This window comes from Chlamydotis macqueenii, unplaced genomic scaffold (genome assembly GCF_036417535.1).
Source record: "Chlamydotis macqueenii isolate bChlMac1 unplaced genomic scaffold, bChlMac1.mat HAP1_SCAFFOLD_176, whole genome shotgun sequence".
NCBI lineage: Eukaryota > Metazoa > Chordata > Aves > Otidiformes > Otididae > Chlamydotis > Chlamydotis macqueenii.
Window position 1 is genome coordinate 54,866 of NW_028239071.1, and position 139,748 is coordinate 194,613.

Genomic DNA, 139,748 nt, shown 5'->3' on the forward strand with positions numbered 1-139,748 from the left:
CCTGGGAATGGCCGGTGAGGAGCAGCAAGAGCTTCACAGGCTGGCACTTTCGGTGTGGGAGCAATCGTCCGACGTTCGTGATTTTTCGGGATTTTTTTTCAGTGGGCGCCCAGGTGCAGCTGGTGGTAAACGTCAAAGCCCTGTTGGTCAGGGAAACCCCGGAGCCCCGATGTCTGTGGTGCTGTAGATGCACTGCCAAAGTCCGGTGAGTAGCAGCAAGAGCTTGAGTTGCTGGCACTTTCGGTGTGGGAGCAATCGTCCGATGTTCATGATTTTTCGTTTATTTTTTTCAGTGGGCGCCCAGGTTCAGCTGGTGGTAAATGTCGAAGCCCTGTTTGTCAGGGAAAGCTCGGAGCACCGATATCTGTGGTGCTGTAGATGCGCTGGGAATGGCCGGTGAGGAGCAGCAAGAGCTTGAGTTGCTGGCACTTTTGGTGTGGGAGCAATCGTCCGACGTTCGTGATTTTTCGGGGTTTTATTTCAGTGGGCGCCCAGGTGCAGCTGGTGGTAAACTTCTAAGCCCTGTTGGTCAGGGAAAGCCCGGAGCCCCGATGTCTGTGGTGCTGTAGATGCGCTGGCAACGGCCGCTGAGAAGCAGCAAGAGCTTGACTGGCTGGCACTTTTGGTGTGGGAGCAATCGTCTGATGTTCGTGATTTTTCGTTTATTTTTTTCAGTGGGCACCCAGGTGCAGCTGATGGTAAATGTCGAAGCCCTGTTGGTCAGGGAAAGCCCGGAGCCCCGATGTCTGTGGTTCTGTAGATGTGCTGGGAATGCCCGGGGAGGAGCAACAAGAGCTTGACTGGCTGGCACTTTCGGTGTGGGAGCAATCGTCTGATGTTCGTGATATTTCGTTTATTTTTTTCAGTGGGCGCCCAGGTGCAGCTGGTGGTAATCGTCGAAGCCCTGTTCGTCAGGGAAAGCCCGGAGCCCCGATGTCTGTGGTGCTGTAGATGCGCTGGGAATGGCTGGTGAGGAGCAGCAAGAGCTTCACAGGCTGACACATTCGGTGTGGGAGCAATCGTCCGACGTTCGTGATTTTTCGGGATTTTTTTTCAGTGGGCGCCCAGGTGCAGCTGGTGGTAAACGTCAAAGCCCTGTTGGTCAGGGAAAGCCCGGAGCCCCGATGTCTGTGGTGCTGTAGATGCGCTGGGAAAGGCCGGTGAGGAGCAGCAAGAGCTTGAGTTGCTGGCACTTTCGGTGTGGGTGCAATCGTCCGATGTTCGTGATTTTTCGTTTATTTTTTTCAGTGGGCGCCCCGGTGCAGCTGGTGGTAAACGTCGAAGCCCTGTTGGTCAGGGAAAGCGCAGAACCCCGATGTCTGTGGTGCTGTAGATGCACTGCCAAAGTCCGGTGAGTAGCAGCAAGAGCTTGAGTTGCTGGCACTTTCGGTGTGGGAGCAATCGTCCGATGTTCATGATTTTTCGTTTATTTTTTTCAGTGGGCGCCCAGGTTCAGCTGGTGGTAAATGTCGAAGCCCTGTTGGTCAGGGAAAGCCCAGAGCCCCGATGTCTGTGGTGCTGTAGATGCGCTGGGAATGGGAGGTGAGTAGCAGCAAGAGCTTGAATGGCTGGAACGTTGGGTGTGGGAGCAATCGTCGGACGTTTGTGATTTTTTCAGGGTTTTTATTCACTGGGCGCCCAGGTTCAGCTGGTGGTAAACGTCGAAGCCCTGTTGGGTAGGGAAAGCCCAGAGCCCCGATGTCTGTGGTGCTGTAGATGCGCTGCCAATGGCTGGTGAGGAACAGCAAGAGCTTGAGTTGCTGGCACTTTCGGTGTGGGAGGAATCGTCCGATGTTCGTGATTTTTCGGGGTTTTATTTCAGTGGGAGCCCTGGTGCAGCGGGTGGTAAACGTCGAAGCCCTGTTGGTCAGGGAAAGCCCGGAGCCCCGATATCTGTGGTGCTGTAGATGCGCTGGGAATGGCCGGTGAGGAGCAGCTAGAGCTTGACTGTCTGGCACTTTCGGTGTGGGAGTAATCGTCCGATGTTCGTGATTTTTCGTTTATTTTTTTCAGTGGGCGGCCACGTGCAGCTGGTGGTAATCATCGAAGCCCTGTTGGTCAGGGAAAGCCCGGAGCCCTGATATCTGTGGTGCTGTAGATGCGCTGCCAATGGCCGGGGAGGAGCAGCAAGAGCTTGACAGGCTGGCACTTTCGTTGTGCGAGGAATCGTCGAACGTTTCTGATTTTTCGGGAATTTTTTTTAGTGGGAGCCCAGGTTTAGCTAGTTGTAAACGTCGAAGCCCTGTTGGTCAGGGAAAGCCCGGAGCCCTGATGTCTGTGGTGCTGTAGGTGCGCTGGGAATGGCCGGTGAGGAGCAGCAAGAGCTTGACTGGCTGGCACTTTTGGTGTGCGAGCAATCGTCCGACGTTCGTGATTTTTCGGGGTTCTTTTCAGTGGGAGCCCAGGTTCAGCGAGTGGTAAACGTCGAAGCCCTGTTGGTCAGGGAAAGCCCGGAGCCCCGATGTCTGTGGTGCTGTAGATGCACTGCTACTGTCCGGTGAGGAACAGCAAGAGCTTGACTGGCTGGCACTTTCGGTGTGCGAGCAATCGTCCGACGTTCGTGATTTTTCGGGGTTTTATTTCAGTGGGAGCCCAGGTGCAGCTGGTGGTAAATGTCGAAGCCCTGTTGGTCAGGGAAAGCTCGGAGCCCCGATGTCTGTGGTGTTGTAGATGCGCTGGGAATGGCTGGTGAGGAGCACCTACACCTTGACGGGCTGGCAATTTCGGTGTGGGAGCAATCGTCCGACGTTTTTGATTTTTCGTTTATTTTTTTCAGTGGACGCCCAGGTGCAGCGGGTGGTAAACGTCGAAGCCCTGTTGGTCAGGGAAAGCCCGGAGCCCCGATGTCTGTGGTGCTGTAGATGCGCTGCCAATGGCCAAGGAGGAGCAGCAAGAGCTTGAGTTTCTGGCACTTTCGGTGTGGGAGCAATCGTCCGACGTTCGTGATTTTTCGGGGTTCTTTTCAGTGGGCGCCCAGGTTCAACTGGTGGTAAACGTCAAAGCCCTGTTGGTCAGGGAAAGCCCGGAGCCGCGATGTCTGTGGTGTTGTAGATGCGCTGCCAATGGCCGGTGAGGAACAGCAAGAGCTTGACTGGCTGGCACTTTCGGTGTGGGAGCAATCGTCCGACGTTTGTTATATTTCGGGGTTTTATTTCAGAGGTCGCCCAGGTGCAGCTGGTGGTAATCGTCGAAGCCCTGTTGGTCAGGGAAAGCGCAGAACCCCGATGTCTGTGGTGCTGTAGATGCGCTGGGAATGGCCGGTGAGGAGCAGCAAGAGCTTGAGTTGCTGGCACTTTCGGTGTGGGAGCAATCGTCCGATGTTCGTGATTTTTCGTTTATTTTTTTCAGTGGGCGCCCAGGTGCAGCTGGTGGTAAACGTCGAAGCCCTGTTGTTCAGGGAAAGCGCAGAACCCCGATGTCTGTGGTGCTGTAGATGAACTGCCAAAGTCCGGTGAGTAGCAGCAAGAGCTTGAGTTGCTGGCACTTTCGGTGTGGGAGGAATCGTCCGACGTTCGTGATTTTTCGGGGTTTTTTTCAGTGGGCTCCCAGGTGCAGCTGGTGGTAAACGTCGAAGCCCTGTTGGTCAGGGAAAGCCCGGAGCCCCGATATCTGTGGTGCTGTAGATGCACTGGGAATGTGCGGTGAGGAGCAGCAAGAGCTTGACAGGCTGGCATTTAAGGTGTGGCAGGAATCGTCCGACATTTGTGATTTTTGGGGTTTTTTTTTCAGGGGGCGCACAGGTTCACCTGGTGTTAAAAGTCGAAGCCCTGTTGGTCAGGGAAAGCCCAGAGCCCCGATGTCTGTGGTGCTGTAGATGCGCTGCCATTGGCCGGTGAGGAGCAGCAAGAGCTTGAGTTCCTGGCACTTTCGGTGTGGGATCAATCGTCCGACGTTTTTGATTTTTCAGGGGTTTTTTTCAGTGGGCAATCAGGTGCAGCTGGTGGTAAACGTCGAAGCCCTGTTGGTCAGGGAAAGCCCGGAGCCCCGATGTCTGTGGTGCTGTAGATGCACTGCCAAAGTCCGGTGAGTAGCAGCAAGAGCTTGAGTTGCTGGCACTTTCGGTGTGGGAGGAATCGTCCGACGTTTTTTATTTTTCGGGGTTTTATTTCAGTGGGCGCCCAGGTTCAGCTGGTGGTAAACGTCGAAGCCCTGTTGGTCAGGGAAAGCTTGGAGCCCCGATATCTGTGGTGCTGTAGATGCGCTGCCAATGGCCGGGGAGGAGCAACAAGGGCTTGAGTTGCTGGCACTTTTGGTGTTGGAGCAATCGTTCGACGTTCGTGATTTTTCGGGGTTTTATTTCAGTGGGCGCCCAGGTGCAGCTGGTGGTAAACTTCGAAGCCCTGTTGGTCAGGGAAAGCCCGGAGCCCTGATATCTGTGGTGCTGTAGATGCGCTGGGAACGGCCGGTGCGGAGCAGCAAGAGCTTGACTGGCTGGCACTTTCGGTGTGGGAGCAATCGTCCGACGTTCGTGATTTTTCGGGATTTTTTTTCAGTGGGCGCCCAGGTGCAGCTGGTGGTAAACGTCGAAGCCCTGTTGGTCAGGGAAAGCTCGGAGCCCCGATGTCTGTGGTGCTGTAGATGCGCTGGGAATGGCCGGTGAGGAGCAGCAAGAGCTTGAGTTGCTGGCATTTTCGGTGTGGGAGCAATCGTCCGACGTTCGTGATTTTTCGTTTATTTTTTTCAGTGGGCGCCCAGGTGCAGCTGGTGGTAAACGTCGAAGCCCTGTTGGTCAGGGAAAGCGCAGAACCCCAATGTCTGTGGTGCTGTAGATTCGCTGCCAAAGTCCGGTGAGTAGCAGCAAGAGCTTGACTTGCTGGCACTTTTGGTGTGGGAGGAATCGTTCGACGTTCGTGATTTTTCGGGGTTTTATTTCAGTGGGCGCCCAGGTGCAGCTGGTGGTAAACTTCGAAGCCCTGTTGGTCAGGGAAAGCTCGGAGCCCCGATGTCTGTGGTGCTGTAGATGCGCCTCCAATGGCTGGTGAGGAGCAGCAAGAGCTTGACTGTCTGGCACGTTGGGTGTGGGAGCAATCGTCGGACGTTTGTGATTTTTGGGGATTTTTATTCACTGGGCGCCCAGGTGCAGCTGGTGGTAAACGTCGAAGCCCTGTTGGTCAGGGAAAGCCCGGAGCCCCGATGTCTGTGGTGCTGTAGATGCGCTGGCAATGGCCGGTGAGGAGCAGCAAGAGCTTGAGTTCCTGGCACTTTTGGTGTGGGAGCAATCGTCCGACGTTCGTGATTTTTCAGGGTTTTACTTTCAGTGGGCGCCCAGGTTCAGCTGGTGGTAAACGTCGAAGCTGTGTTGGTCAGGGAAAGCCCGTAGCCCCGATGTCTGCAGTGCTGTAGATGCGCGGCCAATGGCCGGGGAGGAGCAGCAAGAGGCTGACGTGCTGGCACTTTCGATGTGGGTGCAATCGTCCGACGTTCGTGATTTTTGGGGGTTATTTTCAGTGGGCGCCCAGGTTCAGCTGGTGGTAAACGTCGAAGCCCTGTTGGTCAGGGAAAGCCCAGAGCCCCGATGTCTGTGGTGCTGTAGATGCACTGGGAATGGGAGGGGAGTAGCAGCATGAGCTTGACTGGCTGGCACTTTCGGTGTGGCAGCAATCGTCCGACGTTCGTGATTTTTCGGGGTTTTATTTCAGTGGGCGCCCAGGTGCAGCTGGTTGTAAGCGTCGAAGCCCTGTTGGTCAGGGAAAGCCCGGAGCCCCGATGTCTGTGGCGCTGTAGATGCGCCTCCAATGGCCGGGGAGGAGCAGCAAGAGCTTGACTGGCGGGCACTTTTGGTGTGGGAGCAATCGTCCGATGTTCGTGATTTTTCGGGGGTTCTTTTCAGTGGGAGCCCAGGTGCAGCGGGTGGTAAACGTCGAAGCACTGTTCGTCAGGGAAAGTCCAGAGCCCTGATGTCTGTGGTGCTGTAGATGCGCTGGGAATGGCCGGTGAGGAGCAGCAAGAGCTTGACTGGCTGGCACTTTCGGTGTGGGAGCAATTGTCCGACGTTTTTGATTTTTTAGGGTTTTTTTTTCAGTGGGTAACCAGGTGCAGCTGGTGGTAAATGTCGAAGCCCTGTTGGTCAGGGAAAGCCCGGAGCCCCGATGTCTGTGGTTCTGTAGATGTGCTGGGAATGCCCGGGGAGGAGCAACAAGAGCTTGACTGGCTGGCACTTTCGGTGTGGGAGCAATCGTCTGATGTTCGTGATATTTCGTTTATTTTTTTCAGTGGGCGCCCAGGTGCAGCTGGTGGTAATCGTCGAAGCCCTGTTCGTCAGGGAAAGCCCGGAGCCCCGATGTCTGTGGTGCTGTAGATGCGCTGGGAATGGCTGGTGAGGAGCAGCAAGAGCTTCACAGGCTGACACTTTCGGTGTGGGAGCAATCGTCCGACGTTCGTGATTTTTCGGGATTTTTTTTCAGTGGGCGCCCAGGTGCAGCTGGTGGTAAACGTCAAAGCCCTGTTGGTCAGGGAAAGCCCGGAGCCCCGATGTCTGTGGTGCTGTAGATGCGCTGGGAATGGCCGGTGAGGAGCAGCAAGAGCTTGAGTTGCTGGCACTTTCGGTGTGGGTGCAATCGTCCGATGTTCGTGATTTTTCGGGGTTCTTTTCAGTGGGAGCCCCGGTGCAGCTGGTGGTAAACGTCGAAGCCCTGTTGGTCAGGGAAAGCGCAGAACCCCGATGTCTGTGGTGCTGTAGATGCACTGCCAAAGTCCGGTGAGTAGCAGCAAGAGCTTGAGTTGCTGGCACTTTCGGTGTGGGAGCAATCGTCCGATGTTCATGATTTTTCGTTTATTTTTTTCAGTGGGCGCCCAGGTTCAGCTGGTGGTAAATGTCGAAGCCCTGTTGGTCAGGGAAAGCCCAGAGCCCCGATGTCTGTGGTGCTGTAGATGCGCTGGGAATGGGAGGTGAGTAGCAGCAAGAGCTTGAATGGCTGGAACGTTGGGTGTGGGAGCAATCGTCGGACGTTTGTGATTTTTTCAGGGTTTTTATTCACTGGGCGCCCAGGTTCAGCTGGTGGTAAACGTCGAAGCCCTGTTGGTCAGGGAAAGCTTGGAGCCCCGATATCTGTGGTGCTGTAGATGCGCTGCCAATGGCCGGGGAGGAGCAGCAAGGGCTTGAGTTGCTGGCACTTTTGGTGTTGGAGCAATCGTTCGACGTTCGTGATTTTTCGGGGTTTTATTTCAGTGGGCGCCCAGGTGCAGCTGGTGGTAAACTTCGAAGCCCTGTTGGTCAGGGAAAGCCCGGAGCCCCGATATCTGTGGTGCTGTAGATGCGCTGCCAATGGCCGGGGAGGAGCAGCAAGGGCTTGAGTTGCTGGCACTTTTGGTGTTGGAGCAATCGTTCGACGTTCGTGATTTTTCGGGGTTTTATTTCAGTGGGCGCCCAGGTGCAGCTGGTGGTAAACGTCGAAGCCCTGTTGGTCAGGGAAAGCCCGGAGCCCCGATGTCTGTGGTGTTGTAGATGCGCTGGGAATGGCCGGTGAGGAGCAGCAAGAGCTTGACTGACTGGCACTTTCAGTGTGGGAGCAATTGTCCGATGTTCGTGATTTTTCTTTTATTTTTCTCAGCGGGTGCCCAGGTTCAGCTGGTGGTAAACGTCGAAGCCCTGTTGGTCAAAGAAAGCTCAGAACCCCGATGTCTGTGGTGCTGTAGATGCACTGCCAAAGTCTGGTGACAGGCAGCAAGAGCTTGAGTTGCTGGCACTTTCGGTGTGGGAGGAATCGTCCGACGTTTGTTATTTTTCGGGGTTTTATTTCAGTGGGCGCCCAGGTGCAGCTGGTGGTAAACTTCTAAGCCCTGTTGGTCAGGGAACACCCGGAGCCCCGATGTCTGTGGTGCTGTAGATGCGCTGGCAACGGCCGGGGAGGAGCAGCAAGAGCTTGACTGGCTGGCACTTTTGGTGTGGGAGCAATCGTCTGATGTTCGTGATTTTTCGTTTATTTTTTCAGTGGGCGCCCAGGTGCTGCTGGTGGTAATCGTCGAAGCCCTGTTCATCAGGGAAAGCCCGGAGCCCCGATCTCTGTGGTGCTGTAGATGCCCTGGGAATGGCCGGTGAGGAGCAGCAAGAGCTTCACAGGCTGGCACTTTCGGTGTGGGAGCAATCGTCCGACGTTCGTGATTTTTCGGGATTTTTTTTCAGTGGGCGCCCAGGTGCAGCTGGTGGTAAACGTCAAAGCCCTGTTGGTCAGGGAAACCCCGGAGCCCCGATGTCTGTGGTGCTGTAGATGCACTGCCAAAGTCCGGTGAGTAGCAGCAAGAGCTTGAGTTGCTGGCACTTTCGGTGTGGGAGCAATCGTCCGATGTTCATGATTTTTCGTTTATTTTTTTCAGTGGGCGCCCAGGTTCAGCTGGTGGTAAATGTCGAAGCCCTGTTTGTCAGGGAAAGCTCGGAGCACCGATATCTGTGGTGCTGTAGATGCGCTGGGAATGGCCGGTGAGGAGCAGCAAGAGCTTGAGTTGCTGGCACTTTTGGTGTGGGAGCAATCGTCCGACGTTCGTGATTTTTCGGGGTTTTATTTCAGTGGGCGCCCAGGTGCAGCTGGTGGTAAACTTCTAAGCCCTGTTGGTCAGGGAAAGCCCGGAGCCCCGATGTCTGTGGTGCTGTAGATGCGCTGGCAACGGCCGCTGAGAAGCAGCAAGAGCTTGACTGGCTGGCACTTTTGGTGTGGGAGCAATCGTCTGATGTTCGTGATTTTTCGTTTATTTTTTTCAGTGGGCACCCAGGTGCAGCTGATGGTAAATGTCGAAGCCCTGTTGGTCAGGGAAAGCCCGGAGCCCCGATGTCTGTGGTTCTGTAGATGTGCTGGGAATGCCCGGGGAGGAGCAACAAGAGCTTGACTGGCTGGCACTTTCGGTGTGGGAGCAATCGTCTGATGTTCGTGATATTTCGTTTATTTTTTTCAGTGGGCGCCCAGGTGCAGCTGGTGGTAATCGTCGAAGCCCTGTTCGTCAGGGAAAGCCCGGAGCCCCGATGTCTGTGGTGCTGTAGATGCGCTGGGAATGGCTGGTGAGGAGCAGCAAGAGCTTCACAGGCTGACACATTCGGTGTGGGAGCAATCGTCCGACGTTCGTGATTTTTCGGGATTTTTTTTCAGTGGGCGCCCAGGTGCAGCTGGTGGTAAACGTCAAAGCCCTGTTGGTCAGGGAAAGCCCGGAGCCCCGATGTCTGTGGTGCTGTAGATGCGCTGGGAAAGGCCGGTGAGGAGCAGCAAGAGCTTGAGTTGCTGGCACTTTCGGTGTGGGTGCAATCGTCCGATGTTCGTGATTTTTCGTTTATTTTTTTCAGTGGGCGCCCCGGTGCAGCTGGTGGTAAACGTCGAAGCCCTGTTGGTCAGGGAAAGCGCAGAACCCCGATGTCTGTGGTGCTGTAGATGCACTGCCAAAGTCCGGTGAGTAGCAGCAAGAGCTTGAGTTGCTGGCACTTTCGGTGTGGGAGCAATCGTCCGATGTTCATGATTTTTCGTTTATTTTTTTCAGTGGGCGCCCAGGTTCAGCTGGTGGTAAATGTCGAAGCCCTGTTGGTCAGGGAAAGCCCAGAGCCCCGATGTCTGTGGTGCTGTAGATGCGCTGGGAATGGGAGGTGAGTAGCAGCAAGAGCTTGAATGGCTGGAACGTTGGGTGTGGGAGCAATCGTCGGACGTTTGTGATTTTTTCAGGGTTTTTATTCACTGGGCGCCCAGGTTCAGCTGGTGGTAAACGTCGAAGCCCTGTTGGGTAGGGAAAGCCCAGAGCCCCGATGTCTGTGGTGCTGTAGATGCGCTGCCAATGGCTGGTGAGGAACAGCAAGAGCTTGAGTTGCTGGCACTTTCGGTGTGGGAGGAATCGTCCGATGTTCGTGATTTTTCGGGGTTTTATTTCAGTGGGAGCCCTGGTGCAGCGGGTGGTAAACGTCGAAGCCCTGTTGGTCAGGGAAAGCCCGGAGCCCCGATATCTGTGGTGCTGTAGATGCGCTGGGAATGGCCGGTGAGGAGCAGCTAGAGCTTGACTGTCTGGCACTTTCGGTGTGGGAGTAATCGTCCGATGTTCGTGATTTTTCGTTTATTTTTTTCAGTGGGCGGCCACGTGCAGCTGGTGGTAATCATCGAAGCCCTGTTGGTCAGGGAAAGCCCGGAGCCCTGATATCTGTGGTGCTGTAGATGCGCTGCCAATGGCCGGGGAGGAGCAGCAAGAGCTTGACAGGCTGGCACTTTCGTTGTGCGAGGAATCGTCGAACGTTTCTGATTTTTCGGGAATTTTTTTTAGTGGGAGCCCAGGTTTAGCTAGTTGTAAACGTCGAAGCCCTGTTGGTCAGGGAAAGCCCGGAGCCCTGATGTCTGTGGTGCTGTAGGTGCGCTGGGAATGGCCGGTGAGGAGCAGCAAGAGCTTGACTGGCTGGCACTTTTGGTGTGCGAGCAATCGTCCGACGTTCGTGATTTTTCGGGGTTCTTTTCAGTGGGAGCCCAGGTTCAGCGAGTGGTAAACGTCGAAGCCCTGTTGGTCAGGGAAAGCCCGGAGCCCCGATGTCTGTGGTGCTGTAGATGCACTGCTACTGTCCGGTGAGGAACAGCAAGAGCTTGACTGGCTGGCACTTTCGGTGTGCGAGCAATCGTCCGACGTTCGTGATTTTTCGGGGTTTTATTTCAGTGGGAGCCCAGGTGCAGCTGGTGGTAAATGTCGAAGCCCTGTTGGTCAGGGAAAGCTCGGAGCCCCGATGTCTGTGGTGTTGTAGATGCGCTGGGAATGGCTGGTGAGGAGCACCTACACCTTGACGGGCTGGCAATTTCGGTGTGGGAGCAATCGTCCGACGTTTTTGATTTTTCGTTTATTTTTTTCAGTGGACGCCCAGGTGCAGCGGGTGGTAAACGTCGAAGCCCTGTTGGTCAGGGAAAGCCCGGAGCCCCGATGTCTGTGGTGCTGTAGATGCGCTGCCAATGGCCAAGGAGGAGCAGCAAGAGCTTGAGTTTCTGGCACTTTCGGTGTGGGAGCAATCGTCCGACGTTCGTGATTTTTCGGGGTTCTTTTCAGTGGGCGCCCAGGTTCAACTGGTGGTAAACGTCAAAGCCCTGTTGGTCAGGGAAAGCCCGGAGCCGCGATGTCTGTGGTGTTGTAGATGCGCTGCCAATGGCCGGTGAGGAACAGCAAGAGCTTGACTGGCTGGCACTTTCGGTGTGGGAGCAATCGTCCGACGTTTGTTATATTTCGGGGTTTTATTTCAGAGGTCGCCCAGGTGCAGCTGGTGGTAATCGTCGAAGCCCTGTTGGTCAGGGAAAGCGCAGAACCCCGATGTCTGTGGTGCTGTAGATGCGCTGGGAATGGCCGGTGAGGAGCAGCAAGAGCTTGAGTTGCTGGCACTTTCGGTGTGGGAGCAATCGTCCGATGTTCGTGATTTTTCGTTTATTTTTTTCAGTGGGCGCCCAGGTGCAGCTGGTGGTAAACGTCGAAGCCCTGTTGTTCAGGGAAAGCGCAGAACCCCGATGTCTGTGGTGCTGTAGATGAACTGCCAAAGTCCGGTGAGTAGCAGCAAGAGCTTGAGTTGCTGGCACTTTCGGTGTGGGAGGAATCGTCCGACGTTCGTGATTTTTCGGGGTTTTTTTCAGTGGGCTCCCAGGTGCAGCTGGTGGTAAACGTCGAAGCCCTGTTGGTCAGGGAAAGCCCGGAGCCCCGATATCTGTGGTGCTGTAGATGCACTGGGAATGTGCGGTGAGGAGCAGCAAGAGCTTGACAGGCTGGCATTTAAGGTGTGGCAGGAATCGTCCGACATTTGTGATTTTTGGGGTTTTTTTTTCAGGGGGCGCACAGGTTCACCTGGTGTTAAAAGTCGAAGCCCTGTTGGTCAGGGAAAGCCCAGAGCCCCGATGTCTGTGGTGCTGTAGATGCGCTGCCATTGGCCGGTGAGGAGCAGCAAGAGCTTGAGTTCCTGGCACTTTCGGTGTGGGATCAATCGTCCGACGTTTTTGATTTTTCAGGGGTTTTTTTCAGTGGGCAATCAGGTGCAGCTGGTGGTAAACGTCGAAGCCCTGTTGGTCAGGGAAAGCCCGGAGCCCCGATGTCTGTGGTGCTGTAGATGCACTGCCAAAGTCCGGTGAGTAGCAGCAAGAGCTTGAGTTGCTGGCACTTTCGGTGTGGGAGGAATCGTCCGACGTTTTTTATTTTTCGGGGTTTTATTTCAGTGGGCGCCCAGGTTCAGCTGGTGGTAAACGTCGAAGCCCTGTTGGTCAGGGAAAGCTTGGAGCCCCGATATCTGTGGTGCTGTAGATGCGCTGCCAATGGCCGGGGAGGAGCAACAAGGGCTTGAGTTGCTGGCACTTTTGGTGTTGGAGCAATCGTTCGACGTTCGTGATTTTTCGGGGTTTTATTTCAGTGGGCGCCCAGGTGCAGCTGGTGGTAAACTTCGAAGCCCTGTTGGTCAGGGAAAGCCCGGAGCCCCGATATCTGTGGTGCTGTAGATGCGCTGGGAACGGCCGGTGCGGAGCAGCAAGAGCTTGACTGGCTGGCACTTTCGGTGTGGGAGCAATCGTCCGACGTTCGTGATTTTTCGGGATTTTTTTTCAGTGGGCGCCCAGGTGCAGCTGGTGGTAAACGTCGAAGCCCTGTTGGTCAGGGAAAGCTCGGAGCCCCGATGTCTGTGGTGCTGTAGATGCGCTGGGAATGGCCGGTGAGGAGCAGCAAGAGCTTGAGTTGCTGGCATTTTCGGTGTGGGAGCAATCGTCCGACGTTCGTGATTTTTCGTTTATTTTTTTCAGTGGGCGCCCAGGTGCAGCTGGTGGTAAACGTCGAAGCCCTGTTGGTCAGGGAAAGCGCAGAACCCCAATGTCTGTGGTGCTGTAGATTCGCTGCCAAAGTCCGGTGAGTAGCAGCAAGAGCTTGACTTGCTGGCACTTTTGGTGTGGGAGGAATCGTTCGACGTTCGTGATTTTTCGGGGTTTTATTTCAGTGGGCGCCCAGGTGCAGCTGGTGGTAAACTTCGAAGCCCTGTTGGTCAGGGAAAGCTCGGAGCCCCGATGTCTGTGGTGCTGTAGATGCGCCTCCAATGGCTGGTGAGGAGCAGCAAGAGCTTGACTGTCTGGCACGTTGGGTGTGGGAGCAATCGTCGGACGTTTGTGATTTTTGGGGATTTTTATTCACTGGGCGCCCAGGTGCAGCTGGTGGTAAACGTCGAAGCCCTGTTGGTCAGGGAAAGCCCGGAGCCCCGATGTCTGTGGTGCTGTAGATGCGCTGGCAATGGCCGGTGAGGAGCAGCAAGAGCTTGAGTTCCTGGCACTTTTGGTGTGGGAGCAATCGTCCGACGTTCGTGATTTTTCAGGGTTTTACTTTCAGTGGGCGCCCAGGTTCAGCTGGTGGTAAACGTCGAAGCTGTGTTGGTCAGGGAAAGCCCGTAGCCCCGATGTCTGCAGTGCTGTAGATGCGCGGCCAATGGCCGGGGAGGAGCAGCAAGAGGCTGACGTGCTGGCACTTTCGATGTGGGTGCAATCGTCCGACGTTCGTGATTTTTGGGGGTTATTTTCAGTGGGCGCCCAGGTTCAGCTGGTGGTAAACGTCGAAGCCCTGTTGGTCAGGGAAAGCCCAGAGCCCCGATGTCTGTGGTGCTGTAGATGCACTGGGAATGGGAGGGGAGTAGCAGCATGAGCTTGACTGGCTGGCACTTTCGGTGTGGCAGCAATCGTCCGACGTTCGTGATTTTTCGGGGTTTTATTTCAGTGGGCGCCCAGGTGCAGCTGGTTGTAAGCGTCGAAGCCCTGTTGGTCAGGGAAAGCCCGGAGCCCCGATGTCTGTGGCGCTGTAGATGCGCCTCCAATGGCCGGGGAGGAGCAGCAAGAGCTTGACTGGCGGGCACTTTTGGTGTGGGAGCAATCGTCCGATGTTCGTGATTTTTCGGGGGTTCTTTTCAGTGGGAGCCCAGGTGCAGCGGGTGGTAAACGTCGAAGCACTGTTCGTCAGGGAAAGTCCAGAGCCCTGATGTCTGTGGTGCTGTAGATGCGCTGGGAATGGCCGGTGAGGCGCAGCAAGAGCTTGACTGGCTGGCACTTTCGGTGTGGGAGCAATTGTCCGACGTTTTTGATTTTTTAGGGTTTTTTTTTCAGTGGGTAACCAGGTGCAGCTGGTGGTAAATGTCGAAGCCCTGTTGGTCAGGGAAAGCCCGGAGCCCCGATGTCTGTGGTGCTGTAGATGCGCTGGGAATGGCTGGTGAGAAGCAGCATGAGCTTGACTGGCTGGCATTTAAGGTGTGGCAGGAATCGTCTCATGTTTGTGATATTTCGTTTATTTTTTTTAGTGGGCGCCCATGTGCAGCGGGTGGTAAACGTCGAAGCCCTGTTGGTCAGGGAAAGCCCGGAGCCCCGATGTCTGTGGTGCTGTAGATGTGCTGGGAATGGCCGGTGAGGAGCAGCAAGAGCTTGACTGGCTGGCACTTTCGTTGTGGGAGCAATCGTCCGACGTTCGTGATTTTTCGGGGTTTTATTTCAGTGGGCGCCCAGCTGCAGCGGGTGGTAAACGTCGAAGCCCTGTTGGTCAGGGAAAGCCCGGAGCCCCGATGTCTGTGGCGCTGTAGATGCGCTGGGAATTGCTGGTTAGAAGCAGCATGAGCTTGACTGGCTGGCACTTTCGGTGTGGGAGCAATCGTCTGATGTTCGTGATATTTTGTTTATTTTTTCCAGTGGGCGCCCAGGTGCAGCTGGTGGTAAACGTCGAAGCCCTGTTGGTCAGGGAAAGCCCGGAGCTGTGATGTCTGTGGTGCTGTAGATGCACTGCCAAAGTCCTGTGAGGAACAGCAAGAGCTTGAGTTGCTGGCACTTTTTGTGTGGGAGGAATCGTCCGACGTTTGTGATTTTTCGGGGTTTTATTTCAGGGGGCGCCCAGGTGCAGCTGGTGGTAAACGTCGAAGCCCTGTTGGTCAGGGAAAGCCCGGAGCCCCGATATCTGCGGTGCTGTAGATGCGCTGCGAGTGGCCGGGGAGGAGCAGCTAGAGCTTGACTGGCTGGAACGTTGGGTGTGGGAGCAATCGTCCGATGTTCGTGATTTTTCGGGGTTCTTTTCAGTGGGAGCCCAGGTACAGCGAGTGGTAAACGTCGAAGCCCTGTTCGTCAGGGAAAGCTCGGAGCCCCGATGTCTGCGGTGTTGTAGATGCGCTGCCAGTGGCCGGGGAGGAGCAGCAAGAGCTTGACTGGCTGCAACTTTCGGTGTGGGAGCAATCGTCCGATGTTCGTGATTTTTCGGGGTTCTTTTCAGTGGGAGCCCAGGTTCAGCGAGTGGTAAACGTCGAAGCCCTGTTGGTCAGGGAAAGCCCGGAGCCCCAATGTCTGCGGTGTTGTAGATGCGCTGGGAATGGCCGGTGAGGAGCAGCAAGAGGTTGACAGGCTGGCATTTAAGGTGTGGCAGGAATCGTCCGACGTTTGTGATTTTTGGGGTTTTTTTTTCAGGGGGCACCCAGGTGCAGCTGGTGGTAAATGTCGAAGCCCGGTTCGTCAGGGAAAGCCCGGAGCCCCGATGTCTGTGGTGCTGTAGATGCGCTGCCAGTGGCCGGTGAGGAGCAGCAAGAGCTTGAGTTGCTGGCACTTTCGGTGTGGGAGCAATCGTCCGATGTTCGTGATTTTTCGGGGTTCTTTTCAGTGGGCGCCCAGGTGCAGCTGATGGTAAACGTCGAAGCCCTGTTGGTCCGGGAAAGCCCAGAGCCCCGATGTCTGTGGTGCTGTAGATGCGCTGGGAATGGCCGGTGAGGAGCAGCAAGAGCTTGTGTTGCTGGCACTTTTGGTGTGGGAGCAATCGTCCGATGTTCGTGATTTTTCAGGGTTTTTTTTTCAGTGGGCGCCCAGGTGCAGCTGGTGGTAAACGTCGAAGCCCTGTTGGTCAGGGAAAGCCCGGAGCCCCGATGTCTGTGGTGCTGTAGATGCGCTGCCAATGGCCGGTGTGGAGCAGCAAGAGCTTGTGTTGCTGGCACTTTCGGTGTGGGAGCAATCGTCCGATGTTCATGATTTTTCGTTTTTTTTTTAGTGAGCGCCCAGCTGCAGCGGGTGCTAAACGTCGAAGCCCTGTTGGTCATGGAAAGCCCGGAGCCCCGATGTCTGTGGTGCTGTAGATGCGCTGCCAGTGGCCGGTGAGGAGCAGCAAGAGCTTGTGTTGCTGGCACTTTTGGTGTGGGATCAATCGTCCGACGTTTTTGATTTTTCAGGGTTTTTTTTCAGTGGGTAACCAGGTGCAGCTGGTGGTAAATGTCGAAGCCCTGTTGGTCAGGGAAAGCCCGGAGCCGCGATCTCTGTGGTGCTGTAGATGCGCTGCCAATGGCCAGTGAGGAACAGCAAGAGCTTGACTGGCTGGCACTTTCGCTGTGGGAGCAATCGTGCGATGTTCGTGATTTTTCGTTTATTTTCTTCAGTGGGCGCCCAGGTTCAGCTGGTGGTAAACGTCGAAGCCCTGTTGGTCAGGGAAAGCCCGGAGCCCTGATGTCTGTGGTGCTGTAGATGCGCTGCCAATGGCCGGGGACAAGCAGCAAGAGCTTGACAGGCTGGCACTTTCGGTGTGGGAGGAATCGTCGGACGTTTGTGATTTTTGGGTTTTTTTTTTCAGGGGGCACCCAGGTGCAGCTGGTGGTAAATGTCGAAGCCCTGTTGGTCAGGGAAGGCGCAGAACCCCAATGTCTGTGGTGCTGTAGATGCGCTGCCAATGGCTGGTGAGGAGCAGCAAGAGCTTGAGTTGCTGGCACTTTCGGTGTGGGAGCAATCGTCCGATGTTCATGATTTTTCGGGTTTTTTTTCAGTGGGCGCCCAGCTGCAGCTGGTGGTAAATGTCGAAGCCCTGTTGGTCAGGGAAAGCCCGGAGCCCCGATGTCTGTGGTGCTGTAGATGCGCTGGGAATGGGCGGTGAGGAGCAGCTAGAGCTTGACAGGCTGGCACTTTCGGTGTGGGAGCAATCGTCCGACGTTCGTGATTCTTCGGGGTTTTACTTTCAGTGGGAACCCAGGTGCAGCTGGTGGTAAACGTCGAAGCCCTGTTGGTCAGGGAAAGCCCGGAGCCCCGATGTCTGTGGTGCTGTAGATGCGCTGCCAATGGCCGGTGAGGAGCAGCAAGAGCTTGTGTTGCTGGCACTTTTGGTGTGGGAGCAATCATCCGACGTTTGTGATTTTTCGGGGTTCTTTTCAGTGGGAGCCCAGGTGCAGCGGGTGCTAAACGTCGAAGCCCTGTTGGTCAGGGAAAGCCCGGAGCCCCGATGTCTGTGGTGCTGTAGATGCGCTGCCAATGGCCGGTGAGGAGCAGCAGGAGCTTGAGTTGCTGGCACTTTCACTGTGGGAGCAATCGTCCGATGTTCGTGATTTTTCGTTTATTTTTTTCAGTGGGCGCCCAGGTGCAGCTGATGGTAAATGTCGAAGCCCTGTTGTTCAGGGAAAGCGCAGAACCCCGATGTCTGTGGTGCTGTAGATGCACTGCCAAAGTCCGGTGAGTAGCAGCAGGAGCTTGAGTTGCTGGCACTTTCGGTGTGGGAGCAATCGTCCGACTGTCGTGATTTTTCGGGGTTTTACTTTCAATGGGCGCCCAGGTTGAGCTGGTGGTAAACGTCGAAGCCCTGTTGGTCAGGGAAAGCCCAGAGCCCCGATGTCTTTGGTGCTGTAGATGCGCTGGGAATGGCCGGTGAGGAGCAGCAAGAGCTTGAGTTGCTGGCACTTTTGGTGTGGGAGCAATCGTCCGACGTTCGTGATTTTTCGGGGTTTTATTTCAGTGGGCGCCCAGGTGCAGCTGGTGGTAAACTTCTAAGCCCTGTTGGTCAGGGAAAGCCCGGAGCCCCGATGTCTGTGGTGCTGTAGATGCGCTGGCAACGGCCGGTGAGAAGCAGCAAGAGCTTGACTGGCTGGCACTTTTGGTGTGGGAGCAATCGTCTGATGTTCATGATTTTTCGTTTATTTTTTTCAGTGGGCGCCCAGGTGCAGCTGATGGTAAATGTCGAAGCCCTGTTGGTCAGGGAAAGCCCGGAGCCCCGATGTCTGTGGTGCTCTAGATGCGCTGGGAATGGCCGGTGAGGAGCAGCAAGAGCTTCACAGGCTGGCACTTTCGGTGTGGGAGCAATCGTCCGACGTTCGTGATTTTTCGGGATTTTTTTTCAGTGGGCGCCCAGGTGCAGCTGGTGGTAAACGTCAAAGCCCTGTTGGTCAGGGAAAGCCCGGAGCCCCGATGTCTGTGGTGCTGTAGATGCGCTGGGAATGGCCGGTGAGGAGCAGCAAGAGCTTGAGTTGCTGGCACTTTCGGTGTGGTAGCAATCGTCCGATGTTCGTGATTTTTCGTTTATTTTTTTCAGTGGGCGCCCCGGTGCAGCTGGTGGTAAACGTCGAAGCCCTGTTGGTCAGGGAAAGCGCAGAACCCCGATGTCTGTGGTGCTGTAGATGCACTGCCAAAGTCCGGTGAGTAGCAGCAAGAGCTTGAGTTGCTGGCACTTTCGGTGTGGGAGCAATCGTCCGATGTTCATGATTTTTCGTTTATTTTTTTCAGTGGGCGCCCAGGTTCAGCTGGTGGTAAATGTCGAAGCCCTGTTGGTCAGGGAAAGCCCAGAGCCCCGATGTCTGTGGTGCTGTAGATGCGCTGGGAATGGGAGGTGAGTAGCAGCAAGAGCTTGAATGGCTGGAACGTTGGGTGTGGCAGCAATCGTCGGACGTTTGTGATTTTTTCAGGGTTTTTATTCACTGGGCGCCCAGGTTCACCTGGTGGTAAACGTCGAAGCCCTGTTGGGTAGGGAAAGCCCAGAGCCCCGATGTCTGTGGTGCTGTAGATGCGCTGCCAATGGCTGGTGAGGAACAGCAAGAGCTTGAGTTGCTGGCACTTTCGGTGTGGGAGGAATCGTCCGATGTTCGTGATTTTTCGGGGTTTTATTTCAGTGGGAGCCCTGGTGCAGCGGGTGGTAAACGTCGAAGCCCTGTTGGTCAGGGAAAGCCCGGAGCCCCGATATCTGTGGTGCTGTAGATGCGCTGGGAATGGCCGGTGAGGAGCAGCTAGAGCTTGACTATCTGGCAATTTCGGTGTGGGAGTAATCGTCCGATGTTCGTGATTTTTCGTTTATTTTTTTCAGTGGGCGGCCACGTGCAGCTGGTGGTAATCATCGAAGCCCTGTTGGTCAGGGAAAGCCCGGAGCCCTGATATCTGTGGTGCTGTAGATGCGCTGCCAATGGCCGGGGAGGAGCAGCAAGAGCTTGAGTTGCTGGCACTTTCGGTGTGCGAGGAATCGTCGAACGTTTCTGATTTTTCGGGATTTTTTTTTAGTGGGAGCCCAGGTTTAGCTAGTTGTAAACGTCGAAGCCCTGTTGGTCAGGGAAAGCCCGGAGCCCTGATGTCTGTGGTGCTGTAGGTGCGCTGGGAATGGCCGGTGAGGAGCAGCAAGAGCTTGACTGGCTGGCACTTTTGGTGTGGGAGCAATCGTCCGACGTTCGTGATTTTTCGGGGTTTTATTTCAGTGGGCGCCCAGGTGCAGCTGGTGGTAAACGTCGAAGCCCTGTTGGTCAGGGAAAGCCTGGAGCCCCGATGTCTGTGGTGTTGTAGATGCGCTGGGAATGGCCGGTGAGGAGCAGCAAGAGCTTGACTGACTGGCACTTTCAGTGTGGGAGCAATTGTCCGATGTTCGTGATTTTTCTTTTATTTTTCTCAGCGGGTGCCCAGGTTCAGCTGGTGGTAAACGTCGAAGCCCTGTTGGTCAAAGAAAGCTCAGAACCCCGATGTCTGTGGTGCTGTAGATGCACTGCCAAAGTCTGGTGACAGGCAGCAAGAGCTTGAATTGCTGGCACTTTCGGTGTGGGAGGAATCGTCCGACGTTTGTTATTTTTCGGGGTTTTATTTCAGTGGGCGCCCAGGTTCAGCTGGTGGTAAACGTCGAAGCCCTGTTGGTCAGGGAAAGCCCGGAGCCTCGATATCTGTGGTGCTGTAGATGCGCTGGGAATGGCCAGTGAGGAGCAGCAAGAGCTTGAGTTGCTGGCACTTTGGGTGTGGGAGCAATCGTCCGACGTTCGTGATTTTTCGGGGTTTTATTTCAGTGGGCGCCCAGGTGCAGCTGGTGGTAAACTTCTAAGCCCTGTTGGTCAGGGAACACCCGGAGCCCCGATGTCTGTGGTGCTGTAGATGCGCTGGCAACGGCCGGGGAGGAGCAGCAAGAGCTTGACTGGCTGGCACTTTTGGTGTGGGAGCAATCGTCTGATGTTCGTGATTTTTCGTTTATTTTTTCAGTGGGCGCCCAGGTGCTGCTGGTGGTAATCGTCGAAGCCCTGTTCATCAGGGAAAGCCCGGAGCCCCGATGTCTGTGGTGCTGTAGATGCCCTGGGAATGGCCGGTGAGGAGCAGCAAGAGCTTCACAGGCTGGCACTTTCGGTGTGGGAGCAATCGTCCGACGTTCGTGATTTTTCGGGATTTTTTTTCAGTGGGCGCCCAGGTGCAGCTGGTGGTAAACGTCAAAGCCCTGTTGGTCAGGGAAAGCCCGGAGCCCCGATGTCTGTGGTGCTGTAGATGCACTGCCAAAGTCCGGTGAGGAGCAGCAAGAGCTTGAGTTGCTGGCACTTTCGGTGTGGGAGCAATCGTCCGATGTTCATGATTTTTCGTTTATTTTTTTCAGTGGGCGCCCAGGTTCAGCTGGTGGTAAATGTCGAAGCCCTGTTGGTCAGGGAAAGCCCAGAGCCCCGATGTCTGTGGTGCTGTAGATGCGCTGGGAATGGGAGGTGAGTAGCAGCAAGAGCTTGACTGTCTGGCACGTTGGGTGTGGGAGCAATCGTCGGACGTTTGTGATTTTTTCGGGGTTTTTATTCACTGGGCGCCCAGGTTCAGCTGGTGGTAAATGTCGAAGCCCTGTTGGTCCGGGAAAGCCCAGAGCCCCGATGTCTGTGGTGCTGTAGATGCGCTGCCAATGGCTGGTGAGGAACAGCAAGAGCTTGAGTTGCTGGCACTTTCGGTGTGGGAGGAATCGTCCGATGTTCGTGATTTTTCGGGGTTTTATTTCAGTGGGAGCCCTGGTGCAGCGGGTGGTAAACGTCGAAGCCCTGTTGGTCAGGGAAAGCCCGGAGCCCCGATATCTGTGGTGCTGTAGATGCGCTGGGAATGGCCGGTGAGGAGCAGCTAGAGCTTGACTGTCTGGCACTTTCGGTGTGGGAGTAATCGTCCGATGTTCGTGATTTTTCGTTTATTTTTTTCAGTGGGCGGCCACGTGCAGCTGGTGGTAATCGTCGAAGCCCTGTTGGTCAGGGAAAGCCCGGAGCCCTGATATCTGTGGTGCTGTAGATGCGCTGCCAATGGCCGGGGAGGAGCAGCAAGAGCTTGACAGTCTGGCACTTTCGGTGTGCGAGGAATCGTCGGACGTTTCTGATTTTTCGGGATTTTTTTTTAGTGGGAGCCCAGGTTTAGCTAGTTGTAAACGTCGAAGCCCTGTTAGTTAGGGAAAGCGCAGAACCCCAATGTCTGTGGTGCTGTAGATGCACTGGGAATGGGAGGGGAGTAGCAGCATGAGCTTGACTGGCTGGCACTTTCGGTGTGGCAGCAATCGTCCGACGTTCGTGATTTTTCGGGGTTTTATTTCAGTGGGCGCCCAGGTGCAGCTGGTTGTAAACGTCGAAGCCCTGTTGGTCAGGGAAAGCCCGGAGCCCCGATGTCTGTGGCGCTGTAAATGCGCCTCCAATGGCCGGGGAGGAGCAGCAAGAGCTTGACTGGCGGGCACTTTTGGTGTGGGAGCAATCGTCCGATGTTCGTGATTTTTCGGGGGTTCTTTTCAGTGGGAGCCCAGGTGCAGCGGGTGGTAAACGTCGAAGCACTGTTCGTCAGGGAAAGTCCAGAGCCCTGATGTCTGTGCTGCTGTAGATGCGCTGGGAATGGCCGGTGAGGCGCAGCAAGAGCTTGACTGGCTGGCACTTTCGGTGTGGGAGCAATTGTCCGACGTTTTTGATTTTTTAGGGTTTTTTTTTCAGTGGGTAACCAGGTGCAGCTGGTGGTAAATGTCGAAGCTCTGTTGGTCAGGGAAAGCCCGGAGCCCCGATGTCTGTGGTGCTGTAGATGCGCTGGGAATGCCCGGTGAGGAGCAGCTAGAGGTTGACTGTCTGGCACTTTCAGTGTGGGAGCAATTGTCCGCCGTTCGTGATTTTTCGGGGTTTTATTTCAGTGGGCGCCCAGGTGCAGCTGGTGGTAAACTTCGAAGCCCTGTTGGTCAGGGAAAGCCCGGAGCCCCGATGTCTGTGGTGCTGTAGATGCGCTGGGAATGGCTGGTGAGAAGCAGCATGAGCTTGACTGGCTGGCATTTAAGGTGTGGCAGGAATCGTCTCATGTTTGTGATATTTCGTTTATTTTTTTTAGTGGGCGCCCATGTGCAGCGGGTGGTAAACGTCGAAGCCCTGTTGGTCAGGGAAAGCCCGGAGCCCCGATGTCTGTGGTGCTGTAGATGTGCTGGGAATGGCCGGTGAGGAGCAGCAAGAGCTTGACTGGCTGGCACTTTCGTTGTGGGAGCAATCGTCCGACGTTCGTGATTTTTCGGGGTTTTATTTCAGTGGGCGCCCAGCTGCAGCGGGTGGTAAACGTCGAAGCCCTGTTGGTCAGGGAAAGCCCGGAGCCCCGATGTCTGTGGCGCTGTAGATGCGCTGGGAATTGCTGGTTAGAAGCAGCATGAGCTTGACTGGCTGGCACTTTCGGTGTGGGAGCAATCGTCTGATGTTCGTGATATTTTGTTTATTTTTTCCAGTGGGCGCCCAGGTGCAGCTGGTGGTAAACGTCGAAGCCCTGTTGGTCAGGGAAAGCCCGGAGCTGTGATGTCTGTGGTGCTGTAGATGCACTGCCAAAGTCCGGTGAGGAACAGCAAGAGCTTGAGTTGCTGGCACTTTTTGTGTGGGAGGAATCGTCCAACGTTTGTGATTTTTCGGGGTTTTATTTCAGTGGGCGCCCAGGTGCAGCTGGTGGTAAACGTCGAAGCCCTGTTGGTCAGGGAAAGCCCGGAGCCCCGATGTCTGCGGTGTTGTAGATGCGCTGCCAGTGGCCGGGGAGGAGCAGCAAGAGCTTGACTGGCTGGAACGTTGGGTGTGGGAGCAATCGTCCGATGTTCGTGATTTTTCGGGGTTCTTTTCAGTGGGAGCCCAGGTACAGCGAGTGGTAAACGTCGAAGCCCTGTTCGTCAGGGAAAGCTCGGAGCCCCGATGTCTGCGGTGTTGTAGATGCGCTGCCAGTGGCCGGGGAGGAGCAGCAAGAGCTTGACTGGCTGGAACTTTCGGTGTGGGAGCAATCGTCCGATGTTCGTGATTTTTCGGGGTTCTTTTCAGTGGGAGCCCAGGTTCAGCGAGTGGTAAACGTCGAAGCCCTGTTGGTCAGGGAAAGCCCGGAGCCCCAATGTCTGCGGTGTTGTAGATGCGCTGGGAATGGCCGGTGAGGAGCAGCAAGAGGTTGACAGGCTGGCATTTAAGGTGTGGCAGGAATCGTCCGACGTTTGTGATTTTTGGGGTTTTTTTTTCAGGGGGCACCCAGGTGCAGCTGGTGGTAAATGTCGAAGCCCGGTTCGTCAGGGAAAGCCCGGAGCCCCGATGTCTGTGGTGCTGTAGATGCGCTGCCAGTGGCCGGTGAGGAGCAGCAAGAGCTTGAGTTGCTGGCACTTTCGGTGTGGGAGCAATCGTCCGATGTTCGTGATTTTTCGGGGTTCTTTTCAGTGGGCGCCCAGGTGCAGCTGATGGTAAACGTCGAAGCCCTGTTGGTCCGGGAAAGCCCAGAGCCCCGATGTCTGTGGTGCTGTAGATGCGCTGGGAATGGCCGGTGAGGAGCAGCAAGAGCTTGTGTTGCTGGCACTTTTGGTGTGGGAGCAATCGTCCGATGTTCGTGATTTTTCGTTTATTTTTTTCAGTGGGCGCCCAGGTGCAGCGGGTGCTAAACGTCGAAGCCCTGTTGGTCATGGAAAGCCCGGAGCCCCGATGTCTGTGGTGCTGTAGATGCGCTGCCAGTGGCCGGTGAGGAGCAGCAAGAGCTTGTGTTGCTGGCACTTTTGGTGTGGGATCAATCGTCCGACGTTTTTGATTTTTCAGGGTTTTTTTTCAGTGGGTAACCAGGTGCAGCTGGTGGTAAATGTCGAAGCCCTGTTGGTCAGGGAAAGCCCGGAGCCGCGATCTCTGTGGTGTGTAGATGCGCTGCCAATGGCCAGTGAGGAACAGCAAGAGCTTGACTGGCTGGCACTTTCGCTGTGGGAGCAATCGTGCGATGTTCGTGATTTTTCGTTTATTTTCTTCAGTGGGCGCCCAGGTTCAGCTGGTGGTAAACGTCGAAGCCCTGTTGGTCAGGGAAAGCCCGGAGCCCCTATGTCTGTGGTGCTGTAGATGCGCTGCCAATGGCCGGTGAGTAGCAGCAAGAGCTTGAGTTGCTGGCACTTTCGGTGTGGGAGGAATCGTCCGACGTTTTTTATTTTTCGGGGTTTTATTTCAGTGGGCGCCCAGGTGCAGCTGGTGGTAAACGTCGAAGCCCTGTTGGTCAGGGAAAGCTCGGAGCCCAGATGTCTGTGGTGTTGTAGATGCGCTGGGAATGGGAGGTGAGTAGCGGGAAGAGCTTGAGTTGCTGGCACTTGCAGTGTGGGAGCAATCGTTTGACGTTTTTGATTTTTCAGGGTTTTATTTCAGTGGGTAACCAGGTGCAGCTGGTGGTAAATGTCGAAGCCCTGTTGTTCACGGAAAGCTCGGAGCCCTGATGTCTGTGGTGCTGTAGATGCGCTGCCAATGGCTGGTGAGGAGCAGCAAGAGCTTGACTGGCTGGCACTTTTGGTGTGGGAGCAATCGTCCGATGTTCGTGATTTTTCTTTTATTTTTTTCAGTGGGCGCCCAGGTTCAGCTGGTGGTAAACGTCGAAGCCCTGTTGGTCAGGGAAAGCGCAGAACCCCGATGTCTGTGGTGCTGTAGATGCACTGCCAAAGTCCGGTGAGGAGCAGCAAGAGCTTGAGTTGCTGGCACTTTCGCTGTGGGAGCAATCGTCCGACGTTCGTGATTTTTCGGGGTTTTATTTCAGTGGGCGCCCAGGTGCAGCGGGTGGTAATCGTCGAAGCCCTGTTTGTCAGGGAAAGCCCGGAGCCCCGATGTCTGTGGTGCTGTAGATGCGCTGGGAATGGCTGGTGAGGAGCAGCAAGAGCTTGACAGGCTGACACTTTCGGTGTGGGAGCAATCGTCCGATGTTCGTGATTTTTCGTGGATTTTTTTTCAGAGGTCGCCCAGGTTCAGCTGGTGGTAAACGTCGAAGCCCTGTTGGTCATGGAAAGCCCGGAGCCCCGATGTCTTTGGTGCTGTAGATGCGCTGCCAATGGCCGCTTAGGAGCAGCAAGAGCTTGACTGGGTGGCACTTTCGGTGTGGGAGCAATCGTCCGACGTTCGTGATTTTTCCGGGTTTTACTTCCAGTGCGCGCCCATTTGCAGCTGGTGGTAAACATCGAAGCCCTGTTGGTCAGGGAAAGCCCAGAGCCCCGATGTCTGTGGTGCTGTAGATGCGCTGCCAATGGCCGGGGACAAGCAGCAAGAGCTTGACAGGCTGGCACTTTCGGTGTGGGAGGAATCGTCGGACGTTTGTGATTTTTGGGTTTTTTTTTTCAGGGGGCACCCAGGTGCAGCTGGTGGTAAATGTCGAAGCCCTGTTGGTCAGGGAAGGCGCAGAAGCCCAATGTCTGTGGTGCTGTAGATTCGCTGCCAATGGCTGGTGAGGAGCAGCAAGAGCTTGAGTTGCTGGCACTTTCGGTGTGGGAGCAATCGTCCGATGTTCATGATTTTTCGGGTTTTTTTTCAGTGGGCGCCCAGCTGCAGCTGGTGGTAAGTGTCGAAGCCCTGTTGGTCAGGGAAAGCCCGGAGCCCCGATGTCTGTGGTGCTGTAGATGCGCTGGGAATGGGCGGTGAGGAGCAGCTAGAGCTTGACAGGCTGGCACTTTCGGTGTGGGAGCAATCGTCCGACGTTCGTGATTCTTCGGGGTTTTACTTTCAGTGGGCACCCAGGTGCAGCTGGTGGTAAACGTAGAAGCCCTGTTGGTCAGGGAAAGCCCGGAGCCCCGATGTCTGTGGTGCTGTAGATGCGCTGGGAATGGGAGGTGAGGAGCAGCATGAGCTTGACTGGCTGGCACTTTCTGTGTGGGTGCAATCGTCCGACGTTCGTGATTTTTCGGGGTTTTATTTCAGTGGGCGCCCAGGTGCAGCTGGTGGTAAATGTTGAAGCCCTGTTGGTCAGGGAAAGCCCGGAGCCCCGATGTCTGTGGTGCTGTAGATGCGCTGGGAATGGCCGGGGAGGAGCAGCAAGAGCTTGTGTTGCTGGCACTTTTGGTGTGGGATCAATCGTCCGACGTTTTTGATTTTTCAGGGTTTTTTTTCAGTGGGTAACCAGGTGCAGCTGGTGGTAAATGTCGAAGCCCTGTTGGTCAGGGAAAGCCCGGAGCCGCGATCTCTGTGGTGCTGTAGATGCGCTGCCAATGGCCAGTGAGGAACAGCAAGAGCTTGACTGGCTGGCACTTTCGCTGTGGGAGCAATCGTGCGATGTTCGTGATTTTTCGTTTATTTTCTTCAGTGGGCGCCCAGGTTCAGCTGGTGGTAAACGTCGAAGCCCTGTTGGTCAGGGAAAGCCCGGAGCCCCGATGTCTGTGGTGCTGTAGATGCGCTGCCAATGGCCCGTGAGTAGCAGCAAGAGCTTGAGTTGCTGGCACTTTCGGTGTGGGAGGAATCGTCCGACGTTTTTTATTTTTCGGGGTTTTATTTCAGTGGGCGCCCAGGTGCAGCTGGTGGTAAACGTCGAAGCCCTGTTGGTCAGGGAAAGCTCGGAGCCCCGATGTCTGTGGTGTTGTAGATGCGCTGGGAATGGGAGGTGAGTAGCAGGAAGAGCTTGAGTTGCTGGCACTTGCAGTGTGGGAGCAATCGTTTGACGTTTTTGATTTTTCAGGGTTTTATTTCAGTGGGTAACCAGGTGCAGCTGGTGGTAAATGTCGAAGCCCTGTTGTTCAGGGAAAGCTCGGAGCCCCGATGTCTGTGGTGCTGTAGATGCGCTGCCAATGGCCGGTGAGGAGCAGCAAGAGCTTGACTGGCTGGCACTTTTGGTGTGGGAGCAATCGTCCGATGTTCATGATTTTTCGGGGTTTTATTTCAGTGGGCGCCCAGGTGCAGCTGGTGGTAAACGTCGAAGCCCTGTTGGTCAGGGAAAGCGCAGAACCCCGATGTCTGTGGTGCTGTAGATGCACTGCCAAAGTCCGGTGAGGAGCAGCAAGAGCTTGAGTTGCTGGCACTTTCGCTGTGGGAGCAATCGTCCGACGTTCGTGATTTTTCGGGGTTTTATTTCAGTGGGCGCCCAGGTGCAGCTGGTGGTAAACGTCGAAGCCCTGTTTGTCAGGGAAAGCCCGGAGCCCCGATGTCTGTGGTGCTGTAGATGCGCTGGGAATGGCTGGTGAGGAGCAGCAAGAGCTTGACAGGCTGGCACTTTCGGTGTGGGAGCAATCGTCCGATGTTCGTAATTTTTCGTGGATTTTTTTTCAGAGGTCGCCCAGGTTCAGCTGGTGGTAAACGTCGAAGCCCTGTTGGTCAGGGAAAGCCCGGAGCCCCGATGTCTGTGGTGCTGTAGATGCGCTGCCAATGGCCGGTGAGGAGCAGCAAGAGCTTGTGTTGCTGGCACTTTTGGTGTGGGAGCAATCATCCGACGTTTGTGATTTTTCGGGGTTCTTTTCAGTGGGAGCCCAGGTGCAGCGGGTGCTAAACGTCGAAGCCCTGTTGGTCAGGGAAAGCCCGGAGCCCCGATGTCTGTGGTGCTGTAGATGCGCTGCCAATGGCCGGTGAGGAGCAGCAGGAGCTTGAGTTGCTGGCACTTTCACTGTGGGAGCAATCGTCCGATGTTCGTGATTTTTAGTTTATTTTTTTCAGTGGGCGCCCAGGTGCAGCTGATGGTAAATGTCGAAGCCCTGTTGTTCAGGGAAAGCGCAGAACCCCGATGTCTGTGGTGCTGTAGATGCACTGCCAAAGTCCGGTGAGTAGCAGCAGGAGCTTGAGTTGCTGGCACTTTCGGTGTGGGAGCAATCGTCCGACTGTCGTGATTTTTCGGGGTTTTACTTTCAATGGGCGCCCAGGTTGAGCTGGTGGTAAACGTCGAAGCCCTGTTGGTCAGGGAAAGCCCGGAGCCCCGATGTCTGTGGTGCTGTAGATGGGCTGGGAATGGCCGGTGAGGAGCAGCAAGAGCTTGACTGGCTGGCACTTTTGCTATGGGAGCAATCGTCCGATGTTCGTGATTTTTCATTTATTTTTTTCAGTGGGCGCCCAGGTGCAGCTGATGGTAAATGTCGAAGCCCTGTTGTTCTGGGAAAGCGCAGAACCCCGATGTCTGTGGTGCTGTAGATGCACTGCCAAAGTCCGGTGAGGAGCAGCAAGAGCTTGAGTTGCTGGCACTTTCGGTGTGGGAGCAATCGTCCGACTGTCGTGATTTTTCGGGGTTTTACTTTCAATGGGCGCCCAGGTTGAGCTGGTGGTAAACGTCGAAGCCCTGTTGGTCAGGGAAAACCCGGAGCCCCGATGTCTGTGGTGCTGTAGATGCGCTGTCAATGGCCGGTGAGGAGCAGCAAGAGCTTGACTGTCTGGCACTTTGGGTGTGGGAGCAATCGTCGGACGTTTGTGATTTTTGGGGATTTTTATTCACTGGGCGCCCAGGTTCAGCTGGTGGTAAACGTCGAAGTCCTGTTGGTCAGGGAAAGCCCGGAGCCCCGATGTCTGTGGTGCTGTAGATGGGCTGGGAATGGCCGGTGAGGAGCAGCAAGAGCTTGACTGGCTGGCACTTTTGCTATGGGAGCAATCGTCCGATGTTCGTGATTTTTCTTTTATTTTTCTCAGCGGGTGCCCAGGTTCAGCTGGTGGTAAACGTCGAAGCCCTGTTGGTCAAAGAAAGCGCAGAACCCCGATGTCTGTGGTGCTGTAGATGCACTGCCAAAGTCCGGTGAGTCGCAGCAAGAGCTTGAAAGGCTGGCACTTTCGGTGTGGGAGCAATCGTCGGACGTTTGTGATTTTTGGGGATTTTTATTCACTGGGCGCCCAGGTTCAGCTGGTGGTAAACGTCGAAGCCCTGTTGGTCAGGGAAAGCCCAGAGCCCCGATGTCTTTGGTGCTGTAGATGCGCTGCCAATGGCCGGTAAGGAGCAGCAAGAGCTTGTGTTGCTGGCACTTTCGGTGTGGGAGCAATCGTCCGATGTTCATGATTTTTCGTTTTTTTTTTAGTGAACGCCCAGCTGCAGCAGGTGCTAAACGTCGAAGCCCTGTTGGTCATGGAAAGCCCGGAGCCCCGATGTCTGTGGTGCTGTAGATGGGCTGCCAAATTCCGGTGAGGAGCAGCAAGAGCTTGACTGGCTGGCACTTTCGGTGTGGGAGCAATCGTCCGATGTTTGTGATTTTTCGTTTATTTTTATCAGTGGGTGCCCAGGTGCAACTGGTGGTAAACGTCGAAGCCCTGTTGTTCAGGGAAAGCGCAGAACCCCGATGTCTGTGGTGCTGTAGATGCGCTGGGAATGGCCGGTTAGGACCAGCAAGAGCTTGAGTTGCTGGCACTTTTGATGTGGGAGGAATCGTCCGACGTTCGTGATTTTTCGGGGTTTTATTTCAGTGGGCGCCCAGGTTCAGCTGGTGGTAAACGTCGAAGCCCTGTTGGTCAGGGAAAGCCCGGAGCCCCGATGTCTGTGGTGCTGTAGATGCGCTGGAAATGGGCGGTGATGAGCAGCAAGAGCTTGACAGGCTGGCATTTAAGGTGTGGCAGGAATCGTCTGACATTCGTGATTTTTGGGGTTTTTTTTTCAGGGGGAACCCACGTGCAGCTGGTGGTAAATGTCGAAGCCCGGTTCGTTAGGGAAAGCCCGGAGCCCCGATGTCTGTGGTGCTGTAGATGCGCTGCCAAAGTCCGGTGAGTAGCAGCAAGAGCTTGAGTTGCTGGCACTTTCGGTGTGGGAGGAATCGTCCGACGTTTTTTATTTTTCGGGGTTTTATTTCAGTGGGCGCCCAGGTGCAGCTGGTGGTAAACGTCGAAGCCCTGTTGGTCAGGGAGAGCCCGGAGCCCCGATGTCTGTGGTGCTGTAGATGCGCTGCCAGTGGCCGGTGAGGAGCAGCAAGAGCTTGAGTTGCTGGCACTTGCAGTGTGGGAGCAATCGTTTGACGTTTTTGATTTTTCAGGGTTTTATTTCAGTGGGTAACCAGGTGCAGCTGGTGGTAAATGTCGAAGCCCTGTTGTTCAGGGAAAGCTCGGAGCCCCGATGTCTGTGGTGCTGTAGATGCGCTGGGAATGGCCGGTGAGGAGCAGCAAGAGCTTGACTGGCTGGCACTTTCGGTGTGGGAGCAATCGTCCGATGTTCGTGATTTTTCTTTTATTTTTTTCAGTGGGCGCCCAGGTGCAGCTGGTGGTAAACGTCGAAGCCCTGTTGGTCAGGGATAGCACAGAACCCCGATGTCTGTGGTGCTGTAGATGCACTGCCAAAGTCCGGTGAGGAGCAGCAAGAGCTTGAGTTGCTGGCACTTTCGCTGTGGGAGCAATCGTCCGACGTTCGTGATTTTTCGGGGTTTTATTTCAGTGGGCGCCCAGGTGCAGCGGGTGGTAATCGTCGAAGCCCTGTTTGTCAGGGAAAGCCCGTAGCCCCGATGTCTGTCGTGCTGTAGATGCGCTGGGAATGGCTGGTGAGGAGCAGCAAGAGCTTGACAGGCTGGCACTTTCGGTATGGGAGCAATCGTCCGATGTTCGTGATTTTTTGTGGATTTTTTTTTCAGAGGTCGCCCAGGTTCAGCTGGTGGTAAACGTCGAAGCCCTGTTGGTCAGGGAAAGCCCGGAGCCCCGATGTCTTTGGTGCTGTAGATGCGGTGCCAATGGCCGCTTAGGAGCAGCAAGAGCTTGACTGGGTGGCACTTTCGGTGTGGGAGCAATCGTCCGACATTCGTGATTTTTCCGGGTTTTACTTCCAGTGCGCGCCCATTTGCAGCTGGTGGTAAACATCGAAGCCCTGTTGGTCAGGGAAAGCCCAGAGCCCCGATGTCTGTGGTGCTGTAGATGCGCTGCCAATGGCCGGGGACAAGCAGCAAGAGCTTGACAGGCTGGCACTTTCGGTGTGGGAGGAATCGTCGGACGTTTGTGATTTTTGGGATTTTTTTTTCAGGGGGCACCCAGGTGCAGCTGGTGGTAAACGTCGAAGCCCTGTTGGTCAGGGAAGGCGCAGAACCCCAATGTCTGTGGTGCTGTAGATGCGCTGCCAATGGCTGGTGAGGAGCAGCAAGAGCTTGAGTTGCTGGCACTTTCGGTGTGGGAGCAATCGTCCGATGTTCATGATTTTTCGGGTTTTTTTTCAGTGGGCGCCCAGCTGCAGCTGGTGGTAAATGTCGAAGCCCTGTTGGTCAGGGAAAGCCCGGAGCCCAGATGTCTGTGGTGCTGTAGATGCGCTGCCAATGGCCGGTGAGGAGCAGCAAGAGCTTGTGTTGCTGGCACTTTTGGTGTGGGAGCAATCATCCGACGTTTGTGATTTTTCGGGGTTCTTTTCAGTGGGAGCCCAGGTGCAGCGAGTGGTAAACGTCGAAGCCCTGTTGGTCAGGGAAAGCCCGGAGCCCCGATGTCTGTGGTGCTGTAGATGCGCTGCCAATGGCCGGTGAGGAGCAGCAAGAGCTTGAGTTGCTGGCACTTTCACTGTGGGAGCAATCGTCCGATGTTCGTGATTTTTCGTTTATTTTTTTCAGTGGGCGCCCAGGTGCAGCTGATGGTAAATGTCGAAGCCCTGTTATTCAGGGAAAGCGCAGAACCCCGATGTCTGTGGTGCTGTAGATGCACTGCCAAAGTCCGGTGAGGAGCAGCAAGAGCTTGAGTTGCTGGCACTTTCGGTGTGGGAGCAATCGTCCGACTGTCGTGATTTTTCGGGGTTTTACTTTCAATGGGCGCCCAGGTTGAGCTGGTGGTAAACGTCGAAGCCCTGTTGGTCAGGGAAAGCCCGGAGCCCCGATGTCTGTGGTGCTGTAGATGCGCTGTCAATGGCCGGTGAGGAGCAGCAAGAGCTTGTGTTGCTGGCACTTTCGGTGTGGGAGCAATCGTCCGATGTTCATGATTTTTCGTTTTTTTTTTAGTGAACGCCCAGCTGCAGCGGGTGCTAAACGTCGAAGCCCTGTTGGTCATGGAAAGCCCGGAGCCCCGATGTCTGTGGTGCTGTAGATGCGCTGCCAATGGCCGGTGAGGAGCAGCAAGAGCTTGACTGGCTGGCACTTTCGTTGTGGGAGCAATCGTCCGATGTTCGTGATTTTTCGGGGTTTTACTTTCAGTGGGCACACAGGTTCAGCTGGTGGTAAACGTCGAAGCCCTGTTGGTCAGGGAAAGCCCGGAGCCCCGATGTCTGTGGTGCTGTAGATGGGCTGCCAAATTCCGGTGAGGAGCAGCAAGAGCTTGACTGGCTGGCACTTTCGGTGTGGGAGCAATCGTCCGATGTTTGTGATTTTTCGTTTATTTTTATCAGTGGGTGCCCAGGTGCAACTGGTGGTAAACGTCGAAGCCCTGTTGTTCAGGGAAAGCGCAGAACCCCGATGTCTGTGGTGCTGTAGATGCGCTGGGAATGGCCGGTTAGGACCAGCAAGAGCTTGAGTTGCTGGCACTTTTGATGTGGGAGGAATCGTCCGACGTTCGTGATTTTTCGGGGTTTTATTTCAGTGGGCGCCCAGGTTCAGCTGGTGGTAAACGTCGAAGCCCTGTTGGTCAGGGAAAGCCCGGAGCCCCGATGTCTGTGGTGCTGTAGATGCGCTGGAAATGGGCGGTGATGAGCAGCAAGAGCTTGACAGGCTGGCATTTAAGGTGTGGCAGGAATCGTCTGACATTCGTGATTTTTGGGGTTTTTTTTTCAGGGGGAACCCACGTGCAGCTGGTGGTAAATGTCGAAGCCCGGTTCGTTAGGGAAAGCCCGGAGCCCCGATGTCTGTGGTGCTGTAGATGCGCTGCCAAAGTCCGGTGAGTAGCAGCAAGAGCTTGAGTTGCTGGCACTTTCGGTGTGGGAGGAATCGTCCGACGTTTTTTATTTTTCGGGGTTTTATTTCAGTGGGCGCCCAGGTGCAGCTGGTGGTAAACGTCGAAGCCCTGTTGGTCAGGGAAAGCTCGGAGCCCCGATGTCTGTGGTGTTGTAGATGCGCTGGGAATGGGAGGTGAGTAGCAGGAAGAGCTTGAGTTGCTGGCACTTGCAGTGTGGGAGCAATCGTTTGACGTTTTTGATTTTTCAGGGTTTTATTTCAGTGGGTAACCAGGTGCAGCTGGTGGTAAATGTCGAAGCCCTGTTGTTCAGGGAAAGCTCGGAGCCCCGATGTCTGTGGTGCTGTAGATGCGCTGCCAATGGCCGGTGAGGAGCAGCAAGAGCTTGACTGGCTGGCACTTTCGGTGTGGGAGCAATCGTCCGATGTTCGTGATTTTTCTTTTATTTTTTTCAGTGGGCGCCCAGGTGCAGCTGGTGGTAAACGTCGAAGCCCTGTTGTTCAGGGATAGCACAGAACCCCGATGTCTGTGGTGCTGTAGATGCACTGCCAAAGTCCGGTGAGGAGCAGCAAGAGCTTGAGTTGCTGGCACTTTCGCTGTGGGAGCAATCGTCCGACGTTCGTGATTTTTCGGGGTTTTATTTCAGTGGGTGCCCAGGTACAGCGGGTGGTAATCGTCGAAGCCCTGTTTGTCAGGGAAAGCCCGTAGCCCCGATGTCTGTCGTGCTGTAGATGCGCTGGGAATGGCTGGTGAGGAGCAGCAAGAGCTTGACAGGCTGGCACTTTCGGTATGGGAGCAATCGTCCGATGTTCGTGATTTTTTGTGGATTTTTTTTTCAGAGGTCGCCCAGGTTCAGCTGGTGGTAAACGTCGAAGCCCTGTTGGTCAGGGAAAGCCCGGAGCCCCGATGTCTTTGGTGCTGTAGATGCGGTGCCAATGGCCGCTTAGGAGCAGCAAGAGCTTGACTGGGTGGCACTTTCGGTGTGGGAGCAATCGTCCGACATTCGTGATTTTTCCGGGTTTTACTTCCAGTGCGCGCCCATTTGCAGCTGGTGGTAAACATCGAAGCCCTGTTGGTCAGGGAAAGCCCAGAGCCCCGATGTCTGTGGTGCTGTAGATGCGCTGCCAATGGCCGGGGACAAGCAGCAAGAGCTTGACAGGCTGGCACTTTCGGTGTGGGAGGAATTGTCGGACGTTTGTGATTTTTGGGATTTTTTTTTCAGGGGGCACCCAGGTGCAGCTGGTGGTAAACGTCGAAGCCCTGTTGGTCAGGGAAGGCGCAGAACCCCAATGTCTGTGGTGCTGTAGATGCGCTGCCAATGGCTGGTGAGGAGCAGCAAGAGCTTGAGTTGCTGGCACTTTCGGTGTGGGAGCAATCGTCCGATGTTCATGATTTTTCGGGTTTTTTTTCAGTGGGCGCCCAGCTGCAGCTGGTGGTAAATGTCGAAGCCCTGTTGGTCAGGGAAAGCCCGGAGCCCAGATGTCTGTGGTGCTGTAGATGCGCTGCCAATGGCCGGTGAGGAGCAGCAAGAGCTTGTGTTGCTGGCACTTTTGGTGTGGGAGCAATCATCCGACGTTTGTGATTTTTCGGGGTTCTTTTCAGTGGGAGCCCAGGTGCAGCGAGTGGTAAACGTCGAAGCCCTGTTGGTCAGGGAAAGCCCGGAGCCCCGATGTCTGTGGTGCTGTAGATGCGCTGCCAATGGCCGGTGAGGAGCAGCAAGAGCTTGAGTTGCTGGCACTTTCACTGTGGGAGCAATCGTCCGATGTTCGTGATTTTTCGTTTATTTTTTTCAGTGGGCGCCCAGGTGCAGCTGATGGTAAATGTCGAAGCCCTGTTATTCAGGGAAAGCGCAGAACCCCGATGTCTGTGGTGCTGTAGATGCACTGCCAAAGTCCGGTGAGGAGCAGCAAGAGCTTGAGTTGCTGGCACTTTCGGTGTGGGAGCAATCGTCCGACTGTCGTGATTTTTCGGGGTTTTACTTTCAATGGGCGCCCAGGTTGAGCTGGTGGTAAACGTCAAAGCCCTGTTGGTCAGGGAAAGCCCGGAGCCCCGATGTCTGTGGTGCTGTAGATGCGCTGTCAATGGCCGGTGAGGAGCAGCAAGAGCTTGACTGGCTGGCACTTTCGGTGTGGGAGCAATCGTCGGACGTTTGTGATTTTTGGGGATTTTTATTCACTGGGCGCCCAGGTTCAGCTGGTGGTAAACGTCGAAGTCCTGTTGGTCAGGGAAAGCCCGGAGCCCCGATGTCTGTGGTGCTGTAGATGGGCTGGGAATGGCCGGTGAGGAGCAGCAAGAGCTTGACTGGCTGGCACTTTTGCTATGGGAGCAATCATCCGATGTTCGTGATTTTTCTTTTATTTTTCTCAGCGGGTGCCCAGGTTCAGCTGGTGGTAAACGTCGAAGCCCTGTTGGTCAAAGAAAGCGCAGAACCCCGATGTCTGTGGTGCTGTAGATGCACTGCCAAAGTCCGGTGAGTAGCAGCAAGAGCTTGAAAGGCTGGCACTTTCGGTGTGGGAGCAATCGTCGGACGTTTGTGATTTTTGGGGATTTTTATTCACTGGGCGCCCAGGTTCAGCTGGTGGTAAACGTCGAAGCCCTGTTGGTCAGGGAAAGCCCAGAGCCCCGATGTCTTTGGTGCTGTAGATGCGCTGCCAATGGCCGGTAAGGAGCAGCAAGAGCTTGTGTTGCTGGCACTTTCGGTGTGGGAGCAATCGTCCGATGTTCATGATTTTTCGTTTTTTTTTTAGTGAACGCCCAGCTGCAGCGGGTGCTAAACGTCGAAGCCCTGTTGGTCATGGAAAGCCCGGAGCCCTGATGTCTGTGGTGCTGTAGATGCGCTGCCAATGGCCGGTGAGGAGCAGCAAGAGCTTGACTGGCTGGCACTTTCGTTGTGGGAGCAATCGTCCGATGTTCGTGATTTTTCGGGGTTTTACTTTCAGTGGGCACACAGGTTCAGCTGGTGGTAAACGTCGAAGCCCTGTTGGTCAGGGAAAGCCCGGAGCCCCGATGTCTGTGGTGCTGTAGATGGGCTGCCAAATTCCGGTGAGGAGCAGCAAGAGCTTGACTGGCTGGCACTTTCGGTGTGGGAGCAATCGTCCGATGTTTGTGATTTTTCGTTTATTTTTATCAGTGGGTGCCCAGGTGCAACTGGTGGTAAACGTCGAAGCCCTGTTGTTCAGGGAAAGCGCAGAACCCCGATGTCTGTGGTGCTGTAGATGCGCTGGGAATGGCCGGTTAGGACCAGCAAGAGCTTGAGTTGCTGGCACTTTTGATGTGGGAGGAATCGTCCGACGTTCGTGATTTTTCGGGGTTTTATTTCAGTGGGCGCCCAGGTTCAGCTGGTGGTAAACGTCGAAGCCCTGTTGGTCAGGGAAAGCCCGGAGCCCCGATGTCTGTGGTGCTGTAGATGCGCTGGAAATGGGCGGTGATGAGCAGCAAGAGCTTGACAGGCTGGCATTTAAGGTGTGGCAGGAATCGTCTGACATTCGTGATTTTTGGGGTTTTTTTTTCAGGGGGAACCCACGTGCAGCTGGTGGTAAATGTCGAAGCCCGGTTCGTTAGGGAAAGCCCGGAGCCCCGATGTCTGTGGTGCTGTAGATGCGCTGCCAATGGCCGGTGAGTAGCAGCAAGAGCTTGAGTTGCTGGCACTTTCGGTGTGGGAGGAATCGTCCGACGTTTTTTATTTTTCGGGGTTTTATTTCAGTGGGCGCCCAGGTGCAGCTGGTGGTAAACGTCGAAGCCCTGTTGGTCAGGGAAAGCTCGGAGCCCCGATGTCTGTGGTGTTGTAGATGCGCTGGGAATGGGAGGTGAGTAGCAGGAAGAGCTTGAGTTGCTGGCACTTGCAGTGTGGGAGCAATCGTTTGACGTTTTTGATTTTTCAGGGTTTTATTTCAGTGGGTAACCAGGTGCAGCTGGTGGTAAATGTCGAAGCCCTGTTGTTCAGGGAAAGCTCGGAGCCCCGATGTCTGTGGTGCTGTAGATGCGCTGCCAATGGCCGGTGAGGAGCAGCAAGAGCTTGACTGGCTGGCACTTTTGGTGTGGGAGCAATCGTCCGATGTTCGTGATTTTTCTTTTATTTTTTTCAGTGGGCGCCCAGGTGCAGCTGGTGGTAAACGTCGAAGCCCTGTTGGTCAGGGATAGCACAGAACCCCGATGTCTGTGGTGCTGTAGATGCACTGCCAAAGTCCGGTGAGGAGCAGCAAGAGCTTGAGTTGCTGGCACTTTCGCTGTGGGAGCAATCGTCCGACGTTCGTGATTTTTCGGGGTTTTATTTCAGTGGGCGCCCAGGTGCAGCGGGTGGTAATCGTCGAAGCCCTGTTTGTCAGGGAAAGCCCGTAGCCCCGATGTCTGTCGTGCTGTAGATGCGCTGGGAATGGCTGGTGAGGAGCAGCAAGAGCTTGACAGGCTGGCACTTTCGGTATGGGAGCAATCGTCCGATGTTCGTGATTTTTCGTGGATTTTTTTTTCAGAGGTCGCCCAGGTTCAGCTGGTGGTAAACGTCGAAGCCCTGTTGGTCAGGGAAAGCCCGGAGCCCCGATGTCTGTGGTGCTGTAGATGCGCTGCCAATGGCCGGTGAGGAGCAGCAAGAGCTTGAGTTGCTGGCACTTTCACTGTGGGAGCAATCGTCCGATGTTCGTGATTTTTCGTTTATTTTTTTCAGTGGGCGCCCAGGTGCAGCTGATGGTAAATGTCGAAGCCCTGTTGTTCAGGGAAAGCGCAGAACCCCGATGTCTGTGGTGCTGTAGATGCACTACCAAAGTCCGGTTAGTAGCAGCAGGAGCTTGAGTTGCTGGCACTTTCGGTGTGGGAGCAATCGTCCGACTGTCGTGATTTTTCGGGGTTTTACTTTCAATGGGCGCCCAGGTTGAGCTGGTGGTAAACGTCGAAGCCCTGTTGGTCAGGGAAAGCCCGGAGCCCCGATGTCTGTGGTGCTGTAGATGCGCTGCCAATGGCCGGTGAGGAGCAGCAAGAGTTTGACGGTCTGGCACTTTGGGTGTGGGAGCAATCGTCGGACGTTTGTGATTTTTAGGGATTTTTATTCACTGGGCGCCCAGGTTCAGCTGGTGGTAAACGTCGAAGCCCTGTTGGTCAGGGAAAGCCCGGAGCCCCGATGTCTGTGGTGCTGTAGATGCGCTGGGAATGGCCGGGGAGGAGCAGCAAGAGCTTGACTGGCTGGCACTTTTGCTATGGGAGCAATCGTCCGATGTTCGTGATTTTTCTTTTATTTTTCTCAGCGGGTGCCCAGGTTCAGCTGGTGGTAAACGTCGAAGCCCTGTTGGTCAAAGAAAGCGCAGAACCCCGATGTCTGTGGTGCTGTAGATGCACTGCCAAAGTCCGGTGAGTAGCAGCAAGAGCTTGAAAGGCTGGCACTATCGGTGTGGGAGGAATCGTCCGACGTTTGTTATTCTTCGGGGTTTTATTTCAGTGGGCGCCCAGGTTCAGCTGGTGGTAAACGTCGAAGCCCTGTTGGTCAGGGAAAGCTCGGAGCCCCGATATCTGTGGTGCTGTAGATGCGCTGCCAATGGCCGGTGAGGAGCAGCAAGAGCTTGAGTTGCTGGCACTTTCGGTGTGGGAGCAATCGTGCGATGTTTCTGATTTTTCGTTTATTTTTTTCAGTGGGCACCCAGGTGCAGCTGATGGTAAATGTCGAAGCCCTGTTGGTCAGGGAAAGCCCGGACTCCCGATGTCTGTGGTGCTGTAGATGCGCTGCCAATGGCCGGTGAGGAGCAGGAAGACCTTGAGTTGCTGGCACTTTCGGTGTGGGAGCAATCGTCTGACGTTCGTGATTTTTCGGGGTTTTATTTCAGTGGGCGCCCAGGTGCAGCTGGTGGTAAACTTCGAAGCCCTGTTGGTCAGGGAAAGCCCGGAGCCTCGATATCTGTGGTGCTGTACATGCGCTGCCAATGGCCGGGGAGGAGCAGCAAGAGCTTGACAGGCTGGCACTTTCGGTGTGGGAGTAAATGTCCGACGTTCGTGATTTTTCGGGGTTTTTTTTCAGTGGGAGCCCAGGTTCAGCTGGTGGTAAACGTTGAAGCCCTGTTGGTCAGGGAAAGCCCGGAGCCTCGATATCTGTGGTGCTGTAGATGCGCTGGGAATGGGCGGTGAGGAGCAGCAAGAGCTTGACAGGCTGGCACTTTCGGTGTGCGAGGAATCGTCGGACGTTTCTGATTTTTCAGGATTTTTTTTTAGTGGGAGCCCAGGTTTAGCTAGTTGTAAACGTCGAAGCCCTGTTGGTCAGGGAAAGCCCGGAGCCGTGATGTCTGTGGTGCTGTAGATGCGCTGGGAATGGCCGGTGAGGAGCAGAAAGAGCTTGACTGTCTGGCACTTTTGGTGTGGGAGCAATCGTCCGACGTTCATGATTTTTCGGGGTTCTTTTCAGTGGGAGCCCAGGTTCAGCGAGTGGTAAACGTCGAAGCCCTGTTGGTCAGGGAAAGCCCGGAGCCCCGATGTCTGTGGTGCTGTAGATGCGCTGCCAATGGCCGGTGAGGAGCAGCAAGAGCTTGACTGGCTGGCACTTTCGGTGTGGGAGCAATCGTCCGACGTTCGTGATTCTTCGCGGTTTTACTTTCAGTGGGCGCACAGGTGCAGCTGGTGGTAAACGTCGAAGCCCTGTTGGTCACGGAAAGCCCGGATCCCCGATGTCTGTGGTGCTGTAGATGCGCTGGGAATGGGCGGTGAGGAGCAGCAAGAGCTTGAGTTGCTGGCACTTTCAGTGTGGGAGCAATCGTCGGACGTTTGTGATTTTTGGGGATTTTTATTCACTGGGCGCCCAGGTTCAGCTGGTGGTAAACTTCGAAGCCCTGTTGGTCAGGGAAAGCCCGGAGCCCCGATGTCTGTGGTGCTGTAGATGCGCTGGGAATGGCCGGTGAGGAGCAGCAAGAGCTTGAGTTGCTGGCACTTTCGGTGTGGGAGGAATCGTCCGACGTTCGTGATTTTTCGGGGTTTTATTTCAGTGGGCGCCCAGGTGCAGCTGGTGGTAAACGTCGAAGCCCTGTTGGTCAGGGAAAGCCCGGAGCCCCGATGTCTGTAGTGCTGTAGATGCGCTGGGAATGGGAGGTGAGTCGCAGCAAGAGCTTGACTGGCTGGCACTTTCGGTGTGGGAGGAATCGTCCGACGTTCGTGATTTTTCGGAATTTTATTTCAGTGGGCGCCCAGGTGCAGCTGGTGGTAAATGTCGAAGCCCTGTTGGTCAGGGAATGCCCGGAGCCCCGATGTCTGTGGTGCTGTAGATGCGCCTCCAATGGCTGGTGAGGAGCAGCAAGAGCTTGACTGGCTGGCACTTTTGTTGTGGGAGCAATCGTCCGACGTTCATGATTTTTCGGGGTTTTATTTCAGTGGGCGCCCAGCTGCAGCGGGTGGTAAACGTCGAAGCCCTGTTGGTCAGGGAAAGCCCGGAGCCCCGATGTCTGTGGTGCTGTAGATGCGCTGGGAATTGCTGGTGAGAAGCAGCATGAGCTTGACTGGCTGGCACTTTCGGTGTGGGAGCACTCGTCTGATGTTCGTGATATTTCGTTTATTTTTTCCAGTGGGCGCCCAGGTGCAGCTGGTGGTAAACGTCGAAGCCCTGTTCGTCAGGGAAAGCCCGGAGCCCCGATGTCTGTCGTGCTGTAGATGGGCTGGCAATGGCCGGTGAGCAGCAGCAAGAGCTTGACTGTCTGGCACTTTTGGTGTGAGAGCAATCGTCCGACGTTCGTGATTTTTCGGTGTTCTTTTCAGTGGGAGCCCAGGTGCAGCGAGTGGTAAACGTCGAAGCCCTGTTCGTCAGGGAATGCCCGGAGCCCCGATGTCTGTGGTGTTGTAGATGCACTGCCACTGTCCGGTGAGGAGCAGCATGAGCTTGACTGCCTGGCACTTTTGGTGTGGGAGCAATCGTCCGACGTTCGTCATTTTTCAGGGTTTATTTTCACTGGGCAACCAGGTGCAGCTGGTGGTAAATATCAAAGGCCTGTTGGTCAGGGAAAGCCCGGAGCCACGATGTCTGTGGTGCTGTAGATGCACTGCCAAAGTCCGGTGAGGAACAGCAAGAGCTTGAGTTGCTGGCACTTTCTGTGGGGGAGGAATCGTCCGACGTTTGTGATTTTTCGGGGTTTTATTTCAGTGGGCGCCCAGGTGCAGCTGGTGGTAAACGTCGAAGCCCTGTTGGTCAGGGAAAGCTCGGAGCCCCGATGTCTGTGGTGCTGTAGATGCGCTGCCAGTGGCCGGGGAGGAGCAGCAAGAGCTTGACTGGCTGGCACTTTTGCTGTGGGAGCAATCGTCCGACGTTCGTGATTTTTCTTTTATTTTTTTCAGCGGGCGCCCAGGTTCAGCTGGTGGTAAACGTCGAAGCCCTGTTGGTCAGGGAAAGCGCAGAACCCCGATGTCTGTGGTGCTGTAGATGCACTGCCAAACTCCGGTGAGGAGCAGCAAGAGTTTGAGTTGCTGGCACTTTTGGTGTGGGAGCAATCGTCCGATGTTCGTGATTTTTCGAGGTTTTATTTCAGTGGGCGCCCAGGTGCAGCTGGTGGTAAACGTCGAAGCCCTGTTTGTCAGGGAAAGCCCAGAGCCCCGATGTCTGTGGTGCTGTAGATGGGCTGGGAATGGGAGGTGAGGAGCAGCAAGAGCTTGAGTTGCTGGCACTTTTGGTGTGAGAGCAATCATCCGACATTCGTGATTTTTCGGGGTTTTATTTCAGTGGGAGCCCAGGTGCAGCTGGTGGTAAACGTCGAAGCCCTGTTGGTCAGGGAATGCCTGGAGCCCCGATCTCTGTGGTGCTGTAGATGCGCTGGCAATGGCTGGTGAGGAGCAGCAAGAGCTTGACTGTCTGGCACGTTGGGTGTGGGAGCAATCGTCGGACGTTTGTGATTTTTGGGGATTTTTATTCACTGGGCGCCCAGGTTCAGCTGGTGGTAAACGTCGAAGCCCTGTTGGTCAGGGAAAGCCCGGAGCCCCGATGTCTGTGGTGCTGTAGATGCGCTGGCAATGGCCGGTGAGGAGCAGCCAGAGCTTGAGTTGCTGGCACTTTTGGTGTGGGAGCAATCGTCCGACGTTCGTGATTTTTCGGGGTTTTACTTTCAGTGGGCGCCCAGGTTCAGCTGGTGGTAAACGTCGAAGCCCTGTTCGTCAGGGAAAGCCCGGAGCCCCAATGTCTGTGGTGCTGTAGATGCGCTGGGAATGGGAGGTGAGGAGCAGCATGAGCTTGACTGGCTGGCACTTTCTGTGTGGGTGCAATCGTCCGACGTTCGTGATTTTTCGGGGTTTTATTTCAGTGGGCGCCCAGGTGCAGCTGGTGGTAAATGTTGAAGCCCTGTTGGTCAGGGAATGCCCGGAGCCCCGATGTCTGTGGTGCTGTAGATGCGCTGGGAATGGCTGGTGAGGAGCAGCAAGAGCTTGACTGTCTGGCACGTTGGGTGTGGGAGCAATCGTCGGACGTTTGTGATTTTTGGGGATTTTTATTCACTGGGCGCCCAGGTTCAGCTGGTGGTAAACGTCGAAGCCCTCTTGGTCAGGGAAAGCTCGGAGCCCCGATATCTGTGGTGCTGTAGATGCGCTGGGAATGGCCGGGGAGGAGCAGCAAGAGCTTGACTGGCTGGCACTTTTGGTGTGGGAGCAATCGTCCGATGTTCGTGATTTTTCGGGGGTTCTTTTCAGTGGGAGCCCAGGTTCAGCTGGTGGTAAACGTCGAAGCCCTGTTCGTCAGGGAAAGTCCAGAGCCCTGATGTCTGTGGTGCTGTAGATGCGCTGGGAATGGCCGGTGAGGAGCAGCAAGAGCTTGACTGGCTGGCACTTTTTGTGTGGGAGCAATTGTCCGACGTTTTTGATTTTTTAGGGTTTTTTTTTCAGTGGATAACCAGGTGCAGCTGGTGGTAAATGTCGAAGCCCTGTTGGTCAGGGAAAGCCCGGAGCCCCGATGTCTGTGGTGCTGTAGATGCGCTGGGAATGCCCGGTGAGGAGCAGCTAGAGGTTGACTGTCTGGCACTTTTGGTGTGGGAGCAATCGTCCGACTGTCGTGATTTTTCGGGGTTTTATTTCAGTTGGCGCCCAGGTGCAGCTGGTGGTAAACTTCGAAGCCCTGTTGGTCAGGGAAAGCCCGGAGCCCCGATGTCTGTGGTGCTGTAGATGCGCTGGGAATGGCTGGTGAGAAGCAGCATGAGCTTGACTGGCTGGCATTTAAGGTGTGGCAGGAATACTCTGATGTTCGTGATATTTCGTTTATTTTTTTTAGTGGGCCCCCATGTGCAGCGGGTGGTAAACGTCGAAGCCCTGTTGGTCAGGGAAAGCCCGGAGCCCCGATGTCTGTGGTGCTGTAGATGGGCTGCCAAATTCCGGTGAGGAGCAGCAAGAGCTTGACTGGCTGGCACTTTTGGTGTGGGAGCAATCGTCCGACGTTCGTGATTTTTCGGGGTTTTTTTTTCAGTGGGCACCCAGGTGCAGCTGGTGGTAAATGTCGAAGCCCGGTTCGTCAGGGAAAGCCCGGAGCCCCGATGTCTGTGGCGCTGTAGATGCGCTGGGAATGGCTGGTTGGAAGCAGCATGAGCTTGACTGGCTGGCACTTTTGGTGTGGGAGCAATCGTCCGACGTTCGTGATTTTTCGGGGTTTTTTTTTCAGTGGGCACCCAGGTGCAGCTGGTGGTAAATGTCGAAGCCCGGTTCGTCAGGGAAAGCCCAGAGCCCCGATGTCTGTGGTGCTGTAGATGCGCTTCCAGTGGCCGGTGAGGAGCAGCAAGAGCTTGAGTTGCTGGCACTTTCGGTGTGGGAGCAATCGTCCGATGTTCGTGATTTTTCGGGGTTCTTTTCAGTGGGCGCCCAGGTGCAGCTGATGGTAAAAGTCGAAGCCCTGTTGGTCAGGGAAAGCGCAGAACCCCGATGTCTGTGGTGCTGTAGATGCACTGCCAAAGTCCGGTGAGTAGCAGCAAGAGTTTAAGTCGCTGGCACTTTTGGTGTGGGAGCAATCGTCCGACGTTCGTGATTTTTCAAGGTTTTATTTCAGTGGGCGCCCATTTGCAGCTGGTGGTAAACATCGAAGCCCTGTTGGTCAGGGAAAGCCCAGAGCCCCGATGTCTGTGGTGCTGTAGATGCGCTGGGAATGGGAGGTGAGGAGCAGCAAGAGCTTGAGTTGCTGGCACTTTTGGTGTGGGAGCAATCGTCCGACGTTCGTGATTTTTCGGGGTTTTATTTCAGTGGGAGCCCAGGTGCAGCTGGTGGTAAACGTCGAAGCCCTGTTGGTCAGGGAAAGCCCGGAGCCCCGATATCTGTGGTGCTGTAGATGCGCTTCCAATGGCCGGTGAGGAGCAGCAAGAGCTTGACTGGCTGGCACTTTCGGTGTGGGAGCAATCGTCCGACGTTTGTGTTTTTTTCGGGTTTTTTTTTCAGTGGGCACCCATGTTCAGCTCGTGGTAAACGTCGAAGTGCTGTTGGTCAGGGAAAGTCCGGAGCCCAAATGTCTGTGGTGCTGTAGATGCGCTGGGAATGGGCGGTGATTAGCAGCAAGAGCCTGACTGGCTGGCACTTTTGGTGTGGGAGGAATCGTCCGACGTTTGTAATTTTTCGGGGTTTTATTTCAGTGGGCGCCCATTTGCAGCTGGTGGTAAACATCGAAGCCCTGTTGGTCAGGGAAAGCCCGGAGCCGCGATGTCTTTGGTGCTGTAGATGTGCTGCCAATGGCCGGGGACGAGCAGCAAGAGCTTGATAGGCTGGCACTTTCGGTTTGGCAGGAATCGTCGGACGTTTTTGATTTTTCGGGATTTTTTTTTAGTGGGAGCCCAGGTTTAGCTAGTGGTAAACGTCGAAGCCCTGTTGGTCAGGGAAAGCCCGGAGCCGTGATGTCTGTGGTGCTGTACATGCGCTGCCAATGGGAGGTGAGGAGCAGCAAGAGCTTGACTGTCTGGCACTTTTGGTGTGGGAGCAATCGTCCGACGTTTTTGATTTTTCAGGGTTTTTTTTCAGTGGGCAACCAGGTGCAGCTGGTGGTAAATGTCAAAGGCCTGTTGGTCAGGGAAAGCCCGGAGCCGCGATGTCTGTGGTGCTCTAGATGCGCTGGGAATGGGCGGTCAGGAGCAGGAAGAGCTTGTGTTGCTGGCACTTTCGGTGTGGGAGCAATCGTCCGATGTTCATGATTTTTCGTTTATTTTTTTCAGTGGGTGCCGATGTGCAGCGGGTGGTATAACGTCAAAGCCCTGTTGGTCAGGGAAAGCCCGGAGCCCCGATGTCTGTGGTGCTGTAGATGCGCTGGGAATGGCCGGTGAGGGGTAGCAAGAGCTTGAGTTGCTGGCACTTTTGGTGTGGGAGCAATCGTCCGACGTTCGTGATTTTTCGGGGTTTTATTTCAGTGGGAGCCCAGGTGCAGCTGGTGGTAAACGTCGAAGCCCTGTTCGTCAGGGAAAGCCCGGAGCCCCGATGTCTGTGGTGCTGTAGATGCGCTGGGAATGGCCGGTGAGGGGTAGCAAGAGCTTGAGTGGCTGACACTTTTGGTGTGAGAGCAATCGTCCGACGTTCATGATATTTGGGGATTTTTTTTCCAGTGGGCGCCTAGGTTCAGCTGGTAATAAACTTCTAAGCCCTGTTGGTCAGGGAACGCCCGGAGCCCCGATGTCTGTGGTGCTGTAGATGCGCTGGGAATGGAAGGTGAGGAGCACCTACAGCTTGAGTTGCTGGCACTTTCGGTGTGGTAGCAATCGTCCGACGTTCGTGATTTTTCGGGGTTCTTTTCAGTGGGCGCCCAGGTTCAGCTGGTGGTAAATGTCGAAGGCCTGTTGGTCAGGGAAAGCCCGGAGCCCCGATGTCTGTGGTGCTGTAGATGCGCTGCCAATGGCTGGGGAGGAGCAGCAAGAGCTTGACTGGCTGGCACTTTCGGTGTGGGAGCAATTGTCCGACGTTTTTGATTTTTTAGGGTTTTTTTTTCAGTGGGCGCCCATGTGCAGCTGGTGGTAAATGTCGAAGCCCTGTTGGTCAGGGAAAGCCCGGAGCCGCGATGTCTGTGGTGCTGTAGATGCGCTGGTAATGCCCGGTGAGGAGCAGCTAGAGGTTGACTGTCTGGCACTTTCGGTGTGGGAGCAATTGTCCGACGTTCGTGATTTTTCGGGGTTTTATTTCAGTGGGCGCCCAGGTGCAGCTGGTGGTAAACTTCGAAGCCCTGTTGGTCAGGGAAAGCCCGGAGCCCCGATGTCTGTGGTGCTGTAAATGCGCTGGGAACGGCTGGTGAGAAGCAGCATGAGCTTGACTGGCTGGCATTTAAGGTGTGGCAGGAATCGTCTGATGTTCGTGATATTTCGTTTATTTTTTTTAGTGGGCGCCCATGTGCAGCTGGTGGTAAACGTCGAAGCCCTGTTGGTCAGGGAAAGCCCGGAGCCCCGATGTCTGTGGTGCTGTAGATGCGCTGGGAATGGCCGGTGAGGAGCAGCAAGAGCTTGACTGGCTGGCACTTTCGTTGTGGGAGCAATCGTCCGACGTTCGTGATTTTTCGGGGTTTTATTTCAGTGGGCGCCCAGCTGCAGCTGGTGGTAAACGTCGAAGCCCTGTTGGTCAGGGAAAGCCCGGAGCCCCGATGTCTGTGGCGCTGTAGATGCGCTGGGAATGGCTGGTTAGAAGCAGCATGAGCTTGACTGGCTGGCACTTTTGGTGTGGCAGCAATCGTCCGACGTTCGTGATTTTTCGGGGTTATTTTCAGTGGGAGCCCAGGTTCAGCGAGTGGTAAACGTCGAAGCCCTGTTGGTCAGGGAAAGCCCGGAGCCCCGATGTCTGTGGTGTTGTAGATGCACTGCCACTGTCCGGTGAGGAGCAGCAAGAGCTTGACTGGCTGGCACTTTGGGTGTGGGAGCAGTCGTCCGACGTTCGTGATTTTTCGGGGTTTTATTTCAGTGGGCGCCCAGGTGCAGCTGGTGGTAAACTTCGAAGCCCCTTTGGTCAGGGAAAGCCCGGAGCCACGATGTCTGTGGTGCTGTAGATGCACTGCCACTGTCCGGTGAGGAGGAGCAAGAGCTTGACTGGCTGGCACTTTTGCTGTGGGAGCAATCGTCCGACGTTCGTCATTTTTCAGGGTTTTTTTTCACTGGGCAACCAGGTGCAGCTGGTGGTAAATGTCGAAGGCCTGTTGGTCAGGGAAAGCCCGGAGCCACGATGTCTGTGGTGCTGTAGATGCGCTGCCAATGGCCGGTGAGGAGCAGCAAGAGCTTGACTGGCTGGCACTTTTGGTGTGGGAGCAATCGTCCGACGTTTGTGATTTTTCGGGGTTTTTTTCAGTGGGCGCACAGGTGCAGCTGGTGGTAAACGTCGAAGCCCTGTTGGTCAGGGAAAGCCCGGAGCCGTGATGTCTGTGGTGCTGTAGATGCACTGCCAAAGTCTGGTGAGGAACAGCAAGAGCTTGAGTTGCTGGCACTTTCTGTGTGGGAGGAATCGTCCGACGTTTGTGATTTTTCGGGGTTTTATTTCAGTGGGCGCCCAGGTTCAGCTGGTGGTAAACATCGAAGCCCTATTGGTCAGGGAAAGCTCGGAGCCCCGATATCTGTGGTGCTGTAGATGCGCTGCCAGTGGCCGGTGAGGAGCAGCAAGAGCTTGACTGGCTTGGAACTTTCGGTGTGGGAGCAATCGTCCGATGTTCGTGATTTTTCGGGGTTCTTTTCAGTGGGAGCCCAGGTTCAGCGAGTGGTAAACGTCGAAGCCCTGTTGGTCAGGGAAAGCGCAGAACCCCGATGTCTGTGGTGCTGTAGATGAACTGCCAATGGCCGCTTAGGAGCAGCAAGAGCTTGAGTTGCTGGCACTTTCGGTGTGGGAGGAATCGTCCGACGTTCGTGATTTTTCGGGGTTTTATTTCAGTGGGAGCCCAGGTGCAGCTGGTGGTAAACGTCGAAGCCCTGTTCGTCAGGGAAAGCCCGGAGCCCCGATGTCTGTGGTGCTGTAGATGCGCTGGGAATGGCCGGTGAGGGGTAGCAAGAGCTTGAGTTGCTGGCACTTTTGGTGTGAGAGCAATCGTCCGACGTTCGTGATATTTGGGGATTTTTTTTCCAGTGGGCGCCTAGGTTCAGCTGGTAATAAACTTCTAAGCCCTGTTGGTCAGGGAACGCCCGGAGCCCCGATGTCTGTGGTGCTGTAGATGCGCTGGGAATGGAAGGTGAGGAGCACCTACAGCTTGACTGGCTGGCAATTTCGGTGTGGGAGCAATCGTCCGACGTTCGTGATTTTTCGGGGTTCTTTTCAGTGGGCGCCCAGGTTCAGCTGGTGGTAAATGTCGAAGGCCTGTTGGTCAGGGAAAGCCCGGAGCCCCGATGTCTGTGGTGCTGTAGATGCGCTGCCAATGGCTGGGGAGGAGCAGCAAGAGCTTGACTGGCTGGCACTTTCGGTGTGGGAGCAATTGTCCGACGTTTTTGATTTTTTAGGGTTTTTTTTTCAGTGGGCGCCCATGTGCAGCTGGTGGTAAATGTCGAAGCCCTGTTGGTCAGGGAAAGCCCGGAGCCGCGATGTCTGTGGTGCTTTAGATGCGCTGGTAATGCCCGGTGAGGAGCAGCTAGAGGTTGACTGTCTGGCACTTTCGGTGTGGGAGCAATTGTCCGACGTTCGTGATTTTTCGGGGTTTTATTTCAGTGGGCGCCCAGGTGCAGCTGGTGGTAAACTTCGAAGCCCTGTTGGTCAGGGAAAGCCCGGAGCCCCGATGTCTGTGGTGCTGTAGATGCGCTGGGAATGGCTGGTGAGAAGCAGCATGAGCTTGACTGGCTGGCATTTAAGGTGTGGCAGGAATCGTCTGATGTTCGTGATATTTCGTTTATTTTTTTTAGTGGGCGCCCATGTGCAGCGGGTGGTAAACGTCGAAGCCCTGTTGGTCAGGGAAAGCCCGGAGCCCCGATGTCTGTGGCGCTGTAGATGCGCTGGGAATGGCTGGTTAGAAGCAGCATGAGCTTGACTGGCTGGCACTTTTGGTGTGGGAGCAATCGTCCGACGTTCGTGATTTTTCGGGGTTATTTTCAGTGGGAGCCCAGGTTCAGCGAGTGGTAAACGTCGAAGCCCTGTTGGTCAGGGAAAGCCCGGAGCCCCGATGTCTCTGGTGTTGTAGATGCACTGCCACTGTCCGGTGAGGAGCAGCAAAAGCTTGACTGGCTGGCACTTTGGGTGTGGGAGCAGTCGTCCGACGTTCGTGATTTTTCGGGGTTTTATTTCAGTGGGCGCCCAGGTTCAGCTGGTGGTAAACTTCGAAGCCCCTTTGGTCAGGGAAAGCCCGGAGCCACGATGTCTGTGGTGCTGTAGATGGGCTGGCAATGGCCGGTGAGCAGCAGCAAGAGCTTGACTGTCTGGCACTTTTGGTGTGAGAGCAATCGTCCGACGTTCGTGATTTTTCGGGGTTCTTTTCAGTGGGAGCCCAGGTTCAGCGAGTGGTAAACGTCGAAGCCCTGTTGGTCAGGGAAAGCCCGGAGCCCCGATGTCTGTGGTGCTGTAGATGCGCTGCCAAAGTCTGGTGAGGAGCAGCAAGAGCTTGAGTTGCTGGCACTTTCGGTGTGGGAGCAATCGTCCGATGTTCGTGATTTTTCGGGGTTCTTTTCAGTTGGCGCCCAGGCTCAGCTGGTGGTAAACGTCGAAGTCCAGTTGGTCCGGGAAAGCCCGGAGCCCCGATGTCTGTGGTGCTGTAGATGCGCTGCCAATGGCCGGTGAGGAACAGCAAGAGCTTGACAGGCTGGCACTTTCGGTGTGGGATCAATCGTCCGACGTTTTTGATTTTTCAGGGTTTTTTTTTCAGTGGGCAACCAGGTGCAGCTGGTGGTAAACGTCGAAGCCCTGTTGGTCAGGGAAAGCCCGGAGCCGCGATGTCTGTGGTGCTGTACATGCGCTGGGAATGGGAGGTGAGGAGCAGCAAGAGCTTGACTGGCTGGCACTTTTGCTGTGGGAGCAATCGTCCGACGTTCGTGATTTTTCGGGGTTTTATTTCAGTGGGTGCCCAGGTGCAGCTGGTGGTAAACGTCGAAGCCCTGTTTGTCAGGGAAAGCCCGGAGCCCCGATGTCTGTGGTGCTGTAGATGCGCTGGGAATGGCCGGGGAGGAGCAGCAAGAGCTTGACTGGCTGGCACTTTCGGTGTGGGAGCAATCGTCCGACGTTCGTGATTTTTCGGGGTTCTTTTCAGTGGGGGCCCAGGTGCAGCTGGTGGTAAATGTCGAAGCCCTGTTGGTCAGGGAAAGCCCGGATCCCCGATGTCTGTCGTGCTGTAGATGCGCTGGGAATGGCTGGTGAGAAGCAGCATGAGCTTGACTGGCTGGCACTTTCGGTGTGGGAGCAATCGTCCGACGTTCGTGATTCTTCGGGGTTTTTTTTCAGTGGGTAACCAGGTGCAGCTGGTGGTAAATGTCGAAGCCCTGTTCGTCAGGGAAAGCCCGGAGCCCCGATGTCTGTGGTGCTGTACATGCGCTGCCAATGGCCGGGGAGGAGCAGCAAAAGCTTGACTGGCTGGCACTTTCGGTGTGGGAGCAATCGTCCGACGTTCGTGATATTTGGGGATTTTTTTTCCAGTGGGCGCCCAGGTTCAGCTGGTAGTAAACTTCTAAGCCCTGTTCGTCAGGGAAAGCCCGGAGCCCCGATGTCTGTGGTGCTGTAGATGCACTGGGAATGGCTGGTGAGGAGCAGCTAGAGCTTGACAGGCTGGCACTTTCGGTGTGGGAGCAATCGTCCGACGTTTGTGATTTTTTGTGTTTTTTTTCAGTGGGCACCCAGGTGCAGCTGGTGGTAAACGTCGAAGCCCTGTTGGTCAGGGAAAGCCCGGAGCCCCGATGTCTGTGGTGCTGTAGATGAACTGCCAAAGTCCGGTGAGTAGCAGCAAGAGCTTGAGTTGCTGGCACTTTTGGTGTGGGAGCAATCGTCCGACGTTTGTGATTTTTCGGGGTTCTTTTCAGTGGGAGCCCAGGTGCAGCTGGTGGTAAACGTCGAAGCCCTGTTGGTCAGGGAAAGCCCGGAGCCCCGATGTCTGTGGTGCTGTACATGCGCTGCCAATGGCCGGTGAGGAGCAGCAAGAGCTTGACTGGCTGGCACTTTCGCTGTGGGAGCAATCGTCCGATGTTCGTGATTTTTCGTTTATTTTTTTCAGTGGGCGCCCAGGTTCAGCTGCTGGTAAACGTCGAAGCCCTGTTCGTCAGGGAAAGCCCAGAGCCCTGATGTCTGTGGTGCTGTAGATGCGCTGCCAATGGCCGGTGAGGAGCAGCAAGAGCTTGAGTGGCTGGCACTTTTGGTGTGGGAGCAATCGTCCGATGTTCATGATTTTTCGTTTATTTTTTTCAGTGGGCGCCCAGGTGCAGCTGGTGGTAAATGTCGAAGCCCTGTTGGTCAGGGAAAGCCCGGAGCCGTGATGTCTGTGGTGCTGTAGATGCACTGCCAAAGTCCGGTGAGTAGCAGCAAGAGCTTGAGTTGCTGGCACTTTCTGTGTGGGAGGAATCGTCCGACGTTCGTGATTTTTCGGGGTTTTACTTTCAGTGGGCGCCCAGGTTCAGCTGGTGGTAAAGGTCGAAGCCCTGTTCGTCAGGGAAAGCCCGGAGCCCCGATGTCTGTGGTGCTGTAGATGCGCTGGGAATGGGCGGTGAGGAGCAGCAAGAGCTTGAGTTGCTGGCACTTGAGTTGCTGGCATTAAAAGTGGGTCCCCAGCGATAAGAAATAGAGTTCCTAGTGGACTCTGGAGCAGAAAGATCTACTGTTCAAAAATTGCCCCGGGGGTGTGGGACATCCTCGGAGAAAGTAGAAGTTATTGGAGCAAAAGGAGAGCCTTTTGGGGTTCCCGTAATAAAAAATGTGGTTTTGGAAAGTGATTCTAAATTTGGGGTGGGGTCCTTGCTGTTAGTGCCTGAGGCGGACTATAACTTATTGGGCAGAGATTTAATGATAGAATTAGGGATTGGCTTAGAAGTCATAAAAAATGAACTAAGAATTAAGTTGTGTCCTTTACGGACAGTTGATGAGGGGAAAATAAACCCTGAGGTATGGTACACTCCGGAGACCATTGGAAAATTGGATATTGAACCTTTTTCAGTGACAATAAGAAACCCAGAAATACCAGTGAGAATAAAACAATACCCCCTACCGATGGAGGGGAGACAGGGATTGAAACCTGAGATTCAAAGGTTAATTGAAAAAGGAATATTAGAACCTTGCATGTCCCCTTTTAACACCCCCATCTTACCTGTAAAGAAACCTGATGGGACATACAGATTAGTGCATGATTTACGAGAAATTAACAAACGAACGGTTACCAGATTCCCTGTAGTGGCAAACCCTCATACACTTTTAAGCCAGCTGGGCCCCAATGATCAGTGGTATAGTGTAATTGATTTAAAGGATGCCTTCTGGGCATGCCCCTTAAAGAAAGATTGCAGGGATTATTTTGCTTTTGAATGGGAAGACCCGGACACTTACAGAAAACAACAATTACGGTGGACCGTTTTACCTCAAGGGTTCACCGAGTCTCCAAATTTGTTTGGACAGGCATTAGAACAAATATTGAGGGGGTACGAATTAGGTGGGGGGGTGACCCTTGTCCAGTATGTGGACGATTTACTGTTGGCCGGCAGCGATGAGGAGGCAGTTAGGGAGGAGAGTATTAGGTTGTTAAATTTTTTAAGTTTACAGGGATTAAAGGTGTCGAAATCAAAACTGCAATTTGTCGAAAAGGAAGTGAAATATTTAGGGCACAGATTGAGTAAAGGAACTAAGAAGTTAGACCCAGAAAGAGTTCAGGGCATATTATCATTGCCGGCTCCAAAAACTAAGAGACAGATCAGACAATTGCTGGGCCTTTTGGGATATTGTAGACAATGGATTGAAGGCTATAGTAGGAAAGTAAAATTTTTATATGCTAAGATATCTAAGGATGGCCTATTAAAATGGTCTAAGGATGATGATGAACAATTGGAAGTTTTAAAAATGGATTTGGTAAACACTCCTGTTTTGAGTTTACCGGATGTCAAGAAACCATTTTATTTATTTATTAATGTTGATGAAGGAACAGCATATGGGGTGTTAGTGCAAGAATGGGCAGGGAAGAAAAAGCCTGTAGGATACCTTTCTAAATTGTTAGACCCTGTAAGCAGAGGATGGCCTATCTGCCTACAAGCTATAGTGGCTGCGGCTCTGCTAGTGGAAGAGGCTCACAAAGTTACCTTTGGGGGAGAACTGAAAGTATTATCACCCCACAATATTAGAGGAATTTTACAACAGAAAGCTGAAAAGTGGATTACTGATGCCAGGCTCCTGAAGTACGAGGGTATCCTGATATCTTCACCTAAACTAGAACTTGAAGTTACTGGTTTACAGAATCCAGCACAATTTCTGTACGGGGAACCGTCAGAGGAGATAACTCATGATTGCCTGCACACTATTGAAGAACAAGCCAAAATTAGACCAGATTTGGAGGAAGAAGAGCTAGAGGATGGGGAAAAACTTTTTGTAGATGGATCTTCCCGGGTAATAGAGGGGAAAAGAAAATCAGGATATGCGATAATTAATGGAAAAACATTTAAGGTAATAGAATCAGGGCCCCTGAGTCCCAGTTGGTCGGCTCAAGCATGCGAGTTATACGCAGTTTTAAGAGCTTTACAATTATTAGAAGGAAAAATCGGCACCATCTATACGGATTCCAAATATGCCTTTGGAATAGTGCATACATTTGGGAAAATTTGGGAAGAAAGAGGCTTAATAAATTCCCAGGGAAAGGGATTGGTTCATCAGGAGTTAATAATTGAAATTTTGCAGGCTTTACGGAGGCCGGTAGGAATAGCAGTGGTCCATTTAAAAGGGCATCAGCGGGGATTAACTCCACTGACAAGGGGAAACAATCTAGCAGATCAAGAAGCAAAACGAGCGGCTTTAATGATCTTCAAGGAAAAGAAAGATAGAAAGTTTCCTTGCAAGGATTGTTGGAAGAGCACACTTCATTGTAGCTGTGCGAATCCTAATTATCAGTTTTGTTGTGCGCATGGGGAAGAGTACCACCTGTACAGCTTCACTGTGCAGGAGAAAGACAAGTTAGTCCGAATGGGGGCAAGGGAAGTCAAATCTGGAGAATGGGAACTTCCTGATGGACGAGAGGTCATTTCAAAAACTATGGCTATAAGAATCATGCGCAAGTACCATGAAAACACCCACTGGGGGGTTCAAGCACTAGTAGATCAATTTGCCATAAAATATGCTTGCATTGGGGTATATAATATAGCAAAAAGAATAATTGGAGATTGCCTAATTTGCCAAAAAGTGAACAAGCACCAATTAAGAGAAAGACCATTAGGGGGAAGAGATTTGGCTCACCGACCCTTCGCCAAAATTCAGATAGACTTCACCGAACTACCGAAAGTAGGCAGGTATAGATATTTGTTGGTAATAATAGATCATTTAACACACTTTGTAGAAGCATTTCCAACAGTCAGGGCCACTGCCCAAACGGTGACAAAACTATTGCTTGAAAATGTGATACCTAGGTATGGCTCTATTGAAACTATTGACTCTGATAGGGGACCACATTTTGCTTCAAAAATCATAAAAGAAGTTTTTACTGCTTTGGGGACCAAGTGGGAATATCATACACCCTGGCACCCACAGAGTTCGGGAAAAATAGAGCGGGTAAACGGTGAGATAAAGAAACAACTGACCAAATTAATGATGGAGACCAAATTATCTTGGGTAAAATGCCTTCCCTTAGCCTTATTAAATATTAGAATCCAACCTCACACGGATGTGGGAATCTCCCCTTTCGAAATGTTATATGGAATGCCTTATGATTTGGAGGTTCCCCGAGATCATCCCCAGGCTGAAAATTTACAACTGAAACAGTACATAATCCAACTCATGTCTATGAGGAAACAATTGCGAGATAAAGGCTTAGCAGTACAAAGGCCTCCGTTGGACATTGCAATACACAATATACAACCTGGAGATAACGTTTTAATTAGGTCATGGAAGGAGTCCTCACTAACTCCCCGCTGGGAAGGGCCTTATCTTGTTTTACTCACTACAGAAACCGCCATCCGGACTGCTGAACGGGGGTGGACCCATGCCAGCCGGGTAAAAGGACCCATCTCCGAGGAGCAGTGGGAGAGCTCTGGAGACCCGAATACCTTGAAATTAAAACTGCGAAGAAAAAGACAGACTAATAAATTGAACTGAGCAATGAACATGTATCGGTAAGGCGGAGACGCTTCGCTTGTTAACCTTTTTTTTACAGAAGAACCACACTTGGAGACCTGGAAAATACATGGATACGTAAGGACTATATTGAAATCAGAATTGTGGTTGTAATTGTAATTATCATTATATATATGAGCCTTTAAGAAAAGTGATGTGTCACATAGTTCATATTAATTGTAGCAATAAGTTTGGTAGTAGCAGGGAAGGAACTTACATATCTTTGGAAGTGCCGAAAACAGGAGTAGCCTCGTTTAAACAATTTAAAAATAAAATACCAAAGTGCTACTCCCAGGAGAATCGGGAGCCGAACAGAAAATAAATAAGTGAGGGCCGATTCACTGTCACATTTCTCCTGAAGATTGTCCTTGCCACCAAGAAGATGACATTCCTCGTAGCTCGAAGCAACCGAGTTGACGAGCGAGGTGGAGGGACAAGGTGCTGTGGAGAACTGACCCCTGTCACTGCAGATGATTTAAAGGCCCTCCAAGTGAAAAGGCCCCGAGGTTCCAAATGGGAAAAAGGCACTAGTCAAATTGGCTTAAAACAAAATTGGAGGCTTCACCCTTTTCGGTACGTCCTGACTATTCTGTTTTTAATGTTACCACAAACATGGGGGAAACGGAGCCACCAAGCTCATCAGCCATTCGAATGGACACTGCATCAAGTGGGCATTGATGATGATAAAGTCATACAAACTATAATAACTCCAGGGGCCCCTGCCTTTAAGACCACTCTGTGTCAGTTAGCGCCAGTAGATGGAGCGTGTAAAAATGAAGGTACACCATTTTATCTATGCCCGAGCTCTAACCCTGGGAAATCGTATTGTAACCAACCAGGACAACATTTTTGCGCATACTGGGGTTGTGAAACAATTGCTAACCGGTGGATTCCAGAGCCTGGAAAAGATCCCTTCTTGAAGGTATCTTGGGCCCCTTATGGATGTAAGCCGCAAGTGGTACGTACACTGGATAGAAGTGGGTCTGTCAGTATCGCAAAGTGGAGTTGCAACTACTGGCACTTGAATGTGACCCGACCTCAGGACCCTAGCTGGCTAGTAGGAAGAACTTGGGGAGTTCGTTATAATAAGGAACTAGGGCAAGATAGAGGTGGGCTAATACACATTAAAAAGAAACCAGCCTCGAATGATCCACTGCCAGTAGGCCCCAAGCAGGTCCTGACTGATGATTTGGCTAAGAAAACAGACCCCGACCAGACATTGACTGATAGTTTGGTCAAGGAAACAGAGGGTGATGTAACGAAAGTTATTGTAATGAATAGTACCCAAGCCATCCAAACCCCTGACGAAAACTCTGGGGATAACCCTCTTTGGAAACTGATGCAAGCCAGTTACCTGGTATTAAACCACACAAACCCAAATTAAATCACACAAACCACACAAACACAAACATTGCTGGGTGTGTTGCGATACTAGACCTCCCTTCTATGAGGCAATAGGCATCCACTCAAAGGCGAAAAGGGTAAATGGTTCAAACCCAACACAATGTTTATGGGATTCTGAAGGTCGAAAACCAGGCCTGACGATGCAACATGTATCGGGACAAGGGAGATGTATTGGGAATGTACCCCCAGAGAAAAATAAATTATGCAAGATAAGAGCTTCCCTGAAAGGGAAGCCCCCTGCTGATTGGCTAATACCAGCCCGTAACACCAAATGGATCTGCTCCAAAACTGGAATCACTCCCTGTTTATCTCTTAAATTGTTCAACGAATATGAGGAATATTGCATCCAAGTGATGATAATCCCCCGGATCATATACCACCCTGAGGAATTTGTGCATAATAACCAGAATACCCAGAGTCACCACTTACAGAAACGAGAACCATTTACCTTTACGGCTTTGACAATAGCCACTTTGATAGCTGTAGGAGCAACAGGCGCGGGCACAGGAATAACGTCATTGGTCCAACAAAATCAGAAATTTCAATCACTTAGAATAGCAGTAGACGAAGACTTGGTAAGAATTGAACAATCAATAACTGCCTTGGAAAAATCTGTTAGATCATTATCAGAGGTGGTGCTACAAAACCGAAGGGGGTTAGATTTAATGTTTCTACAACAAGGTGGGCTATGTGCTGCCTTGGGAGAACAATGTTGTGTATATGCTGATCACACAGGGATTGTAAGGGATACTATGACAAAACTTCGGGAAGGCCTAGAAAAACGAAAACGAGAACAAGAAACGCAACAAAGCTGGTATGAGTCCTGGTTTAACCACTCTCCTTGGCTTACCGCATTACTATCTACCATTGCAGGACCCTTGATTATATTAATACTGGTATTAACTTTTGGACCCTGTATATTCAATAGAGTAGTTACAATTGTAAAAAACAGATTGGAAGCAGCTCATTTGATGCTTATGAGAGCCAAGCATGAACCTCTGGGAGGAATACCGGAGGTGGAGGAGACCCTCATTTTGAGCCAGCAGGTGCTTAAGCGATTTGATGAACAAAATAGTGAAAAGAAAAAGGGGGGATTGTAATAAACTGTGAGCTGTTTGTTCATCAAACCTTGTCAGAACAATGGAGAGTTATATGAAATACACAAAGTCGGCCACAAGAAAGTTACATTAAATACACAAGGTCAGCCACAGGCACCTGGCTATGTAAAAACGGCATGCAGGACTGCGAAAGGAGGGAGCGGGGGGGGGCTCATAAAGATGAAGGGTATAAAACCAGTAACTTTCTAACCATATAGTTTGAAGAAGCAATTAGTGGGAGGGGGAAGTCTGGTTTGGAGCAAGAAACAGTCTCACATTATCTCGAGGGAGGGAGGGAGTGATTAAAAGGAGCAAGGATTCGAGAACAGGATGGCACCCATCACATAAATCTCCTTGTTCAAGAAGGACACGAATCGGCTCAGACTGATAAGGACACTGCCAACTTGTGGGAACAGCACATTCCAGGCAAAGGTGAAAAGTACACCGTGAAGAAGACCTACGGCCTTCCTCCCAAAAGACCCCCGAAGACCCTCGCCCACAATTCCTGGGAGAATTTGCGCAAGCGCGAAGGACTGATAAGCTAATTAGCATACGAAGCGAGAGTAGGTGGGTTTAGGTAATGAATATGTATAAGCATCAACGGAATATTTATTGTTTTTACTGTATAAGAATGGGGCGGTTTGCTATCTCGGCGCGCGCCGTTGGCGGAGCAGGAGACTCCCCGGCCGCCCAGCGCTGTTTTGCTTACTGGTCGCTTGCTTTAATAAACCAAATTTTTAATTGGCCAATCTCTGTCAGTTAATTGGACAAAGAGGGCAGATAAACTATAACAGCAGGACGCCATTTTATGGGGGCAGGACGCCATTTTGGGGGGGTAGAAGGCCCAGTTGTGGGGCAGGGGGCCACTTTCGGGGGCAAGAGAGCATTTTGGGGGGCAGGACGCCATTTTGGGGGGTAGAAGGCCCAGTTATGGGGCAGGAGACCACTTTCGGGGGCGAGAGCGCATTTTGTGGGGCAAGGAGGCCATTTTGGGGGTCGCCCCACCCACGGCGAGGGAGGACCCGAGACACCCAATCGCGGCGAGGGACGACCCGAGACACCCAATGGCGGCGAGGGAAGACCTCCGGTGTCCAATGGCGGCAAGGTGAGACCCGAGTGAGCTCCGCCCCCCACCCCCCCAGCTTATGGGCGGGGCCACGTTGGGTTGGCCAACCTGGTTGAGCTCTCAAGACCCGCGATGGCCCCGCCCACGGCGGCCATCTTGGGACAGAACGCTGGGCAGAGATGAGAGGCGGGAAGGGGCCCAGGGGAGTTTTTACTCGTGGCCCATGCCGCGCTGGCAAAGCAGCGCCGTCCCCTCCTCTTCCTCGGAGGAAGGGGGTGGGCGGGGCTTCCTCCCGGCACGGGGCCGTCCGCGGGGGCTCAGCCCTCGTCGCTGCCGGAGACGCTGGCCATGGCGTAGGCGCCGGCGTCGTCCTTGTCGTGCAGCCCCTTCCAGTGAACGCCGCCTGGCCGGGGGAGGGGGGCGGGGCCTAGGCGGGGGGTGCAGCCGCGATGGCCCCGCCCCCTCAGTGAAAAACCGGGTGGCCCTGCCCCCTTCCCGGTTTTATATCGCTCGATGTTAAGCTTGGGAAGAGGGAGGGGTGGAGGGAGGTTATCTTGTTCTCTGTCTCATTATCTTGCTGTTTGTAGTAATAAATGAATAGTTTTCCCCAAGTCGAGTCTGTTTTGCCCGTGACGGTAAATTTAAGGATTTCTCCCTGTCCTTATCTCAAACCTCGAGCCGTTTTTCCTTACATTATCTCCCCCTGTTCTCTCGGAGGGTGGGAGGAGTGAGAGAGAGACTGCGTAGTCTGGTCCTGATCGGGGCTGAACTACGACAGTGTTACTTTCTTAAACATTCTCCAAACCCATAGGTACAGCACAATAGTTAATATTAATAAAACCCCTAAGCTAATCAATAAGATCACAACGGGGCGCACCATAGTATTAAGGATCCCTGTTGCCTCTGTCCCAGCCCCACTCATGCCCTGAGTACATTTCCATTTTGTGCATAACCACAGTGGCCAAGTTTAAGCCCGACCGTTTAAAAGGTGGTCCCGTGCTTCCTGTAAACCCAAGGGAGGCGTGAGACCACGGCCATTTGGTGTCCTTTTGATTACAAGTTAGTGGTAAGATGCAGGAAAATATTGTAAGCCCAATCACAATTCCAATTAAACAATTGGTCATTTTAGGATTTAGTTGGTCTAGTGGATTAGTACAGCTACTTCTGTAGATAATGTACTGCCTTTGGTGACCTGCTAAAATGGGTTTTATATTTCCTATAATAAAATGACAAATAAGATATAAACTGTACCGATGACAGATTTGGGCGAGATTAGTTACTGGCCGGTCCCGGTTTCTTTGTCCGGTATCGTTTGCTGTGGTGTCCCTCCGGTTCACTACTGCACTGTTCCCGCCCTTATCCGTTCGAACGAGTTTAAGTCTCAAGTCTTCGTTGTTGTCTGGAGTTACTTTCCACAAGGTTGCAGAGGCTCTCTTGATCCGAGTATGGTGTATCCAGGAGTTCTGTCCCTTTACCTTAATTGCCGTGTAGGTGGAGAGGAGGACTTGAAAAGGTCCGGCCCACTGTGGTTCCAGAGTTTTTTCTGTAAGAGACTTAACATATACATAGTCCCCTGGTTGTATATCGTGAACAGGCCCATCCAGACCCCTACGACGTGTTCCCATTGCATGTTTTTCAATTCTTTTTAATTGTTTGTTTAGTGCCACCATATAGGAGGTCATTATTTCTTCACCAATTTGTGAAGACGTTCCCTTTTGTACCCCATAGGGTCGTCCATATAGAATTTCGAATGGACTAAGCCCTTCTCTTGCTCTTGGTCTGGTTCGTATTCGTATAAGAGCTAATGGTAAAGTTAGATTAGTTTCCTGACCCAACTTGACAATCTGTTGTTTGATTGGGTGATTCATTTTCTCCACCTGGCCACTTGATTGTGGTCGGTAAGAGGTATGTAATTGCCACTCTATCCCTAGATGGTGGCTAATTGCTTGTACTATTCTGGACACAAAATGTGGTCCTCTATCCGATGACATTACTGCTGCGACTCCAAACCTAGGTACTATTTCCTGGAGCAGTATTTTGGTTACTTCCCAGGCTTTAGCAGTTCCGCACGGGAAAGCTTCTGGCCAGCCTGAAAAGGTATCCGTAAGTACTAATAAGTATCGATACCCCCCTTTTCTAGGGAGTTCTGAGAAATCAATCTGCCAACGTTGTCCCGGACCATTCCCCTTTCCGATTTTTTCAAGTTTCGGCCCTTTTACAACTTTAGGATTAGTCTGGAGACAAAGATCACATTGTTGAGTTACTTGTCTAACGGTAGTGTCTAAGTTTCACGCTATTATGTTCCTGATGAGATCTTTATATAGGGCTTCTGCCCCCCCCCTCCCCCCAGTGTCTTTTTCTATGTTCTTCTCGGACTACTGACCATATCATGTAGGAGGGAATTACTACCCTCCCGTGTGAGGGGTAGTAATTGGCCCACCCTTCCTCATTATATGACCCCTTTAGATCATTAATAAGTTTGCCGACTTCCTTTGTGTATTCTGGTTTACCTTCTAGAAATACCTGTCCATCAGGTATTAGCGCACCCTCTACCTTGATTGTTTCTCTAGCTGCTTGTTTTGCTTCCCTATCTGCCAGCTCATTTCCTCTTTCCAATTCTGTGCTCACTTTCTGGTGTGCTTTAATATGCATAATTGCCACCTTTTTGGGAAGCTGGACTGCATTCAGGATTTTCAAAATCCCTTCTGCGTGTTTGATGGTTTTTCCATGAGAATTTAACAGTCCTCTTGCCTTCCATATTGCTCCATGGGCATGTACCACCCCAAAGGCATATTTAGGGTCAGTCCAAATGTTTACAGTCCTTCCCTGGGCTCTCTCCAGGGCTCAGGTAAGGGCTATGATCTCGGCCTTTTGGGCTGAGACGTCGGCTGATAGTGGCCTGGACTCTATCACCTTTTCAAAAGTGGTAACAGCATATCCGGAATGTCGCCTTCCATTTAACATATAGCTGCTTCCATCAGTGAACCAATGTTCGGCTCCATCGACAGGGACATCTTTAAGATCCGTTCGACTAGAATACATGGTTTCAATTGTTTCCAAGCAGTCATGACTCACCGGCTCCCCGATGTTCCCATCAAGGAATGAGGCCGGATTGATGATGTTTGTGGTCACGATTTCAACATCATCCTGTTCAACCATTATAGCTTGATATTTCAGGAACCTTTGTGGGGAAAGCCAATGCCCTCCTTTTGCTTCAAGGACCGCAGATACAGTCTGGGAAACTAGGACAGTCATTTTCTGGCCTAGAGTGAACTTTCAGGCTTCTTGAATGTTTAGAATGACAGCTGCTACTGCTCTCAGACAGCTGGGCCACTGTCGCAGTTCAGCCCTGATCAGGACCAGACTACACAGTCTCTCTCTCGCTCCCCCCACCCTCCGAGAGAATAGGAGGAGATGATATAAGAAAAACGGCTCGAGGTTTGAGATAAGGACGGGAAGAAATTTGTAAAGTTACCGTTACAGGCAAAACAGACTCGACTTGGGGAAAAACACTCATTTATTTCTAAAACTAGCAGGAGAATGAGACAGGGAACAAGATAACCTCCCCCCACTCCTCCCTCTTCCCGGGCTTAACATTATCTCTACTACCTTCCCCTCCCGAGCAGCATGGAGGGGGGGTCGGGGGCGGGGGGGGGGGAATGGGGGTCGCAGTCAGTTCATCACGCGTTGTTTTACGCCTCTGTGTCATCGTTGGGGGAAGAACTCCTTGCATTCCTCCTCTGCTCCAGCGTGGGGTCCCTCCCACGGGCCACAGTCCTCCGTGAAACTGCCCCGGCATGGGTCATCTCTTCCACAGGGTGCAGTCCCTCTAGAACAGCTGTCCCAGCGGGCCCTCCACGGGGCACAGTCTCCTTCAGGCCTCTACCTGTTCCGGCGTGGGGTCCTCCACAGGCTGCAGGTGGACCTCTGCCCCTCCGTGGACCTCCATGGGCTGCAGGGGGACAACCTGCTCCACCATGGTCGTCACCACGAGTTGCAGAGGAATCTTGGCCAGAAGCCATATTACTCCTCCCCCTCCTTCTTCACTGACCTTGGCGTCTGCAGCCGTTCCTCGCAACAGGCTGGCAGACGCCTCTCAGGATCCTTTTTACATCTTATTCACTTCAACTGCTCCTCTCCACTTCTTGCAGCCAGGCCGGGCCGAGTTGGGCCCAGTTGGCTGCCCGGCGGGAGGCCAGAGGGTGAGGCCTGCAAGGCCCACAAGGCTCGCGCTTCCCCCTCTCTGCCCCCTGCTCAGCTGCTTCACATCTCTCCCTTTTTTTTTTTCTGTTTCCCCCTTCTTAAATATGTTATAGCAGAGGCATTATCACAGAACATTCTGCTACCAATTGGCTCGGCCTTGGCCAGCAGTGGGTCCGCCCTAGGCCCGGCCAAGTCCACTGAACAAAGGGGAGCGACTTCTAGCAGTTTCCTACAGAAGCTACCACCTTAGCACCCCCCCACTAACAAAACCAGAACAGCCACCCTTTCGCAGCGGCATCCAGCTGTTTGGAGAAGTATGCTACCGCCCGTCTGTATGGTCCCAAATCTTGTGCCAATATTCCTAGTGCCATTCCTTGTTTTTCGTGGGAAAATAGAAAAAATGGCTTACTCACATCAGGAAGTCCCAATGCTGATGCCGACATCAGGGCTTTCTTCAGCTGATGGAAGGCTCGATCTGACTCAGCATCCCACTGGAGATCCTTTTGGTTAGCTGCTATCAGGGAATAGAGTGGCTTAAACAGGCAGACCATAATCACATATCCAAAGTTGGCACCACCCTGTCATTCCTAAGAATGTCCGTAGTTCCTTTATAGTTTGTGGTCGGGGGCTTTGGCATATGGCCTCTTTCCGGGCTTGTCCTAGGATCCGTTGTCCGGCACTGATCTCGTACCCCAGGTACGTGACCTGGGGTTGTAACAACGCCTGTGCCTTTTTCTTAGAAACCCGATATCCCTGTAGTCCCAGGAAATTTAACAGACTCACGGTCCAAATGACACAGGATTCTTTGGTTCTGGTTGCAATAAGAAGGTCGTCTACATACTGTAACACCTTCCCTTCTTCTGAAGGTGGTTCCCATGATTCCAAGTCCTTTGCTAGCTGATTCCTCAAAACTGTGGGGCACGAGAAGTGCCTGCTCCGGAGGCTTCTTGCGAGCAGCGCTAAAAGCACGCGAACATCGCGTTTCTGTGCTTTCCTGAACAGCTTGCGCTGGGACAGTTACAGCCGTGTTTTGCAAGCTGTCCGGGGTTCTGAGGCACTAAAAGTGCGGATGTGTGGCGACTGTGCAAGACGAGAACCGGCTGCTCTGAAAGCCCTTCCTGCTCGTCACGTACGCTTTCTAGCAGCTCTACGGACACACACGCGTCAGCCTCTTCACTGTCCTACACAGCTAGCACGCTGGCAGTTACCGTCAACTTGGAAGCAGCCGCGCAGAAGGCACTCGCCCTGCAACCGGCGAACAGCGCACATTCGCGGCTACACGCGAGCTGGCCGCACTCGGAGCTTTCCCGGCTCTTCTCTCGCTCTTTCCCGCAGAGCTCCGGCGATGCACAACTCGAACCGCGAAAGCCGCAATGAGCTTTGTGCAAGCTGCGCAGAAGAAACAAGGCACTAAACCGGCAAATGTCCAGCTACTCTCCCACACGAAAAGGGTCAGCAAGGAAAGCTGTTGCTGCTCTTCACTCGCTCTTGCTAACAGCCCAGAAGCATTGCGACGCTTCTCTGGATGATTTGCCCACCAACACTTCACATCAGCTCAAGCCGGCTGCCCGGAGGAAAAGAGGCTAGGAAAGATCGTAGCAGGCACGGTTGTTGCTGCACGAGAAGTGCCTGCTCCGGAGGCTTCTTGCGAGCAGCGCTAAAAGCACGCGAACATCGCGTTTCTGTGCTTTCCTGAACAGCTTGCGCTGGGACAGTTACAGCCGTGTTTTGCAAGCTGTCCGGGGTTCTGAGGCACTAAAAGTGCGGATGTGTGGCGACTGTGCAAGACGAGAACCGGCTGCTCTGAAAGCCCTTCCTGCTCGTCACGTACGCTTTCTAGCAGCTCTACGGACACACACGCGTCAGCCTCTTCACTGTCCTACACAGCTAGCACGCTGGCAGTTACCGTCAACTTGGAAGCAGCCGCGCAGAAGGCACTCGTCCTGCAACCGGCGAACAGCGCACATTCGCGGCTACACGCGAGCTGGCCGCACTCGGAGCTTTCGCGGCTCTTCTCTCGCTCTTTCCCGCAGAGCTCCGGCGATGCACAACTCGAACCGCGAAAGCCGCAATGAGCTTTGTGCAAGCTGCGCAGAAGAAACAAGGCACTAAACCGGCAAATGTCCAGCTAATCTCCAACGTGAAAAGGCTCAGCAAGGAAAGCTCTTGCTAACAGCCCAGAAGCATTGCGACGCTTCTCTGGATGATTTGCCCACCAACACTTCACATCAGCTCAAGCCGGCTGCCCGGAGGAAAAGAGGCTAGGAAAGATCGTAGCAGGCACGGTTGTTGCTGCACGAGAAGTGCCTGCTCCGGAGGCTTCTTGCGAGCAGCGCTAAAAGCACGCGAACATCGCGTTTCTGTGCTTTCCTGAACAGCTTGCGCTGGGACAGTTACAGCCGTGTTTTGCAAGCTGTCCGGGGTTCTGAGGCACTAAAAGTGCGGATGTGTGGCGACTGTGCAAGACGAGAACCGGCTGCTCTGAAAGCCCTTCCTGCTCGTCACGTACGCTTTCTAGCAGCTCTACGGACACACACGCGTCAGCCTCTTCACTGTCCTACACAGCTAGCACGCTGGCAGTTACCGTCAACTTGGAAGCAGCCGCGCAGAAGGCACTCGCCCTGCAACCGGCGAACAGCGCACATTCGCGGCTACACGCGAGCTGGCCGCACTCGGAGCTTTCGCGGCTCTTCTCTCGCTCTTTCCCGCAGAGCTCCGGCGATGCACAACTCGAACCGCGAAAGCCGCAATGAGCTTTGTGCAAGCTGCGCAGAAGAAACAAGGCACTAAACCGGCAAATGTCCAGCTAATCTCCAACGTGAAAAGGGTCAGCAAGGAAAGCTCTTGCTAACAGCCCAGAAGCATTGCGACGCTTCTCTGGATGATTTGCCCACCAACACTTCACATCAGCTCAAGCCGGCTGCCCGGAGGAAAAGAGGCTAGGAAAGATCGTAGCAGGCACGGTTGTTGCTGCACGAGAAGTGCCTGCTCCGGAGGCTTCTTGCGAGCAGCGCTAAAAGCACGCGAACATCGCGTTTCTGTGCTTTCCTGAACAGCTTGCGCTGGGACAGTTACAGCCGTGTTTTGCAAGCTGTCCGGGGTTCTGAGGCACTAAAAGTGCGGATGTGTGGCGACTGTGCAAGACGAGAACCGGCTGCTCTGAAAGCCCTTCCTGCTCGTCACGTACGCTTTCTAGCAGCTCTACGGACACACACGCGTCAGCCTCTTCACTGTCCTACACAGCTAGCACGCTGGCAGTTACCGTCAACTTGGAAGCAGCCGCGCAGAAGGCACTCGCCCTGCAACCGGCGAACAGCGCACATTCGCGGCTACACGCGAGCTGGCCGCACTCGGAGCTTTCGCGGCTCTTCTCTCGCTCTTTCCCGCAGAGCTCCGGCGATGCACAACTCGAACCGCGAAAGCCGCAATGAGCTTTGTGCAAGCTGCGCAGAAGAAACAAGGCACTAAACCGGCAAATGTCCAGCTAATCTCCAACGTGAAAAGGCTCAGCAAGGAAAGCTCTTGCTAACAGCCCAGAAGCATTGCGACGCTTCTCTGGATGATTTGCCCACCAACACTTCACATCAGCTCAAGCCGGCTGCCCGGAGGAAAAGAGGCTAGGAAAGATCGTAGCAGGCACGGTTGTTGCTGCACGAGAAGTGCCTGCTCCGGAGGCTTCTTGCGAGCAGCGCTAAAAGCACGCGAACATCGCGTTTCTGTGCTTTCCTGAACAGCTTGCGCTGGGACAGTTACAGCCGTGTTTTGCAAGCTGTCCGGGGTTCTGAGGCACTAAAAGTGCGGATGTGTGGCGACTGTGCAAGACGAGAACCGGCTGCTCTGAAAGCCCTTCCTGCTCGTCACGTACGCTTTCTAGCAGCTCTACGGACACACACGCGTCAGCCTCTTCACTGTCCTACACAGCTAGCACGCTGGCAGTTACCGTCAACTTGGAAGCAGCCGCGCAGAAGGCAGTCGCCCTGCAACCGGCGAACAGCGCACATTCGCGGCTACACGCGAGCTGGCCGCACTCGGAGCTTTCGCGGCTCTTCTCTCGCTCTTTCCCGCAGAGCTCCGGCGATGCACAACTCGAACCGCGAAAGCCGCAATGAGCTTTGTGCAAGCTGCGCAGAAGAAACAAGGCACTAAACCGGCAAATGTCCAGCTAATCTCCAACGTGAAAAGGGTCAGCAAGGAAAGCTCTTGCTAACAGCCCAGAAGCATTGCGACGCTTCTCTGGATGATTTGCCCACCAACACTTCACATCAGCTCAAGCCGGCTGCCCGGAGGAAAAGAGGCTAGGAAAGATCGTAGCAGGCACGGTTGTTGCTGCACGAGAAGTGCCTGCTCCGGAGGCTTCTTGCGAGCAGCGCTAAAAGCACGCGAACATCGCGTTTCTGTGCTTTCCTGAACAGCTTGCGCTGGGACAGTTACAGCCGTGTTTTGCAAGCTGTCCGGGGTTCTGAGGCACTAAAAGTGCGGATGTGTGGCGACTGTGCAAGACGAGAACCGGCTGCTCTGAAAGCCCTTCCTGCTCGTCACGTACGCTTTCTAGCAGCTCTACGGACACACACGCGTCAGCCTCTTCACTGTCCTACACAGCTAGCACGCTGGCAGTTACCGTCAACTTGGAAGCAGCCGCGCAGAAGGCACTCGCCCTGCAACCGGCGAACAGCGCACATTCGCGGCTACACGCGAGCTGGCCGCACTCGGAGCTTTCGCGGCTCTTCTCTCGCTCTTTCCCGCAGAGCTCCGGCGATGCACAACTCGAACCGCGAAAGCCGCAATGAGCTTTGTGCAAGCTGCGCAGAAGAAACAAGGCACTAAACCGGCAAATGTCCAGCTAATCTCCAACGTGAAAAGGCTCAGCAAGGAAAGCTCTTGCTAACAGCCCAGAAGCATTGCGACGCTTCTCTGGATGATTTGCCCACCAACACTTCACATCAGCTCAAGCCGGCTGCCCGGAGGAAAAGAGGCTAGGAAAGATCGTAGCAGGCACGGTTGTTGCTGCACGAGAAGTGCCTGCTCCGGAGGCTTCTTGCGAGCAGCGCTAAAAGCACGCGAACATCGCGTTTCTGTGCTTTCCTGAACAGCTTGCGCTGGGACAGTTACAGCCGTGTTTTGCAAGCTGTCCGGGGTTCTGAGGCACTAAAAGTGCGGATGTGTGGCGACTGTGCAAGACGAGAACCGGCTGCTCTGAAAGCCCTTCCTGCTCGTCACGTACGCTTTCTAGCAGCTCTACGGACACACACGCGTCAGCCTCTTCACTGTCCTACACAGCTAGCACGCTGGCAGTTACCGTCAACTTGGAAGCAGCCGCGCAGAAGGCACTCGCCCTGCAACCGGCGAACAGCGCACATTCGCGGCTACACGCGAGCTGGCCGCACTCGGAGCTTTCGCGGCTCTTCTCTCGCTCTTTCCCGCAGAGCTCCGGCGATGCACAACTCGAACCGCGAAAGCCGCAATGAGCTTTGTGCAAGCTGCGCAGAAGAAACAAGGCACTAAACCGGCAAATGTCCAGCTAATCTCCAACGTGAAAAGGCTCAGCAAGGAAAGCTCTTGCTAACAGCCCAGAAGCATTGCGACGCTTCTCTGGATGATTTGCCCACCAACACTTCACATCAGCTCAAGCCGGCTGCCCGGAGGAAAAGAGGCTAGGAAAGATCGTAGCAGGCACGGTTGTTGCTGCACGAGAAGTGCCTGCTCCGGAGGCTTCTTGCGAGCAGCGCTAAAAGCACGCGAACATCGCGTTTCTGTGCTTTCCTGAACAGCTTGCGCCGGGACAGTTACAGCCGTGTTTTGCAAGCTGTCCGGGGTTCTGAGGCACTAAAAGTGCGGATGTGTGGCGACTGTGCAAGACGAGAACCGGCTGCTCTGAAAGCCCTTCCTGCTCGTCACGTACGCTTTCTAGCAGCTCTACGGACACACACGCGTCAGCCTCTTCACTGTCCTACACAGCTAGCACGCTGGCAGTTACCGTCAACTTGGAAGCAGCCGCGCAGAAGGCACTCGCCCTGCAACCGGCGAACAGCGCACATTCGCGGCTACACGCGAGCTGGCCGCACTCGGAGCTTTCGCGGCTCTTCTCTCGCTCTTTCCCGCAGAGCTCCGGCGATGCACAACTCGAACCGCGAAAGCCGCAATGAGCTTTGTGCAAGCTGCGCAGAAGAAACAAGGCACTAAACCGGCAAATGTCCAGCTAATCTCCAACGTGAAAAGGCTCAGCAAGGAAAGCTCTTGCTAACAGCCCAGAAGCATTGCGACGCTTCTCTGGATGATTTGCCCACCAACACTTCACATCAGCTCAAGCCGGCTGCCCGGAGGAAAAGAGGCTAGGAAAGATCGTAGCAGGCACGGTTGTTGCTGCACGAGAAGTGCCTGCTCCGGAGGCTTCTTGCGAGCAGCGCTAAAAGCACGCGAACATCGCGTTTCTGTGCTTTCCTGAACAGCTTGCGCTGGGACAGTTACAGCCGTGTTTTGCAAGCTGTCCGGGGTTCTGAGGCACTAAAAGTGCGGATGTGTGGCGACTGTGCAAGACGAGAACCGGCTGCTCTGAAAGCCCTTCCTGCTCGTCACGTACGCTTTCTAGCAGCTCTACGGACACACACGCGTCAGCCTCTTCACTGTCCTACACAGCTAGCACGCTGGCAGTTACCGTCAACTTGGAAGCAGCCGCGCAGAAGGCAGTCGCCCTGCAACCGGCGAACAGCGCACATTCGCGGCTACACGCGAGCCGGCCGCACTCGGAGCTTTCGCGGCTCTTCTCTCGCTCTTTCCCGCAGAGCTCCGGCGATGCACAACTCGAACCGCGAAAGCCGCAATGAGCTTTGTGCAAGCTGCGCAGAAGAAACAAGGCACTAAACCGGCAAATGTCCAGCTAATCTCCAACGTGAAAAGGCTCAGCAAGGAAAGCTCTTGCTAACAGCCCAGAAGCATTGCGACGCTTCTCTGGATGATTTGCCCACCAACACTTCACATCAGCTCAAGCCGGCTGCCCGGAGGAAAAGAGGCTAGGAAAGATCGTAGCAGGCACGGTTGTTGCTGCACGAGAAGTGCCTGCTCCGGAGGCTTCTTGCGAGCAGCGCTAAAAGCACGCGAACATCGCGTTTCTGTGCTTTCCTGAACAGCTTGCGCTGGGACAGTTACAGCCGTGTTTTGCAAGCTGTCCGGGGTTCTGAGGCACTAAAAGTGCGGATGTGTGGCGACTGTCCAAGACGAGAACCGGCTGCTCTGAAAGCCCTTCCTGCTCGTCACGTACGCTTTCTAGCAGCTCTACGGACACACACGCGTCAGCCTCTTCACTGTCCTACACAGCTAGCACGCTGGCAGTTACCGTCAACTTGGAAGCAGCCGCGCAGAAGGCAGTCGCCCTGCAACCGGCGAACAGCGCACATTCGCGGCTGCACGCGAGCTGGCCGCACTCGGAGCTTTCGCGGCTCTTCTCTCGCTCTTTCCCGCAGAGCTCCGGCGATGCACAACTCGAACCGCGAAAGCCGCAATGAGCTTTGTGCAAGCTGCGCAGAAGAAACAAGGCACTAAACCGGCAAATGTCCAGCTAATCTCCAACGTGAAAAGGCTCAGCAAGGAAAGCTCTTGCTAACAGCCCAGAAGCATTGCGACGCTTCTCTGGATGATTTGCCCACCAACACTTCACATCAGCTCAAGCCGGCTGCCCGGAGGAAAAGAGGCTAGGAAAGATCGTAGCAGGCACGGTTGTTGCTGCACGAGAAGTGCCTGCTCCGGAGGCTTCTTGCGAGCAGCGCTAAAAGCACGCGAACATCGCGTTTCTGTGCTTTCCTGAACAGCTTGCGCTGGGACAGTTACAGCCGTGTTTTGCAAGCTGTCCGGGGTTCTGAGGCACTAAAAGTGCGGATGTGTGGCGACTGTGCAAGACGAGAACCGGCTGCTCTGAAAGCCCTTCCTGCTCGTCACGTACGCTTTCTAGCAGCTCTACGGACACACACGCGTCAGCCTCTTCACTGTCCTACACAGCTAGCACGCTGGCAGTTACCGTCAACTTGGAAGCAGCCGCGCAGAAGGCACTCGCCCTGCAACCGGCGAACAGCGCACATTCGCGGCTACACGCGAGCTGGCCGCACTCGGAGCTTTCGCGGCTCTTCTCTCGCTCTTTCCCGCAGAGCTCCGGCGATGCACAACTCGAACCGCGAAAGCCGCAATGAGCTTTGTGCAAGCTGCGCAGAAGAAACAAGGCACTAAACCGGCAAATGTCCAGCTAATCTCCAACGTGAAAAGGGTCAGCAAGGAAAGCTCTTGCTAACAGCCCAGAAGCATTGCGACGCTTCTCTGGATGATTTGCCCACCAACACTTCACATCAGCTCAAGCCGGCTGCCCGGAGGAAAAGAGGCTAGGAAAGATCGTAGCAGGCACGGTTGTTGCTGCACGAGAAGTGCCTGCTCCGGAGGCTTCTTGCGAGCAGCGCTAAAAGCACGCGAACATCGCGTTTCTGTGCTTTCCTGAACAGCTTGCGCTGGGACAGTTACAGCCGTGTTTTGCAAGCTGTCCGGGGTTCTGAGGCACTAAAAGTGCGGATGTGTGGCGACTGTGCAAGACGAGAACCGGCTGCTCTGAAAGCCCTTCCTGCTCGTCACGTACGCTTTCTAGCAGCTCTACGGACACACACGCGTCAGCCTCTTCACTGTCCTACACAGCTAGCACGCTGGCAGTTACCGTCAACTTGGAAGCAGCCGCGCAGAAGGCACTCGCCCTGCAACCGGCGAACAGCGCACATTCGCGGCTACACGCGAGCTGGCCGCACTCGGAGCTTTCGCGGCTCTTCTCTCGCTCTTTCCCGCAGAGCTCCGGCGATGCACAACTCGAACCGCGAAAGCCGCAATGAGCTTTGTGCAAGCTGCGCAGAAGAAACAAGGCACTAAACCGGCAAATGTCCAGCTAATCTCCAACGTGAAAAGGCTCAGCAAGGAAAGCTCTTGCTAACAGCCCAGAAGCATTGCGACGCTTCTCTGGATGATTTGCCCACCAACACTTCACATCAGCTCAAGCCGGCTGCCCGGAGGAAAAGAGGCTAGGAAAGATCGTAGCAGGCACGGTTGTTGCTGCACGAGAAGTGCCTGCTCCGGAGGCTTCTTGCGAGCAGCGCTAAAAGCACGCGAACATCGCGTTTCTGTGCTTTCCTGAACAGCTTGCGCCGGGACAGTTACAGCCGTGTTTTGCAAGCTGTCCGGGGTTCTGAGGCACTAAAAGTGCGGATGTGTGGCGACTGTGCAAGACGAGAACCGGCTGCTCTGAAAGCCCTTCCTGCTCGTCACGTACGCTTTCTAGCAGCTCTACGGACACACACGCGTCAGCCTCTTCACTGTCCTACACAGCTAGCACGCTGGCAGTTACCGTCAACTTGGAAGCAGCCGCGCAGAAGGCACTCGCCCTGCAACCGGCGAACAGCGCACATTCGCGGCTACACGCGAGCTGGCCGCACTCGGAGCTTTCGCGGCTCTTCTCTCGCTCTTTCCCGCAGAGCTCCGGCGATGCACAACTCGAACCGCGAAAGCCGCAATGAGCTTTGTGCAAGCTGCGCAGAAGAAACAAGGCACTAAACCGGCAAATGTCCAGCTAATCTCCAACGTGAAAAGGCTCAGCAAGGAAAGCTCTTGCTAACAGCCCAGAAGCATTGCGACGCTTCTCTGGATGATTTGCCCACCAACACTTCACATCAGCTCAAGCCGGCTGCCCGGAGGAAAAGAGGCTAGGAAAGATCGTAGCAGGCACGGTTGTTGCTGCACGAGAAGTGCCTGCTCCGGAGGCTTCTTGCGAGCAGCGCTAAAAGCACGCGAACATCGCGTTTCTGTGCTTTCCTGAACAGCTTGCGCTGGGACAGTTACAGCCGTGTTTTGCAAGCTGTCCGGGGTTCTGAGGCACTAAAAGTGCGGATGTGTGGCGACTGTGCAAGACGAGAACCGGCTGCTCTGAAAGCCCTTCCTGCTCGTCACGTACGCTTTCTAGCAGCTCTACGGACACACACGCGTCAGCCTCTTCACTGTCCTACACAGCTAGCACGCTGGCAGTTACCGTCAACTTGGAAGCAGCCGCGCAGAAGGCAGTCGCCCTGCAACCGGCGAACAGCGCACATTCGCGGCTACACGCGAGCCGGCCGCACTCGGAGCTTTCGCGGCTCTTCTCTCGCTCTTTCCCGCAGAGCTCCGGCGATGCACAACTCGAACCGCGAAAGCCGCAATGAGCTTTGTGCAAGCTGCGCAGAAGAAACAAGGCACTAAACCGGCAAATGTCCAGCTAATCTCCAACGTGAAAAGGCTCAGCAAGGAAAGCTCTTGCTAACAGCCCAGAAGCATTGCGACGCTTCTCTGGATGATTTGCCCACCAACACTTCACATCAGCTCAAGCCGGCTGCCCGGAGGAAAAGAGGCTAGGAAAGATCGTAGCAGGCACGGTTGTTGCTGCACGAGAAGTGCCTGCTCCGGAGGCTTCTTGCGAGCAGCGCTAAAAGCACGCGAACATCGCGTTTCTGTGCTTTCCTGAACAGCTTGCGCTGGGACAGTTACAGCCGTGTTTTGCAAGCTGTCCGGGGTTCTGAGGCACTAAAAGTGCGGATGTGTGGCGACTGTCCAAGACGAGAACCGGCTGCTCTGAAAGCCCTTCCTGCTCGTCACGTACGCTTTCTAGCAGCTCTACGGACACACACGCGTCAGCCTCTTCACTGTCCTACACAGCTAGCACGCTGGCAGTTACCGTCAACTTGGAAGCAGCCGCGCAGAAGGCAGTCGCCCTGCAACCGGCGAACAGCGCACATTCGCGGCTGCACGCGAGCTGGCCGCACTCGGAGCTTTCGCGGCTCTTCTCTCGCTCTTTCCCGCAGAGCTCCGGCGATGCACAACTCGAACCGCGAAAGCCGCAATGAGCTTTGTGCAAGCTGCGCAGAAGAAACAAGGCACTAAACCGGCAAATGTCCAGCTAATCTCCAACGTGAAAAGGCTCAGCAAGGAAAGCTCTTGCTAACAGCCCAGAAGCATTGCGACGCTTCTCTGGATGATTTGCCCACCAACACTTCACATCAGCTCAAGCCGGCTGCCCGGAGGAAAAGAGGCTAGGAAAGATCGTAGCAGGCACGGTTGTTGCTGCACGAGAAGTGCCTGCTCCGGAGGCTTCTTGCGAGCAGCGCTAAAAGCACGCGAACATCGCGTTTCTGTGCTTTCCTGAACAGCTTGCGCTGGGACAGTTACAGCCGTGTTTTGCAAGCTGTCCGGGGTTCTGAGGCACTAAAAGTGCGGATGTGTGGCGACTGTGCAAGACGAGAACCGGCTGCTCTGAAAGCCCTTCCTGCTCGTCACGTACGCTTTCTAGCAGCTCTACGGACACACACGCGTCAGCCTCTTCACTGTCCTACACAGCTAGCACGCTGGCAGTTACCGTCAACTTGGAAGCAGCCGCGCAGAAGGCACTCGTCCTGCAACCGGCGAACAGCGCACATTCGCGGCTACACGCGAGCTGGCCGCACTCGGAGCTTTCGCGGCTCTTCTCTCGCTCTTTCCCGCAGAGCTCCGGCGATGCACAACTCGAACCGCGAAAGCCGCAATGAGCTTTGTGCAAGCTGCGCAGAAGAAACAAGGCACTAAACCGGCAAATGTCCAGCTAATCTCCAACGTGAAAAGGCTCAGCAAGGAAAGCTCTTGCTAACAGCCCAGAAGCATTGCGACGCTTCTCTGGATGATTTGCCCACCAACACTTCACATCAGCTCAAGCCGGCTGCCCGGAGGAAAAGAGGCTAGGAAAGATCGTAGCAGGCACGGTTGTTGCTGCACGAGAAGTGCCTGCTCCGGAGGCTTCTTGCGAGCAGCGCTAAAAGCACGCGAACATCGCGTTTCTGTGCTTTCCTGAACAGCTTGCGCTGGGACAGTTACAGCCGTGTTTTGCAAGCTGTCCGGGGTTCTGAGGCACTAAAAGTGCGGATGTGTGGCGACTGTCCAAGACGAGAACCGGCTGCTCTGAAAGCCCTTCCTGCTCGTCACGTACGCTTTCTAGCAGCTCTACGGACACACACGCGTCAGCCTCTTCACTGTCCTACACAGCTAGCACGCTGGCAGTTACCGTCAACTTGGAAGCAGCCGCGCAGAAGGCAGTCGCCCTGCAACCGGCGAACAGCGCACATTCGCGGCTGCACGCGAGCTGGCCGCACTCGGAGCTTTCGCGGCTCTTCTCTCGCTCTTTCCCGCAGAGCTCCGGCGATGCACAACTCGAACCGCGAAAGCCGCAATGAGCTTTGTGCAAGCTGCGCAGAAGAAACAAGGCACTAAACCGGCAAATGTCCAGCTAATCTCCAACGTGAAAAGGGTCAGCAAGGAAAGCTCTTGCTAACAGCCCAGAAGCATTGCGACGCTTCTCTGGATGATTTGCCCACCAACACTTCACATCAGCTCAAGCCGGCTGCCCGGAGGAAAAGAGGCTAGGAAAGATCGTAGCAGGCACGGTTGTTGCTGCACGAGAAGTGCCTGCTCCGGAGGCTTCTTGCGAGCAGCGCTAAAAGCACGCGAACATCGCGTTTCTGTGCTTTCCTGAACAGCTTGCGCTGGGACAGTTACAGCCGTGTTTTGCAAGCTGTCCGGGGTTCTGAGGCACTAAAAGTGCGGATGTGTGGCGACTGTGCAAGACGAGAACCGGCTGCTCTGAAAGCCCTTCCTGCTCGTCACGTACGCTTTCTAGCAGCTCTACGGACACACACGCGTCAGCCTCTTCACTGTCCTACACAGCTAGCACGCTGGCAGTTACCGTCAACTTGGAAGCAGCCGCGCAGAAGGCACTCGCCCTGCAACCGGCGAACAGCGCACATTCGCGGCTACACGCGAGCTGGCCGCACTCGGAGCTTTCGCGGCTCTTCTCTCGCTCTTTCCCGCAGAGCTCCGGCGATGCACAACTCGAACCGCGAAAGCCGCAATGAGCTTTGTGCAAGCTGCGCAGAAGAAACAAGGCACTAAACCGGCAAATGTCCAGCTAATCTCCAACGTGAAAAGGGTCAGCAAGGAAAGCTCTTGCTAACAGCCCAGAAGCATTGCGACGCTTCTCTGGATGATTTGCCCACCAACACTTCACATCAGCTCAAGCCGGCTGCCCGGAGGAAAAGAGGCTAGGAAAGATCGTAGCAGGCACGGTTGTTGCTGCACGAGAAGTGCCTGCTCCGGAGGCTTCTTGCGAGCAGCGCTAAAAGCACGCGAACATCGCGTTTCTGTGCTTTCCTGAACAGCTTGCGCTGGGACAGTTACAGCCGTGTTTTGCAAGCTGTCCGGGGTTCTGAGGCACTAAAAGTGCGGATGTGTGGCGACTGTGCAAGACGAGAACCGGCTGCTCTGAAAGCCCTTCCTGCTCGTCACGTACGCTTTCTAGCAGCTCTACGGACACACACGCGTCAGCCTCTTCACTGTCCTACACAGCTAGCACGCTGGCAGTTACCGTCAACTTGGAAGCAGCCGCGCAGAAGGCACTCGTCCTGCAACCGGCGAACAGCGCACATTCGCGGCTACACGCGAGCTGGCCGCACTCGGAGCTTTCGCGGCTCTTCTCTCGCTCTTTCCCGCAGAGCTCCGGCGATGCACAACTCGAACCGCGAAAGCCGCAATGAGCTTTGTGCAAGCTGCGCAGAAGAAACAAGGCACTAAACCGGCAAATGTCCAGCTAATCTCCAACGTGAAAAGGCTCAGCAAGGAAAGCTCTTGCTAACAGCCCAGAAGCATTGCGACGCTTCTCTGGATGATTTGCCCACCAACACTTCACATCAGCTCAAGCCGGCTGCCCGGAGGAAAAGAGGCTAGGAAAGATCGTAGCAGGCACGGTTGTTGCTGCACGAGAAGTGCCTGCTCCGGAGGCTTCTTGCGAGCAGCGCTAAAAGCACGCGAACATCGCGTTTCTGTGCTTTCCTGAACAGCTTGCGCTGGGACAGTTACAGCCGTGTTTTGCAAGCTGTCCGGGGTTCTGAGGCACTAAAAGTGCGGATGTGTGGCGACTGTGCAAGACGAGAACCGGCTGCTCTGAAAGCCCTTCCTGCTCGTCACGTACGCTTTCTAGCAGCTCTACGGACACACACGCGTCAGCCTCTTCACTGTCCTACACAGCTAGCACGCTGGCAGTTACCGTCAACTTGGAAGCAGCCGCGCAGAAGGCAGTCGCCCTGCAACCGGCGAACAGCGCACATTCGCGGCTACACGCGAGCTGGCCGCACTCGGAGCTTTCGCGGCTCTTCTCTCGCTCTTTCCCGCAGAGCTCCGGCGATGCACAACTCGAACCGCGAAAGCCGCAATGAGCTTTGTGCAAGCTGCGCAGAAGAAACAAGGCACTAAACCGGCAAATGTCCAGCTAATCTCCAACGTGAAAAGGCTCAGCAAGGAAAGCTCTTGCTAACAGCCCAGAAGCATTGCGACGCTTCTCTGGATGATTTGCCCACCAACACTTCACATCAGCTCAAGCCGGCTGCCCGGAGGAAAAGAGGCTAGGAAAGATCGTAGCAGGCACGGTTGTTGCTGCACGAGAAGTGCCTGCTCCGGAGGCTTCTTGCGAGCAGCGCTAAAAGCACGCGAACATCGCGTTTCTGTGCTTTCCTGAACAGCTTGCGCTGGGACAGTTACAGCCGTGTTTTGCAAGCTGTCCGGGGTTCTGAGGCACTAAAAGTGCGGATGTGTGGCGACTGTGCAAGACGAGAACCGGCTGCTCTGAAAGCCCTTCCTGCTCGTCACGTACGCTTTCTAGCAGCTCTACGGACACACACGCGTCAGCCTCTTCACTGTCCTACACAGCTAGCACGCTGGCAGTTACCGTCAACTTGGAAGCAGCCGCGCAGAAGGCACTCGCCCTGCAACCGGCGAACAGCGCACATTCGCGGCTACACGCGAGCCGGCGGCACTCGGAGCTTTCGCGGCTCTTCTCTCGCTCTTTCCCGCAGAGCTCCGGCGATGCACAACTCGAACCGCGAAAGCCGCAATGAGCTTTGTGCAAGCTGCGCAGAAGAAACAAGGCACTAAACCGGCAAATGTCCAGCTAATCTCCAACGTGAAAAGGCTCAGCAAGGAAAGCTCTTGCTAACAGCCCAGAAGCATTGCGACGCTTCTCTGGATGATTTGCCCACCAACACTTCACATCAGCTCAAGCCGGCTGCCCGGAGGAAAAGAGGCTAGGAAAGATCGTAGCAGGCACGGTTGTTGCTGCACGAGAAGTGCCTGCTCCGGAGGCTTCTTGCGAGCAGCGCTAAAAGCACGCGAACATCGCGTTTCTGTGCTTTCCTGAACAGCTTGCGCTGGGACAGTTACAGCCGTGTTTTGCAAGCTGTCCGGGGTTCTGAGGCACTAAAAGTGCGGATGTGTGGCGACTGTCCAAGACGAGAACCGGCTGCTCTGAAAGCCCTTCCTGCTCGTCACGTACGCTTTCTAGCAGCTCTACGGACACACACGCGTCAGCCTCTTCACTGTCCTACACAGCTAGCACGCTGGCAGTTACCGTCAACTTGGAAGCAGCCGCGCAGAAGGCAGTCGCCCTGCAACCGGCGAACAGCGCACATTCGCGGCTACACGCGAGCTGGCCGCACTCGGAGCTTTCGCGGCTCTTCTCTCGCTCTTTCCCGCAGAGCTCCGGCGATGCACAACTCGAACCGCGAAAGCCGCAATGAGCTTTGTGCAAGCTGCGCAGAAGAAACAAGGCACTAAACCGGCAAATGTCCAGCTAATCTCCAACGTGAAAAGGCTCAGCAAGGAAAGCTCTTGCTAACAGCCCAGAAGCATTGCGACGCTTCTCTGGATGATTTGCCCACCAACACTTCACATCAGCTCAAGCCGGCTGCCCGGAGGAAAAGAGGCTAGGAAAGATCGTAGCAGGCACGGTTGTTGCTGCACGAGAAGTGCCTGCTCCGGAGGCTTCTTGCGAGCAGCGCTAAAAGCACGCGAACATCGCGTTTCTGTGCTTTCCTGAACAGCTTGCGCTGGGACAGTTACAGCCGTGTTTTGCAAGCTGTCCGGGGTTCTGAGGCACTAAAAGTGCGGATGTGTGGCGACTGTGCAAGACGAGAACCGGCTGCTCTGAAAGCCCTTCCTGCTCGTCACGTACGCTTTCTAGCAGCTCTACGGACACACACGCGTCAGCCTCTTCACTGTCCTACACAGCTAGCACGCTGGCAGTTACCGTCAACTTGGAAGCAGCCGCGCAGAAGGCAGTCGCCCTGCAACCGGCGAACAGCGCATCATCGCGGCTACACGCGAGCTGGCCGCACTCGGAGCTTTCGCGGCTCTTCTCTCGCTCTTTCCCGCAGAGCTCCGGCGATGCACAACTCGAACCGCGAAAGCCGCAATGAGCTTTGTGCAAGCTGCGCAGAAGAAACAAGGCACTAAACCGGCAAATGTCCAGCTAATCTCCAACGTGAAAAGGGTCAGCAAGGAAAGCTCTTGCTAACAGCCCAGAAGCATTGCGACGCTTCTCTGGATGATTTGCCCACCAACACTTCACATCAGCTCAAGCCGGCTGCCCGGAGGAAAAGAGGCTAGGAAAGATCGTAGCAGGCACGGTTGTTGCTGCACGAGAAGTGCCTGCTCCGGAGGCTTCTTGCGAGCAGCGCTAAAAGCACGCGAACATCGCGTTTCTGTGCTTTCCTGAACAGCTTGCGCTGGGACAGTTACAGCCGTGTTTTGCAAGCTGTCCGGGGTTCTGAGGCACTAAAAGTGCGGATGTGTGGCGACTGTGCAAGACGAGAACCGGCTGCTCTGAAAGCCCTTCCTGCTCGTCACGTACGCTTTCTAGCAGCTCTACGGACACACACGCGTCAGCCTCTTCACTGTCCTACACAGCTAGCACGCTGGCAGTTACCGTCAACTTGGAAGCAGCCGCGCAGAAGGCACTCGTCCTGCAACCGGCGAACAGCGCACATTCGCGGCTACACGCGAGCTGGCCGCACTCGGAGCTTTCGCGGCTCTTCTCTCGCTCTTTCCCGCAGAGCTCCGGCGATGCACAACTCGAACCGCGAAAGCCGCAATGAGCTTTGTGCAAGCTGCGCAGAAGAAACAAGGCACTAAACCGGCAAATGTCCAGCTAATCTCCAACGTGAAAAGGCTCAGCAAGGAAAGCTCTTGCTAACAGCCCAGAAGCATTGCGACGCTTCTCTGGATGATTTGCCCACCAACACTTCACATCAGCTCAAGCCGGCTGCCCGGAGGAAAAGAGGCTAGGAAAGATCGTAGCAGGCACGGTTGTTGCTGCACGAGAAGTGCCTGCTCCGGAGGCTTCTTGCGAGCAGCGCTAAAAGCACGCGAACATCGCGTTTCTGTGCTTTCCTGAACAGCTTGCGCTGGGACAGTTACAGCCGTGTTTTGCAAGCTGTCCGGGGTTCTGAGGCACTAAAAGTGCGGATGTGTGGCGACTGTGCAAGACGAGAACCGGCTGCTCTGAAAGCCCTTCCTGCTCGTCACGTACGCTTTCTAGCAGCTCTACGGACACACACGCGTCAGCCTCTTCACTGTCCTACACAGCTAGCACGCTGGCAGTTACCGTCAACTTGGAAGCAGCCGCGCAGAAGGCACTCGCCCTGCAACCGGCGAACAGCGCACATTCGCGGCTACACGCGAGCTGGCCGCACTCGGAGCTTTCGCGGCTCTTCTCTCGCTCTTTCCCGCAGAGCTCCGGCGATGCACAACTCGAACCGCGAAAGCCGCAATGAGCTTTGTGCAAGCTGCGCAGAAGAAACAAGGCACTAAACCGGCAAATGTCCAGCTAATCTCCAACGTGAAAAGGCTCAGCAAGGAAAGCTCTTGCTAACAGCCCAGAAGCATTGCGACGCTTCTCTGGATGATTTGCCCACCAACACTTCACATCAGCTCAAGCCGGCTGCCCGGAGGAAAAGAGGCTAGGAAAGATCGTAGCAGGCACGGTTGTTGCTGCACGAGAAGTGCCTGCTCCGGAGGCTTCTTGCGAGCAGCGCTAAAAGCACGCGAACATCGCGTTTCTGTGCTTTCCTGAACAGCTTGCGCTGGGACAGTTACAGCCGTGTTTTGCAAGCTGTCCGGGGTTCTGAGGCACTAAAAGTGCGGATGTGTGGCGACTGTGCAAGACGAGAACCGGCTGCTCTGAAAGCCCTTCCTGCTCGTCACGTACGCTTTCTAGCAGCTCTACGGACACACACGCGTCAGCCTCTTCACTGTCCTACACAGCTAGCACGCTGGCAGTTACCGTCAACTTGGAAGCAGCCGCGCAGAAGGCAGTCGCCCTGCAACCGGCGAACAGCGCACATTCGCGGCTACACGCGAGCTGGCCGCACTCGGAGCTTTCGCGGCTCTTCTCTCGCTCTTTCCCGCAGAGCTCCGGCGATGCACAACTCGAACCGCGAAAGCCGCAATGAGCTTTGTGCAAGCTGCGCAGAAGAAACAAGGCACTAAACCGGCAAATGTCCAGCTAATCTCCAACGTGAAAAGGGTCAGCAAGGAAAGCTCTTGCTAACAGCCCAGAAGCATTGCGACGCTTCTCTGGATGATTTGCCCACCAACACTTCACATCAGCTCAAGCCGGCTGCCCGGAGGAAAAGAGGCTAGGAAAGATCGTAGCAGGCACGGTTGTTGCTGCACGAGAAGTGCCTGCTCCGGAGGCTTCTTGCGAGCAGCGCTAAAAGCACGCGAACATCGCGTTTCTGTGCTTTCCTGAACAGCTTGCGCTGGGACAGTTACAGCCGTGTTTTGCAAGCTGTCCGGGGTTCTGAGGCACTAAAAGTGCGGATGTGTGGCGACTGTGCAAGACGAGAACCGGCTGCTCTGAAAGCCCTTCCTGCTCGTCACGTACGCTTTCTAGCAGCTCTACGGACACACACGCGTCAGCCTCTTCACTGTCCTACACAGCTAGCACGCTGGCAGTTACCGTCAACTTGGAAGCAGCCGCGCAGAAGGCAGTCGCCCTGCAACCGGCGAACAGCGCACATTCGCGGCTACACGCGAGCTGGCCGCACTCGGAGCTTTCGCGGCTCTTCTCTCGCTCTTTCCCGCAGAGCTCCGGCGATGCACAACTCGAACCGCGAAAGCCGCAATGAGCTTTGTGCAAGCTGCGCAGAAGAAACAAGGCACTAAACCGGCAAATGTCCAGCTAATCTCCAACGTGAAAAGGCTCAGCAAGGAAAGCTCTTGCTAACAGCCCAGAAGCATTGCGACGCTTCTCTGGATGATTTGCCCACCAACACTTCACATCAGCTCAAGCCGGCTGCCCGGAGGAAAAGAGGCTAGGAAAGATCGTAGCAGGCACGGTTGTTGCTGCACGAGAAGTGCCTGCTCCGGAGGCTTCTTGCGAGCAGCGCTAAAAGCACGCGAACATCGCGTTTCTGTGCTTTCCTGAACAGCTTGCGCTGGGACAGTTACAGCCGTGTTTTGCAAGCTGTCCGGGGTTCTGAGGCACTAAAAGTGCGGATGTGTGGCGACTGTGCAAGACGAGAACCGGCTGCTCTGAAAGCCCTTCCTGCTCGTCACGTACGCTTTCTAGCAGCTCTACGGACACACACGCGTCAGCCTCTTCACTGTCCTACACAGCTAGCACGCTGGCAGTTACCGTCAACTTGGAAGCAGCCGCGCAGAAGGCAGTCGCCCTGCAACCGGCGAACAGCGCACATTCGCGGCTACACGCGAGCCGGCCGCACTCGGAGCTTTCGCGGCTCTTCTCTCGCTCTTTCCCGCAGAGCTCCGGCGATGCACAACTCGAACCGCGAAAGCCGCAATGAGTTTTGTGCAAGCTGCGCAGAAGAAACAAGGCACTAAACCGGCAAATGTCCAGCTAATCTCCAACGTGAAAAGGCTCAGCAAGGAAAGCTCTTGCTAACAGCCCAGAAGCATTGCGACGCTTCTCTGGATGATTTGCCCACCAACACTTCACATCAGCTCAAGCCGGCTGCCCGGAGGAAAAGAGGCTAGGAAAGATCGTAGCAGGCACGGTTGTTGCTGCACGAGAAGTGCCTGCTCCGGAGGCTTCTTGCGAGCAGCGCTAAAAGCACGCGAACATCGCGTTTCTGTGCTTTCCTGAACAGCTTGCGCCGGGACAGTTACAGCCGTGTTTTGCAAGCTGTCCGGGGTTCTGAGGCACTAAAAGTGCGGATGTGTGGCGACTGTGCAAGACGAGAACCGGCTGCTCTGAAAGCCCTTCCTGCTCGTCACGTACGCTTTCTAGCAGCTCTACGGACACACACGCGTCAGCCTCTTCACTGTCCTACACAGCTAGCACGCTGGCAGTTACCGTCAACTTGGAAGCAGCCGCGCAGAAGGCACTCGCCCTGCAACCGGCGAACAGCGCACATTCGCGGCTACACGCGAGCTGGCCGCACTCGGAGCTTTCGCGGCTCTTCTCTCGCTCTTTCCCGCAGAGCTCCGGCGATGCACAACTCGAACCGCGAAAGCCGCAATGAGCTTTGTGCAAGCTGCGCAGAAGAAACAAGGCACTAAACCGGCAAATGTCCAGCTAATCTCCAACGTGAAAAGGCTCAGCAAGGAAAGCTCTTGCTAACAGCCCAGAAGCATTGCGACGCTTCTCTGGATGATTTGCCCACCAACACTTCACATCAGCTCAAGCCGGCTGCCCGGAGGAAAAGAGGCTAGGAAAGATCGTAGCAGGCACGGTTGTTGCTGCACGAGAAGTGCCTGCTCCGGAGGCTTCTTGCGAGCAGCGCTAAAAGCACGCGAACATCGCGTTTCTGTGCTTTCCTGAACAGCTTGCGCTGGGACAGTTACAGCCGTGTTTTGCAAGCTGTCCGGGGTTCTGAGGCACTAAAAGTGCGGATGTGTGGCGACTGTGCAAGACGAGAACCGGCTGCTCTGAAAGCCCTTCCTGCTCGTCACGTACGCTTTCTAGCAGCTCTACGGACACACACGCGTCAGCCTCTTCACTGTCCTACACAGCTAGCACGCTGGCAGTTACCGTCAACTTGGAAGCAGCCGCGCAGAAGGCACTCGCCCTGCAACCGGCGAACAGCGCACATTCGCGGCTACACGCGAGCCGGCCGCACTCGGAGCTTTCGCGGCTCTTCTCTCGCTCTTTCCCGCAGAGCTCCGGCGATGCACAACTCGAACCGCGAAAGCCGCAATGAGCTTTGTGCAAGCTGCGCAGAAGAAACAAGGCACTAAACCGGCAAATGTCCAGCTAATCTCCAACGTGAAAAGGCTCAGCAAGGAAAGCTCTTGCTAACAGCCCAGAAGCATTGCGACGCTTCTCTGGATGATTTGCCCACCAACACTTCACATCAGCTCAAGCCGGCTGCCCGGAGGAAAAGAGGCTAGGAAAGATCGTAGCAGGCACGGTTGTTGCTGCACGAGAAGTGCCTGCTCCGGAGGCTTCTTGCGAGCAGCGCTAAAAGCACGCGAACATCGCGTTTCTGTGCTTTCCTGAACAGCTTGCGCTGGGACAGTTACAGCCGTGTTTTGCAAGCTGTCCGGGGTTCTGAGGCACTAAAAGTGCGGATGTGTGGCGACTGTGCAAGACGAGAACCGGCTGCTCTGAAAGCCCTTCCTGCTCGTCACGTACGCTTTCTAGCAGCTCTACGGACACACACGCGTCAGCCTCTTCACTGTCCTACACAGCTAGCACGCTGGCAGTTACCGTCAACTTGGAAGCAGCCGCGCAGAAGGCACTCGCCCTTGCAACCGGCGAACAGCGCACATTCGCGGCTACCCGCGAGCCGGCCGCACTCGGAGCTTTCGCGGCTCTTCTCTCGCTCTTTCCCGCAGAGCTCCGGCGATGCACAACTCGAACCGCGAAAGCCGCAATGAGCTTTGTGCAAGCTGCGCAGAAGAAACAAGGCACTAAACCGGCAAATGTCCAGCTAATCTCCAACGTGAAAAGGCTCAGCAAGGAAAGCTCTTGCTAACAGCCCAGAAGCATTGCGACGCTTCTCTGGATGATTTGCCCACCAACACTTCACATCAGCTCAAGCCGGCTGCCCGGAGGAAAAGAGGCTAGGAAAGATCGTAGCAGGCACGGTTGTTGCTGCACGAGAAGTGCCTGCTCCGGAGGCTTCTTGCGAGCAGCGCTAAAAGCACGCGAACATCGCGTTTCTGTGCTTTCCTGAACAGCTTGCGCTGGGACAGTTACAGCCGTGTTTTGCAAGCTGTCCGGGGTTCTGAGGCACTAAAAGTGCGGATGTGTGGCGACTGTGCAAGACGAGAACCGGCTGCTCTGAAAGCCCTTCCTGCTCGTCACGTACGCTTTCTAGCAGCTCTACGGACACACACGCGTCAGCCTCTTCACTGTCCTACACAGCTAGCACGCTGGCAGTTACCGTCAACTTGGAAGCAGCCGCGCAGAAGGCACTCGCCCTGCAACCGGCGAACAGCGCACATTCGCGGCTACACGCGAGCTGGCCGCACTCGGAGCTTTCGCGGCTCTTCTCTCGCTCTTTCCCGCAGAGCTCCGGCGATGCACAACTCGAACCGCGAAAGCCGCAATGAGCTTTGTGCAAGCTGCGCAGAAGAAACAAGGCACTAAACCGGCAAATGTCCAGCTAATCTCCAACGTGAAAAGGCTCAGCAAGGAAAGCTCTTGCTAACAGCCCAGAAGCATTGCGACGCTTCTCTGGATGATTTGCCCACCAACACTTCACATCAGCTCAAGCCGGCTGCCCGGAGGAAAAGAGGCTAGGAAAGATCGTAGCAGGCACGGTTGTTGCTGCACGAGAAGTGCCTGCTCCGGAGGCTTCTTGCGAGCAGCGCTAAAAGCACGCGAACATCGCGTTTCTGTGCTTTCCTGAACAGCTTGCGCTGGGACAGTTACAGCCGTGTTTTGCAAGCTGTCCGGGGTTCTGAGGCACTAAAAGTGCGGATGTGTGGCGACTGTGCAAGACGAGAACCGGCTGCTCTGAAAGCCCTTCCTGCTCGTCACGTACGCTTTCTAGCAGCTCTACGGACACACACGCGTCAGCCTCTTCACTGTCCTACACAGCTAGCACGCTGGCAGTTACCGTCAACTTGGAAGCAGCCGCGCAGAAGGCACTCGTCCTGCAACCGGCGAACAGCGCACATTCGCGGCTACACGCGAGCTGGCCGCACTCGGAGCTTTCGCGGCTCTTCTCTCGCTCTTTCCCGCAGAGCTCCGGCGATGCACAACTCGAACCGCGAAAGCCGCAATGAGCTTTGTGCAAGCTGCGCAGAAGAAACAAGGCACTAAACCGGCAAATGTCCAGCTAATCTCCAACGTGAAAAGGCTCAGCAAGGAAAGCTCTTGCTAACAGCCCAGAAGCATTGCGACGCTTCTCTGGATGATTTGCCCACCAACACTTCACATCAGCTCAAGCCGGCTGCCCGGAGGAAAAGAGGCTAGGAAAGATCGTAGCAGGCACGGTTGTTGCTGCACGAGAAGTGCCTGCTCCGGAGGCTTCTTGCGAGCAGCGCTAAAAGCACGCGAACATCGCGTTTCTGTGCTTTCCTGAACAGCTTGCGCTGGGACAGTTACAGCCGTGTTTTGCAAGCTGTCCGGGGTTCTGAGGCACTAAAAGTGCGGATGTGTGGCGACTGTGCAAGACGAGAACCGGCTGCTCTGAAAGCCCTTCCTGCTCGTCACGTACGCTTTCTAGCAGCTCTACGGACACACACGCGTCAGCCTCTTCACTGTCCTACACAGCTAGCACGCTGGCAGTTACCGTCAACTTGGAAGCAGCCGCGCAGAAGGCAGTCGCCCTGCAACCGGCGAACAGCGCACATTCGCGGCTACACGCGAGCTGGCCGCACTCGGAGCTTTCGCGGCTCTTCTCTCGCTCTTTCCCGCAGAGCTCCGGCGATGCACAACTCGAACCGCGAAAGCCGCAATGAGCTTTGTGCAAGCTGCGCAGAAGAAACAAGGCACTAAACCGGCAAATGTCCAGCTAATCTCCAACGTGAAAAGGCTCAGCAAGGAAAGCTCTTGCTAACAGCCCAGAAGCATTGCGACGCTTCTCTGGATGATTTGCCCACCAACACTTCACATCAGCTCAAGCCGGCTGCCCGGAGGAAAAGAGGCTAGGAAAGATCGTAGCAGGCACGGTTGTTGCTGCACGAGAAGTGCCTGCTCCGGAGGCTTCTTGCGAGCAGCGCTAAAAGCACGCGAACATCGCGTTTCTGTGCTTTCCTGAACAGCTTGCGCTGGGACAGTTACAGCCGTGTTTTGCAAGCTGTCCGGGGTTCTGAGGCACTAAAAGTGCGGATGTGTGGCGACTGTGCAAGACGAGAACCGGCTGCTCTGAAAGCCCTTCCTGCTCGTCACGTACGCTTTCTAGCAGCTCTACGGACACACACGCGTCAGCCTCTTCACTGTCCTACACAGCTAGCACGCTGGCAGTTACCGTCAACTTGGAAGCAGCCGCGCAGAAGGCACTCGCCCTGCAACCGGCGAACAGCGCACATTCGCGGCTACACGCGAGCCGGCGGCACTCGGAGCTTTCGCGGCTCTTCTCTCGCTCTTTCCCGCAGAGCTCCGGCGATGCACAACTCGAACCGCGAAAGCCGCAATGAGCTTTGTGCAAGCTGCGCAGAAGAAACAAGGCACTAAACCGGCAAATGTCCAGCTAATCTCCAACGTGAAAAGGCTCAGCAAGGAAAGCTCTTGCTAACAGCCCAGAAGCATTGCGACGCTTCTCTGGATGATTTGCCCACCAACACTTCACATCAGCTCAAGCCGGCTGCCCGGAGGAAAAGAGGCTAGGAAAGATCGTAGCAGGCACGGTTGTTGCTGCACGAGAAGTGCCTGCTCCGGAGGCTTCTTGCGAGCAGCGCTAAAAGCACGCGAACATCGCGTTTCTGTGCTTTCCTGAACAGCTTGCGCTGGGACAGTTACAGCCGTGTTTTGCAAGCTGTCCGGGGTTCTGAGGCACTAAAAGTGCGGATGTGTGGCGACTGTCCAAGACGAGAACCGGCTGCTCTGAAAGCCCTTCCTGCTCGTCACGTACGCTTTCTAGCAGCTCTACGGACACACACGCGTCAGCCTCTTCACTGTCCTACACAGCTAGCACGCTGGCAGTTACCGTCAACTTGGAAGCAGCCGCGCAGAAGGCAGTCGCCCTGCAACCGGCGAACAGCGCACATTCGCGGCTACACGCGAGCTGGCCGCACTCGGAGCTTTCGCGGCTCTTCTCTCGCTCTTTCCCGCAGAGCTCCGGCGATGCACAACTCGAACCGCGAAAGCCGCAATGAGCTTTGTGCAAGCTGCGCAGAAGAAACAAGGCACTAAACCGGCAAATGTCCAGCTAATCTCCAACGTGAAAAGGCTCAGCAAGGAAAGCTCTTGCTAACAGCCCAGAAGCATTGCGACGCTTCTCTGGATGATTTGCCCACCAACACTTCACATCAGCTCAAGCCGGCTGCCCGGAGGAAAAGAGGCTAGGAAAGATCGTAGCAGGCACGGTTGTTGCTGCACGAGAAGTGCCTGCTCCGGAGGCTTCTTGCGAGCAGCGCTAAAAGCACGCGAACATCGCGTTTCTGTGCTTTCCTGAACAGCTTGCGCTGGGACAGTTACAGCCGTGTTTTGCAAGCTGTCCGGGGTTCTGAGGCACTAAAAGTGCGGATGTGTGGCGACTGTGCAAGACGAGAACCGGCTGCTCTGAAAGCCCTTCCTGCTCGTCACGTACGCTTTCTAGCAGCTCTACGGACACACACGCGTCAGCCTCTTCACTGTCCTACACAGCTAGCACGCTGGCAGTTACCGTCAACTTGGAAGCAGCCGCGCAGAAGGCAGTCGCCCTGCAACCGGCGAACAGCGCATCATCGCGGCTACACGCGAGCTGGCCGCACTCGGAGCTTTCGCGGCTCTTCTCTCGCTCTTTCCCGCAGAGCTCCGGCGATGCACAACTCGAACCGCGAAAGCCGCAATGAGCTTTGTGCAAGCTGCGCAGAAGAAACAAGGCACTAAACCGGCAAATGTCCAGCTAATCTCCAACGTGAAAAGGGTCAGCAAGGAAAGCTCTTGCTAACAGCCCAGAAGCATTGCGACGCTTCTCTGGATGATTTGCCCACCAACACTTCACATCAGCTCAAGCCGGCTGCCCGGAGGAAAAGAGGCTAGGAAAGATCGTAGCAGGCACGGTTGTTGCTGCACGAGAAGTGCCTGCTCCGGAGGCTTCTTGCGAGCAGCGCTAAAAGCACGCGAACATCGCGTTTCTGTGCTTTCCTGAACAGCTTGCGCTGGGACAGTTACAGCCGTGTTTTGCAAGCTGTCCGGGGTTCTGAGGCACTAAAAGTGCGGATGTGTGGCGACTGTGCAAGACGAGAACCGGCTGCTCTGAAAGCCCTTCCTGCTCGTCACGTACGCTTTCTAGCAGCTCTACGGACACACACGCGTCAGCCTCTTCACTGTCCTACACAGCTAGCACGCTGGCAGTTACCGTCAACTTGGAAGCAGCCGCGCAGAAGGCACTCGTCCTGCAACCGGCGAACAGCGCACATTCGCGGCTACACGCGAGCTGGCCGCACTCGGAGCTTTCGCGGCTCTTCTCTCGCTCTTTCCCGCAGAGCTCCGGCGATGCACAACTCGAACCGCGAAAGCCGCAATGAGCTTTGTGCAAGCTGCGCAGAAGAAACAAGGCACTAAACCGGCAAATGTCCAGCTAATCTCCAACGTGAAAAGGCTCAGCAAGGAAAGCTCTTGCTAACAGCCCAGAAGCATTGCGACGCTTCTCTGGATGATTTGCCCACCAACACTTCACATCAGCTCAAGCCGGCTGCCCGGAGGAAAAGAGGCTAGGAAAGATCGTAGCAGGCACGGTTGTTGCTGCACGAGAAGTGCCTGCTCCGGAGGCTTCTTGCGAGCAGCGCTAAAAGCACGCGAACATCGCGTTTCTGTGCTTTCCTGAACAGCTTGCGCTGGGACAGTTACAGCCGTGTTTTGCAAGCTGTCCGGGGTTCTGAGGCACTAAAAGTGCGGATGTGTGGCGACTGTGCAAGACGAGAACCGGCTGCTCTGAAAGCCCTTCCTGCTCGTCACGTACGCTTTCTAGCAGCTCTACGGACACACACGCGTCAGCCTCTTCACTGTCCTACACAGCTAGCACGCTGGCAGTTACCGTCAACTTGGAAGCAGCCGCGCAGAAGGCACTCGCCCTGCAACCGGCGAACAGCGCACATTCGCGGCTACACGCGAGCTGGCCGCACTCGGAGCTTTCGCGGCTCTTCTCTCGCTCTTTCCCGCAGAGCTCCGGCGATGCACAACTCGAACCGCGAAAGCCGCAATGAGCTTTGTGCAAGCTGCGCAGAAGAAACAAGGCACTAAACCGGCAAATGTCCAGCTAATCTCCAACGTGAAAAGGCTCAGCAAGGAAAGCTCTTGCTAACAGCCCAGAAGCATTGCGACGCTTCTCTGGATGATTTGCCCACCAACACTTCACATCAGCTCAAGCCGGCTGCCCGGAGGAAAAGAGGCTAGGAAAGATCGTAGCAGGCACGGTTGTTGCTGCACGAGAAGTGCCTGCTCCGGAGGCTTCTTGCGAGCAGCGCTAAAAGCACGCGAACATCGCGTTTCTGTGCTTTCCTGAACAGCTTGCGCTGGGACAGTTACAGCCGTGTTTTGCAAGCTGTCCGGGGTTCTGAGGCACTAAAAGTGCGGATGTGTGGCGACTGTGCAAGACGAGAACCGGCTGCTCTGAAAGCCCTTCCTGCTCGTCACGTACGCTTTCTAGCAGCTCTACGGACACACACGCGTCAGCCTCTTCACTGTCCTACACAGCTAGCACGCTGGCAGTTACCGTCAACTTGGAAGCAGCCGCGCAGAAGGCAGTCGCCCTGCAACCGGCGAACAGCGCACATTCGCGGCTACACGCGAGCTGGCCGCACTCGGAGCTTTCGCGGCTCTTCTCTCGCTCTTTCCCGCAGAGCTCCGGCGATGCACAACTCGAACCGCGAAAGCCGCAATGAGCTTTGTGCAAGCTGCGCAGAAGAAACAAGGCACTAAACCGGCAAATGTCCAGCTAATCTCCAACGTGAAAAGGGTCAGCAAGGAAAGCTCTTGCTAACAGCCCAGAAGCATTGCGACGCTTCTCTGGATGATTTGCCCACCAACACTTCACATCAGCTCAAGCCGGCTGCCCGGAGGAAAAGAGGCTAGGAAAGATCGTAGCAGGCACGGTTGTTGCTGCACGAGAAGTGCCTGCTCCGGAGGCTTCTTGCGAGCAGCGCTAAAAGCACGCGAACATCGCGTTTCTGTGCTTTCCTGAACAGCTTGCGCTGGGACAGTTACAGCCGTGTTTTGCAAGCTGTCCGGGGTTCTGAGGCACTAAAAGTGCGGATGTGTGGCGACTGTGCAAGACGAGAACCGGCTGCTCTGAAAGCCCTTCCTGCTCGTCACGTACGCTTTCTAGCAGCTCTACGGACACACACGCGTCAGCCTCTTCACTGTCCTACACAGCTAGCACGCTGGCAGTTACCGTCAACTTGGAAGCAGCCGCGCAGAAGGCAGTCGCCCTGCAACCGGCGAACAGCGCACATTCGCGGCTACACGCGAGCTGGCCGCACTCGGAGCTTTCGCGGCTCTTCTCTCGCTCTTTCCCGCAGAGCTCCGGCGATGCACAACTCGAACCGCGAAAGCCGCAATGAGCTTTGTGCAAGCTGCGCAGAAGAAACAAGGCACTAAACCGGCAAATGTCCAGCTAATCTCCAACGTGAAAAGGCTCAGCAAGGAAAGCTCTTGCTAACAGCCCAGAAGCATTGCGACGCTTCTCTGGATGATTTGCCCACCAACACTTCACATCAGCTCAAGCCGGCTGCCCGGAGGAAAAGAGGCTAGGAAAGATCGTAGCAGGCACGGTTGTTGCTGCACGAGAAGTGCCTGCTCCGGAGGCTTCTTGCGAGCAGCGCTAAAAGCACGCGAACATCGCGTTTCTGTGCTTTCCTGAACAGCTTGCGCTGGGACAGTTACAGCCGTGTTTTGCAAGCTGTCCGGGGTTCTGAGGCACTAAAAGTGCGGATGTGTGGCGACTGTGCAAGACGAGAACCGGCTGCTCTGAAAGCCCTTCCTGCTCGTCACGTACGCTTTCTAGCAGCTCTACGGACACACACGCGTCAGCCTCTTCACTGTCCTACACAGCTAGCACGCTGGCAGTTACCGTCAACTTGGAAGCAGCCGCGCAGAAGGCAGTCGCCCTGCAACCGGCGAACAGCGCACATTCGCGGCTACACGCGAGCCGGCCGCACTCGGAGCTTTCGCGGCTCTTCTCTCGCTCTTTCCCGCAGAGCTCCGGCGATGCACAACTCGAACCGCGAAAGCCGCAATGAGCTTTGTGCAAGCTGCGCAGAAGAAACAAGGCACTAAACCGGCAAATGTCCAGCTAATCTCCAACGTGAAAAGGCTCAGCAAGGAAAGCTCTTGCTAACAGCCCAGAAGCATTGCGACGCTTCTCTGGATGATTTGCCCACCAACACTTCACATCAGCTCAAGCCGGCTGCCCGGAGGAAAAGAGGCTAGGAAAGATCGTAGCAGGCACGGTTGTTGCTGCACGAGAAGTGCCTGCTCCGGAGGCTTCTTGCGAGCAGCGCTAAAAGCACGCGAACATCGCGTTTCTGTGCTTTCCTGAACAGCTTGCGCCGGGACAGTTACAGCCGTGTTTTGCAAGCTGTCCGGGGTTCTGAGGCACTAAAAGTGCGGATGTGTGGCGACTGTGCAAGACGAGAACCGGCTGCTCTGAAAGCCCTTCCTGCTCGTCACGTACGCTTTCTAGCAGCTCTACGGACACACACGCGTCAGCCTCTTCACTGTCCTACACAGCTAGCACGCTGGCAGTTACCGTCAACTTGGAAGCAGCCGCGCAGAAGGCAGTCGCCCTGCAACCGGCGAACAGCGCACATTCGCGGCTACACGCGAGCTGGCCGCACTCGGAGCTTTCGCGGCTCTTCTCTCGCTCTTTCCCGCAGAGCTCCGGCGATGCACAACTCGAACCGCGAAAGCCGCAATGAGCTTTGTGCAAGCTGCGCAGAAGAAACAAGGCACTAAACCGGCAAATGTCCAGCTAATCTCCAACGTGAAAAGGCTCAGCAAGGAAAGCTCTTGCTAACAGCCCAGAAGCATTGCGACGCTTCTCTGGATGATTTGCCCACCAACACTTCACATCAGCTCAAGCCGGCTGCCCGGAGGAAAAGAGGCTAGGAAAGATCGTAGCAGGCACGGTTGTTGCTGCACGAGAAGTGCCTGCTCCGGAGGCTTCTTGCGAGCAGCGCTAAAAGCACGCGAACATCGCGTTTCTGTGCTTTCCTGAACAGCTTGCGCTGGGACAGTTACAGCCGTGTTTTGCAAGCTGTCCGGGGTTCTGAGGCACTAAAAGTGCGGATGTGTGGCGACTGTGCAAGACGAGAACCGGCTGCTCTGAAAGCCCTTCCTGCTCGTCACGTACGCTTTCTAGCAGCTCTACGGACACACACGCGTCAGCCTCTTCACTGTCCTACACAGCTAGCACGCTGGCAGTTACCGTCAACTTGGAAGCAGCCGCGCAGAAGGCACTCGCCCTGCAACCGGCGAACAGCGCACATTCGCGGCTACACGCGAGCCGGCCGCACTCGGAGCTTTCGCGGCTCTTCTCTCGCTCTTTCCCGCAGAGCTCCGGCGATGCACAACTCGAACCGCGAAAGCCGCAATGAGCTTTGTGCAAGCTGCGCAGAAGAAACAAGGCACTAAACCGGCAAATGTCCAGCTAATCTCCAACGTGAAAAGGCTCAGCAAGGAAAGCTCTTGCTAACAGCCCAGAAGCATTGCGACGCTTCTCTGGATGATTTGCCCACCAACACTTCACATCAGCTCAAGCCGGCTGCCCGGAGGAAAAGAGGCTAGGAAAGATCGTAGCAGGCACGGTTGTTGCTGCACGAGAAGTGCCTGCTCCGGAGGCTTCTTGCGAGCAGCGCTAAAAGCACGCGAACATCGCGTTTCTGTGCTTTCCTGAACAGCTTGCGCTGGGACAGTTACAGCCGTGTTTTGCAAGCTGTCCGGGGTTCTGAGGCACTAAAAGTGCGGATGTGTGGCGACTGTGCAAGACGAGAACCGGCTGCTCTGAAAGCCCTTCCTGCTCGTCACGTACGCTTTCTAGCAGCTCTACGGACACACACGCGTCAGCCTCTTCACTGTCCTACACAGCTAGCACGCTGGCAGTTACCGTCAACTTGGAAGCAGCCGCGCAGAAGGCACTCGCCCTTGCAACCGGCGAACAGCGCACATTCGCGGCTACCCGCGAGCCGGCCGCACTCGGAGCTTTCGCGGCTCTTCTCTCGCTCTTTCCCGCAGAGCTCCGGCGATGCACAACTCGAACCGCGAAAGCCGCAATGAGCTTTGTGCAAGCTGCGCAGAAGAAACAAGGCACTAAACCGGCAAATGTCCAGCTAATCTCCAACGTGAAAAGGCTCAGCAAGGAAAGCTCTTGCTAACAGCCCAGAAGCATTGCGACGCTTCTCTGGATGATTTGCCCACCAACACTTCACATCAGCTCAAGCCGGCTGCCCGGAGGAAAAGAGGCTAGGAAAGATCGTAGCAGGCACGGTTGTTGCTGCACGAGAAGTGCCTGCTCCGGAGGCTTCTTGCGAGCAGCGCTAAAAGCACGCGAACATCGCGTTTCTGTGCTTTCCTGAACAGCTTGCGCTGGGACAGTTACAGCCGTGTTTTGCAAGCTGTCCGGGGTTCTGAGGCACTAAAAGTGCGGATGTGTGGCGACTGTGCAAGACGAGAACCGGCTGCTCTGAAAGCCCTTCCTGCTCGTCACGTACGCTTTCTAGCAGCTCTACGGACACACACGCGTCAGCCTCTTCACTGTCCTACACAGCTAGCACGCTGGCAGTTACCGTCAACTTGGAAGCAGCCGCGCAGAAGGCACTCGCCCTGCAACCGGCGAACAGCGCACATTCGCGGCTACACGCGAGCTGGCCGCACTCGGAGCTTTCGCGGCTCTTCTCTCGCTCTTTCCCGCAGAGCTCCGGCGATGCACAACTCGAACCGCGAAAGCCGCAATGAGCTTTGTGCAAGCTGCGCAGAAGAAACAAGGCACTAAACCGGCAAATGTCCAGCTAATCTCCAACGTGAAAAGGCTCAGCAAGGAAAGCTCTTGCTAACAGCCCAGAAGCATTGCGACGCTTCTCTGGATGATTTGCCCACCAACACTTCACATCAGCTCAAGCCGGCTGCCCGGAGGAAAAGAGGCTAGGAAAGATCGTAGCAGGCACGGTTGTTGCTGCACGAGAAGTGCCTGCTCCGGAGGCTTCTTGCGAGCAGCGCTAAAAGCACGCGAACATCGCGTTTCTGTGCTTTCCTGAACAGCTTGCGCTGGGACAGTTACAGCCGTGTTTTGCAAGCTGTCCGGGGTTCTGAGGCACTAAAAGTGCGGATGTGTGGCGACTGTGCAAGACGAGAACCGGCTGCTCTGAAAGCCCTTCCTGCTCGTCACGTACGCTTTCTAGCAGCTCTACGGACACACACGCGTCAGCCTCTTCACTGTCCTACACAGCTAGCACGCTGGCAGTTACCGTCAACTTGGAAGCAGCCGCGCAGAAGGCACTCGTCCTGCAACCGGCGAACAGCGCACATTCGCGGCTACACGCGAGCTGGCCGCACTCGGAGCTTTCGCGGCTCTTCTCTCGCTCTTTCCCGCAGAGCTCCGGCGATGCACAACTCGAACCGCGAAAGCCGCAATGAGCTTTGTGCAAGCTGCGCAGAAGAAACAAGGCACTAAACCGGCAAATGTCCAGCTAATCTCCAACGTGAAAAGGCTCAGCAAGGAAAGCTCTTGCTAACAGCCCAGAAGCATTGCGACGCTTCTCTGGATGATTTGCCCACCAACACTTCACATCAGCTCAAGCCGGCTGCCCGGAGGAAAAGAGGCTAGGAAAGATCGTAGCAGGCACGGTTGTTGCTGCACGAGAAGTGCCTGCTCCGGAGGCTTCTTGCGAGCAGCGCTAAAAGCACGCGAACATCGCGTTTCTGTGCTTTCCTGAACAGCTTGCGCTGGGACAGTTACAGCCGTGTTTTGCAAGCTGTCCGGGGTTCTGAGGCACTAAAAGTGCGGATGTGTGGCGACTGTGCAAGACGAGAACCGGCTGCTCTGAAAGCCCTTCCTGCTCGTCACGTACGCTTTCTAGCAGCTCTACGGACACACACGCGTCAGCCTCTTCACTGTCCTACACAGCTAGCACGCTGGCAGTTACCGTCAACTTGGAAGCAGCCGCGCAGAAGGCAGTCGCCCTGCAACCGGCGAACAGCGCACATTCGCGGCTACACGCGAGCTGGCCGCACTCGGAGCTTTCGCGGCTCTTCTCTCGCTCTTTCCCGCAGAGCTCCGGCGATGCACAACTCGAACCGCGAAAGCCGCAATGAGCTTTGTGCAAGCTGCGCAGAAGAAACAAGGCACTAAACCGGCAAATGTCCAGCTAATCTCCAACGTGAAAAGGCTCAGCAAGGAAAGCTCTTGCTAACAGCCCAGAAGCATTGCGACGCTTCTCTGGATGATTTGCCCACCAACACTTCACATCAGCTCAAGCCGGCTGCCCGGAGGAAAAGAGGCTAGGAAAGATCGTAGCAGGCACGGTTGTTGCTGCACGAGAAGTGCCTGCTCCGGAGGCTTCTTGCGAGCAGCGCTAAAAGCACGCGAACATCGCGTTTCTGTGCTTTCCTGAACAGCTTGCGCTGGGACAGTTACAGCCGTGTTTTGCAAGCTGTCCGGGGTTCTGAGGCACTAAAAGTGCGGATGTGTGGCGACTGTCCAAGACGAGAACCGGCTGCTCTGAAAGCCCTTCCTGCTCGTCACGTACGCTTTCTAGCAGCTCTACGGACACACACGCGTCAGCCTCTTCACTGTCCTACACAGCTAGCACGCTGGCAGTTACCGTCAACTTGGAAGCAGCCGCGCAGAAGGCAGTCGCCCTGCAACCGGCGAACAGCGCACATTCGCGGCTGCACGCGAGCTGGCCGCACTCGGAGCTTTCGCGGCTCTTCTCTCGCTCTTTCCCGCAGAGCTCCGGCGATGCACAACTCGAACCGCGAAAGCCGCAATGAGCTTTGTGCAAGCTGCGCAGAAGAAACAAGGCACTAAACCGGCAAATGTCCAGCTAATCTCCAACGTGAAAAGGCTCAGCAAGGAAAGCTCTTGCTAACAGCCCAGAAGCATTGCGACGCTTCTCTGGATGATTTGCCCACCAACACTTCACATCAGCTCAAGCCGGCTGCCCGGAGGAAAAGAGGCTAGGAAAGATCGTAGCAGGCACGGTTGTTGCTGCACGAGAAGTGCCTGCTCCGGAGGCTTCTTGCGAGCAGCGCTAAAAGCACGCGAACATCGCGTTTCTGTGCTTTCCTGAACAGCTTGCGCTGGGACAGTTACAGCCGTGTTTTGCAAGCTGTCCGGGGTTCTGAGGCACTAAAAGTGCGGATGTGTGGCGACTGTGCAAGACGAGAACCGGCTGCTCTGAAAGCCCTTCCTGCTCGTCACGTACGCTTTCTAGCAGCTCTACGGACACACACGCGTCAGCCTCTTCACTGTCCTACACAGCTAGCACGCTGGCAGTTACCGTCAACTTGGAAGCAGCCGCGCAGAAGGCACTCGCCCTGCAACCGGCGAACAGCGCACATTCGCGGCTACACGCGAGCTGGCCGCACTCGGAGCTTTCGCGGCTCTTCTCTCGCTCTTTCCCGCAGAGCTCCGGCGATGCACAACTCGAACCGCGAAAGCCGCAATGAGCTTTGTGCAAGCTGCGCAGAAGAAACAAGGCACTAAACCGGCAAATGTCCAGCTAATCTCCAACGTGAAAAGGGTCAGCAAGGAAAGCTCTTGCTAACAGCCCAGAAGCATTGCGACGCTTCTCTGGATGATTTGCCCACCAACACTTCACATCAGCTCAAGCCGGCTGCCCGGAGGAAAAGAGGCTAGGAAAGATCGTAGCAGGCACGGTTGTTGCTGCACGAGAAGTGCCTGCTCCGGAGGCTTCTTGCGAGCAGCGCTAAAAGCACGCGAACATCGCGTTTCTGTGCTTTCCTGAACAGCTTGCGCTGGGACAGTTACAGCCGTGTTTTGCAAGCTGTCCGGGGTTCTGAGGCACTAAAAGTGCGGATGTGTGGCGACTGTGCAAGACGAGAACCGGCTGCTCTGAAAGCCCTTCCTGCTCGTCACGTACGCTTTCTAGCAGCTCTACGGACACACACGCGTCAGCCTCTTCACTGTCCTACACAGCTAGCACGCTGGCAGTTACCGTCAACTTGGAAGCAGCCGCGCAGAAGGCAGTCGCCCTGCAACCGGCGAACAGCGCACATTCGCGGCTACACGCGAGCTGGCCGCACTCGGAGCTTTCGCGGCTCTTCTCTCGCTCTTTCCCGCAGAGCTCCGGCGATGCACAACTCGAACCGCGAAAGCCGCAATGAGCTTTGTGCAAGCTGCGCAGAAGAAACAAGGCACTAAACCGGCAAATGTCCAGCTAATCTCCAACGTGAAAAGGCTCAGCAAGGAAAGCTCTTGCTAACAGCCCAGAAGCATTGCGACGCTTCTCTGGATGATTTGCCCACCAACACTTCACATCAGCTCAAGCCGGCTGCCCGGAGGAAAAGAGGCTAGGAAAGATCGTAGCAGGCACGGTTGTTGCTGCACGAGAAGTGCCTGCTCCGGAGGCTTCTTGCGAGCAGCGCTAAAAGCACGCGAACATCGCGTTTCTGTGCTTTCCTGAACAGCTTGCGCTGGGACAGTTACAGCCGTGTTTTGCAAGCTGTCCGGGGTTCTGAGGCACTAAAAGTGCGGATGTGTGGCGACTGTGCAAGACGAGAACCGGCTGCTCTGAAAGCCCTTCCTGCTCGTCACGTACGCTTTCTAGCAGCTCTACGGACACACACGCGTCAGCCTCTTCACTGTCCTACACAGCTAGCACGCTGGCAGTTACCGTCAACTTGGAAGCAGCCGCGCAGAAGGCAGTCGCCCTGCAACCGGCGAACAGCGCACATTCGCGGCTACACGCGAGCTGGCCGCACTCGGAGCTTTCGCGGCTCTTCTCTCGCTCTTTCCCGCAGAGCTCCGGCGATGCACAACTCGAACCGCGAAAGCCGCAATGAGCTTTGTGCAAGCTGCGCAGAAGAAACAAGGCACTAAACCGGCAAATGTCCAGCTAATCTCCAACGTGAAAAGGCTCAGCAAGGAAAGCTCTTGCTAACAGCCCAGAAGCATTGCGACGCTTCTCTGGATGATTTGCCCACCAACACTTCACATCAGCTCAAGCCGGCTGCCCGGAGGAAAAGAGGCTAGGAAAGATCGTAGCAGGCACGGTTGTTGCTGCACGAGAAGTGCCTGCTCCGGAGGCTTCTTGCGAGCAGCGCTAAAAGCACGCGAACATCGCGTTTCTGTGCTTTCCTGAACAGCTTGCGCTGGGACAGTTACAGCCGTGTTTTGCAAGCTGTCCGGGGTTCTGAGGCACTAAAAGTGCGGATGTGTGGCGACTGTGCAAGACGAGAACCGGCTGCTCTGAAAGCCCTTCCTGCTCGTCACGTACGCTTTCTAGCAGCTCTACGGACACACACGCGTCAGCCTCTTCACTGTCCTACACAGCTAGCACGCTGGCAGTTACCGTCAACTTGGAAGCAGCCGCGCAGAAGGCACTCGCCCTGCAACCGGCGAACAGCGCACATTCGCGGCTACACGCGAGCCGGCGGCACTCGGAGCTTTCGCGGCTCTTCTCTCGCTCTTTCCCGCAGAGCTCCGGCGATGCACAACTCGAACCGCGAAAGCCGCAATGAGCTTTGTGCAAGCTGCGCAGAAGAAACAAGGCACTAAACCGGCAAATGTCCAGCTAATCTCCAACGTGAAAAGGCTCAGCAAGGAAAGCTCTTGCTAACAGCCCAGAAGCATTGCGACGCTTCTCTGGATGATTTGCCCACCAACACTTCACATCAGCTCAAGCCGGCTGCCCGGAGGAAAAGAGGCTAGGAAAGATCGTAGCAGGCACGGTTGTTGCTGCACGAGAAGTGCCTGCTCCGGAGGCTTCTTGCGAGCAGCGCTAAAAGCACGCGAACATCGCGTTTCTGTGCTTTCCTGAACAGCTTGCGCTGGGACAGTTACAGCCGTGTTTTGCAAGCTGTCCGGGGTTCTGAGGCACTAAAAGTGCGGATGTGTGGCGACTGTCCAAGACGAGAACCGGCTGCTCTGAAAGCCCTTCCTGCTCGTCACGTACGCTTTCTAGCAGCTCTACGGACACACACGCGTCAGCCTCTTCACTGTCCTACACAGCTAGCACGCTGGCAGTTACCGTCAACTTGGAAGCAGCCGCGCAGAAGGCAGTCGCCCTGCAACCGGCGAACAGCGCACATTCGCGGCTACACGCGAGCTGGCCGCACTCGGAGCTTTCGCGGCTCTTCTCTCGCTCTTTCCCGCAGAGCTCCGGCGATGCACAACTCGAACCGCGAAAGCCGCAATGAGCTTTGTGCAAGCTGCGCAGAAGAAACAAGGCACTAAACCGGCAAATGTCCAGCTAATCTCCAACGTGAAAAGGCTCAGCAAGGAAAGCTCTTGCTAACAGCCCAGAAGCATTGCGACGCTTCTCTGGATGATTTGCCCACCAACACTTCACATCAGCTCAAGCCGGCTGCCCGGAGGAAAAGAGGCTAGGAAAGATCGTAGCAGGCACGGTTGTTGCTGCACGAGAAGTGCCTGCTCCGGAGGCTTCTTGCGAGCAGCGCTAAAAGCACGCGAACATCGCGTTTCTGTGCTTTCCTGAACAGCTTGCGCTGGGACAGTTACAGCCGTGTTTTGCAAGCTGTCCGGGGTTCTGAGGCACTAAAAGTGCGGATGTGTGGCGACTGTGCAAGACGAGAACCGGCTGCTCTGAAAGCCCTTCCTGCTCGTCACGTACGCTTTCTAGCAGCTCTACGGACACACACGCGTCAGCCTCTTCACTGTCCTACACAGCTAGCACGCTGGCAGTTACCGTCAACTTGGAAGCAGCCGCGCAGAAGGCAGTCGCCCTGCAACCGGCGAACAGCGCATCATCGCGGCTACACGCGAGCTGGCCGCACTCGGAGCTTTCGCGGCTCTTCTCTCGCTCTTTCCCGCAGAGCTCCGGCGATGCACAACTCGAACCGCGAAAGCCGCAATGAGCTTTGTGCAAGCTGCGCAGAAGAAACAAGGCACTAAACCGGCAAATGTCCAGCTAATCTCCAACGTGAAAAGGCTCAGCAAGGAAAGCTCTTGCTAACAGCCCAGAAGCATTGCGACGCTTCTCTGGATGATTTGCCCACCAACACTTCACATCAGCTCAAGCCGGCTGCCCGGAGGAAAAGAGGCTAGGAAAGATCGTAGCAGGCACGGTTGTTGCTGCACGAGAAGTGCCTGCTCCGGAGGCTTCTTGCGAGCAGCGCTAAAAGCACGCGAACATCGCGTTTCTGTGCTTTCCTGAACAGCTTGCGCTGGGACAGTTACAGCCGTGTTTTGCAAGCTGTCCGGGGTTCTGAGGCACTAAAAGTGCGGATGTGTGGCGACTGTGCAAGACGAGAACCGGCTGCTCTGAAAGCCCTTCCTGCTCGTCACGTACGCTTTCTAGCAGCTCTACGGACACACACGCGTCAGCCTCTTCACTGTCCTACACAGCTAGCACGCTGGCAGTTACCGTCAACTTGGAAGCAGCCGCGCAGAAGGCACTCGTCCTGCAACCGGCGAACAGCGCACATTCGCGGCTACACGCGAGCTGGCCGCACTCGGAGCTTTCGCGGCTCTTCTCTCGCTCTTTCCCGCAGAGCTCCGGCGATGCACAACTCGAACCGCGAAAGCCGCAATGAGCTTTGTGCAAGCTGCGCAGAAGAAACAAGGCACTAAACCGGCAAATGTCCAGCTAATCTCCAACGTGAAAAGGCTCAGCAAGGAAAGCTCTTGCTAACAGCCCAGAAGCATTGCGACGCTTCTCTGGATGATTTGCCCACCAACACTTCACATCAGCTCAAGCCGGCTGCCCGGAGGAAAAGAGGCTAGGAAAGATCGTAGCAGGCACGGTTGTTGCTGCACGAGAAGTGCCTGCTCCGGAGGCTTCTTGCGAGCAGCGCTAAAAGCACGCGAACATCGCGTTTCTGTGCTTTCCTGAACAGCTTGCGCTGGGACAGTTACAGCCGTGTTTTGCAAGCTGTCCGGGGTTCTGAGGCACTAAAAGTGCGGATGTGTGGCGACTGTGCAAGACGAGAACCGGCTGCTCTGAAAGCCCTTCCTGCTCGTCACGTACGCTTTCTAGCAGCTCTACGGACACACACGCGTCAGCCTCTTCACTGTCCTACACAGCTAGCACGCTGGCAGTTACCGTCAACTTGGAAGCAGCCGCGCAGAAGGCACTCGCCCTGCAACCGGCGAACAGCGCACATTCGCGGCTACACGCGAGCTGGCCGCACTCGGAGCTTTCGCGGCTCTTCTCTCGCTCTTTCCCGCAGAGCTCCGGCGATGCACAACTCGAACCGCGAAAGCCGCAATGAGCTTTGTGCAAGCTGCGCAGAAGAAACAAGGCACTAAACCGGCAAATGTCCAGCTAATCTCCAACGTGAAAAGGGTCAGCAAGGAAAGCTCTTGCTAACAGCCCAGAAGCATTGCGACGCTTCTCTGGATGATTTGCCCACCAACACTTCACATCAGCTCAAGCCGGCTGCCCGGAGGAAAAGAGGCTAGGAAAGATCGTAGCAGGCACGGTTGTTGCTGCACGAGAAGTGCCTGCTCCGGAGGCTTCTTGCGAGCAGCGCTAAAAGCACGCGAACATCGCGTTTCTGTGCTTTCCTGAACAGCTTGCGCTGGGACAGTTACAGCCGTGTTTTGCAAGCTGTCCGGGGTTCTGAGGCACTAAAAGTGCGGATGTGTGGCGACTGTGCAAGACGAGAACCGGCTGCTCTGAAAGCCCTTCCTGCTCGTCACGTACGCTTTCTAGCAGCTCTACGGACACACACGCGTCAGCCTCTTCACTGTCCTACACAGCTAGCACGCTGGCAGTTACCGTCAACTTGGAAGCAGCCGCGCAGAAGGCACTCGCCCTGCAACCGGCGAACAGCGCACATTCGCGGCTACACGCGAGCTGGCCGCACTCGGAGCTTTCGCGGCTCTTCTCTCGCTCTTTCCCGCAGAGCTCCGGCGATGCACAACTCGAACCGCGAAAGCCGCAATGAGCTTTGTGCAAGCTGCGCAGAAGAAACAAGGCACTAAACCGGCAAATGTCCAGCTAATCTCCAACGTGAAAAGGGTCAGCAAGGAAAGCTCTTGCTAACAGCCCAGAAGCATTGCGACGCTTCTCTGGATGATTTGCCCACCAACACTTCACATCAGCTCAAGCCGGCTGCCCGGAGGAAAAGAGGCTAGGAAAGATCGTAGCAGGCACGGTTGTTGCTGCACGAGAAGTGCCTGCTCCGGAGGCTTCTTGCGAGCAGCGCTAAAAGCACGCGAACATCGCGTTTCTGTGCTTTCCTGAACAGCTTGCGCTGGGACAGTTACAGCCGTGTTTTGCAAGCTGTCCGGGGTTCTGAGGCACTAAAAGTGCGGATGTGTGGCGACTGTGCAAGACGAGAACCGGCTGCTCTGAAAGCCCTTCCTGCTCGTCACGTACGCTTTCTAGCAGCTCTACGGACACACACGCGTCAGCCTCTTCACTGTCCTACACAGCTAGCACGCTGGCAGTTACCGTCAACTTGGAAGCAGCCGCGCAGAAGGCAGTCGCCCTGCAACCGGCGAACAGCGCACATTCGCGGCTACACGCGAGCTGGCCGCACTCGGAGCTTTCGCGGCTCTTCTCTCGCTCTTTCCCGCAGAGCTCCGGCGATGCACAACTCGAACCGCGAAAGCCGCAATGAGCTTTGTGCAAGCTGCGCAGAAGAAACAAGGCACTAAACCGGCAAATGTCCAGCTAATCTCCAACGTGAAAAGGCTCAGCAAGGAAAGCTCTTGCTAACAGCCCAGAAGCATTGCGACGCTTCTCTGGATGATTTGCCCACCAACACTTCACATCAGCTCAAGCCGGCTGCCCGGAGGAAAAGAGGCTAGGAAAGATCGTAGCAGGCACGGTTGTTGCTGCACGAGAAGTGCCTGCTCCGGAGGCTTCTTGCGAGCAGCGCTAAAAGCACGCGAACATCGCGTTTCTGTGCTTTCCTGAACAGCTTGCGCTGGGACAGTTACAGCCGTGTTTTGCAAGCTGTCCGGGGTTCTGAGGCACTAAAAGTGCGGATGTGTGGCGACTGTGCAAGACGAGAACCGGCTGCTCTGAAAGCCCTTCCTGCTCGTCACGTACGCTTTCTAGCAGCTCTACGGACACACACGCGTCAGCCTCTTCACTGTCCTACACAGCTAGCACGCTGGCAGTTACCGTCAACTTGGAAGCAGCCGCGCAGAAGGCAGTCGCCCTGCAACCGGCGAACAGCGCACATTCGCGGCTACACGCGAGCCGGCCGCACTCGGAGCTTTCGCGGCTCTTCTCTCGCTCTTTCCCGCAGAGCTCCGGCGATGCACAACTCGAACCGCGAAAGCCGCAATGAGCTTTGTGCAAGCTGCGCAGAAGAAACAAGGCACTAAACCGGCAAATGTCCAGCTAATCTCCAACGTGAAAAGGCTCAGCAAGGAAAGCTCTTGCTAACAGCCCAGAAGCATTGCGACGCTTCTCTGGATGATTTGCCCACCAACACTTCACATCAGCTCAAGCCGGCTGCCCGGAGGAAAAGAGGCTAGGAAAGATCGTAGCAGGCACGGTTGTTGCTGCACGAGAAGTGCCTGCTCCGGAGGCTTCTTGCGAGCAGCGCTAAAAGCACGCGAACATCGCGTTTCTGTGCTTTCCTGAACAGCTTGCGCCGGGACAGTTACAGCCGTGTTTTGCAAGCTGTCCGGGGTTCTGAGGCACTAAAAGTGCGGATGTGTGGCGACTGTGCAAGACGAGAACCGGCTGCTCTGAAAGCCCTTCCTGCTCGTCACGTACGCTTTCTAGCAGCTCTACGGACACACACGCGTCAGCCTCTTCACTGTCCTACACAGCTAGCACGCTGGCAGTTACCGTCAACTTGGAAGCAGCCGCGCAGAAGGCACTCGCCCTGCAACCGGCGAACAGCGCACATTCGCGGCTACACGCGAGCTGGCCGCACTCGGAGCTTTCGCGGCTCTTCTCTCGCTCTTTCCCGCAGAGCTCCGGCGATGCACAACTCGAACCGCGAAAGCCGCAATGAGCTTTGTGCAAGCTGCGCAGAAGAAACAAGGCACTAAACCGGCAAATGTCCAGCTAATCTCCAACGTGAAAAGGCTCAGCAAGGAAAGCTCTTGCTAACAGCCCAGAAGCATTGCGACGCTTCTCTGGATGATTTGCCCACCAACACTTCACATCAGCTCAAGCCGGCTGCCCGGAGGAAAAGAGGCTAGGAAAGATCGTAGCAGGCACGGTTGTTGCTGCACGAGAAGTGCCTGCTCCGGAGGCTTCTTGCGAGCAGCGCTAAAAGCACGCGAACATCGCGTTTCTGTGCTTTCCTGAACAGCTTGCGCTGGGACAGTTACAGCCGTGTTTTGCAAGCTGTCCGGGGTTCTGAGGCACTAAAAGTGCGGATGTGTGGCGACTGTGCAAGACGAGAACCGGCTGCTCTGAAAGCCCTTCCTGCTCGTCACGTACGCTTTCTAGCAGCTCTACGGACACACACGCGTCAGCCTCTTCACTGTCCTACACAGCTAGCACGCTGGCAGTTACCGTCAACTTGGAAGCAGCCGCGCAGAAGGCACTCGCCCTGCAACCGGCGAACAGCGCACATTCGCGGCTACACGCGAGCCGGCCGCACTCGGAGCTTTCGCGGCTCTTCTCTCGCTCTTTCCCGCAGAGCTCCGGCGATGCACAACTCGAACCGCGAAAGCCGCAATGAGCTTTGTGCAAGCTGCGCAGAAGAAACAAGGCACTAAACCGGCAAATGTCCAGCTAATCTCCAACGTGAAAAGGCTCAGCAAGGAAAGCTCTTGCTAACAGCCCAGAAGCATTGCGACGCTTCTCTGGATGATTTGCCCACCAACACTTCACATCAGCTCAAGCCGGCTGCCCGGAGGAAAAGAGGCTAGGAAAGATCGTAGCAGGCACGGTTGTTGCTGCACGAGAAGTGCCTGCTCCGGAGGCTTCTTGCGAGCAGCGCTAAAAGCACGCGAACATCGCGTTTCTGTGCTTTCCTGAACAGCTTGCGCTGGGACAGTTACAGCCGTGTTTTGCAAGCTGTCCGGGGTTCTGAGGCACTAAAAGTGCGGATGTGTGGCGACTGTGCAAGACGAGAACCGGCTGCTCTGAAAGCCCTTCCTGCTCGTCACGTACGCTTTCTAGCAGCTCTACGGACACACACGCGTCAGCCTCTTCACTGTCCTACACAGCTAGCACGCTGGCAGTTACCGTCAACTTGGAAGCAGCCGCGCAGAAGGCACTCGCCCTTGCAACCGGCGAACAGCGCACATTCGCGGCTACCCGCGAGCCGGCCGCACTCGGAGCTTTCGCGGCTCTTCTCTCGCTCTTTCCCGCAGAGCTCCGGCGATGCACAACTCGAACCGCGAAAGCCGCAATGAGCTTTGTGCAAGCTGCGCAGAAGAAACAAGGCACTAAACCGGCAAATGTCCAGCTAATCTCCAACGTGAAAAGGCTCAGCAAGGAAAGCTCTTGCTAACAGCCCAGAAGCATTGCGACGCTTCTCTGGATGATTTGCCCACCAACACTTCACATCAGCTCAAGCCGGCTGCCCGGAGGAAAAGAGGCTAGGAAAGATCGTAGCAGGCACGGTTGTTGCTGCACGAGAAGTGCCTGCTCCGGAGGCTTCTTGCGAGCAGCGCTAAAAGCACGCGAACATCGCGTTTCTGTGCTTTCCTGAACAGCTTGCGCTGGGACAGTTACAGCCGTGTTTTGCAAGCTGTCCGGGGTTCTGAGGCACTAAAAGTGCGGATGTGTGGCGACTGTGCAAGACGAGAACCGGCTGCTCTGAAAGCCCTTCCTGCTCGTCACGTACGCTTTCTAGCAGCTCTACGGACACACACGCGTCAGCCTCTTCACTGTCCTACACAGCTAGCACGCTGGCAGTTACCGTCAACTTGGAAGCAGCCGCGCAGAAGGCACTCGCCCTGCAACCGGCGAACAGCGCACATTCGCGGCTACACGCGAGCTGGCCGCACTCGGAGCTTTCGCGGCTCTTCTCTCGCTCTTTCCCGCAGAGCTCCGGCGATGCACAACTCGAACCGCGAAAGCCGCAATGAGCTTTGTGCAAGCTGCGCAGAAGAAACAAGGCACTAAACCGGCAAATGTCCAGCTAATCTCCAACGTGAAAAGGCTCAGCAAGGAAAGCTCTTGCTAACAGCCCAGAAGCATTGCGACGCTTCTCTGGATGATTTGCCCACCAACACTTCACATCAGCTCAAGCCGGCTGCCCGGAGGAAAAGAGGCTAGGAAAGATCGTAGCAGGCACGGTTGTTGCTGCACGAGAAGTGCCTGCTCCGGAGGCTTCTTGCGAGCAGCGCTAAAAGCACGCGAACATCGCGTTTCTGTGCTTTCCTGAACAGCTTGCGCTGGGACAGTTACAGCCGTGTTTTGCAAGCTGTCCGGGGTTCTGAGGCACTAAAAGTGCGGATGTGTGGCGACTGTGCAAGACGAGAACCGGCTGCTCTGAAAGCCCTTCCTGCTCGTCACGTACGCTTTCTAGCAGCTCTACGGACACACACGCGTCAGCCTCTTCACTGTCCTACACAGCTAGCACGCTGGCAGTTACCGTCAACTTGGAAGCAGCCGCGCAGAAGGCACTCGCCCTGCAACCGGCGAACAGCGCACATTCGCGGCTACACGCGAGCTGGCCGCACTCGGAGCTTTCGCGGCTCTTCTCTCGCTCTTTCCCGCAGAGCTCCGGCGATGCACAACTCGAACCGCGAAAGCCGCAATGAGCTTTGTGCAAGCTGCGCAGAAGAAACAAGGCACTAAACCGGCAAATGTCCAGCTAATCTCCAACGTGAAAAGGCTCAGCAAGGAAAGCTCTTGCTAACAGCCCAGAAGCATTGCGACGCTTCTCTGGATGATTTGCCCACCAACACTTCACATCAGCTCAAGCCGGCTGCCCGGAGGAAAAGAGGCTAGGAAAGATCGTAGCAGGCACGGTTGTTGCTGCACGAGAAGTGCCTGCTCCGGAGGCTTCTTGCGAGCAGCGCTAAAAGCACGCGAACATCGCGTTTCTGTGCTTTCCTGAACAGCTTGCGCTGGGACAGTTACAGCCGTGTTTTGCAAGCTGTCCGGGGTTCTGAGGCACTAAAAGTGCGGATGTGTGGCGACTGTGCAAGACGAGAACCGGCTGCTCTGAAAGCCCTTCCTGCTCTTCACGTACGCTTTCTAGCAGCTCTACGGACACACACGCGTCAGCCTCTTCACTGTCCTACACAGCTAGCACGCTGGCAGTTACCGTCAACTTGGAAGCAGCCGCGCAGAAGGCAGTCGCCCTGCAACCGGCGAACAGCGCACATTCGCGGCTACACGCGAGCTGGCCGCACTCGGAGCTTTCGCGGCTCTTCTCTCGCTCTTTCCCGCAGAGCTCCGGCGATGCACAACTCGAACCGCGAAAGCCGCAATGAGCTTTGTGCAAGCTGCGCAGAAGAAACAAGGCACTAAACCGGCAAATGTCCAGCTAATCTCCAACGTGAAAAGGCTCAGCAAGGAAAGCTCTTGCTAACAGCCCAGAAGCATTGCGACGCTTCTCTGGATGATTTGCCCACCAACACTTCACATCAGCTCAAGCCGGCTGCCCGGAGGAAAAGAGGCTAGGAAAGATCGTAGCAGGCACGGTTGTTGCTGCACGAGAAGTGCCTGCTCCGGAGGCTTCTTGCGAGCAGCGCTAAAAGCACGCGAACATCGCGTTTCTGTGCTTTCCTGAACAGCTTGCGCTGGGACAGTTACAGCCGTGTTTTGCAAGCTGTCCGGGGTTCTGAGGCACTAAAAGTGCGGATGTGTGGCGACTGTGCAAGACGAGAACCGGCTGCTCTGAAAGCCCTTCCTGCTCGTCACGTACGCTTTCTAGCAGCTCTACGGACACACACGCGTCAGCCTCTTCACTGTCCTACACAGCTAGCACGCTGGCAGTTACCGTCAACTTGGAAGCAGCCGCGCAGAAGGCACTCGCCCTGCAACCGGCGAACAGCGCACATTCGCGGCTACACGCGAGCTGGCCGCACTCGGAGCTTTCGCGGCTCTTCTCTCGCTCTTTCCCGCAGAGCTCCGGCGATGCACAACTCGAACCGCGAAAGCCGCAATGAGCTTTGTGCAAGCTGCGCAGAAGAAACAAGGCACTAAACCGGCAAATGTCCAGCTAATCTCCAACGTGAAAAGGCTCAGCAAGGAAAGCTCTTGCTAACAGCCCAGAAGCATTGCGACGCTTCTCTGGATGATTTGCCCACCAACACTTCACATCAGCTCAAGCCGGCTGCCCGGAGGAAAAGAGGCTAGGAAAGATCGTAGCAGGCACGGTTGTTGCTGCACGAGAAGTGCCTGCTCCGGAGGCTTCTTGCGAGCAGCGCTAAAAGCACGCGAACATCGCGTTTCTGTGCTTTCCTGAACAGCTTGCGCTGGGACAGTTACAGCCGTGTTTTGCAAGCTGTCCGGGGTTCTGAGGCACTAAAAGTGCGGATGTGTGGCGACTGTGCAAGACGAGAACCGGCTGCTCTGAAAGCCCTTCCTGCTCGTCACGTACGCTTTCTAGCAGCTCTACGGACACACACGCGTCAGCCTCTTCACTGTCCTACACAGCTAGCACGCTGGCAGTTACCGTCAACTTGGAAGCAGCCGCGCAGAAGGCAGTCGCCCTGCAACCGGCGAACAGCGCACATTCGCGGCTACACGCGAGCTGGCCGCACTCGGAGCTTTCGCGGCTCTTCTCTCGCTCTTTCCCGCAGAGCTCCGGCGATGCACAACTCGAACCGCGAAAGCCGCAATGAGCTTTGTGCAAGCTGCGCAGAAGAAACAAGGCACTAAACCGGCAAATGTCCAGCTAATCTCCAACGTGAAAAGGCTCAGCAAGGAAAGCTCTTGCTAACAGCCCAGAAGCATTGCGACGCTTCTCTGGATGATTTGCCCACCAACACTTCACATCAGCTCAAGCCGGCTGCCCGGAGGAAAAGAGGCTAGGAAAGATCGTAGCAGGCACGGTTGTTGCTGCACGAGAAGTGCCTGCTCCGGAGGCTTCTTGCGAGCAGCGCTAAAAGCACGCGAACATCGCGTTTCTGTGCTTTCCTGAACAGCTTGCGCTGGGACAGTTACAGCCGTGTTTTGCAAGCTGTCCGGGGTTCTGAGGCACTAAAAGTGCGGATGTGTGGCGACTGTGCAAGACGAGAACCGGCTGCTCTGAAAGCCCTTCCTGCTCGTCACGTACGCTTTCTAGCAGCTCTACGGACACACACGCGTCAGCCTCTTCACTGTCCTACACAGCTAGCACGCTGGCAGTTACCGTCAACTTGGAAGCAGCCGCGCAGAAGGCACTCGCCCTGCAACCGGCGAACAGCGCACATTCGCGGCTACACGCGAGCTGGCCGCACTCGGAGCTTTCGCGGCTCTTCTCTCGCTCTTTCCCGCAGAGCTCCGGCGATGCACAACTCGAACCGCGAAAGCCGCAATGAGCTTTGTGCAAGCTGCGCAGAAGAAACAAGGCACTAAACCGGCAAATGTCCAGCTAATCTCCAACGTGAAAAGGCTCAGCAAGGAAAGCTCTTGCTAACAGCCCAGAAGCATTGCGACGCTTCTCTGGATGATTTGCCCACCAACACTTCACATCAGCTCAAGCCGGCTGCCCGGAGGAAAAGAGGCTAGGAAAGATCGTAGCAGGCACGGTTGTTGCTGCACGAGAAGTGCCTGCTCCGGAGGCTTCTTGCGAGCAGCGCTAAAAGCACGCGAACATCGCGTTTCTGTGCTTTCCTGAACAGCTTGCGCTGGGACAGTTACAGCCGTGTTTTGCAAGCTGTCCGGGGTTCTGAGGCACTAAAAGTGCGGATGTGTGGCGACTGTGCAAGACGAGAACCGGCTGCTCTGAAAGCCCTTCCTGCTCGTCACGTACGCTTTCTAGCAGCTCTACGGACACACACGCGTCAGCCTCTTCACTGTCCTACACAGCTAGCACGCTGGCAGTTACCGTCAACTTGGAAGCAGCCGCGCAGAAGGCACTCGCCCTGCAACCGGCGAACAGCGCACATTCGCGGCTACACGCGAGCTGGCCGCACTCGGAGCTTTCGCGGCTCTTCTCTCGCTCTTTCCCGCAGAGCTCCGGCGATGCACAACTCGAACCGCGAAAGCCGCAATGAGCTTTGTGCAAGCTGCGCAGAAGAAACAAGGCACTAAACCGGCAAATGTCCAGCTAATCTCCAACGTGAAAAGGCTCAGCAAGGAAACCTCTTGCTAACAGCCCAGAAGCATTGCGACGCTTCTCTGGATGATTTGCCCACCAACACTTCACATCAGCTCAAGCCGGCTGCCCGGAGGAAAAGAGGCTAGGAAAGATCGTAGCAGGCACGGTTGTTGCTGCACGAGAAGTGCCTGCTCCGGAGGCTTCTTGCGAGCAGCGCTAAAAGCACGCGAACATCGCGTTTCTGTGCTTTCCTGAACAGCTTGCGCTGGGACAGTTACAGCCGTGTTTTGCAAGCTGTCCGGGGTTCTGAGGCACTAAAAGTGCGGATGTGTGGCGACTGTGCAAGACGAGAACCGGCTGCTCTGAAAGCCCTTCCTGCTCGTCACGTACGCTTTCTAGCAGCTCTACGGACACACACGCGTCAGCCTCTTCACTGTCCTACACAGCTAGCACGCTGGCACTTACCGTCAACTTGGAACCAGCCGCACAGAAGGCACTCGCCCTGCAACCGGCGAACAGCGCACATTCGCGGCTACACGCGAGCTGGCCGCACTCGGAGCTTTCGCGGCTCTTCTCTCGCTCTTTCCCGCAGAGCTCCGGCGATGCACAACTCGAACCGCGAAAGCCGCAATGAGCTTTGTGCAAGCTGCGCAGAAGAAACAAGGCACTAAACCGGCAAATGTCCAGCTAATCTCCAACGTGAAAAGGCTCAGCAAGGAAAGCTCTTGCTAACAGCCCAGAAGCATTGCGACGCTTCTCTGGATGATTTGCCCACCAACACTTCACATCAGCTCAAGCCGGCTGCCCGGAGGAAAAGAGGCTAGGAAAGATCGTAGCAGGCACGGTTGTTGCTGCACGAGAAGTGCCTGCTCCGGAGGCTTCTTGCGAGCAGCGCTAAAAGCACGCGAACATCGCGTTTCTGTGCTTTCCTGAACAGCTTGCGCTGGGACAGTTACAGCCGTGTTTTGCAAGCTGTCCGGGGTTCTGAGGCACTAAAAGTGCGGATGTGTGGCGACTGTGCAAGACGAGAACCGGCTGCTCTGAAAGCCCTTCCTGCTCGTCACGTACGCTTTCTAGCAGCTCTACGGACACACACGCGTCAGCCTCTTCACTGTCCTACACAGCTAGCACGCTGGCAGTTACCGTCAACTTGGAAGCAGCCGCGCAGAAGGCAGTCGCCCTGCAACCGGCGAACAGCGCACATTCGCGGCTACACGCGAGCTGGCCGCACTCGGAGCTTTCGCGGCTCTTCTCTCGCTCTTTCCCGCAGAGCTCCGGCGATGCACAACTCGAACCGCGAAAGCCGCAATGAGCTTTGTGCAAGCTGCGCAGAAGAAACAAGGCACTAAACCGGCAAATGTCCAGCTAATCTCCAACGTGAAAAGGCTCAGCAAGGAAAGCTCTTGCTAACAGCCCAGAAGCATTGCGACGCTTCTCTGGATGATTTGCCCACCAACACTTCACATCAGCTCAAGCCGGCTGCCCGGAGGAAAAGAGGCTAGGAAAGATCGTAGCAGGCACGGTTGTTGCTGCACGAGAAGTGCCTGCTCCGGAGGCTTCTTGCGAGCAGCGCTAAAAGCACGCGAACATCGCGTTTCTGTGCTTTCCTGAACAGCTTGCGCTGGGACAGTTACAGCCGTGTTTTGCAAGCTGTCCGGGGTTCTGAGGCACTAAAAGTGCGGATGTGTGGCGACTGTGCAAGACGAGAACCGGCTGCTCTGAAAGCCCTTCCTGCTCGTCACGTACGCTTTCTAGCAGCTCTACGGACACACACGCGTCAGCCTCTTCACTGTCCTACACAGCTAGCACGCTGGCAGTTACCGTCAACTTGGAAGCAGCCGCGCAGAAGGCACTCGCCCTGCAACCGGCGAACAGCGCACATTCGCGGCTACACGCGAGCTGGCCGCACTCGGAGCTTTCGCGGCTCTTCTCTCGCTCTTTCCCGCAGAGCTCCGGCGATGCACAACTCGAACCGCGAAAGCCGCAATGAGCTTTGTGCAAGCTGCGCAGAAGAAACAAGGCACTAAACCGGCAAATGTCCAGCTAATCTCCAACGTGAAAAGGCTCAGCAAGGAAAGCTCTTGCTAACAGCCCAGAAGCATTGCGACGCTTCTCTGGATGATTTGCCCACCAACACTTCACATCAGCTCAAGCCGGCTGCCCGGAGGAAAAGAGGCTAGGAAAGATCGTAGCAGGCACGGTTGTTGCTGCACGAGAAGTGCCTGCTCCGGAGGCTTCTTGCGAGCAGCGCTAAAAGCACGCGAACATCGCGTTTCTGTGCTTTCCTGAACAGCTTGCGCTGGGACAGTTACAGCCGTGTTTTGCAAGCTGTCCGGGGTTCTGAGGCACTAAAAGTGCGGATGTGTGGCGACTGTGCAAGACGAGAACCGGCTGCTCTGAAAGCCCTTCCTGCTCGTCACGTACGCTTTCTAGCAGCTCTACGGACACACACGCGTCAGCCTCTTCACTGTCCTACACAGCTAGCACGCTGGCAGTTACCGTCAACTTGGAAGCAGCCGCGCAGAAGGCAGTCGCCCTGCAACCGGCGAACAGCGCACATTCGCGGCTACACGCGAGCTGGCCGCACTCGGAGCTTTCGCGGCTCTTCTCTCGCTCTTTCCCGCAGAGCTCCGGCGATGCACAACTCGAACCGCGAAAGCCGCAATGAGCTTTGTGCAAGCTGCGCAGAAGAAACAAGGCACTAAACCGGCAAATGTCCAGCTAATCTCCAACGTGAAAAGGCTCAGCAAGGAAAGCTCTTGCTAACAGCCCAGAAGCATTGCGACGCTTCTCTGGATGATTTGCCCACCAACACTTCACATCAGCTCAAGCCGGCTGCCCGGAGGAAAAGAGGCTAGGAAAGATCGTAGCAGGCACGGTTGTTGCTGCACGAGAAGTGCCTGCTCCGGAGGCTTCTTGCGAGCAGCGCTAAAAGCACGCGAACATCGCGTTTCTGTGCTTTCCTGAACAGCTTGCGCTGGGACAGTTACAGCCGTGTTTTGCAAGCTGTCCGGGGTTCTGAGGCACTAAAAGTGCGGATGTGTGGCGACTGTGCAAGACGAGAACCGGCTGCTCTGAAAGCCCTTCCTGCTCGTCACGTACGCTTTCTAGCAGCTCTACGGACACACACGCGTCAGCCTCTTCACTGTCCTACACAGCTAGCACGCTGGCAGTTACCGTCAACTTGGAAGCAGCCGCGCAGAAGGCACTCGCCCTGCAACCGGCGAACAGCGCACATTCGCGGCTACACGCGAGCTGGCCGCACTCGGAGCTTTCGCGGCTCTTCTCTCGCTCTTTCCCGCAGAGCTCCGGCGATGCACAACTCGAACCGCGAAAGCCGCAATGAGCTTTGTGCAAGCTGCGCAGAAGAAACAAGGCACTAAACCGGCAAATGTCCAGCTAATCTCCAACGTGAAAAGGCTCAGCAAGGAAAGCTCTTGCTAACAGCCCAGAAGCATTGCGACGCTTCTCTGGATGATTTGCCCACCAACACTTCACATCAGCTCAAGCCGGCTGCCCGGAGGAAAAGAGGCTAGGAAAGATCGTAGCAGGCACGGTTGTTGCTGCACGAGAAGTGCCTGCTCCGGAGGCTTCTTGCGAGCAGCGCTAAAAGCACGCGAACATCGCGTTTCTGTGCTTTCCTGAACAGCTTGCGCTGGGACAGTTACAGCCGTGTTTTGCAAGCTGTCCGGGGTTCTGAGGCACTAAAAGTGCGGATGTGTGGCGACTGTGCAAGACGAGAACCGGCTGCTCTGAAAGCCCTTCCTGCTCGTCACGTACGCTTTCTAGCAGCTCTACGGACACACACGCGTCAGCCTCTTCACTGTCCTACACAGCTAGCACGCTGGCAGTTACCGTCAACTTGGAAGCAGCCGCGCAGAAGGCACTCGCCCTGCAACCGGCGAACAGCGCACATTCGCGGCTACACGCGAGCTGGCCGCACTCGGAGCTTTCGCGGCTCTTCTCTCGCTCTTTCCCGCAGAGCTCCGGCGATGCACAACTCGAACCGCGAAAGCCGCAATGAGCTTTGTGCAAGCTGCGCAGAAGAAACAAGGCACTAAACCGGCAAATGTCCAGCTAATCTCCAACGTGAAAAGGGTCAGCAAGGAAAGCTCTTGCTAACAGCCCAGAAGCATTGCGACGCTTCTCTGGATGATTTGCCCACCAACACTTCACATCAGCTCAAGCCGGCTGCCCGGAGGAAAAGAGGCTAGGAAAGATCGTAGCAGGCACGGTTGTTGCTGCACGAGAAGTGCCTGCTCCGGAGGCTTCTTGCGAGCAGCGCTAAAAGCACGCGAACATCGCGTTTCTGTGCTTTCCTGAACAGCTTGCGCTGGGACAGTTACAGCCGTGTTTTGCAAGCTGTCCGGGGTTCTGAGGCACTAAAAGTGCGGATGTGTGGCGACTGTGCAAGACGAGAACCGGCTGCTCTGAAAGCCCTTCCTGCTCGTCACGTACGCTTTCTAGCAGCTCTACGGACACACACGCGTCAGCCTCTTCACTGTCCTACACAGCTAGCACGCTGGCAGTTACCGTCAACTTGGAAGCAGCCGCGCAGAAGGCACTCGCCCTGCAACCGGCGAACAGCGCACATTCGCGGCTACACGCGAGCTGGCCGCACTCGGAGCTTTCGCGGCTCTTCTCTCGCTCTTTCCCGCAGAGCTCCGGCGATGCACAACTCGAACCGCGAAAGCCGCAATGAGCTTTGTGCAAGCTGCGCAGAAGAAACAAGGCACTAAACCGGCAAATGTCCAGCTAATCTCCAACGTGAAAAGGCTCAGCAAGGAAAGCTCTTGCTAACAGCCCAGAAGCATTGCGACGCTTCTCTGGATGATTTGCCCACCAACACTTCACATCAGCTCAAGCCGGCTGCCCGGAGGAAAAGAGGCTAGGAAAGATCGTAGCAGGCACGGTTGTTGCTGCACGAGAAGTGCCTGCTCCGGAGGCTTCTTGCGAGCAGCGCTAAAAGCACGCGAACATCGCGTTTCTGTGCTTTCCTGAACAGCTTGCGCTGGGACAGTTACAGCCGTGTTTTGCAAGCTGTCCGGGGTTCTGAGGCACTAAAAGTGCGGATGTGTGGCGACTGTGCAAGACGAGAACCGGCTGCTCTGAAAGCCCTTCCTGCTCGTCACGTACGCTTTCTAGCAGCTCTACGGACACACACGCGTCAGCCTCTTCACTGTCCTACACAGCTAGCACGCTGGCAGTTACCGTCAACTTGGAAGCAGCCGCGCAGAAGGCAGTCGCCCTGCAACCGGCGAACAGCGCACATTCGCGGCTACACGCGAGCTGGCCGCACTCGGAGCTTTCGCGGCTCTTCTCTCGCTCTTTCCCGCAGAGCTCCGGCGATGCACAACTCGAACCGCGAAAGCCGCAATGAGCTTTGTGCAAGCTGCGCAGAAGAAACAAGGCACTAAACCGGCAAATGTCCAGCTAATCTCCAACGTGAAAAGGCTCAGCAAGGAAAGCTCTTGCTAACAGCCCAGAAGCATTGCGACGCTTCTCTGGATGATTTGCCCACCAACACTTCACATCAGCTCAAGCCGGCTGCCCGGAGGAAAAGAGGCTAGGAAAGATCGTAGCAGGCACGGTTGTTGCTGCACGAGAAGTGCCTGCTCCGGAGGCTTCTTGCGAGCAGCGCTAAAAGCACGCGAACATCGCGTTTCTGTGCTTTCCTGAACAGCTTGCGCTGGGACAGTTACAGCCGTGTTTTGCAAGCTGTCCGGGGTTCTGAGGCACTAAAAGTGCGGATGTGTGGCGACTGTGCAAGACGAGAACCGGCTGCTCTGAAAGCCCTTCCTGCTCGTCACGTACGCTTTCTAGCAGCTCTACGGACACACACGCGTCAGCCTCTTCACTGTCCTACACAGCTAGCACGCTGGCAGTTACCGTCAACTTGGAAGCAGCCGCGCAGAAGGCACTCGCCCTGCAACCGGCGAACAGCGCACATTCGCGGCTACACGCGAGCTGGCCGCACTCGGAGCTTTCGCGGCTCTTCTCTCGCTCTTTCCCGCAGAGCTCCGGCGATGCACAACTCGAACCGCGAAAGCCGCAATGAGCTTTGTGCAAGCTGCGCAGAAGAAACAAGGCACTAAACCGGCAAATGTCCAGCTAATCTCCAACGTGAAAAGGCTCAGCAAGGAAAGCTCTTGCTAACAGCCCAGAAGCATTGCGACGCTTCTCTGGATGATTTGCCCACCAACACTTCACATCAGCTCAAGCCGGCTGCCCGGAGGAAAAGAGGCTAGGAAAGATCGTAGCAGGCACGGTTGTTGCTGCACGAGAAGTGCCTGCTCCGGAGGCTTCTTGCGAGCAGCGCTAAAAGCACGCGAACATCGCGTTTCTGTGCTTTCCTGAACAGCTTGCGCTGGGACAGTTACAGCCGTGTTTTGCAAGCTGTCCGGGGTTCTGAGGCACTAAAAGTGCGGATGTGTGGCGACTGTGCAAGACGAGAACCGGCTGCTCTGAAAGCCCTTCCTGCTCGTCACGTACGCTTTCTAGCAGCTCTACGGACACACACGCGTCAGCCTCTTCACTGTCCTACACAGCTAGCACGCTGGCAGTTACCGTCAACTTGGAAGCAGCCGCGCAGAAGGCAGTCGCCCTGCAACCGGCGAACAGCGCACATTCGCGGCTACACGCGAGCTGGCCGCACTCGGAGCTTTCCCGGCTCTTCTCTCGCTCTTTCCCGCAGAGCTCCGGCGATGCACAACTCGAACCGCGAAAGCCGCAATGAGCTTTGTGCAAGCTGCGCAGAAGAAACAAGGCACTAAACCGGCAAATGTCCAGCTAATCTCCAACGTGAAAAGGCTCAGCAAGGAAAGCTCTTGCTAACAGCCCAGAAGCATTGCGACGCTTCTCTGGATGATTTGCCCACCAACACTTCACATCAGCTCAAGCCGGCTGCCCGGAGGAAAAGAGGCTAGGAAAGATCGTAGCAGGCACGGTTGTTGCTGCACGAGAAGTGCCTGCTCCGGAGGCTTCTTGCGAGCAGCGCTAAAAGCACGCGAACATCGCGTTTCTGTGCTTTCCTGAACAGCTTGCGCTGGGACAGTTACAGCCGTGTTTTGCAAGCTGTCCGGGGTTCTGAGGCACTAAAAGTGCGGATGTGTGGCGACTGTGCAAGACGAGAACCGGCTGCTCTGAAAGCCCTTCCTGCTCGTCACGTACGCTTTCTAGCAGCTCTACGGACACACACGCGTCAGCCTCTTCACTGTCCTACACAGCTAGCACGCTGGCAGTTACCGTCAACTTGGAAGCAGCCGCGCAGAAGGCAGTCGCCCTGCAACCGGCGAACAGCGCACATTCGCGGCTACACGCGAGCTGGCCGCACTCGGAGCTTTCGCGGCTCTTCTCTCGCTCTTTCCCGCAGAGCTCCGGCGATGCACAACTCGAACCGCGAAAGCCGCAATGAGCTTTGTGCAAGCTGCGCAGAAGAAACAAGGCACTAAACCGGCAAATGTCCAGCTAATCTCCAACGTGAAAAGGCTCAGCAAGGAAAGCTCTTGCTAACAGCCCAGAAGCATTGCGACGCTTCTCTGGATGATTTGCCCACCAACACTTCACATCAGCTCAAGCCGGCTGCCCGGAGGAAAAGAGGCTAGGAAAGATCGTAGCAGGCACGGTTGTTGCTGCACGAGAAGTGCCTGCTCCGGAGGCTTCTTGCGAGCAGCGCTAAAAGCACGCGAACATCGCGTTTCTGTGCTTTCCTGAACAGCTTGCGCTGGGACAGTTACAGCCGTGTTTTGCAAGCTGTCCGGGGTTCTGAGGCACTAAAAGTGCGGATGTGTGGCGACTGTGCAAGACGAGAACCGGCTGCTCTGAAAGCCCTTCCTGCTCGTCACGTACGCTTTCTAGCAGCTCTACGGACACACACGCGTCAGCCTCTTCACTGTCCTACACAGCTAGCACGCTGGCAGTTACCGTCAACTTGGAAGCAGCCGCGCAGAAGGCACTCGCCCTGCAACCGGCGAACAGCGCACATTCGCGGCTACACGCGAGCTGGCCGCACTCGGAGCTTTCGCGGCTCTTCTCTCGCTCTTTCCCGCAGAGCTCCGGCGATGCACAACTCGAACCGCGAAAGCCGCAATGAGCTTTGTGCAAGCTGCGCAGAAGAAACAAGGCACTAAACCGGCAAATGTCCAGCTAATCTCCAACGTGAAAAGGCTCAGCAAGGAAAGCTCTTGCTAACAGCCCAGAAGCATTGCGACGCTTCTCTGGATGATTTGCCCACCAACACTTCACATCAGCTCAAGCCGGCTGCCCGGAGGAAAAGAGGCTAGGAAAGATCGTAGCAGGCACGGTTGTTGCTGCACGAGAAGTGCCTGCTCCGGAGGCTTCTTGCGAGCAGCGCTAAAAGCACGCGAACATCGCGTTTCTGTGCTTTCCTGAACAGCTTGCGCTGGGACAGTTACAGCCGTGTTTTGCAAGCTGTCCGGGGTTCTGAGGCACTAAAAGTGCGGATGTGTGGCGACTGTGCAAGACGAGAACCGGCTGCTCTGAAAGCCCTTCCTGCTCGTCACGTACGCTTTCTAGCAGCTCTACGGACACACACGCGTCAGCCTCTTCACTGTCCTACACAGCTAGCACGCTGGCAGTTACCGTCAACTTGGAAGCAGCCGCGCAGAAGGCAGTCGCCCTGCAACCGGCGAACAGCGCACATTCGCGGCTACACGCGAGCTGGCCGCACTCGGAGCTTTCGCGGCTCTTCTCTCGCTCTTTCCCGCAGAGCTCCGGCGATGCACAACTCGAACCGCGAAAGCCGCAATGAGCTTTGTGCAAGCTGCGCAGAAGAAACAAGGCACTAAACCGGCAAATGTCCAGCTAATCTCCAACGTGAAAAGGCTCAGCAAGGAAAGCTCTTGCTAACAGCCCAGAAGCATTGCGACGCTTCTCTGGATGATTTGCCCACCAACACTTCACATCAGCTCAAGCCGGCTGCCCGGAGGAAAAGAGGCTAGGAAAGATCGTAGCAGGCACGGTTGTTGCTGCACGAGAAGTGCCTGCTCCGGAGGCTTCTTGCGAGCAGCGCTAAAAGCACGCGAACATCGCGTTTCTGTGCTTTCCTGAACAGCTTGCGCTGGGACAGTTACAGCCGTGTTTTGCAAGCTGTCCGGGGTTCTGAGGCACTAAAAGTGCGGATGTGTGGCGACTGTGCAAGACGAGAACCGGCTGCTCTGAAAGCCCTTCCTGCTCGTCACGTACGCTTTCTAGCAGCTCTACGGACACACACGCGTCAGCCTCTTCACTGTCCTACACAGCTAGCACGCTGGCAGTTACCGTCAACTTGGAAGCAGCCGCGCAGAAGGCACTCGCCCTGCAACCGGCGAACAGCGCACATTCGCGGCTACACGCGAGCTGGCCGCACTCGGAGCTTTCGCGGCTCTTCTCTCGCTCTTTCCCGCAGAGCTCCGGCGATGCACAACTCGAACCGCGAAAGCCGCAATGAGCTTTGTGCAAGCTGCGCAGAAGAAACAAGGCACTAAACCGGCAAATGTCCAGCTAATCTCCAACGTGAAAAGGCTCAGCAAGGAAAGCTCTTGCTAACAGCCCAGAAGCATTGCGACGCTTCTCTGGATGATTTGCCCACCAACACTTCACATCAGCTCAAGCCGGCTGCCCGGAGGAAAAGAGGCTAGGAAAGATCGTAGCAGGCACGGTTGTTGCTGCACGAGAAGTGCCTGCTCCGGAGGCTTCTTGCGAGCAGCGCTAAAAGCACGCGAACATCGCGTTTCTGTGCTTTCCTGAACAGCTTGCGCTGGGACAGTTACAGCCGTGTTTTGCAAGCTGTCCGGGGTTCTGAGGCACTAAAAGTGCGGATGTGTGGCGACTGTGCAAGACGAGAACCGGCTGCTCTGAAAGCCCTTCCTGCTCGTCACGTACGCTTTCTAGCAGCTCTACGGACACACACGCGTCAGCCTCTTCACTGTCCTACACAGCTAGCACGCTGGCAGTTACCGTCAACTTGGAAGCAGCCGCGCAGAAGGCACTCGCCCTGCAACCGGCGAACAGCGCACATTCGCGGCTACACGCGAGCTGGCCGCACTCGGAGCTTTCGCGGCTCTTCTCTCGCTCTTTCCCGCAGAGCTCCGGCGATGCACAACTCGAACCGCGAAAGCCGCAATGAGCTTTGTGCAAGCTGCGCAGAAGAAACAAGGCACTAAACCGGCAAATGTCCAGCTAATCTCCAACGTGAAAAGGGTCAGCAAGGAAAGCTCTTGCTAACAGCCCAGAAGCATTGCGACGCTTCTCTGGATGATTTGCCCACCAACACTTCACATCAGCTCAAGCCGGCTGCCCGGAGGAAAAGAGGCTAGGAAAGATCGTAGCAGGCACGGTTGTTGCTGCACGAGAAGTGCCTGCTCCGGAGGCTTCTTGCGAGCAGCGCTAAAAGCACGCGAACATCGCGTTTCTGTGCTTTCCTGAACAGCTTGCGCTGGGACAGTTACAGCCGTGTTTTGCAAGCTGTCCGGGGTTCTGAGGCACTAAAAGTGCGGATGTGTGGCGACTGTGCAAGACGAGAACCGGCTGCTCTGAAAGCCCTTCCTGCTCGTCACGTACGCTTTCTAGCAGCTCTACGGACACACACGCGTCAGCCTCTTCACTGTCCTACACAGCTAGCACGCTGGCAGTTACCGTCAACTTGGAAGCAGCCGCGCAGAAGGCACTCGCCCTGCAACCGGCGAACAGCGCACATTCGCGGCTACACGCGAGCCGGCCGCACTCGGAGCTTTCGCGGCTCTTCTCTCGCTCTTTCCCGCAGAGCTCCAGCGATGCACAACTCGAACCGCGAAAGCCGCAATGAGCTTTGTGCAAGCTGCGCAGAAGAAACAAGGCACTAAACCGGCAAATGTCCAGCTAATCTCCAACGTGAAAAGGCTCAGCAAGGAAAGCTCTTGCTAACAGCCCAGAAGCATTGCGACGCTTCTCTGGATGATTTGCCCACCAACACTTCACATCAGCTCAAGCCGGCTGCCCGGAGGAAAAGAGGCTAGGAAAGATCGTAGCAGGCACGGTTGTTGCTGCACGAGAAGTGCCTGCTCCGGAGGCTTCTTGCGAGCAGCGCTAAAAGCACGCGAACATCGCGTTTCTGTGCTTTCCTGAACAGCTTGCGCTGGGACAGTTACAGCCGTGTTTTGCAAGCTGTCCGGGGTTCTGAGGCACTAAAAGTGCGGATGTGTGGCGACTGTGCAAGACGAGAACCGGCTGCTCTGAAAGCCCTTCCTGCTCGTCACGTACGCTTTCTAGCAGCTCTACGGACACACACGCGTCAGCCTCTTCACTGTCCTACACAGCTAGCACGCTGGCAGTTACCGTCAACTTGGAAGCAGCCGCGCAGAAGGCACTCGCCCTGCAACCGGCGAACAGCGCACATTCGCGGCTACACGCGAGCTGGCCGCACTCGGAGCTTAGCGGCTCTTCTCTCGCTCTTTCCCGCAGAGCTCCGGCGATGCACAACTCGAACCGCGAAAGCCGCAATGAGCTTTGTGCAAGCTGCGCAGAAGAAACAAGGCACTAAACCGGCAAATGTCCAGCTAATCTCCAACGTGAAAAGGCTCAGCAAGGAAAGCTCTTGCTAACAGCCCAGAAGCATTGCGACGCTTCTCTGGATGATTTGCCCACCAACACTTCACATCAGCTCAAGCCGGCTGCCCGGAGGAAAAGAGGCTAGGAAAGATCGTAGCAGGCACGGTTGTTGCTGCACGAGAAGTGCCTGCTCCGGAGGCTTCTTGCGAGCAGCGCTAAAAGCACGCGAACATCGCGTTTCTGTGCTTTCCTGAACAGCTTGCGCTGGGACAGTTACAGCCGTGTTTTGCAAGCTGTCCGGGGTTCTGAGGCACTAAAAGTGCGGATGTGTGGCGACTGTGCAAGACGAGAACCGGCTGCTCTGAAAGCCCTTCCTGCTCGTCACGTACGCTTTCTAGCAGCTCTACGGACACACACGCGTCAGCCTCTTCACTGTCCTACACAGCTAGCACGCTGGCAGTTACCGTCAACTTGGAAGCAGCCGCGCAGAAGGCAGTCGCCCTGCAACCGGCGAACAGCGCACATTCGCGGCTACACGCGAGCCGGCCGCACTCGGAGCTTTCGCGGCTCTTCTCTCGCTCTTTCCCGCAGAGCTCCGGCGATGCACAACTCGAACCGCGAAAGCCGCAATGAGCTTTGTGCAAGCTGCGCAGAAGAAACAAGGCACTAAACCGGCAAATGTCCAGCTAATCTCCAACGTGAAAAGGCTCAGCAAGGAAAGCTCTTGCTAACAGCCCAGAAGCATTGCGACGCTTCTCTGGATGATTTGCCCACCAACACTTCACATCAGCTCAAGCCGGCTGCCCGGAGGAAAAGAGGCTAGGAAAGATCGTAGCAGGCACGGTTGTTGCTGCACGAGAAGTGCCTGCTCCGGAGGCTTCTTGCGAGCAGCGCTAAAAGCACGCGAACATCGCGTTTCTGTGCTTTCCTGAACAGCTTGCGCTGGGACAGTTACAGCCGTGTTTTGCAAGCTGTCCGGGGTTCTGAGGCACTAAAAGTGCGGATGTGTGGCGACTGTGCAAGACGAGAACCGGCTGCTCTGAAAGCCCTTCCTGCTCGTCACGTACGCTTTCTAGCAGCTCTACGGACACACACGCGTCAGCCTCTTCACTGTCCTACACAGCTAGCACGCTGGCAGTTACCGTCAACTTGGAAGCAGCCGCGCAGAAGGCACTCGCCCTGCAACCGGCGAACAGCGCACATTCGCGGCTACACGCGAGCCGGCCGCACTCGGAGCTTTCGCGGCTCTTCTCTCGCTCTTTCCCGCAGAGCTCCGGCGATGCACAACTCGAACCGCGAAAGCCGCAATGAGCTTTGTGCAAGCTGCGCAGAAGAAACAAGGCACTAAACCGGCAAATGTCCAGCTAATCTCCAACGTGAAACGGCTCAGCGAGGAAAGCTCTTGCTAACAGCCCAGAAGCATTGCGACGCTTCTCTGGATGATTTGCCCACCAACACTTCACATCAGCTCAAGCCGGCTGCCCGGAGGAAAAGAGGCTAGGAAAGATCGTAGCAGGCACGGTTGTTGCTGCACGAGAAGTGCCTGCTCCGGAGGCTTCTTGCGAGCAGCGCTAAAAGCACGCGAACATCGCGTTTCTGTGCTTTCCTGAACAGCTTGCGCTGGGACAGTTACAGCCGTGTTTTGCAAGCTGTCCGGGGTTCTGAGGCACTAAAAGTGCGGATGTGTGGCGACTGTCCAAGACGAGAACCGGCTGCTCTGAAAGCCCTTCCTGCTCGTCACGTACGCTTTCTAGCAGCTCTACGGACACACACGCGTCAGCCTCTTCACTGTCCTACACAGCTAGCACGCTGGCAGTTACCGTCAACTTGGAAGCAGCCGCGCAGAAGGCAGTCGCCCTGCAACCGGCGAACAGCGCACATTCGCGGCTACACGCGAGCTGGCCGCACTCGGAGCTTTCGCGGCTCTTCTCTCGCTCTTTCCCGCAGAGCTCCGGCGATGCACAACTCGAACCGCGAAAGCCGCAATGAGCTTTGTGCAAGCTGCGCAGAAGAAACAAGGCACTAAACCGGCAAATGTCCAGCTAATCTCCAACGTGAAAAGGGTCAGCAAGGAAAGCTCTTGCTAACAGCCCAGAAGCATTGCGACGCTTCTCTGGATGATTTGCCCACCAACACTTCACATCAGCTCAAGCCGGCTGCCCGGAGGAAAAGAGGCTAGGAAAGATCGTAGCAGGCACGGTTGTTGCTGCACGAGAAGTGCCTGCTCCGGAGGCTTCTTGCGAGCAGCGCTAAAAGCACGCGAACATCGCGTTTCTGTGCTTTCCTGAACAGCTTGCGCTGGGACAGTTACAGCCGTGTTTTGCAAGCTGTCCGGGGTTCTGAGGCACTAAAAGTGCGGATGTGTGGCGACTGTGCAAGACGAGAACCGGCTGCTCTGAAAGCCCTTCCTGCTCGTCACGTACGCTTTCTAGCAGCTCTACGGACACACACGCGTCAGCCTCTTCACTGTCCTACACAGCTAGCACGCTGGCAGTTACCGTCAACTTGGAAGCAGCCGCGCAGAAGGCAGTCGCCCTGCAACCGGCGAACAGCGCACATTCGCGGCTACACGCGAGCTGGCCGCACTCGGAGCTTTCGCGGCTCTTCTCTCGCTCTTTCCCGCAGAGCTCCGGCGATGCACAACTCGAACCGCGAAAGCCGCAATGAGCTTTGTGCAAGCTGCGCAGAAGAAACAAGGCACTAAACCGGCAAATGTCCAGCTAATCTCCAACGTGAAAAGGCTCAGCAAGGAAAGCTCTTGCTAACAGCCCAGAAGCATTGCGACGCTTCTCTGGATGATTTGCCCACCAACACTTCACATCAGCTCAAGCCGGCTGCCCGGAGGAAAAGAGGCTAGGAAAGATCGTAGCAGGCACGGTTGTTGCTGCACGAGAAGTGCCTGCTCCGGAGGCTTCTTGCGAGCAGCGCTAAAAGCACGCGAACATCGCGTTTCTGTGCTTTCCTGAACAGCTTGCGCTGGGACAGTTACAGCCGTGTTTTGCAAGCTGTCCGGGGTTCTGAGGCACTAAAAGTGCGGATGTGTGGCGACTGTGCAAGACGAGAACCGGCTGCTCTGAAAGCCCTTCCTGCTCGTCACGTACGCTTTCTAGCAGCTCTACGGACACACACGCGTCAGCCTCTTCACTGTCCTACACAGCTAGCACGCTGGCAGTTACCGTCAACTTGGAAGCAGCCGCGCAGAAGGCACTCGCCCTGCAACCGGCGAACAGCGCACATTCGCGGCTACACGCGAGCTGGCCGCACTCGGAGCTTTCGCGGCTCTTCTCTCGCTCTTTCCCGCAGAGCTCCGGCGATGCACAACTCGAACCGCGAAAGCCGCAATGAGCTTTGTGCAAGCTGCGCAGAAGAAACAAGGCACTAAACCGGCAAATGTCCAGCTAATCTCCAACGTGAAAAGGCTCAGCAAGGAAAGCTCTTGCTAACAGCCCAGAAGCATTGCGACGCTTCTCTGGATGATTTGCCCACCAACACTTCACATCAGCTCAAGCCGGCTGCCCGGAGGAAAAGAGGCTAGGAAAGATCGTAGCAGGCACGGTTGTTGCTGCACGAGAAGTGCCTGCTCCGGAGGCTTCTTGCGAGCAGCGCTAAAAGCACGCGAACATCGCGTTTCTGTGCTTTCCTGAACAGCTTGCGCTGGGACAGTTACAGCCGTGTTTTGCAAGCTGTCCGGGGTTCTGAGGCACTAAAAGTGCGGATGTGTGGCGACTGTGCAAGACGAGAACCGGCTGCTCTGAAAGCCCTTCCTGCTCGTCACGTACGCTTTCTAGCAGCTCTACGGACACACACGCGTCAGCCTCTTCACTGTCCTACACAGCTAGCACGCTGGCAGTTACCGTCAACTTGGAAGCAGCCGCGCAGAAGGCACTCGCCCTGCAACCGGCGAACAGCGCACATTCGCGGCTACACGCGAGCTGGCCGCACTCGGAGCTTTCGCGGCTCTTCTCTCGCTCTTTCCCGCAGAGCTCCGGCGATGCACAACTCGAACCGCGAAAGCCGCAATGAGCTTTGTGCAAGCTGCGCAGAAGAAACAAGGCACTAAACCGGCAAATGTCCAGCTAATCTCCAACGTGAAAAGGCTCAGCAAGGAAACCTCTTGCTAACAGCCCAGAAGCATTGCGACGCTTCTCTGGATGATTTGCCCACCAACACTTCACATCAGCTCAAGCCGGCTGCCCGGAGGAAAAGAGGCTAGGAAAGATCGTAGCAGGCACGGTTGTTGCTGCACGAGAAGTGCCTGCTCCGGAGGCTTCTTGCGAGCAGCGCTAAAAGCACGCGAACATCGCGTTTCTGTGCTTTCCTGAACAGCTTGCGCTGGGACAGTTACAGCCGTGTTTTGCAAGCTGTCCGGGGTTCTGAGGCACTAAAAGTGCGGATGTGTGGCGACTGTGCAAGACGAGAACCGGCTGCTCTGAAAGCCCTTCCTGCTCGTCACGTACGCTTTCTAGCAGCTCTACGGACACACACGCGTCAGCCTCTTCACTGTCCTACACAGCTAGCACGCTGGCAGTTACCGTCAACTTGGAAGCAGCCGCGCAGAAGGCAGTCGCCCTGCAACCGGCGAACAGCGCACATTCGCGGCTACACGCGAGCTGGCCGCACTCGGAGCTTTCGCGGCTCTTCTCTCGCTCTTTCCCGCAGAGCTCCGGCGATGCACAACTCGAACCGCGAAAGCCGCAATGAGCTTTGTGCAAGCTGCGCAGAAGAAACAAGGCACTAAACCGGCAAATGTCCAGCTAATCTCCAACGTGAAAAGGCTCAGCAAGGAAAGCTCTTGCTAACAGCCCAGAAGCATTGCGACGCTTCTCTGGATGATTTGCCCACCAACACTTCACATCAGCTCAAGCCGGCTGCCCGGAGGAAAAGAGGCTAGGAAAGATCGTAGCAGGCACGGTTGTTGCTGCACGAGAAGTGCCTGCTCCGGAGGCTTCTTGCGAGCAGCGCTAAAAGCACGCGAACATCGCGTTTCTGTGCTTTCCTGAACAGCTTGCGCTGGGACAGTTACAGCCGTGTTTTGCAAGCTGTCCGGGGTTCTGAGGCACTAAAAGTGCGGATGTGTGGCGACTGTGCAAGACGAGAACCGGCTGCTCTGAAAGCCCTTCCTGCTCGTCACGTACGCTTTCTAGCAGCTCTACGGACACACACGCGTCAGCCTCTTCACTGTCCTACACAGCTAGCACGCTGGCAGTTACCGTCAACTTGGAAGCAGCCGCGCAGAAGGCACTCGCCCTGCAACCGGCGAACAGCGCACATTCGCGGCTACACGCGAGCTGGCCGCACTCGGAGCTTTCGCGGCTCTTCTCTCGCTCTTTCCCGCAGAGCTCCGGCGATGCACAACTCGAACCGCGAAAGCCGCAATGAGCTTTGTGCAAGCTGCGCAGAAGAAACAAGGCACTAAACCGGCAAATGTCCAGCTAATCTCCAACGTGAAAAGGCTCAGCAAGGAAAGCTCTTGCTAACAGCCCAGAAGCATTGCGACGCTTCTCTGGATGATTTGCCCACCAACACTTCACATCAGCTCAAGCCGGCTGCCCGGAGGAAAAGAGGCTAGGAAAGATCGTAGCAGGCACGGTTGTTGCTGCACGAGAAGTGCCTGCTCCGGAGGCTTCTTGCGAGCAGCGCTAAAAGCACGCGAACATCGCGTTTCTGTGCTTTCCTGAACAGCTTGCGCTGGGACAGTTACAGCCGTGTTTTGCAAGCTGTCCGGGGTTCTGAGGCACTAAAAGTGCGGATGTGTGGCGACTGTGCAAGACGAGAACCGGCTGCTCTGAAAGCCCTTCCTGCTCGTCACGTACGCTTTCTAGCAGCTCTACGGACACACACGCGTCAGCCTCTTCACTGTCCTACACAGCTAGCACGCTGGCAGTTACCGTCAACTTGGAAGCAGCCGCGCAGAAGGCAGTCGCCCTGCAACCGGCGAACAGCGCACATTCGCGGCTACACGCGAGCTGGCCGCACTCGGAGCTTTCCCGGCTCTTCTCTCGCTCTTTCCCGCAGAGCTCCGGCGATGCACAACTCGAACCGCGAAAGCCGCAATGAGCTTTGTGCAAGCTGCGCAGAAGAAACAAGGCACTAAACCGGCAAATGTCCAGCTAATCTCCAACGTGAAAAGGCTCAGCAAGGAAAGCTCTTGCTAACAGCCCAGAAGCATTGCGACGCTTCTCTGGATGATTTGCCCACCAACACTTCACATCAGCTCAAGCCGGCTGCCCGGAGGAAAAGAGGCTAGGAAAGATCGTAGCAGGCACGGTTGTTGCTGCACGAGAAGTGCCTGCTCCGGAGGCTTCTTGCGAGCAGCGCTAAAAGCACGCGAACATCGCGTTTCTGTGCTTTCCTGAACAGCTTGCGCTGGGACAGTTACAGCCGTGTTTTGCAAGCTGTCCGGGGTTCTGAGGCACTAAAAGTGCGGATGTGTGGCGACTGTGCAAGACGAGAACCGGCTGCTCTGAAAGCCCTTCCTGCTCGTCACGTACGCTTTCTAGCAGCTCTACGGACACACACGCGTCAGCCTCTTCACTGTCCTACACAGCTAGCACGCTGGCAGTTACCGTCAACTTGGAAGCAGCCGCGCAGAAGGCACTCGCCCTGCAACCGGCGAACAGCGCACATTCGCGGCTACACGCGAGCTGGCCGCACTCGGAGCTTTCGCGGCTCTTCTCTCGCTCTTTCCCGCAGAGCTCCGGCGATGCACAACTCGAACCGCGAAAGCCGCAATGAGCTTTGTGCAAGCTGCGCAGAAGAAACAAGGCACTAAACCGGCAAATGTCCAGCTAATCTCCAACGTGAAAAGGCTCAGCAAGGAAAGCTCTTGCTAACAGCCCAGAAGCATTGCGACGCTTCTCTGGATGATTTGCCCACCAACACTTCACATCAGCTCAAGCCGGCTGCCCGGAGGAAAAGAGGCTAGGAAAGATCGTAGCAGGCACGGTTGTTGCTGCACGAGAAGTGCCTGCTCCGGAGGCTTCTTGCGAGCAGCGCTAAAAGCACGCGAACATCGCGTTTCTGTGCTTTCCTGAACAGCTTGCGCTGGGACAGTTACAGCCGTGTTTTGCAAGCTGTCCGGGGTTCTGAGGCACTAAAAGTGCGGATGTGTGGCGACTGTGCAAGACGAGAACCGGCTGCTCTGAAAGCCCTTCCTGCTCGTCACGTACGCTTTCTAGCAGCTCTACGGACACACACGCGTCAGCCTCTTCACTGTCCTACACAGCTAGCACGCTGGCAGTTACCGTCAACTTGGAAGCAGCCGCGCAGAAGGCACTCGCCCTGCAACCGGCGAACAGCGCACATTCGCGGCTACACGCGAGCTGGCCGCACTCGGAGCTTAGCGGCTCTTCTCTCGCTCTTTCCCGCAGAGCTCCGGCGATGCACAACTCGAACCGCGAAAGCCGCAATGAGCTTTGTGCAAGCTGCGCAGAAGAAACAAGGCACTAAACCGGCAAATGTCCAGCTAATCTCCAACGTGAAAAGGCTCAGCAAGGAAAGCTCTTGCTAACAGCCCAGAAGCATTGCGACGCTTCTCTGGATGATTTGCCCACCAACACTTCACATCAGCTCAAGCCGGCTGCCCGGAGGAAAAGAGGCTAGGAAAGATCGTAGCAGGCACGGTTGTTGCTGCACGAGAAGTGCCTGCTCCGGAGGCTTCTTGCGAGCAGCGCTAAAAGCACGCGAACATCGCGTTTCTGTGCTTTCCTGAACAGCTTGCGCTGGGACAGTTACAGCCGTGTTTTGCAAGCTGTCCGGGGTTCTGAGGCACTAAAAGTGCGGATGTGTGGCGACTGTGCAAGACGAGAACCGGCTGCTCTGAAAGCCCTTCCTGCTCGTCACGTACGCTTTCTAGCAGCTCTACGGACACACACGCGTCAGCCTCTTCACTGTCCTACACAGCTAGCACGCTGGCAGTTACCGTCAACTTGGAAGCAGCCGCGCAGAAGGCAGTCGCCCTGCAACCGGCGAACAGCGCACATTCGCGGCTACACGCGAGCCGGCCGCACTCGGAGCTTTCGCGGCTCTTCTCTCGCTCTTTCCCGCAGAGCTCCGGCGATGCACAACTCGAACCGCGAAAGCCGCAATGAGCTTTGTGCAAGCTGCGCAGAAGAAACAAGGCACTAAACCGGCAAATGTCCAGCTAATCTCCAACGTGAAAAGGCTCAGCAAGGAAAGCTCTTGCTAACAGCCCAGAAGCATTGCGACGCTTCTCTGGATGATTTGCCCACCAACACTTCACATCAGCTCAAGCCGGCTGCCCGGAGGAAAAGAGGCTAGGAAAGATCGTAGCAGGCACGGTTGTTGCTGCACGAGAAGTGCCTGCTCCGGAGGCTTCTTGCGAGCAGCGCTAAAAGCACGCGAACATCGCGTTTCTGTGCTTTCCTGAACAGCTTGCGCTGGGACAGTTACAGCCGTGTTTTGCAAGCTGTCCGGGGTTCTGAGGCACTAAAAGTGCGGATGTGTGGCGACTGTGCAAGACGAGAACCGGCTGCTCTGAAAGCCCTTCCTGCTCGTCACGTACGCTTTCTAGCAGCTCTACGGACACACACGCGTCAGCCTCTTCACTGTCCTACACAGCTAGCACGCTGGCAGTTACCGTCAACTTGGAAGCAGCCGCGCAGAAGGCACTCGCCCTGCAACCGGCGAACAGCGCACATTCGCGGCTACACGCGAGCCGGCCGCACTCGGAGCTTTCGCGGCTCTTCTCTCGCTCTTTCCCGCAGAGCTCCGGCGATGCACAACTCGAACCGCGAAAGCCGCAATGAGCTTTGTGCAAGCTGCGCAGAAGAAACAAGGCACTAAACCGGCAAATGTCCAGCTAATCTCCAACGTGAAACGGCTCAGCGAGGAAAGCTCTTGCTAACAGCCCAGAAGCATTGCGACGCTTCTCTGGATGATTTGCCCACCAACACTTCACATCAGCTCAAGCCGGCTGCCCGGAGGAAAAGAGGCTAGGAAAGATCGTAGCAGGCACGGTTGTTGCTGCACGAGAAGTGCCTGCTCCGGAGGCTTCTTGCGAGCAGCGCTAAAAGCACGCGAACATCGCGTTTCTGTGCTTTCCTGAACAGCTTGCGCTGGGACAGTTACAGCCGTGTTTTGCAAGCTGTCCGGGGTTCTGAGGCACTAAAAGTGCGGATGTGTGGCGACTGTCCAAGACGAGAACCGGCTGCTCTGAAAGCCCTTCCTGCTCGTCACGTACGCTTTCTAGCAGCTCTACGGACACACACGCGTCAGCCTCTTCACTGTCCTACACAGCTAGCACGCTGGCAGTTACCGTCAACTTGGAAGCAGCCGCGCAGAAGGCAGTCGCCCTGCAACCGGCGAACAGCGCACATTCGCGGCTACACGCGAGCTGGCCGCACTCGGAGCTTTCGCGGCTCTTCTCTCGCTCTTTCCCGCAGAGCTCCGGCGATGCACAACTCGAACCGCGAAAGCCGCAATGAGCTTTGTGCAAGCTGCGCAGAAGAAACAAGGCACTAAACCGGCAAATGTCCAGCTAATCTCCAACGTGAAAAGGGTCAGCAAGGAAAGCTCTTGCTAACAGCCCAGAAGCATTGCGACGCTTCTCTGGATGATTTGCCCACCAACACTTCACATCAGCTCAAGCCGGCTGCCCGGAGGAAAAGAGGCTAGGAAAGATCGTAGCAGGCACGGTTGTTGCTGCACGAGAAGTGCCTGCTCCGGAGGCTTCTTGCGAGCAGCGCTAAAAGCACGCGAACATCGCGTTTCTGTGCTTTCCTGAACAGCTTGCGCTGGGACAGTTACAGCCGTGTTTTGCAAGCTGTCCGGGGTTCTGAGGCACTAAAAGTGCGGATGTGTGGCGACTGTGCAAGACGAGAACCGGCTGCTCTGAAAGCCCTTCCTGCTCGTCACGTACGCTTTCTAGCAGCTCTACGGACACACACGCGTCAGCCTCTTCACTGTCCTACACAGCTAGCACGCTGGCAGTTACCGTCAACTTGGAAGCAGCCGCGCAGAAGGCACTCGCCCTGCAACCGGCGAACAGCGCACATTCGCGGCTACACGCGAGCCGGCCGCACTCGGAGCTTTCGCGGCTCTTCTCTCGCTCTTTCCCGCAGAGCTCCGGCGATGCACAACTCGAACCGCGAAAGCCGCAATGAGCTTTGTGCAAGCTGCGCAGAAGAAACAAGGCACTAAACCGGCAAATGTCCAGCTAATCTCCAACGTGAAAAGGCTCAGCAAGGAAAGCTCTTGCTAACAGCCCAGAAGCATTGCGACGCTTCTCTGGATGATTTGCCCACCAACACTTCACATCAGCTCAAGCCGGCTGCCCGGAGGAAAAGAGGCTAGGAAAGATCGTAGCAGGCACGGTTGTTGCTGCACGAGAAGTGCCTGCTCCGGAGGCTTCTTGCGAGCAGCGCTAAAAGCACGCGAACATCGCGTTTCTGTGCTTTCCTGAACAGCTTGCGCTGGGACAGTTACAGCCGTGTTTTGCAAGCTGTCCGGGGTTCTGAGGCACTAAAAGTGCGGATGTGTGGCGACTGTGCAAGACGAGAACCGGCTGCTCTGAAAGCCCTTCCTGCTCGTCACGTACGCTTTCTAGCAGCTCTACGGACACACACGCGTCAGCCTCTTCACTGTCCTACACAGCTAGCACGCTGGCAGTTACCGTCAACTTGGAAGCAGCCGCGCAGAAGGCACTCGCCCTGCAACCGGCGAACAGCGCACATTCGCGGCTACACGCGAGCTGGCCGCACTCGGAGCTTTCGCGGCTCTTCTCTCGCTCTTTCCCGCAGAGCTCCGGCGATGCACAACTCGAACCGCGAAAGCCGCAATGAGCTTTGTGCAAGCTGCGCAGAAGAAACAAGGCACTAAACCGGCAAATGTCCAGCTAATCTCCAACGTGAAAAGGCTCAGCAAGGAAAGCTCTTGCTAACAGCCCAGAAGCATTGCGACGCTTCTCTGGATGATTTGCCCACCAACACTTCACATCAGCTCAAGCCGGCTGCCCGGAGGAAAAGAGGCTAGGAAAGATCGTAGCAGGCACGGTTGTTGCTGCACGAGAAGTGCCTGCTCCGGAGGCTTCTTGCGAGCAGCGCTAAAAGCACGCGAACATCGCGTTTCTGTGCTTTCCTGAACAGCTTGCGCTGGGACAGTTACAGCCGTGTTTTGCAAGCTGTCCGGGGTTCTGAGGCACTAAAAGTGCGGATGTGTGGCGACTGTGCAAGACGAGAACCGGCTGCTCTGAAAGCCCTTCCTGCTCGTCACGTACGCTTTCTAGCAGCTCTACGGACACACACGCGTCAGCCTCTTCACTGTCCTACACAGCTAGCACGCTGGCAGTTACCGTCAACTTGGAAGCAGCCGCGCAGAAGGCAGTCGCCCTGCAACCGGCGAACAGCGCACATTCGCGGCTACACGCGAGCTGGCCGCACTCGGAGCTTTCGCGGCTCTTCTCTCGCTCTTTCCCGCAGAGCTCCGGCGATGCACAACTCGAACCGCGAAAGCCGCAATGAGCTTTGTGCAAGCTGCGCAGAAGAAACAAGGCACTAAACCGGCAAATGTCCAGCTAATCTCCAACGTGAAAAGGCTCAGCAAGGAAAGCTCTTGCTAACAGCCCAGAAGCATTGCGACGCTTCTCTGGATGATTTGCCCACCAACACTTCACATCAGCTCAAGCCGGCTGCCCGGAGGAAAAGAGGCTAGGAAAGATCGTAGCAGGCACGGTTGTTGCTGCACGAGAAGTGCCTGCTCCGGAGGCTTCTTGCGAGCAGCGCTAAAAGCACGCGAACATCGCGTTTCTGTGCTTTCCTGAACAGCTTGCGCTGGGACAGTTACAGCCGTGTTTTGCAAGCTGTCCGGGGTTCTGAGGCACTAAAAGTGCGGATGTGTGGCGACTGTGCAAGACGAGAACCGGCTGCTCTGAAAGCCCTTCCTGCTCGTCACGTACGCTTTCTAGCAGCTCTACGGACACACACGCGTCAGCCTCTTCACTGTCCTACACAGCTAGCACGCTGGCAGTTACCGTCAACTTGGAAGCAGCCGCGCAGAAGGCACTCGCCCTGCAACCGGCGAACAGCGCACATTCGCGGCTACACGCGAGCTGGCCGCACTCGGAGCTTTCGCGGCTCTTCTCTCGCTCTTTCCCGCAGAGCTCCGGCGATGCACAACTCGAACCGCGAAAGCCGCAATGAGCTTTGTGCAAGCTGCGCAGAAGAAACAAGGCACTAAACCGGCAAATGTCCAGCTAATCTCCAACGTGAAAAGGCTCAGCAAGGAAACCTCTTGCTAACAGCCCAGAAGCATTGCGACGCTTCTCTGGATGATTTGCCCACCAACACTTCACATCAGCTCAAGCCGGCTGCCCGGAGGAAAAGAGGCTAGGAAAGATCGTAGCAGGCACGGTTGTTGCTGCACGAGAAGTGCCTGCTCCGGAGGCTTCTTGCGAGCAGCGCTAAAAGCACGCGAACATCGCGTTTCTGTGCTTTCCTGAACAGCTTGCGCTGGGACAGTTACAGCCGTGTTTTGCAAGCTGTCCGGGGTTCTGAGGCACTAAAAGTGCGGATGTGTGGCGACTGTGCAAGACGAGAACCGGCTGCTCTGAAAGCCCTTCCTGCTCGTCACGTACGCTTTCTAGCAGCTCTACGGACACACACGCGTCAGCCTCTTCACTGTCCTACACAGCTAGCACGCTGGCAGTTACCGTCAACTTGGAAGCAGCCGCGCAGAAGGCAGTCGCCCTGCAACCGGCGAACAGCGCACATTCGCGGCTACACGCGAGCTGGCCGCACTCGGAGCTTTCGCGGCTCTTCTCTCGCTCTTTCCCGCAGAGCTCCGGCGATGCACAACTCGAACCGCGAAAGCCGCAATGAGCTTTGTGCAAGCTGCGCAGAAGAAACAAGGCACTAAACCGGCAAATGTCCAGCTAATCTCCAACGTGAAAAGGCTCAGCAAGGAAAGCTCTTGCTAACAGCCCAGAAGCATTGCGACGCTTCTCTGGATGATTTGCCCACCAACACTTCACATCAGCTCAAGCCGGCTGCCCGGAGGAAAAGAGGCTAGGAAAGATCGTAGCAGGCACGGTTGTTGCTGCACGAGAAGTGCCTGCTCCGGAGGCTTCTTGCGAGCAGCGCTAAAAGCACGCGAACATCGCGTTTCTGTGCTTTCCTGAACAGCTTGCGCTGGGACAGTTACAGCCGTGTTTTGCAAGCTGTCCGGGGTTCTGAGGCACTAAAAGTGCGGATGTGTGGCGACTGTGCAAGACGAGAACCGGCTGCTCTGAAAGCCCTTCCTGCTCGTCACGTACGCTTTCTAGCAGCTCTACGGACACACACGCGTCAGCCTCTTCACTGTCCTACACAGCTAGCACGCTGGCAGTTACCGTCAACTTGGAAGCAGCCGCGCAGAAGGCACTCGCCCTGCAACCGGCGAACAGCGCACATTCGCGGCTACACGCGAGCTGGCCGCACTCGGAGCTTTCGCGGCTCTTCTCTCGCTCTTTCCCGCAGAGCTCCGGCGATGCACAACTCGAACCGCGAAAGCCGCAATGAGCTTTGTGCAAGCTGCGCAGAAGAAACAAGGCACTAAACCGGCAAATGTCCAGCTAATCTCCAACGTGAAAAGGCTCAGCAAGGAAAGCTCTTGCTAACAGCCCAGAAGCATTGCGACGCTTCTCTGGATGATTTGCCCACCAACACTTCACATCAGCTCAAGCCGGCTGCCCGGAGGAAAAGAGGCTAGGAAAGATCGTAGCAGGCACGGTTGTTGCTGCACGAGAAGTGCCTGCTCCGGAGGCTTCTTGCGAGCAGCGCTAAAAGCACGCGAACATCGCGTTTCTGTGCTTTCCTGAACAGCTTGCGCTGGGACAGTTACAGCCGTGTTTTGCAAGCTGTCCGGGGTTCTGAGGCACTAAAAGTGCGGATGTGTGGCGACTGTGCAAGACGAGAACCGGCTGCTCTGAAAGCCCTTCCTGCTCGTCACGTACGCTTTCTAGCAGCTCTACGGACACACACGCGTCAGCCTCTTCACTGTCCTACACAGCTAGCACGCTGGCAGTTACCGTCAACTTGGAAGCAGCCGCGCAGAAGGCAGTCGCCCTGCAACCGGCGAACAGCGCACATTCGCGGCTACACGCGAGCTGGCCGCACTCGGAGCTTTCCCGGCTCTTCTCTCGCTCTTTCCCGCAGAGCTCCGGCGATGCACAACTCGAACCGCGAAAGCCGCAATGAGCTTTGTGCAAGCTGCGCAGAAGAAACAAGGCACTAAACCGGCAAATGTCCAGCTAATCTCCAACGTGAAAAGGCTCAGCAAGGAAAGCTCTTGCTAACAGCCCAGAAGCATTGCGACGCTTCTCTGGATGATTTGCCCACCAACACTTCACATCAGCTCAAGCCGGCTGCCCGGAGGAAAAGAGGCTAGGAAAGATCGTAGCAGGCACGGTTGTTGCTGCACGAGAAGTGCCTGCTCCGGAGGCTTCTTGCGAGCAGCGCTAAAAGCACGCGAACATCGCGTTTCTGTGCTTTCCTGAACAGCTTGCGCTGGGACAGTTACAGCCGTGTTTTGCAAGCTGTCCGGGGTTCTGAGGCACTAAAAGTGCGGATGTGTGGCGACTGTGCAAGACGAGAACCGGCTGCTCTGAAAGCCCTTCCTGCTCGTCACGTACGCTTTCTAGCAGCTCTACGGACACACACGCGTCAGCCTCTTCACTGTCCTACACAGCTAGCACGCTGGCAGTTACCGTCAACTTGGAAGCAGCCGCGCAGAAGGCACTCGCCCTGCAACCGGCGAACAGCGCACATTCGCGGCTACACGCGAGCTGGCCGCACTCGGAGCTTTCGCGGCTCTTCTCTCGCTCTTTCCCGCAGAGCTCCGGCGATGCACAACTCGAACCGCGAAAGCCGCAATGAGCTTTGTGCAAGCTGCGCAGAAGAAACAAGGCACTAAACCGGCAAATGTCCAGCTAATCTCCAACGTGAAAAGGCTCAGCAAGGAAAGCTCTTGCTAACAGCCCAGAAGCATTGCGACGCTTCTCTGGATGATTTGCCCACCAACACTTCACATCAGCTCAAGCCGGCTGCCCGGAGGAAAAGAGGCTAGGAAAGATCGTAGCAGGCACGGTTGTTGCTGCACGAGAAGTGCCTGCTCCGGAGGCTTCTTGCGAGCAGCGCTAAAAGCACGCGAACATCGCGTTTCTGTGCTTTCCTGAACAGCTTGCGCTGGGACAGTTACAGCCGTGTTTTGCAAGCTGTCCGGGGTTCTGAGGCACTAAAAGTGCGGATGTGTGGCGACTGTGCAAGACGAGAACCGGCTGCTCTGAAAGCCCTTCCTGCTCGTCACGTACGCTTTCTAGCAGCTCTACGGACACACACGCGTCAGCCTCTTCACTGTCCTACACAGCTAGCACGCTGGCAGTTACCGTCAACTTGGAAGCAGCCGCGCAGAAGGCACTCGCCCTGCAACCGGCGAACAGCGCACATTCGCGGCTACACGCGAGCTGGCCGCACTCGGAGCTTTCGCGGCTCTTCTCTCGCTCTTTCCCGCAGAGCTCCGGCGATGCACAACTCGAACCGCGAAAGCCGCAATGAGCTTTGTGCAAGCTGCGCAGAAGAAACAAGGCACTAAACCGGCAAATGTCCAGCTAATCTCCAACGTGAAAAGGCTCAGCAAGGAAAGCTCTTGCTAACAGCCCAGAAGCATTGCGACGCTTCTCTGGATGATTTGCCCACCAACACTTCACATCAGCTCAAGCCGGCTGCCCGGAGGAAAAGAGGCTAGGAAAGATCGTAGCAGGCACGGTTGTTGCTGCACGAGAAGTGCCTGCTCCGGAGGCTTCTTGCGAGCAGCGCTAAAAGCACGCGAACATCGCGTTTCTGTGCTTTCCTGAACAGCTTGCGCTGGGACAGTTACAGCCGTGTTTTGCAAGCTGTCCGGGGTTCTGAGGCACTAAAAGTGCGGATGTGTGGCGACTGTGCAAGACGAGAACCGGCTGCTCTGAAAGCCCTTCCTGCTCGTCACGTACGCTTTCTAGCAGCTCTACGGACACACACGCGTCAGCCTCTTCACTGTCCTACACAGCTAGCACGCTGGCAGTTACCGTCAACTTGGAAGCAGCCGCGCAGAAGGCACTCGCCCTGCAACCGGCGAACAGCGCACATTCGCGGCTACACGCGAGCTGGCCGCACTCGGAGCTTTCGCGGCTCTTCTCTCGCTCTTTCCCGCAGAGCTCCGGCGATGCACAACTCGAACCGCGAAAGCCGCAATGAGCTTTGTGCAAGCTGCGCAGAAGAAACAAGGCACTAAACCGGCAAATGTCCAGCTAATCTCCAACGTGAAAAGGCTCAGCAAGGAAAGCTCTTGCTAACAGCCCAGAAGCATTGCGACGCTTCTCTGGATGATTTGCCCACCAACACTTCACATCAGCTCAAGCCGGCTGCCCGGAGGAAAAGAGGCTAGGAAAGATCGTAGCAGGCACGGTTGTTGCTGCACGAGAAGTGCCTGCTCCGGAGGCTTCTTGCGAGCAGCGCTAAAAGCACGCGAACATCGCGTTTCTGTGCTTTCCTGAACAGCTTGCGCTGGGACAGTTACAGCCGTGTTTTGCAAGCTGTCCGGGGTTCTGAGGCACTAAAAGTGCGGATGTGTGGCGACTGTGCAAGACGAGAACCGGCTGCTCTGAAAGCCCTTCCTGCTCGTCACGTACGCTTTCTAGCAGCTCTACGGACACACACGCGTCAGCCTCTTCACTGTCCTACACAGCTAGCACGCTGGCAGTTACCGTCAACTTGGAAGCAGCCGCGCAGAAGGCACTCGCCCTGCAACCGGCGAACAGCGCACATTCGCGGCTACACGCGAGCTGGCCGCACTCGGAGCTTTCGCGGCTCTTCTCTCGCTCTTTCCCGCAGAGCTCCGGCGATGCACAACTCGAACCGCGAAAGCCGCAATGAGCTTTGTGCAAGCTGCGCAGAAGAAACAAGGCACTAAACCGGCAAATGTCCAGCTAATCTCCAACGTGAAAAGGGTCAGCAAGGAAAGCTCTTGCTAACAGCCCAGAAGCATTGCGACGCTTCTCTGGATGATTTGCCCACCAACACTTCACATCAGCTCAAGCCGGCTGCCCGGAGGAAAAGAGGCTAGGAAAGATCGTAGCAGGCACGGTTGTTGCTGCACGAGAAGTGCCTGCTCCGGAGGCTTCTTGCGAGCAGCGCTAAAAGCACGCGAACATCGCGTTTCTGTGCTTTCCTGAACAGCTTGCGCTGGGACAGTTACAGCCGTGTTTTGCAAGCT